Genomic DNA, 144,179 nt, shown 5'->3' on the forward strand with positions numbered 1-144,179 from the left:
TGTGGACTTTTTGTTCTTTTATGCATTTTCGCTTAACTGGTGAGTCATTTGACTTCTGCAATTTCATTCTTACATGCATATGATTTGTATGTGTTATTATTTCTGAATCTGTTGTACAATATGATTTTGAGTTGTATTAGGTATTGTTCTATTAACTCTACATGTTTTAGCCTCTTTAACACTTAACTGCTCCTAATGCTACTAGTTCTGAAGTTATCTATTCCTAGTCTGGTTAATCTGGACTTTCTTGAGGTTTATTCGGTTAGTGTGTTAAATTCTTGAATACTCATGAACATGTTTAATCACTTGTCTTGAATCCCGGCAGTGGATGCCTCACATTTGTGTTAGCCTATGTTAAGACCTTATTTGTTCTTCATAATTTACCTCCCTGCTATTGTGTCATTAAACATGATCACGCGACCCCATACCCCCTCTCCTCTGGTGTTGCTTGTGATTTTGGATAGTTGTCTCATCATGTTTGAATCAGTACTTTGAGATGTTAGGCTAAATCGGAGCATCTTTTGTTAATTAGACCACTTAACAATGCTTGAATGCCTATTCTTGCTATTTTGAGTAATAGTTTGTATATGTGTCGTAATTTGTGATTGTAATCTCACCCCTTTGCTAACACGGTACCCTACTCTTCTATGATTATTTGACTCATTACAATGTTGTCATGTTTCCTTAGTAATAACACTAGGCTGTGTACTAAGCATAATTCAACCATGTTTCAACCTGTTTTGCACCTGTGAACAGTAATCTTTGACAATCATGTAAACATGTTCTTTTTCATCTTTTTAGCATGTGATTGCTTTTGTGATAAGTGTTGAACCTATTTCCCAGTTTACGTTAAGCTTGCTTTTAAATTCTGTGACTTGTTCAACTGTTTGCCTTATATGCTCAATTTGATCGTGTCTGTTTAAATCCCTTCAATTCATGTTTCCCAATTTTGGTCCTTTCTTTCACTTGTCACCTAAGTTCTTCGAATCCTATTCTTAGCCGGCTGAAAGCCAAGGCCACTTAGGTTCTGTCCTTTGACCTCCCCAATGTGACCACTGCTCAGGGTTCATTTGAGACCCTTGTGAACTCTGACGCACTAGGGCTTGGTCCCTAGTTTTTTCTCTGAATTATCTTTGCTAACCTCCCTAGTGTGAACACTTCCCTGGGTTCTTGAAGCCCTTGAGAACTCTGACGCACTACGGTCTTGGTTCTATATGCTCAACTCTATTTTAAAACCACCGGGGGAATCCCTCAAGTCCTGGCTGCCTTATGTCCAAGAACATGTAATTTTGGGGATGTTTGGAACTGTGAGAATGAAGGTCTGGCCTGACCAGGTGTACCTTTGGGTCTGCTGTAGGCACCCTATAGTTGTTCGACTTTTTAATTTATTCTATTTATTCTGGGTCAGTAATAAATCTTGTAATAAAATTTTGGGGCATTAGTGTTACATCCTATACTTTAATATTAGAATGAGTCGTAGTAATCCATATGAGCTTGAAGTGATTAAAACCATTCATGAGACTATAGAAGATTTGTGAGTATGTTATTCTAAGACCCTATAAGTTTAACAACCTTGATACTGTTAGATATTCTCATTTAGACACGGATTTAGAATTTGAAATTTCGTTTCCAAATTCATAAAATTCAATGGTTTAAAAAAACAAACATGGTACAATTATTTAACGATTTTTGAAAAGGGTCAAGGTGATCTAATAAGTAAATTAGTTGAAAAGTGTTCAATACTTTTTGTGTCATCCTTCTACAGACACTTTAAATAGCACTAGTACAAGCAGAATCAACTCACATGTAATAGAAATTTTAGCTACTTTATTAAATACGATTATTCTCCTTATTTTTATTTCTTTTTGAAATATATATTATTAAGCTTAGGGTATTAGTGTGGTATATTTTTTTAAGTGGAGTATTTTAGTAAAAGTTTTATAAGTATAATTTTGGATAGTTACCATTATTACTATTTTCGGATATGATAAATTATACTCATAATATGAGAAAGTTTATGAAATTTTCTTTGTTGTAAAGATAGAAATTATTTTCGCACAAGAAAATAAGGTTATTTTTTTACCATCTTAAGAATTAAGCATACGAAAATTTTACTCTTTAGGAAAATTAAAAGTTGAGAAAATATATGTATTTTTACATGGATATTTTAATGGAACAATAGAGTATGTATTGATTTTATATGGTACCACATGACCATGATAGTAGGATGTATAAAGTATGTTAAAAGTGAATAGCATTTTAAGTAATTTGAAACATTTCTTAATTATGCAGGTAATTGATTAATTACCGAGTAACGAAACATCACCTAATTACCTAATAAATGGATAAAGATTGAACATTCCCCCTCACATGTGGCATCCCCCTCATCTTCTAATTAATGACTCATTAGTCATTTAAAGAGGTATCACATTGTTAGAGTATAGAACAAGAACATTTCCCTCGATTTTGCTCACTCAAAAGAAAAAAGGCTGACCCAAGAACTCTGCTAATTTCTTTACATGAAAAATTGAATCTTTCTTCAAGTCTTCATACCTCAAGAAAATTACCCTCTTTGAAAATTCTAAGCTGACTTTATAATATCCCATTACATGATCCCAAAATGGACCAAAGGGTAAATACCCTTTAGTAAATTGAACAAAAGCTTCTTGTAGAGAAAGCAAAGGCAGATCTTTGGGTCTTAATTTCTGCACAAAATGCCAGCAAGAAGCTAGCACATCTTTTAGGTCACGAAACTCGTACACTATTTTGCACTTGGAGTTGGAGTCTTCACCACCTAGTATAGACTCTGGTAAAGATTTGAAAGCAAGATGAGAATGCATAAGAGAAGAGTTTGGTGTTGGATTTGTTGGGTGTTTAAATGCATAGGCCTCAAGCTGGGGGACTAACTCATGCGGATTTGAAGAGAGTAAAGGGTGTGCTTTATAATCGTATGTCAAAATGTCCAAACGATGTTGCAGTTAACGTCACGAGAATTATTAGCACATTAGCAACGTGAGATTTTGAGATTCTAAGGGAATACGGTGCAGCTTTTTTACCCAAAAATATCATACGGATTTTTTCCTACTCCAAATATGTTAAGGATATCCCTTCTTTCTTTAGGCATGATCCAAATTATATAAAAGAAACAAGTAAATGCACAATTTTCATAAACGATTATATTCATAGAAATACTAGGGGTCTCAGTGTTCTTGATTCTTGATGTAACACATTATTATATCTTCTGTTCATGAGTTTCAGAATAATACGTAGTTGATAAAGTTTATCCGAAAGGAATATTAAGATTATTAACATATTTTCACCCATTTGATGCATTTATATATGTGCATTTACCTATGACTCAGGTGGCGTTATATACGCGTATATATATGTATATGTATGTACAGACCTATGTATTACATGACATTTATATGCCCTCAGAAGCTTGATGATGTTATGTATGTACAGACCTATGCATTACATGACATTTATATGCATAAGCATGACATTATAAATATTTCATGATTTACAGAGCTATCCATACTTACAGGTTGAGTCCTTTACTCCATGTTTCTTCCATAAACTTTATATACTGATTTATATGCTTTACATACTCAGTACATTATTTGTACTAACGTCCTTTTGTTGGGGACGCTGCATTCATCCCTGCATGTATAGATAATTAGTTTGACGAGTCCTCATAGTAGGCAAGATTGACATTCGGCAAAGTATCGGTAAGGCTCCACCTTATTCGGAGTGCAGCCGAGTGTATAAGTCATTGTGTCAGAATTTTGCTACATATTTATAGGTAGGCCGGTGCCCTATTCTATTTGATGTCTAATACTCTTAGAGGCTTTGTAGACAGAGGTTCATTTTGTACAGTATGTTAGAGGCCTTGACGACCTATATGAATTCATGTTTCTAAAAAAACAGTTCATTAATTCAGTATTTCTCCACTTATAGTTATACATTACAAGTTATGGCCATGTTGGCCCATGATAGTTAGAAGAAGAAAAAGCCTTACAGAATGGTTCGCTCAGGCCAGCTCGGCACCGAGTGCCAGCCACGCCTTCCCAGGTTCGGGGCGTGACAAAGTGGTATCAGAACTGGTCGTGTCCTAGGGAGTCTACAAAGCCGTGCCTAGTAAAGTCTCACTTATGGGTGCGTTGCGTGCCACATTTATAATTGAGAGGCTATAGGACATTTAGGAAATATTACCCTTCTTATGTTTCCAAATCGTGCCATAGAGCTGAGTTTTAAGAAGTCAGTACGAAACTTTCATCAAATTTTGTATGCACCAGTAGTGTAGGTTTCACAGTAGAGCTTTAAAGCATAATTTTCACCTATGTTAAAGGAAGGTTATGAAAGCGACAGAAGATACGATGCAAGATTAAAAGGTAAGTAAGGTAAAGTTGAAGAGGATACATTATACTCAAGTATAAAAGGTGTGAATTGTCTAGACTTCAAACAAAAGTTGGGTTTTAGTTTAAGTTTACAGAGGTAACTTTGGCAAATATTTTGTAAGTTTCTAAGAGATAACACTCGAGGACGAATGTTTCTAAAGGGGGAAAGGATGTTACATCCCATGCTTTAATATTAGAATAAGTCGTAGTAATTCATATGAGCTTGAAGGAATTAAGATCATTCATGAGATTATAGAAGATTTGTGAGTATGTTATTATAAGACTCCACAAGTTTAACAACCTTGATACCGTTAGATATTCTCATTCTGACACGGATTTAGAATTTGAAATTTTGTTTCCAAATTCATAAAATTCAATGGTTTAAAAAAACAAACATGGTACAATTATTTAACAATTATTGAAAAGGGTCAAGGCGATCTAATAACTAAATTACTTGAAAAGTGTTCAGTACTTTCTATGTCATCCTTCAACAGACAATTTAAATAGCGCTAGTACAAACAGAATCAACTCACATGTAATAGAAATTTTAGCTACTTTGTAAAATACGATTATTCTCCTTATTTTTATTTCTTTTTGAAATATTTATTGTTAAGCTTAGGGTGTTAGTGTGGTATAATCTTTTAAGTGGAGTATTTTAATAAATGTTTTATAAGTATAATTTTGGATAGTTACCACTATTACTATTTTCGGATATGATAAATTACACTCATAATATGAGAAAGTTTATGAGATTTTCTTTATTGTAAAGATAGAAAATATTTTCGCACAAGAAAAGAAGGATATCTTTTAACCATTTTAAGAATTAAGTATACAAAAATTTTACTCTTTAGGAAAATTAAAAGTTGAAAAAATATATGTATTTTTACATGAATATTTCAATGGAATAATAGAGTATGTATTGATTTTATATTGTACTACATGACCATGATAGTACGATGTATAAAGTATGTTAAAAGTGAATAGCATTTTAAGTAATTTGAAATATTTTTTAATTATGCGGGTAATTGATTAATTATCGGGTAATAGAACATCACCTAATTATCTAATAAGTGGATAAAGATTAAACTTTTCTACCCCATCCCCATATGGCTGCCCCCTCATCTTCTAATTAATGACTAATTAGTCATTTAAAGAGGTGTCACATTGTTAGAGAATAGAACAAGAATATTTCCCTCGATTTTGCTCACTCAAAAGAAAAAAGGCTGACCCAAGAACTCTGCTAATTTCTTTACATGAAAAATTGAATCTTTCTTCAAGTCTTCATTAGGGCGGATCTACGTAGAGACTTTGGGGTGGTACGGCACCCGAACACTCGAATAAAATTTTATTTATGTATTAGTATTTCACTGGAAAATATGATATAGGGTCTTAGTGACACTTGAAGGTAACAAAATGACTGTGGATACCATGGTTGAGTTGCCAAATTTTCACATGCAAAACCCAGATTCGAATCTCACCTGGTTCCATGCTGGTGCTTATTTCTCCTGTGGTCCCAGTCGCTCCTCTTTTTTTTTTTTCTCTTCATTTTTGTATTTGCTCCTCCTATTTAATTATTATTTATTTTGAATTATATAATTGTTTCCTTTTTCTCATTCTAGATCTTCTAATTTTATTTGAATGTGATTTTAATCATTTTTTAATCATCTAATATTATATTTTTCTTGATTTTTTTACAGTGATGACATTAATAAACGTAATAGTATCTAGTTATGTGTTGGTTGATTAGATGTATTTGTTAACTTAAATTTTATTTATGTTTTTAATCATAATAAATATAATTTGTATTTAGAGAACTAGATCGAATTGGACAGTTGTTTTGGTGATCACATATTTATTTATGAACTAAAAATCTAGTAAACTGATTGAAATATTTCATAATGGATCAGATCGAACCGAACCGAACTAATTCAAAATGGGTTGAACCGGCAGAATGTATACCCTAATTCAATCTCCTTCGCTAGTGGTAGATTTGTATTAAAAATAATGGCACCCGTAGTCATCAAATTCTGGATCCGCCTCTGTCTTCATACCTCAAGAAAATTACCCTCTTTGGAAATTCTAAGCTAGCTTTATAATATCCCATTACATGATCCCAAAATGGACTAAAAGGGGAAATACCCTTTAGTAAATTGATCAAAAGCTTCTTGTAGAGAAAGCAAAGGCAGATCTTTGGGTCTTAATTTCTGCACAAAATTCCAGCAAGAAGCTAACACATATTTTGGGTCACGAAACACGTACACTATTTTGCACTTGGAGTTGGAGTCTTCACCACCTAGTATAGACTCTGGTTAAGAATTGAAAGCAAGATGAGAATGCATAAGAGAAGAGTTTGGTATTGGATTTGTTGGGTGTTTAAATGCATAGGCCTCAAGCTGGGGGACTAACTCATGCGGATTTGAAGAGAGTAAAGGGTGTGCTTTATAATCGTATGTCAAAATGTCCAAACGATGTTGCAGTTAACGTCACGAGAATTATTAGCACATTAGCAACGTGAGATTTTGAGATTCTAAGGAATACAGTGCATCCTTTTTTCCAAAAATATCATACGGATTTTTCCCTACTCCAGGTATGTTAAGTCTATCCCTTCTTTCTTTTGCCATGATCCAGATTATATAGAAGAAACAAGTAAACACACAATTTTCATAAACGACTCTATTCATAGAAATACTAGGGGTCTTTGTGTTCTTGATTCTCCATGTGACATATTATTATATCTTCTGTTCATGTGTCTCAGAATAATACGCAGTTGATAAAGTTTATCCAAAAGGAATATTGAGATTATTTACATATTTTTACGCATTCATGCATTTATACATGTGCATTTACCCATGACTCAGACGACGTTATATACGCGTATATATAAGTATATGGGAATGGGAAAGGTTATGGTATTATATACGCACAACTACCTGATCAGCTGGTATACGTTGATGATTTGCCCACAGTGACCGAGATGATATAATGGTATGCCCTCAGAGGCTTGATGATGTTATGTATATACAGACATATGCATTACATGACATTTTTATTGTCACAACCCTAAATCTGGACCCGGTCGTGATGGCGCCTATCGTGAAACAAGGCTAGCCGACACAAACCCCCAATATTAATTTGACAGTTATAATAATAATTCAAGTCACTAACATGCTATAAAACCCAAAATATAAGTGAAATAGAACAATTTGCGGAAATAACACAGCTTGACATCGGGGTGTCACCAGTCATGAGCTTCTAACATAAGTCTAAGAGTATGAAAAGGTTTATAGAGTCTATTACAAAACTAGAACAAGGAAAAGTAACATAGGAGGGAGAAACACCGGGCTTCGAACATCGAGCAACTACCTAGTGGACTCCGAATAGCCTGCTGGGAGCAATCAACCCTCACTGGCGTGACCCGAGGCTCCTGAATCTGCACACAGGGTGCATGGAGTAATGTGAGTATGCCAACTCAGTGAGTAATAAAAGTAAAGGTAGCTGAGCGATAAGAAAATACATAAAACACAACAAGATGCTACACAGAGGCAGTATAAAATCAATATGGTGCAATAAAACAGTGAAACTCGTAAGAAACACCTTGTTTCAGTGAAAACCTTTTTAAACCATCTTTTAATAGCTAAACAAGTGAATGATAAAATAGTGAGAACAGATAAACACATAAAATCAGCCACTTGGGCACAATACCAACAGAATCAGCCCCTCGGACAATAACATGGAACAACATCATCCCCTCGGGCTATATCACATATCACAGTGGGTACCCGCGCTCACTGGGGGTGTACAGACTCCGGGAGGGGCCCCTTATGGCCTAAGCACAATATCAAGCCATCTCGTGGCATAAACAATAGGCTCTCGACCTTATATTAAGCCACTACGTGGTATAACAACTTAGGCCCTCGGCCTCATAATCATAAATTAGTACAATACTACCGCAACATACAACCTGATCCCATATTAATCTTCACAATACAGGCCCTCGACCCTACTCAGTCAAAAATCTCTAAAAGCCACTCGGGCATAGTAAAATATGATGCTCAACCCAAAATGTCATTTAAGGTGTTAAAACAGAGTAAACATGGCTGAGTTATGAAAATAGTAAAACATAGCATGACTGAGTACAGATAAAAAAATCAAAACAGTAAGGAAATAGCAGTAAATATCCCCTAAGGTCCAAACAGTTGGCACGAGGCCCAAATATGACATTCAACCCAAAACATGATGATAGCAAACAGTTTTTCAATCAAATACGCAATTAAAACAGTCATTCGGGATGGACTAAGTCACAATACCCAACTGTGCATGACCCCATGCTCATCATCTAGCTCGTGCGTCACCTCAAAATAACACAACGATGTGAAATCCAGGGTTTCATACCCTCAGGACAATATTTACAATTAATACTCACCTCAATCCAGTCCAAACTCTAGCTCGCGATGCCTTTGCCCCTCGAATCGACCTCCAAATGCTCTAAATCTAGCCAAAATCAGTACATAATAATCAAAATATGCTAAGGGAATAAAGCCCACTCAAAAGTAATCAAAATACCACACAAATCCTGAAATTAACCAATCTCGACCCCCGGGTCCACGTCTCGGAATTCGAAAAAAATTACATCAATAGACTCCTTATCTCCATATGAGTTCATACTTATCAAAAGTATTAAAATCCAACCACAAATGACACTTCAAACCCTTGCTTAAAGGTCTCCAATCTCAAGCCCTAGTTTCTCAATTTTAACCCTTAATTTCCATAAATTTTCAAGTCAAATCAGTGAAATAACACCATAGAAATGAGTTTAGGGTCCAAAATCCTTACCTCAATGAAATCCCTCTTCAAATAGCTCCCTCAAGCTCAAAACCGTATGAAAATGATGAAGAATAACTCAAAAATTGCGAAGGAAATCTTTTATACCTTCTGACCCAGGATTTTCACACCTGCGGTCCCATTACAGCTTCTTTTGTCCCGCTTTTTCGGTCCAAGACACCGCATCTGCGGTCCTCACTTAAAACCCAGGCGCCACATCTGCGATGCAAAGCCCGCACCTACGCTATCACAGGTGCGCTTCCTTAACCACATCTGTGGTTCCAGCTGATACCCTCCTTGGCTGCATTTGTGGTTCCAATTGCGCTTCCGCAAGGCCGCACCTATGGTCCCCTAGTCGTAGGTGTGTTTATGACAGCAATGGGAAATCTTCAGCTGCCAAAACCCAACTCAAATCTTCCGCCAACCATCCGAAATCACCCTGAGGCCCCTGGGACCTCAACCAAAAGCACCAACAAGCCATATACTACCATTCAAACTTATACAAATCTTCAAAACACCTCAAACAACATCGAATCAACCAAAATACATTGGATTCAAGCCTAAGGTTCTAAAAATCATCCGAATTACGCTTTTGATCAAAAAGTCTATCAAACCACGTCTGAATGACCTAAAATTTTGCACACACATCCCAAATAACACCACAGAGCTACTGCAACTTTCGGAATCCCTTTCTGACCTCTATATCAAAATCTCACCTATCCACCAGAAAATGCCAAAATTTCAATTTTGCCAATTCAAGTCTAAATCTACTACGGACCTCCAAAACATGTTCCGATCACACTCCTAAGTCCCAAATCATCTCCCAAAGCTATCCGAACCATCGGAATTCACATCCGAGCCCTTTTTCACATAAGTTAACATTTGGTTGACTTTTCTAAATTAAGCTTACTCAAAAGAGACTAAGTGTCTCAAACCTTACCAAAACCATTCTGGATTCGAATCGACTAACGCGATACCATATAATATGGATAAATAAAGCGTAAAGAAGAAGAAATGGGGGAAATGGATCGGTAACTCATGGAACAACCGGCCGGGTCATTACATATACGCATATGCATGACATTATAAATATTTCATGATTTACAGAGCTATCCAAACTTACAGGTCGAGTCCTTCACTCCATGTTTCTTCTATATTCTTTATATACGGATTTACATGCCTTACATACTCAGTACATTATTCGTACTGATGTACTTTTGTTGGGGACGCTGCATTCATGCCTGCAGGTATAGATAATCAGTTTGACGAGCCCTCATAATAGGCAAGATTGGCATCCAGTGAAGGATCGGTAAGGCTCCACCTTATTTAGAATGCAGCCGAGTCTATAAGTCATTGTGTCAGAATTTTGCCACATATTTATAGGTAGGCCGGTGCCCTATTCTATTTTATGTCTAATACTCTTAGAGGCTTTGTAGACAGAGGTTCATTTTGTACAGTATGTTAGAGGCCTTGACGACCTATATAAATTTATGTTTCTAAAAAAACAGTTCATTAATTCAGTATTTCTCCACTTATAGTTATACATTACAAGTTATGGCCATGTTGGCCCATGATAGTTAGAAGAAAAAAAAGCCTTACAGAATGGTTTGCTCAGGCCAGCTCGGCACCAAGTGCCAGCCACACTTCCCCAGGTTCGGGGCGTGACAATTAGTGAAATTGGGGAGGGGGCTTTTATCTTATACTTCCATTAAAATGGGTAGAGATCCCGCCTATAGGTTGATTACTTAGTTAAAATATACTCAAACATGTTCAGTTATCATGTTTTAGAAATCATGCCTATATGTGTTTTATATTTTCTCAAAATGTGTTACTTTCTAGTTATCTTAGAAATCTTGCCTATAGGTATATTGTTATGCTCAGAGTGTTCAATTATTATATGTTAACTATCATGCCGATAGGTTCTTCATTTGGTCTGAATGTGTTCTGCTCCTGCTTGTTAGAAATCATGTCTATATGATCTAAAATCAGTTTTAGTTATAGAAATCATGCCTATAGGATCTAAAATCAGTTTTAGTTATAGAAATCATGCCTATAGGATCTAAAACTAGTTTTAATTATAGAACTCATACCTATAGGGTTTGAATCAGTTTAATTAATTGTCGTACTCGTTTTTTTAATATTCTTCAAATTATCATCACTAGAAACCATGCCTATAGGACTCCTTTAATCAATTCTTAACATAATCTTGTGATTACCACTATTAGTTACTGCATAAAAATGCCTAGATATCATGCCTATAGGTTTAATATCTTATACTTGTAAACAGTAGGCAATCATGTAGGTTTCAGAGATTGTAAATTGCCCGCTCGTTAAATCCAGAATCACATAGAGATCCTGTCAATAGGTTTCTGCAACTTCAAATTGTTAAAATCTACAACTGTCTTCGTTAATTAGTCTGCGTGCATTTGTTGTTTAAGCATGGAGGCTAACTTGAGCCCATAACTGCTTTTATATGAAGTCCAACTTGTTTTGTATATCGCCTATTTTTCTCATTTTTGAGAAACCTAAGTTATGTCTAGAACCACCCAAATAGAGGTCCAAATGCCTCCTAGACCATATGCATGGGACGGGTAGTGCACGCATAGGGTACGGTTTACCCAACTAGTGTGCTTTAGGTAACAACTTAAAGATAGTAATCGGGTAGCAGGAGATGATAGTCTGTACCCGCTGAATTATATGAGTAACACCCCACCATGATGGAGTTACGAAACATTATTTATGTTGCACGGGATGATCCTTTAGGCTAATAAATTGAAGACCCCCCATCTTGCCTTTCATCAATTATTTGTGTTTAATAATCAAATTCTCAAATTCCTTGTCTCCCCTGTACTTGATCTCCTAGACTAATTCATAAAATTCAAGTTCGGTCGGGACACACCATTGTGGACCTTGATGAGTGTCTAACACCTTCTTCTCAAGGTATTTTGATCCCTTACCCAATCGTTGGTGACGTAACTAGTTAGACAGATTTATCTACAAATAGGTTCCCTAACGCACCTTAATCCATTAGATGGTGACTCACTCTTTTAAAACTCTTCCCTAAAATAGTTGTTACATGTCGAAACCCGATTTCGCGGGAAAAAGGGGCGTGACACCCACCTGTAGGCCTCTTTCTCATACCACGGCCTGTGGTTGGAATTCTTGAAATCTCTTATCTCTTGCTACCTCCTTTCATGCAGCCTGTACGACTCTTTCCTTATATGTGCATCTATGCGGCTCTTCCCTCTAGCTTTTAGCCAATCTATAGGCATCGCTTTGTAAACATATATAGAGCTTGACAAGATATCCCTCTGGGCATCTATAGGTATGCTAAAGTTCTTCACTCTATGCTTTGTTGAACTCAAGAATACTACTACATCTTATTTCATAGACCCGGTTATCCATTCGTATGACTTTACTGCATCTAGGTAGGTCATACTATATCATAACTCTTACTTAAATTTATCGTTACTGAGGTCTGCTACCAAACTCCAGGTTACTCTCATTGCTTATCCTATATGTACAAATCTAAGTCCTTTAATACTTCTTCATTATTGTTCATTTTAAGAATGACGGCCTAATCTCATCTCATACTTTGTAACTTTAATATTCATCCATTCTTGATTCACCTCAATATTGATCTACAATCTACTATTGATAACTTGAAACCTCTTACGTAATCACTAGGGATCACGTTGCATTGAGGAACATTTGAAGTGATTTTCCTGATCCACCTGGGAGCGAAACTATATTTCCATAACCGTATTTTTATAGCATCCAAATGTGATTCACCTTACATGGGTATTTTAATCTTGTACAATTCTTGAAATCCCTTTTTTCTTCAAATCATTACTCAATCGAAGGCCCAAACGTCATCGTTCATTTATCACAATTACACCCTCATTATATTACTAGGGCAGCATTCTATCTCTATTAAATTCTACTAGTCTTGGACTCCTTTGTGTTTATTCAGGCTATACTGAGCTTTCTATAACATAGAGAAATTATTGGCTTTCTTGTTTTCATGGGCTTAATCTCGAGGAGTTATCCATTCTCGTCACCTTCTCACTTGCCCTTCCTTATCCTTACTCATGTCTTCCTAAAAACTTATCGTTCTACCATACTTTAGCTTGTGACCTACACAAATTCATTTATACTATTCGCAACCTTCCTTCAACTTGCTTGCACCATAAATTTCCTTATGTTATTATGGAACATCAAGTGAGACATCACATCGTATCAAACTCTTCTTTACTCTTTTAACTAGACCTCTCGATACTTAGAAACCATAGGCTGGAAGATATGCCACTAATGACACCACTATCCTTCCTGGATACTGAATCCTAATGCTTCTAGCCCTCTATCTAAAGTATGGATTATTCACAATCTTCTGCACCTGAGTATCTCATACGTTGTTCACCTTTACCTTACTTACCTTAAAATATTGCATCATATCTTATATCTCTTTCATGACCTCCCTTCCACATAGGTATAATTCATATCCACAACTTAAAGCTCTATTATAATACTTGCACCTTTGGTGCATACACAATCCGGTGGGAGGTTCATACTAACTTGTTATGTGGCTGTTACTTTTCTAACTGTCTTTATCGTAGAGCCGTTATAGAATATAGCTACTGTACTATCTCTCTTGTACCTCTGATATTAAGAGTGATTCTGAAATGTTCTCAATCTCGATGTATATAGATTTCTGGGTCCAATAATCAGACTTCTGATTTACTTAGTTGATGTAAATCTTTAGTTTCCTCTTCCCTCTGACTAACCTTTATGTAGGCTTAAGCTATCATCCGATATGCGGCTCATGGTATTAGTTATTACTTTTGCCTTTCATGAACGCTATGGAATATCCATGATACAATCTTCCAACAATTCAATCGTTTGTCTATGACCTGGACTCAGTTCTTTCTATTTACTTATACCAGAATCTTCTACGGCTATATGATTGACAACATATATGCCGCATAGATATTACTCCAAAATCTTAAGTGCATTCATAACGTAACTAACTATGGATCATTGATTGAATAATTCCTTTCGTTCCTTCTCAATTTTCTTTAAATGTAAGCAATTACTTTTCCTAGTCGTTCTGCCACTTGTTGCATGAATACTTGGCTTATCTTAATGCCCACACATATTCGAATTCCATACAACCCATATGATTTTGAATATCACCATTTGATTTTTTTTTCTTCCCGTTCATTAGCCATAATAGTTGCCACTTTCTTATATAGTGCATACAATGTTGTTGTGAGACTGTTTTTACATGACAATTTCTTCTTCAAGTTACTATGCTTAGGTTCAAGCCTTTTTCCTTATTTCCTTAGCTAGCATTTCATTGTAGTACTTAGGGAGGACCCTCTGACTCTTGTAAAGCTGTGAGGTTATTACATCGTATACTGGACATATTTTTTTTGATGTTCTTCCTCGCCTATAATTATTCGTATTTACTTATCTCCACGAGCGTTTTCTTGTAGGGTTGCTTCTGAACTAATATTTTGACTGCCTTCCCAATGACACTCTTTTTATTTCTGTAACACTCATACGATACCTTTAACTACCCCAACTCCTATCTGAATATTTCTTAAGGGTCACGATGTCATATCTGCGAGCCTGAATTCCCTATATTGGATTTCACTATGTTTATCTTGCATGATCTATTGATTTTTCTGTATCCTCTTGTCTAGCCATAACTAGGCTCTTCCTAAATAAACTACTAACTACTCGTTGGCCCATTCTCATATTAATATTCCGCGTAATCTTTCTTGGGTTATTTCCTTTGTCTTATCTTACATCTCGCACTAGCTCCTTATCTATTAATAACATCTGGGGCATGAACCCTTACTTCCTCTCCTTGACATCGTGTTTGCATAATGTTCTGGAATCATAGCATATCTGTAGGATTTGAATAAGTGCAACCTCATCCCATTCTCATTTTTATCGCATTCTTCCTTTACCATTCCATAGTTACTAGAACCTTATAACTCTGACTTAATGCCACATCACTCCATATCCCCTTAGGGAAGTACCTACGATGATCTACCTACAGATGTTTTACCTCTTCATCTTTGGCATCTTTTCACATCATCGATGACCCTTACTCGCCTTGCAGTAAACCTTTTGTACCAAGGATAACAAAATTCCTTACTCACAAGGGTGACACTTGGTGTAACTGGCACACATAGTCCCTTAAGCTTAACTTTGCTCACATTGCTTGCTTTTGGGAAGCGTCTTCCTATATGACCTTTAAAGGTCACTCTTATGTCGACTATACTATTATCGCCGGAACGCAATCTAAAATTCTCATAATGCTGACTATTTTCAAGTCACTCAGTCCTTAATTCATGTTTAGTGTATCTTTTTCACCATCCCATACTGATTTCTATTACTCTGGGGTCTAACTCTTTCCTTCTGATAATTACTTTCGAGTCACAAACTTATTTCTCGAAATGAGGATATGACTTTATGGCCTATAATCTTTTGTTGTTTCAAGGCCTGTCACCTCTCATCTTTTCCTTCAGTTGACTATAGACTCTGTAATACTATCATTTTTGATCTACCATTATCATCCATGTATCACATCTTACTCATAATGCTTTATTATCTCTCTTCTTATTTCCCTTCTAATATTTCTGTCTATCACTTCATTCTGAAAACTTCAACAAGACATTTTTTTGCTTTTAGCTTCCCTTTGCTCCATCCACTGGCTCTTCGGGTTGCCTAAAGTCCTCTCTCTACTAGGGACGAGAGCCATACTAAGGTAATATTTATCACTTCCAGGATTCTAGTGCCTATATTTGTAATATTTTTAGAACATTCTAGTATTCATATCTAGTTGTACTATTTTAGAGTGCACCATCTGGGTGTCTCATAAGGAGATCTATTAGCACATTTGCAATATTCTTCGAAAATGTCAACTAACGCAAATAATTCATCCACCATTTTGGGTTACTCTAACCCTAGCCGGATCCTGATAACCCGTCCTTCTCTCTTAAACTATACCTGTAAGCTCCCATAGGGCATAATTGAGATGGGTATGGCCAGTTGTACATACCTCTGTTATAGTTGGAGGTAACTCAAATTGCTTCTATTTCTCTGGCCGAATTGTAATATTGATAATCTTCATTAATTGGGTGCCTCGTACCCTTCTTCACCTTGCAACTTTTACTTGTTGAAACTTGTATTTTCCTTATGAATCTCTCATTTCTCTTCACCATATGGGTGGATAGATATTCATGCCTTAGGGAACCTTAACAAGAAGCTTACACGTCTTAATACACACATGATCTGCTGAAGACCTTACATTTACTTATTATAAGTATCATGCAAAATCGAGTTCCTCTGACTCAACTCTTCCACATACACATGCAATCCCTTACCAACTGTCTTTCTAGATGTAGGTATCGTTTACAAATAAAATGGAATTTAATAGTTTGAATTCTTATAACTGAGCTCTACCACACGATCTAGAGTAAGAAGAAAAAGTGATAGTCCTAAATGCGCTGTAGCCTCCTGCTTATTAGTGTGGTGAACAACACACCCATAAACAAAACTCTACTAGACACAGCTTGTAGACTCCCTAGGATAGAACTACTCTGATACCACTTTTGTCACTACCCAAACCGATGGGCCGCGATGTGTACCCGGTACGTTACTCAACTGAGTACCAACATAACGTATCCTTCGTATCATACTATCATAGGTAAATGAAACGGAAAGGCTGGTGTGAGATAACTAGAATGAAATATGAAAGAACACTCGACATAGGGCGACCCAACATGTAATACAAACTTATACATATGACATACGGGCCTATACGGCCAAAATGATCACTCATACACTGAACATAGGCCGACAAGGCCATACAATCTTTCATATACATGAAATATGTCTACAAACCTCTAAGAGTACATAAACTTCATAAGGCCGAGACAGGGCCCCAACATACCAATCAATACATGTCTAAATCATATTGACCAAATAGCAACTCCGGAGCAAATGGAGCGCACTAACACCTTCTGCTGAGCTGGTAGCTTACTTGGAGGACTCTTAACCTGTTTATCGGGACATGCGGACATAAAACACATCTTCCCCAGGCAAAGGGATATCAGTACAAATAATGTACCGAGTATATAAGAAATGAATATCAGTAAATAATAGACATGAGATAAACATGGAGTAAACACTCAACATGTAAGTCTGAATAACTTTGTGAATCATTAATATTTATAATTTCATGCATATTCTTATAAATGTCATACCATGCATATATATATATATATATGTTAATAACATCATCAAGCCTCTGAGGGCATCCCATCATATTATCTCGGCCACTGTGGGCAAATCATCAACGTATACCAGTTGATCAGGTGGTGATACGTATATAACCCCGTAATCTTTTCCCATATCCCATGTACATATATATATATATATATATATATATATATATATATATATATATATATATATATATACGTGTATATAACGCCATTTGGTTATGGGTCAATGTACATGTATAAATGAATGCAATGCATGAGAAGTACGTCAATAAAATCTCTCGAAATGTCATAAGACCATTATGACTTTGATTAATGTCATGAAGTAAACTTTATCAACTTATGTATTTTGCGAGACCCATGAACAAACAATAGAATAATAAGACATATGGGGAATCAACAACATAGGAACCCCTAGTACTTCTATGAATAGAGTCATTTATGAAAGTTGTGCATTTACTCGTCTTGTTTGTATCGTATGGATCATACCAAAAGGAAAGAATGGATAGCCTTAACATACCAGAGCTGATTCTCTTGACAATCCCTCTAACACACATCTTTTGTGATAAAACACGTAACGACAGATCGAAGTAGGAAAAAATCCATATGATGTTCTTGAGAAAGATTATAGAGGGCTCCCTTAGAATTGCAAATCCCGTTACAATTACATCGTATAACATCACATGAATTCCTTTGCTGAAGATCGTTATTTGGTAGGTGTAAAACATCTCATTTTTGTGAATTTGATCGTAATTTTGTATGACTTTTCTTGCTGAAGCTCATCCGTTACTTGTAAGATGTAGGTATCTTCATTTTGTGAATTAGAGAAGTTTTTAAGTCTTGGTGGTATGGGACCCACTTTGATAAGGATGACTTGGCCAAAGAATTTCCAAATTATGCCACCTAATCTCAAAACCTAAAGCGTCATGGTCTGGTTTTAGCAAGTAGATCTCTTGTTGCCACGTTGGGGTGACTGCCCCCCTTAATCTTATCCAGCAATCTTAATTACGTGTTAATCTCCCACTAAAAATCAATAATTACCCAATTATCGGCATAATTAAGAATTATTTCAAATTACTTATAATACTACTCACTTTTAACATACTTTATACATCTTGCTATCATGATCGTGTGGTACCTTGTATGACATTAGTCCATAAATACGGAGGTATTATAGCTTGGACCGTATTTTATCTCAAAATTTCAAACTTCGATAAAATTCATTTTCTTTAATTTGCTTACTCTCTCACCTTCATGAATTAACTCGTCACTTGCTTGAAATAGCATAATGCTTATACGACAAAACTTTAACATACGAAAATGCAGCATGTAACATCTCATTTTTAAGCTGCCATCAATTTACTTATGGCATACTTTCACGTACGAAAACTTGGGGTGTAACATCATTCCCCCCTTTGGAACATTTGTCCTAAAATGTTGACCAATGCACTTATCATTATCATAACCTATAGCTCTTGCGAATACATTAGTACTCTCCTTGCAATCTAGGAAATTGTTCTATGAATAAATGCAAAGTTCAGGGTATTCCTATTGCGCCCACTTTTTTCCTCCGCAGAGAAAGTCTGGGTTCCGACGTTCATAGGGGTAATAACTCATTTACTTTTGGGATTTGGGTATTTGAAGAGTCACTACCTAACGTATTATGGTGCGTTGGGGTACCTAGAGTGATTAACTCTTAGACTAGTTTGCATTACCAGAGATTTAGAGTGAGGGCTCAAAATAACCTTGAGTGGAAGGTGTTAGGCACCCCTCTCGGTCCACAATGGTGGGACCCGACCGAACTTATACTTATGAATCAGTCCTTTAACAAATAAGAAGTTGAAACACGTAATTTGCAAATAAAATCATGTTGGACACTGTATGAATCAAATAATAATAAGACAAAGAATTGGAGCAAGTTTGTCAAGACCCCAGTTCGCCCTCCGTGAAATGTCGTGACGGTGCCTAGTCTCTACGACTAGGTAAGCCTAACAAGAGCGGAACATAAACAAAACTTGCGGAAGAAAATAACCAAACACCAAAATAACTTAATGGAACAATAGTTATAATGTCGTTCGGCATATAAAACACAACATTCTCAAAACCAAGTACACTATCCCAAAACCTGGAAACTCACGGAAACATAAGCCTTTGGAATATCTAACAGTCTAACTCTAGAATATCTAACAAGAGGGAAAATACAGAAGGACAATGTTTAACAGCTTGAATAGAAAGGGACTTCACGGTCTGTGGACACGACAGATATATCTCGAAGTCTCTAGAGCAGTCGCCTCCCTCAAGGATGGTAGGCCTGAGTAGCGGTACCTGGATCTGCACATGAAAAACATGTGCAGGAGAGGCATGAGTACATTACAGCTGTACTCAGTAAGTGACAAGCCTAACCTCGGTTGAGTAATGACGAGGAAGGTCAGGGCCCTACTGAGCTTAAATAGAATATAAAGATTCAACAGTATAGAACAGTACAATATAAATAAGTATGGCAGGAAAATAACATAGGATGTACATGCAACAACAACTATACAGAAACAAGGTAAACATGAAAAGGAAATACAGCTCAGCGCCAATAATAACAAATCGGGGATATCCAAGGATACCATCCTGTAGTCCCATATGTGCATGTCTAGTGGATCTCCCGGGATCCCATCCCGTAGTCCAACTCATAGTGTGAGGGGATCTACCGGAATCCTATTCCGTAGTCCCAAATATAAATACCCGGTACAAGGGGAATCTACCGGGTGCAGTCCTGTAGTTCCATACAACTGTTCAGGGAGATCTACCGGAATCCCACATCCGTAGTCCCAAAATAGGGAGCTACCGGAATCTCACATCCATAGTCCCAAAATAAATACACAGCAACAACAGGAAAATATACATAAATGTCAAAATTTCATATTAAGGCAACAAACGATTCTAGCCTAGCATGCTGCACATAAGTCAAGTAAGACAGGTTGAGCAAATAGAGCAATTAAGTCACTTAGACATGTTTTCCAAAGCTAACAACAGGCTTAGTAGTGCAAGTAATAGAAACAGGAAAAGAAACATACTAGTAATTACTTTAAGAAAACCGGATTTCCAACAATTAGCACAAGTATGCACTCGTCACCTCACGTACAAGACATTTCAATTACCAAATACACCAATCCTAAGGGGAAGGTCCCCCACACAAGGTTAGACAAGCCACTTACCTCGAACCAACTCAAATCCAACCCGACACCACGTCTTTGCCACGAATACTCGACTTCAAATGGCCCAAATCTATTCAATTCATTTGCATAATGTAAACAACACTTCAAGTAATTAGATCTACAATTAAATTCTAAGCTAATAAGCAAAATTGTGTAAAATGACCAAAATGCCCCTCGGGCCCACATATCGGAATCGGGTGAAATTTACATTTTCAGAAACTTCGTACTCTCACGAGTTTATACATAACAAGAACACTAAAATCGGAGTCCAAATGACCCTTCAAATCCTCATTTAAAGGCCTCTTAAACTCAAACCTTAATTACCCATTTTTTTCCAAATTTCACACCACTAATTAGGCCTTTAATCACATCAAAATGAGTTGTAAAGTCAAAAATGTTACCTCAAAGTGATTCCCCTTGAATCCCTCTTCAAGCCTCTTCAAAAAGCTTTAAAATCGCCTAACAATGGAGGAACCTAGGCTAAAATTCGCGAAATAAACCTTTTAAAACATTCTGCCCAGGCATTTAATTGCTTCTTCGCGAACGCAATCAAAGTCTCGCGTTCGCGAAGTACAAAAATGACGTTGACCAAAAGTTCTCTTATGCGAACGTGACAAGGCCCTCGCGAACGCGATGATTTACCCAGACAAGCCTCCGCGAAAGCGTTCCTCTCATCGCGAACACGATGAGTAAATTCTATTGGGCTAATTTTGCTCCTACGCGAATGCAAAGCCCAATAGCGAACACGGTTCACAAGTATCTAGCCCTTCACGAACGCAGAGCCTTCCTCGCAAACGCGAAGGCTAAAATTTCACTAACCTCCATTGACTCTTCGTGAACGCGAGGGTCTACTCGCGAACACAAAGAGTAAATATCTACAATAGTTGAACCTGTAATTCTACAACTTTTTAACAACTAAAAATGATCCGTTAAGCATCCGAAACACACCCGAGGCCCTCGGGACCTCAACCAAAGGCATCAAAATATCCTAAAACCTTATTCAAACTTGTACCAATCTTCAAAAAACCTCAAACAACATCAAATCAACCAAAACACATCGGATTCAAGCCTAAGTTTTCTAAAATCTTCCGAATTATGCTTTTGATCAAAAACCCAACCAAACCACCTCCGAATGACCTAAAATTTTGCACACACATCCCAAATGACATAACGGAACTATAGCAACTCTCGGAATTCCATTCCGACCTTCGGATCGAAATCTCACTATCGAACCAGAAACTTCAAAAAATTCAACTTTCGGCATTTCAAGCCTAAATTAGCTACGGCCTCTAAGCCCGAAATTACCCAACGGAGATAACGGAACCATCAGATTTTTATTCTGAAGCCATCTTCATACTATTCCAACTACGATCAACTTTCCAATACTTAAGCTCTCATTTAGGGACTAAGTGTCCCAAAACTCTCCGAAACTCAAAATCGAACATCCCGGCAAATCAAAATAGCAGAAATAAACTTGGGGAAAGCAGTTAATAGGGGATCGGGGTGTAAATTCTTAAGACGACCGGTCGGGTTGTCACATCCTCCTACACTTAAACATTCATTCGTCCTCGAACGCGCATAGAGACATACTTGAAGTAGGGAAAAGATAAGGGTAACGACTACGCATATCCTGCTCGGTCTCCCAGGTCACCTCCTCGACCGGCTGACCCCGCCATTGGACCTTCATTGATGCAATGTTCTTTGACCTCAGCTTTCTAACCTGCATGTCCAATATTGCCACTAGTTACTCAATATAAGATAGATCCTTGTCCAACTGGACTGAACTGAAATCCAACACGTGCGACGAATCGCCGTGATACCTCTAGAGCATTGAAACATGAAATGTCAGATGAACTCCTGCCAAGCTGGGAGGTAAGGCAAGCTCATAAGCAACCTCCTCAACATGCCTCAATATCTCAAAAGGGCCAATAAACCTTGGACTCAACTTCCATTTCTTCCTGAATCTCATAACGCCCTTTATAGGCGAAACTCGAAGCAGAACCCGCTCTCCAACTGTATAGGAAACATCACGAACCTTTTGGTCCGCGTAACTCTTTTGTCTGGATTGGACTGTACGGAGCCTATCCTGAATCACCTTAACCTTCTCCAAAGCATCCTAAACTAAGTCTGTGCCCAATAATCTAGCCTCACCCGGCTCAAACCAGCCCATCGGGGATCTACACCGTCTCCCATATAAAGCCTCACACGATGCCATTTGAATGTTGGACTGACAGCTAATGTTGTTAGAAAACTCCGCCAATGGCAAGAACAGATCCCAATACCCTCCAAACTCAATCATACACGCGCGGAGCATATCCTGACCATCATTTTTCTTCACAAACAAGATAGGAGCACCCCAAGGTGATATACTGGGCTGAATAAAACCCTTATCAAGCAATTGTTGTAACTGATCCTTCAACTCCTTCAACTCAGGAGGAGCCATACGATACGGAGGAATAGAAATGCGCTGAGTGCCCAGCAATAGATCAATACCAAAATCAATATCTCTATCAGGCGGCATGCCTAGAAGATCAACTGGAAACACATCGGGAAAATCCCGTACTACTAGAACTGAATCAACTGAAGGAGTATCAACACTGACATCTCTCACATAAGCTAAATATGTGTCACACCCCTTCTCAACCATATGCTGAGCTTTAAGAAAAGAAATAACTCTACTGGGAGTGTGATCTAAAGTACCCCTCCACTCAACACGCGGTATACCTGGCATAGCCAGCATCACGGTTTTGGCATGACAATCAATAATAGCATAATGGGGCGACAACCAGTCCATGCCCAAGATAATATCGAAGTCAACCATACTGAGTAACAATAAATGGACTGTGGTCTCAAAATCACTAAGAGCAACCAAACACGACCGATAAATGCGGTCCACAATAAGAGAATCTCCCATAGGAGTAGAAACATAAACATGGGAACTCAAAGAATCCCGAGATACACCCAAATGCGGAGCAAAATAAGAAGATACATAAGAGTAAGTAGAGCCTGGATCCAATAGAACCGATGCATCTCTGTTGCAAACTAATATAATACCTGTAGTGATAGAATTGGAGGCAACAACCTCGGTACGGGTAGGAAGGGCATAATATCTGGCCTGGCCTCCCCCTCTAGGGTGACCTATACCTCCCCGACCTCCACCTCTAGCTGGCTGAGCAAGTAGGGTAGCAACTGGAGCTGTAACCATAGCATGAGAACTCTACGGGGCACGCTGTGGCTGAGATGTCTGTGGAGGTGCACCCCTCCCAAGTCTGGGGAGATCCCTCACCATATGGCATGTGTCACCACACTCAAAACAAGCTATGGGAGGACGTGGTGGCTATGACTAGCTAGGGCCAGGTATGCTGGACTGACCTCTGAAATCACCCCATGCAGAAGGTGCACTAGATACCGGTGGTGCATAATAAGGCTCTTGAGGTCTAGGAGGAGCTGGAGCACTACTGGCTACTGAAAGAGCTGAATGAACATGGTGACTCATATAACCCCTACCATAACGACCTGCAGCTAGGATACGGGCACCAGAATTATAGCCCGACTCTCGAGACCTCTTGGCCTCTCTCTCCTCTCTCTCCTTGGCATGCATACCCTCGATCCTCCTAGCAATGATCACCACCTGCTGATAAGAAATATCCATCTCCAACTCACGAGCCATGCTAGATATGCTGCTGGGAATAAGGCCCTTAATAAACCGGCAAACCCTCTCGCGGATAGTAGAAACCAAGGCTTGCGCATGCCTAGCCAAACTAGTGTAATGGATAGCATACTCTGAGATAGTCATAGCGCCCTGGCACAAATGCTCAAACTCTGCACGCCATGTGTCCCAAAGGCTTTGAGGAATATACTCTCTCAGGAATAGATCTGAAAACTAGGTCTAAGTTAGTAAAGCAGCCTCATCTAGACTGTCTAACTCATAGGTGCGCCACCACTCATAAGCGGCTCCTCGAAGCTAGAAGGCAGTGAAAGAAACCCCGCTTGATCCTAATATACCCATGGTACAGAGAATGTAGTAACACTCATCAAGAAATCTCAGAGCATCCTCCGATGCTAGACCATTAAATACAGGGGGCTTCTACTTCTTGAACCTCTCAAGCCTCAACTGCTCATCCTCGGAGGCCGTCGCCCTGTCCTCGGGCTGAACTAGCACTGTAGACAGCATAGGAATAATCTGCTCAAGAGTGCGGGCGGCGGGAGTCTGTGCTCCTCCCCCGGCCTGAGATGTAGCTGCAGCAAGGGGAAACAACCCTACCTATGCCATGCCTGAGCCAAGGTGGTGTACATGCTCATGAACTGTGCCAAAGTCTCCTGAAGAGCTGGAGTGGTAGTAGCAATAGGTGTGTCAGGCGGTTGGACTTTGGCTAGAACTGCTTGTGGTACCTTGGCGGCAGCTCACGCAGGTGCTTTGGTTGCACCACGTGCGCGTACTCGGCCTCTACCCTGGCCCCAGCCTCTGACGGCTGCTGTAGGGGGCGCGGGTGCCTGATCATCTCGAGTAGCACGTGTCCTCACCATCTATGAGAGAATAGAAGACAGAAGTTTAGAATTGTGATGTCAAATATCACACAACAAGGAAATAAAATAAAGTGGAAATTTTCGTAACAGTTACATAGCCTCTCATAGATAAGTACAGACGTCTCCATATCGATTAGCGAGACTCTAATAAACTTGTTTGTGATCCGTGACTCCTATGAACCTAGAGCTCTGATACCAACTTGTCACGACGCTAGTCCGCCCTCCGTGAACTATCGTGACGACACCTAGTCTCTACGACTAGGTAAGCCTAACAAATGCGGAACATAAACAAAACATGCGGAAGAAAATAACCAAACACCAAAATAACTGAATGGAACAATAGTTATAATGTCGCTCGGCATATAAAACACAACATTTTCCAAATCAAGTACACTATCCCAAAACCCGAAAACTCACAAAAACACAAGTCTTTGGAATATCTAACAGTCTAACTCCAGAATATCTAACAAGTGGGAAAATATAGAAGGGCAATGTTTAACAACTAGAATAGAATGGGAATTATCGGTCTGCGGATGCGGCAAATGTACCTCGAAGTCTCTAGAGCAGTCGCCTCCCTCAAGGATGGTAGGCCTGAGTAGCGGTACCTGGATCTGCACATGAAAAACATGCGCAGGAGAGGTGTGAGTACACCATGGCGGTACTCAGTAAGTGCCAAGCCTAACCTCGGTTGAGTAGTGACGAGGAAGGTCAGGGCCCTACTAAGGTTAAATAGAATATAACGATTCAACAGTATAGAATATAACAATATAAATAAGTACGGCAGTAAAATAAGACAGGATGTACAGACATCAACAACTATAAAGAAACAAGGTAAACACAGAAAGGAAATATAGCTCAGTGCCAATAATAACAAATCGGGGATCTCCTAGGATACCGTCCTGTAGTCCCATATGTACATATCCAGTGGATCTCCCGAGATCCCATCCCGTAGTCCAACTCATAGTGCGCAGGGATCTACCGGAATCCCGTTTCGTAGTCCCAAATGTAAATACCCTGTACTAGGGGGAATCTACCGGGTGAATACCCGTAGTTCCATACAACTATGTAGGGGAATCTAGCGGAATCCCACATCTGTAGTCCCAAAATAAACAGACAAGGGCGAGCTACCGGAATCCCACATCCGTAGTCCCAAAATAAATACACAACAACAGCAGAAAAATATACAGAACTGGCAAATATTTGATATTGAGGCAACAAATGATTCTAGCCTAGCATGCTGCACATAAGTCAAGTAAGACAGTTTGAGAAAATAGAGCAATTAAGTCACTTAGACATGCTTTCTAAGCTAACAACAGTCTTAATAGTGCAAGTAATAGAAATAGGAAAAGAAACATACTAGTAATTACTTTATGAAAACTAGATTTCCAACAATTAGCACAAGTACACACTCGTCACCTCACATACAAGGCATTTAAATTACCAAATACACCAATCCTAAGAGGAAGGTCCCCCCCACAAGGTTAGACAAGCCATTTACCTCGAATAGGCTCAAAATCAACCCGACACCACGTTTTTGCCACGGGTACTCTACTCCAAATAGCCCAAATCTATTCAATTCATTTGCATAATGTAAACAACACTTCAAGTAACTGATTCTACAATTAAATGCTAAGCTAATAGACGAAATTGTGTAAAATGACCAAAATGCCCCTCGGTCCCACATCTCGGAATCGGGTGAAATTTATATTTTTAAAAATCTCGTACTCTCAGGAGTCTATACATAATAAGAACACTAAAATCAGAGTCTAAATGGCCCCTCAAATCCTCATTTAAAGGCTTCTTAAACTCAAGCCCTAATTACACATTTATTTCCAAATTTCACACCACTAATTAGGTCTTTAATCACATAAAAACGAGTTACGAAGTCAAAAATGTTACCTCCAAGTGATTCCCCTTGAATCCCTGTTCAACCCTTTTCAAAAAGCTTCAAAATCGCCTAACAATGGAGGAACCTAGGCTAAAATTCGCGAAATAAACCTTTTAAAACATTCTGCCCATGCATTTAATTGCTTTTTTCGCAAACGCGGTCAAAGCCTCACGTTTGTGAAGCACAAAAATGACATTGACCAAAAGTTCTCTTACGTGAACGTGACAAGGCCCTCGCGAACGTTATGATTTACCCAGACAAGCCTCCGCGAACGCGTTCCTCTCATTGCGAACGCGATGAGTAAATTCTATTGGGCCAATGTTCCTCCAACACGAACACGAAGCTCAATCGAGAACGTGGTTCCAAGTATCCAGCCCTTCGCGAATGTAGAGCCTTCCTCGCGAACGCGAAGGCTAAAATTTCACTAACCTCCACTGACTCTTCGCGAACGCGAGGGTCCACTCGCGAACGCGAAGAGTAAATATCTGCAACAGTTGAACCTGCAATTCTGTAACTTTTTAACAACTAAAAATGATCCGTTAAGCATCCGAAACACACCCGACGCTCCCGGGACCTCAACCAAAGGCATCAACATATCCTAAAACCTTATTAAAACTTGTACCAATCTTCAAAACACCTCAAATGACATCAAATCAACCAAAACACATCGGATTCAAGCCTAAGCTTTCCAAAATCTTCCAAATTATGCTTTTGATCAAAAACCCAGCCAAACCATCTTCGAATGACCTGAAACTTTGCACACGTATCCCAAATAACATAATGGAACTACTGCAACTCTCAAAATTCCATTCTGACACTCAGATCAAAATCTCACTATCGACCCGAAATCTTCAAAAAATTCAACTTTCGGCATTTCAAGCCTAAATTAGGTATGAACCTCCAAAACACAATCCGAACACGCTCCTAAGCTCGAAATCACCCAACGGAGCTAACGAAACTATCACATTTCCATTCCGAGGCTGTCTTCACACTGTTATGACTACGGTCAACTTTCAAACACTTAAGCTCTCATTTAGGGACTAAGTGTCCCAAAACTCTCCAAAACTCAAAACCAAACATCCCGGCAAATCAAAATGCAGAAATAAACTTGGGTAAAGCAGTTAATAAGGAATCAGGGCGTAAATTCTTAAGACAGCCAGCCGGGTCATCACAAAGTTGCATATGAAAGAGTAAAGTTTAAGCATTGGGAATTGGAGAAAGGGGTCCTAGGTTGGTTAGCCTACAGGATCACCCCACACATTGTCGGTAAACACTCCTCAATGAGGGACTACACGTGACATTAGCGCGTAGACATAATATCCTTACTACCCAATTTTCCCCTTGGTCATAGCCTAAAGCGTTCTAATAACCTTAAAAATGTCCTACGCGTGCACTACCTGTCCCTTCCTCGTGGCACTGGAGGTATTTTAGGACCTCTACTTTTGGATAGTTCTAGACCTTCCTAAGGGTTTAAAGGATAAAAGTCTTGGCGTCAATCAAGAACAAGTAGGAATGCATTAAAGGGAACAAGTTATAGGCCCACAATTACCTCCACAAATATAACAAGTAAATGCATGTCTTCAAATAATATTCAAGTACTTTAAAAGAAAATCCTAGAACATGATATCTAGGTTACCAGGGATTATGTAGTATTGACTTAGAACAAAGTGTCAAAATCTTATTTGGCTTGCCTACTGATTTAAACCTGTTAAATCTGGACAATTTTAAATACCAAAAGCACAGTTTCAGAGTTGCAGAATTTTAATAGCCATATAGGCTTGCCTAAATGCAGAACAGTGATGTCCTAAGCGCAGGATAGCTACGTTGGTGCAGTAAAACAGTGAACAACTTTAAACGAATACTTGAGATCCTATAGACATGCTTTCTAGTGATAGTAAAATAAGTCAGTGTTTGAAAACTCATTAAAGAAGTGGACAATTGATTAAACTAGTTCAAAAGGGACTAACACTGATTTGTTTAACTAAATTGATTTTAAGTTCTATAGGCAGGATTCTGATTTTAATTCCTATAGATATGGTATCTAATTGCTAAGAGCTGATTTTGGAACTTATAGGCATGATTTCTAGTGAAACACATGTAAATACATGTCGTAATAGAAACTGAACTTAATCACTTTACATTCTATAGGCATGATATCTAATTATGTGACCATTTAGATCCTATAGCATGGTATCTACCTGAGTTAACCAACAGATATGTAACTACCCACCCCTTTTTCACTAATCACCCCAGTGTTGTTTACAAATAATTATTACATACCAACTGAATAAATTATATAAACAATAAAGAAAAAAGAAGAAGTGAACTATAGGGAGCCTGAAGCAGGTAGAAACAGAATTACATTGTATTAGACAAACATTCAAGATTTTAGAACAAGCAGGGTTTGGTCATGCTAAACAATATGAAACCATAAGATTAAAATATGCTTTGTGATACAATAATCTAGGCATGCTGATTATATACTAAGTAGAATAGCTCATAAAACTGGAAATTAAGATTGATAAACTGCAGGAACAAAGTAAACACATAGCTTCGAATGTGAATTGAATCAGAACATACCAGTTAAGGAGAATATTTAGAATACAAAGTAAAGGTAATGCCTATAGTCAGCCTTGTCTTACAGCCGATTGAACTAATAGGAGTTGCAAGGAAAATAAGAGAGTAGAGAGCTTTTGAGAGTATAATAGTGTAGATGAACTAGAGTTCCTTATTAAGGTTGTTGTTGTCTTGAACTTAAAAGAAGAAGAGGTTTATATAGGAATCAAAAACTTAACAAACAAGGTAATAAATCAATTAAGTAGTAAATCAGGGAAATTAAATGTAAATCAACAAGATTTTCCCTTAATCAAGGGACAACTCAACCAGCGGTAAAACATACTCAGTATTTAAGAAAAAAAATAAAGTAAAGCTTAGGTATAGAACAATCAATTAAGGGCAAATGCACAATAGTCTAATTAAGGAAATAAATCTATAACAATTAGCGGAATGCAAACAAGGCAAGGGAAAACAATTAAGGCAGGTAAATTCAATCAAATTAAGTAAAGAAGTAAGGAACAAACGTTAGATGGAAATGTGTCAAATTAAACCAGAAAATAAGGGATTCAGAGTAATCAGGGGTTCGAAAAGTCATGAAAGAAGTAGCATGCTTAGCATATAAAATGAGGTACATCATGAGTAGTCAAGAATCAATACATAAGTTTAACAAACAAAAGTTAAACAACATTGATTCAAGGGGAAGTATACAAGTTTTGCATGAATAGTTAGTATAAACACCAGTTCATATTATCAGTGAAATGTTGAACTAAGAAAATTCAGTAGAAGCATACTAGGATAAGTAATCATGAGAAGTCACAAGAACCTAAGGCAAGAACACAGTCAGAGGTACCAACAGCAAGAAACCAAACGAAGAACCGCCAAAAAATTAAGGTTTGCAGTACAAACGAGCTAGGGTTGCATCAGGTTCATAAAATTAGTCAAAATGTGCGAGAATCAGAAGTTTAAACACAAAGAATCATTAAACAAAGTTTAAAAAGAAATTCCGGAAATCCTAATTTTAGAAAAAGATGAAAAATCACTTGAAATCATGTGATTCTTGTAAATAATCTCAAGGCTATTGTAAAACACACCAGAAACAAACTCAAATCATCTTAGATCTGTACAAATCTAGGAGGTTTGGAAAAGAAATGAGGGTTTCGAAGAGAACCATACTGAAAACCCCTTAGATCGTAGCTAATATAGAGTGATTTCACTTGAAATCACACTGGAATGGCTAGGAACAGGCGAGAGATGAACCCTATATGCAAGTCGACATGGCCTTGGTCCCTTGGGGGCCTTAGAGATGGCAAAAATGACATGAGAGAAGCCATTAGAGTCCTGAGAGATAGTGAGAGGTCACCGGAGATGGCCATAGATGGGGGTAGGCATTTGGAGATTAAGGTTTAGGTTGAGAGTGTTTGAGAGCAGAGAGGATTTTAGGACGGCGGGGTTGGTTTAATTATGAAAGGGAGAACTTGGGCCGTTGATCAAAACGATCAATAGCTAGGCTTTGGCCGGTATTGGGTCGGGTATTTTATTTAGAAATTGGGCTGGGTATGGGGATTGGATTGGATTAAATTGGGGGCTAAAATTGAAAATATAATTAGGCCATATTTTAAATGGCCTTTTTAACACTAATAAGTTATAAGAAATAATAAATGATTTATGAAAAAATAATTTCATGTATTGAAATGGTTTAAAATAGTTATTTATTATTTTAAAAATATAAAAGACCATTTTATGTATTAATAACGTTATTGTACATTAATATGGCTAGTATTGCAAATATATGCAAATGAACTTAAAAATATAAATGCAATTATAAAAAATATACTAAAAATATTGAAACAATATTTGGCATAAATATAGAATTTAGATGACTAAATCACCATAAAAAATAATTTGAAGGATAATTATTGGAAATTTTATGAGTAAAAAGGGAAGAAATAAATCAATTTGAAGCCTTTAAAATTATAGAAAAATTATAAAAAATGCTTATGTATGCTTATATATACATATATGCTATTTTTAAAGTATATATATGTATTAAAAATATATAGGAAAAAATTGGGTATCAACAGCTGCCCCTCTTTACCCGGGAATGATGAAAGAATTTTCGGGTAAAGAAATGATGGCCAATTTTGACCGGGTGGGATGCTTTGAATGACAGAGGACGGACTCTAGTCTTCAAGCTACCTACATTTCCCTAGTCTTACAGGAATTAAGCCATGTGTAGTTCTGAATTCATCGCTGGAATATACCGATGAAGTCATTGCAAGAACGAACATGAGATGCGGATGCAGTCATGGTGAGCGGTTAAGGTTCGAGACAGTTGAAGGAACTGGAGCGAGATCACTCCTGCTAGGATAGTGGTTTCTTACTTGTTACCTGCAGATAAAAGATGATACAAAAATGTATTTGTGAAAATTTAAACATGATGCAGATTCCCTTTTGGACCATGAAGGTTGTCTTTGGATGGTTAAAGATGACATTCTTGGACCATGACATCCAAGGCCATGAATTGTTTAGGCCATGAAAAGATGTTCTCAGGCTATGACAATGGTGCCTCCGAACCATGGCGCCATTGAATTGATATGCGAATTTGAGGGATCCTCAGGCCATGGCATGGTGTCTTCCGGCTGTGAGGATGATGCATTTTAGACTATGGATCCTTTGTATAGATTGGCAATATTTCAGCCAATGATATTCAGTAATATAATGTTAACAAGACAAGGCTTAGTCCTGTGAAATGGAGGGCAGAGCTTAGCCCGATTGAAAAGAGAGTAGATAATACTAGAAATAAAGCAATATTTGTGCAAAGAGGGACAATGCTTAGTCCCATGCAGATGGAGGCAAGTATTAGACTCATGCAAATATTGAGGCAGTGACTAGCCTCATGCAGATGGGGAGGCAGAGATTAGCCTCATGCAAGTACGGATGCAAGGATTAGCCTCATGCAGGTATGGAGGAAAGGATTAGCCTCATGAAAATATGGAGGCAAGGATTAGCCTTATGCAAATATGGTGTCAAGGATTAGCCTCACACAGGTATGGAGGCAAGGATTAGCCTCATACAGGTATGAAGGCAAGGATTAGCCATATACAGGTGTAGAGGCAAGGATTAGCCTCATGCAAATAGGGAGGCAGGGATTAGCCTCATGCAAATGTGGAGGCAAGGATTAGACTCATGCAAATATGGAGGCAAGGATTAGTCTCATGTAAATAGGGAGGCAATGATTAGCCTCATGCAAATAGGGAGGCAATGATTAGCCTCATGCAGGTGTGGAGGTAGGGATTAGCCTCATGCAAATATGGAGGCAAGGATTAGCCTCATGCAAATATGTAGGCAAGGATTAGCCTCATGCAGGTATGGAGGCAAGGATTAGCCTCATGCAGGTATGAAGGCAAAGATTAGCCTCATGTAGGTGTGGAGGTAAGGATTAGCCTCATGCAAATGTGGAGGCAAGGATTAGCCTCATGCAAATATGGAGGCAGGGATTAGCCTCATGCAAATATGGAGGCAAGGATTAGCCTCATGCAAATATGGAGGCAAGGATTATCCTTATGCAAATGTGGAGGCAGGGATTAGCCTCATGCAAATGTGGAGGCAGGGATTAGCCTCATGCAAACATGGAGGCAGGGATTAGCCTCATGCAAATATGGAGGCAAGGATTGGCCTCATGCAGGTATGTAGGCAAGGATTAGCATCATGTAGGTATGAAGGCAAGGATTAGAGTCATGCAGGTATGAAGGCAAGGATTAGCCTCATGTAGGTATGGAGGCAAGGATTAGCCTCACACAGGTGTGGAGGCAAGGATTAGCCTCATGCAAATAGGGAGGCAGGGATTAGCCTCATGCAAATATGGTGGCAAAGATTAGCCTCATGCAAATATGGAGGCAAGGATTAGCCTCGTGCAAATATGGAGGCAAGGATTAGCCTCATGCAAATAGGAAGGCAAGGATTAGCCTCATGCAGATATGGAGGCAGGGATTAGCCTCATGAAAAATACGGAGGCAGGGATTAGCCTCATGCAAATATGGAGGCAAGGATTAGCCTCATGCAGGTGTGGAGGCAGGGATTAGCCTCATGCGGATATGGAGGTAAGAGACAGGGGGGGGGCTGATTTGTGTGGTACCCAATTTTTGCTTAACTGAATTATAGAAGGACCTGGTTCTTCTATGTGTTTCAACTACTAGTGTTTGCGGAATAGTAAGTAAAGAAAATAAAGAACACAGAGATTTTTACGTGGAAAACACCTGGCTCAAAAGGTGAAAAAACCACGACCTACTACTCAGTAAGATTTCCTAAACTTCCACTAAAATCAGTGAGCCAAAAACTTCATTTACAGAAACTCTTTTGTAAACCTGGGATTAATTCTAATCTCATTGTGGCACAAAGCCTCAACTGTTACATTTACAATTGCTTCTATAAAAGTTGAAAGGTACAATGTCAAATCACCTACTACAATTGAACTAGAATAAAGGATAGACACTTGGAACTTGTTCTTCTATTTTGTTCAAGTAGCTTCAGGATTACACTCTTGAATCACACATAAATTGCTTGCGAAATGGGCTTGCTCTTTTGCTCTCAATTTAAGATTAACTTCTGCTTACGTGCATTACCTGTAAAAGAACAACACTTATATTTAATATGTTAGTAATTAGAGATTGACTGGGTTACAGATGCTACTCTTCTATCGTAGAAGAGTTCAAGATGATCTCATACTCTAACACTATCCTCTTCCTAAACTGTGTTCTCTTCATGTATGGGGTCTTTCTCTCCTTATCCAATATGCAACCTTTTCGATCAGATCAGGAGATATTACTTCTTGATAAGTTAGATTTATCTCCTTCACGTGCATCTCACATGTTTGGGTTGATCATGACTGTGCTTCACAAGATGGACCTGGTCCATGTCTGAGTTCTTTTGTCAGTCTTCAAAACTTCACCTGTTCTTGGGCCAACAAATTCTCCCTTTTTGATGATAACAAAATTTTGTGCTTTTTACTTACTTGGATCCTGTAAGAACTCAACTTAACCATCAATATAAAGTTTAGACAATTCACTTATCATCAAGGACCAGGTTAATTAGGTTATAAATATCACTTATTCAGAATATGTTAAGCACAATATCTACTCCCTTTTGGCATCATCGAAAAGTTGCATATAAAGTGTGAGTCCCAGATTTTAATAAGTACTCATGGCCACTGGGGCAACTGCAAGCGCAATCATGCATTAATCATCATTAATCGAGCAAACATATTTAAACTATCAAGGAAATATTAACATTTAACAAAAGCAAAAACAGTAGATATCATTGATAGAAGATATGTTACTACCATAATTCACAACGAGAAAGCAAAAATATTCAAAACATGAGCAAAAAGGAAGAAAAATCCCTAATCCGGCTCACTGAAGGTACTAGACAGGTTCAGGAGATAAAGGCTATTACACCATTCTTATCCTTTTCCATGGTGAGCTCAGTTCTGAGAGCATCTCTCTCAGATTACACCTCTGCCACACGAGCCTTTAGCCTAGCTATCTTAGCATCCTTACCTTCACTTTTCTAAACAAGAGCCCTGACTTTACTGTTGATAGGAGTCTTCTTGGATGAACCAGGTTCATTTGGGATGGCATTGACTAAATAGTCACAAGCAAGCAGAGTATTAATGCAAAAGTAGTCCTTGCTTGAGGCCATTTCCCACTTCTTCAGAGGCACCTTGCACCGATCCAGAACAGTAGTCAGAATAAATCCATAAGGAGTAGCATGGGCCTTGGAGCCATTGATAACCCTGTCTAGTAGCTTGATGATGAATGCATGCTAGTTAATTTGCCTTCCACTTTCTAGGCACTCCATCAGAACTATATCCATATAATTTGCAATATGCCTTCTCTCCTGCCTAAGCAGTAGGCACTTGTTGAAAAACTCAAAATGACTTTGTGTTGTGGCTTCATTTCACTCTTGTGTACAAACTTGGCCTCATTAACCTCTACAACATCAGAAAATCTCCTAGTGATTGTTAGGGCAGATGGAAGGGAATCCAGACATGGCCATCTCTGTCTGGTGTAATCATCATATCCCTCAGCAGGGATGTCTAGTATCTCTCCCAGTTTCTCTGCATCAAATGTCACTTGAACTCCTTTGACCTTGCTTGTAACCCTGCTATCTTTGACTTTAGCATTTTCCATGAATTCAATGATTTCATTTCTAGCCAATCTCCCATCCATCTGAAGGACTATGTCCTTCTAGCCCTGAGCAGCCAATGTGTTAACCAAACGAACCATCCCTGGTTCTACCAAATCTTTCAGTAATCTACCCTTCAAAATTTTTCTTTTGCCAAACATGGCAAGCTTGTCTTCTTATTTACTTTTCACTGTAGACCTTGTCCCCTTGGCTAATGAAGCTTCAGCAGCCTCAGACATAGAGAAAGACTTCTTGGAAGAAGTCTTGGGCTTTTTGGGCTTGGGGTTCTGAACTTCCATTGTTGTAACTTTCTCCTGATGGACCTGTTTCATCTCCTCAACATCAACAACTTTTGAGGACTCTGCAACCTCACCTTTTCCTTTATCCATCATTTTCTTCTTACTTTTGGTTAAGGCCTTTTGTAGATCACTCTCACTCTATTTCACCCTGCTTCTTATGGCTCTTCCCTTTGGCAAGGAAGTTTCAGTAGGTGTTCAGGAGGAAGTCTTTCGTTTCTTGGAAGGTTTAGGATCACTGGGGGCTTTTGTGTGGATGTTCTCCTTTTCTTTGGATCGTAACTTGCACCTACCTTTTTCGAAAGGTCTGCTAGGGTCTCTTCAATTGATGAACCAGGTTCATCTCCCTATGAACTTAGATTAACTAACCCTTCAGCAGCTTTACTTGAACCACTTCCCCCTGACTTCTTGCCACTTTCTTCAACATTTCTTGTACCACCCCACAAATAGTAGGTACACATAAATCAGCAGTGGGTGAATGATCAACCACTCCTTTCCCTTTTTCCCTCTTGTCACCATATTCATCTTCTCTTTCTTTTTATTTTTTAGATTTTTTTTACCTCCACTCTGTCTTAACTCAAGTAATTCCACATCTCTGATAGGCCCAACCAAAACAAACCTATTTTCTAAATTCTCAGTCAAAGAAGAACTTACTTTAGAATGGGATTCTTAAGCCTTCTTAGAGTCAGAAGACCCAGGGCCTTCCTCCTCACTAGCAGATTTGTACGACTCAGAATTAGAGTTAGAATCAGAGTCTTGATCATGACTTCCGTTAATTGCTCATTCAATTTCTTTGAAAGCGCACCAGATGCCACCGTTTTGCGAGCAAGCATTTTTACTCTTCTTATCCCGGGTTTGGGAGTCGTGCTAGGTGGAGGAGGGGTAGATGAATCAGAGGGAGTGGGTTGTGGAGGAGTTCCAGGATTGTCTTATGGGTCTGTCATTATAGCTGATTTCTTGAGAGAATTGGTGAGTTAGAACTTTGGAGAAAAAAGCAATTGAGAGTGAAGGAGGATTTTTGATGTTTTAGAATTATGAAGATGGCAGGAGGTAATAATGCATATTTGAAGAGAAATACTCATTTAATGGATAACGTCAACCTTTAGAAATAGTCAATTAGAGGTCTAATCAACCTGAAATTTCAAGTTTGAATAAACGGTTAAGCTTCCCTAGATTTTGGGCAATTTTTGTGGTTTAGAGTTATAATGCGGACGGAACTGGTTCAAAAACAAATGGATAGAATTTTCTAAGGAGTTGAACAATTGTAGGACTTTTGCTCATGATTTAAACATTAATATTTCTAATTGTGCAGAGTATAGAAAACATACCTTTTCATTCAAATGAACCAATACTGAAGAACTGGGTTCTTCATTTAGAATTCTCTTGACCATTTCTCAATTTACCACAATAGAGAAAATTTTGTAAGAGATCAGTGAGCCATATTAATACATGTCACATGACTATACTAATTACAGTATGAAGCTGAGTAAAAATTAATCTAGATATTTACACAACTTCAGATTTCCTAGCCAATTTTTTTCATTGTGCATTCTGAGCTGGTCCTATTAGGTGATCTTAATCATCCCTAATTCCAACCTGTTCCTTTCAAAGTTTTCTCTACTCAGTGCTTTAGTAAAGATGTCAGCAATTTGTTTGTCAGTAGTACAAAATTCTATGGTAATCAATCCTTTCTCATAGTTATCTCTTAAGAAGTAAAGTCTAACATCTATATGCTTAGTCCTCTTATGATGAACATGGTTTTTTGTCATACTTATAGAACTAATGTTATCACAGAAGATAGGAATGCAACCAACTTCAATGCGAAAATCTATCAGGTGTTGTTTGATCTACAACAATTAAGAACAACTAGAGGTAGCAACAACATATTCAACCTCAACAGTGTATAAGGCCACTGAATTATATTTTTTAGTGGCCCATGATGCAAGACATGAACCAAGAAAATGAGCCATACCTGAGGTGTTCTTCCTATCCATAAGAATACCTTCATAGTCATCATAAACATACTCTACTATATTGAAATTACTACCTTTAGGGTACCAAAGACACAGATCAGTAGTGCCTTTCAAATATCTCAGTATCCTCTTGACAACAATCAAGTGAGATTCCTTTGGATTTGCCTGAAAACGAGCAGAAAGCCCTACATTGAAAACTATGTTAGGTATACTGGTAGTAAGATACAAAAGTGAACCAATCATACCCCTATACAACTTCTGATCAACAGATGAACCAAGTTCATCTATGTCTAATTTAGTAGATATTGCAATGTGAGTGTCTATTTCCTTTAATTCATCCATTTTAAACTTTTTGATCAACTTTTTTGTATATTTCTGCTGATGGATCATGATTCCATTTGGGTTTTGTTTGATCTGTAAGCCTAAGAAGAAGTTAAGCTCACACATCATACTCATTTTAAACTCACTCCCCATTAATTTGGCAAAATCCTTACTTAATTTGTCAGTGGTTGCCCCAAAAATTATGTCATCAACATATATTTGTACAACAAGAAGATCCTTACCTTTTCCCGCAAGAATAGAGTACTGTCAATTTTACCTCTTTTGTAGCCATGTTCAAGCAGGAATTGGGACAATTGTTCATACCATGCTCTAGGAGCCCACTTGAGTCCATAGAGAGCCTTGTCTAATTTGTACACATGTTCCGGACATTCCTTTCTCTCAAACCCTGGAGGTTGTTTAATAAACGCTTATTCTTTTAGGTAGCCATTCAGGAAGTCACTTTTGACATCCATCTGATGGAGAGTAAATTCCACGTGGGCTGCAAAGGCTATGAGGAGTGTTATTGCCTCCAGTTTTGCAACTGAAGCAAAGGTCTCATCATAATCTATACCCTCCTCTTGGCTATAGCCTTGGAACACCAGCCTTGCCTTGTTTCTTGTAACTGTTCCATCTTCATCAAGCTTGTTTCTGAAGACCCATTTAGTTCCAATTACTGATCTGTCCTTGGATCTTGGAACTAGATTCCAAACTTGACTTCTCTCAAACTGATTGAGTTCATCTTGCATTGCATTTACCAGTCTGCATCCTGCAAAGCCTCAACAACAATTCTAGGTTCAATAAGAGATAAGAGAGCATCAAAAGCAAACAGATTCTTTAATTGTGATCTAGTTTTAACTACAGAGGTTAGATCAGTGATTATGTTCCTAATGGGATGAGAACGTTGATACTTGTGAGGTTTCACAACCAATGATTTCTGCTTGATTTTTCTCCCATGTTCTGTTGCTGAGGAATAGGGTTATGAACAGGTTCCTTTAGGGGATTGGTTTCAGTTCCTCTTTCTTCCCCCGAAATCACTGCAAAAAGGGAAAGGGAGACACGTTTACAAAGCCAGCCTTTGCCATGAACAAAAGTAAGAATGCACGAAGTATGCCACTTACGTGTATAATTCCATTCCTCGGGGAATGCATAAACTCCACAAGGATAATGTCAACATTCCGAACTCGGATGAATCGACTCATCCACTCCCAGTCCCTATCTTCTTCATCATCAACAATGAAAGGCATGGCCAACCGGCATCGTAGAGTTAACAGGCATCGATGGTGGAAAGGCCGGTATAGCCTGATAAGATGGCTGAGCATGAACTCAAGCCCTGCCTTCTCCGCGAACAACCTCATCATCACTACTATCCGCCAAAATGACGGATGAATCTACACTAGGGTAACCCGATACTTTAGACAGAAGTCGAGCACAACCCTATCGAGGGGGCCTAGTGTGAAAGGACACGTGTACATGCTCAAAAACCCATCGACACGATCCGTGATGCCCTCATTCGGGGAAAGTATTTGTATCACTACCATCCACAGTATTTTCTCACTAACCCAATTCATTGTGCACTGACATTATATATATATATATAACCCAAAAAAGAAGACAAATATTTAGTTCCTTGTAATTGCTCCTTAGTGGGCGATATCCTTGGTCGATTACTAAAATAGCAATTACATATACACTACATGACACTTCATTGTGCATTGACATTGTACGCATATACGACATGTGACCCAAAAAAGACAAAATATTAAGTGTCTTGTAATTGCTCCTTGGTGTATGACATCCTTGATAAGCACTACTGGTTAAGAAGTATCATGTCCCTACTAGAAGAAAGCAGAAAGCAATGAAAGGAACATAATAAAATTTGTTATATCCAAAATATGCATAGACAAATAAAGTACACGCTTTGAGTGGGAAATGATATAAATGCAGTCCTAGAGAGTGAGAGTATACTGCAACATATGTTTCATGTGGTATAGGAAAGGATCTTGACAAAGCAAGGAATATAATCTTAAGAGACAAGAGTTATAGTCTATGATACATGCCTTTTAAAGATTGAAGAATGGACTGACATATATGCCCCAAAAACATTCATTTCACTGGAGGTTCTTCATATATAATTATAGCCACAAGAAACAACCAAAACACTAGGTGGTTTCATAAGATTAAGCTAACATCCAGTTGCATTAGAAATCTTCACTAAAAGATGGCATTTGGAACTTGTTCAGCCAATTCAAGGACTTAATGTAGGAGCACTTTCTATATGAGATAGCAGTTTAAAACAAGAATTTATAGGAAATAAGAAACCATGTCAGTAAGGTGAACTATAGCAGGTGACTTGATAAAATCTACCCATTTTATCTAAATAGGCAAGTCTACTACTATTTTTACTAGTTCTACCATTCTAATACACATCCTATCAGGATTAGGTCAATATATGCTTGAAATTTGAGGGGAACAACTTACATAACAGATCAAATATAAATAAAGGGCAACTGAGAACAAAATAATAATACTAATTTTAACTAAAGAAGATGCAGCAAATTTTAGGAAAGCCTCCTTGCGGACTTTCAAATTTGACTAAACTTTCCGAGAAATCTAAAATGGGAAAAAAAGAGAATCCAAAATAATAGAATCTAAATGACAGTTCATACAATTTTCATGACTCGCAACAAAACAAAAGTATCTAAAAGGGCATGTGATCTTAACGTCTTCCTATCAAAAGTATCTAAAAGAGAAGAAAACATATAAGCATTTTTTTTTAAAAAAAGTTAAAATTCAATAATGTAACACTAAGGTAGTTCTAAAAGAGGCACGAGATGTACAGTTCTTAGAGAAAGGTAATGTAACACTAAGGTAGTGCTAAATTACAAATGATACATATACTTAAAAAAAAGAAGCATTCTTTGTGACTGATATTACGAATATAGGACACAACTAAGTAAAGGTTTAAGAATACTTGAAATAATCATACTACATACAATTTTGACTTCAAGTAATCATATCCTCCATCTTTGTTGCACTGGAATAAATGGGGCCATTAGATCCCTTTTCTTCTCTTTTAGATTTCCCAGCAACGATTTCAGTAGGAACAAAGCAAAGGAGAAAAAAAAAGATTTCCCAGCAAAGATTTCAATGGTAAAGCTTGTGATGAATTTAGTTTAAGATTTCAACTCTTTCAGCTAGTCAGATAAATAAAAGGTACACAGTCACCATTAACTCATTTCTGGAAGGAAATAGTTGACTCACTCATACTAAATTAGTTATGTCTTTAATAAGAAAGCTTTTCAAAACCTTGTTACAGATAATATTAGTGGTAAAGAATTAACATTAAAAGTCCTTGGCATAAAGATAAACAAATAAACCACTAAAGAAAATGAAAACGCGAATCTCAATTCATCAACTAGAGGGAGTAGACCCTCTTCTCATAAAATACCATGAAAATTTTCAAACAGCCACATGAGCTATTACATTGTACGCGCGTCTAGTAAAAAGTAAATTGTATTACAATTAAAGCACACATCCACATAACTAAATTGCAAAATAGCAAAAGCCTCCCTTTTCTATAGTAGGGATGAAGAGCATTTTTTTTACTTTTTGACTTAATGCAAATATATTATCAATCATATAATTGGAGGAAAGCAGAGGATGAGCAAAATACAGACCAGATTTCAACATGGAATTTTTTCAAACACACAACAGCCCAGACTTCACCCAAGAAGAATTATCAAAAAGAAAGGAGGAATTGTCCAGAAGGAGTAAAGCAAGCACCTTTTGCATTGTGGTCATGAGAACAACAAATTGTTCTTGCATCCTCTTGTCCACTTCTAGATTAATCATCTTGCCTACTTCTACATTCGCGTGTTCACGCTCCTCTTCCAACTTCCTTTGCAACTCATCTTCCATATTCCTTCACGACTCAGTAGCCATTTGTTCACATTCTTCTTGCAACTTCTGATCCATAGCGGCTTGCATCTCTTGACGCACAATCTCCATAGCAGATGAGACGCTGGCCTCTATGTTTGCATGCTGCATGTGACTCTTTTTGGGAGGCTTCTTGCTATACCCTTTTTCACGAACTTAGCCTGTTCTCTCACCAAGAACGAAGGATAAAATTTCATCTCTAGTCATGGGATGCTCGATCTCTTCAGATTGTTGTTGAGTGACAAGTTCTTGGAGTTGACCCTGCAATTATGCACAATCATTTATACCAAACATAATACAACATATTAAAAGTAACTTACAGAATACAAAAAGATAATAAGTCTATTATTTTAGAGAATTACATGAATTTGTTCTGAATCTGGATCCAACCACACTCGTTCTCCTGTTGCATTTTTACGTGTACGTTGGACCTTCCAAACTTTATCTGGTGTCTATTTCTCCAGAAATAAGATTTTTCTGTAAAATAGTTTCAGAGAAAACATATATAAGAAAATATATAAATAACAAAGAGGAATATGTGATCATAGGAAAATAAATGTATTTTCACCGTAGATTCCTCTACTTCTGCAAAAGACCTTGTATCACAAGCATGCTTAGTGATATGATTTTCCCTATTTTTTTTGTTCCTCTCACTTACAGCCTGCACTAAGTCAATCAACATATTAATAAACCATCATTCAAATATGGGTACGATGCTCATTGGTTGACAGAAAACTCGAGGTATTGAGTTACCTTAAACTCCGGACTTCCAAAATATTTTATTAGGTATTTCCTGTATTCGAGCTCAACATCTTCAGGTCGATGAGATAATCTTTCTTTATTAGTACTGTAATTATAGTACCGAATGTTGAGTCGAGCTTTCCATGCTATAAAAAGCCTTTGCATAGCGCTGATAACAAAGGCTTGCATTCTATGCTGTCGCAACCCGTTGGAAACTTCAAATTTATCCTGAAAACAAAAGTAATTTATATTTTATATACTAACCACATAAATAGATCTTGCAATCTAAAGTCAATACAATTGTGAAATTAATTTATTACCTTGACCTTCAACCACATTGCTTCTCCATGTTTCAAAACAATCTTTTGCCAATTCCGATCTCGAAACGATATAGTGCTCCTCATGATCAAACCACAGTAATTAACAATATCTCTAGCCCCAAAACCTACTGCTCTATCAATGTAATATGGAATCATAATTTTGATTTTTCCACCACACTTAGTTTTTATATCTATACTTTTATATTTATATTTCCCTATTCCTCTCTTTTTATTGTTGCAAGAAACTGCAAAGTAGAAAAAAATATATACCATCACCAGTAGTTTTAGTGTTTATGCACAATCAGTAAAGGGAATTTTCACGAAACACAAAAAACCAAAAAACTAACTTGCACATTTTTCAGCTTTCGGAGAGCAATGTACACTGTCTGCTACATTCAGTGATGATTATGTTTCTACAGAAGGCCTTTGGAGAGGATTACCAATATTTGTCCTATCTGTACGGGTCTTTGACTCGGGTTACATGATTGTCCCGTATCTAGAGATGCCTCAATAGTCCATATTGGATGTATGCGTGGCTGAGACGCGGCTACAGAATTGCCACATCCTTGTATTGCCACCACTATAGCATGTCCCGCCTCTCCCACTTTTACCTCGTCCAGTTCCTTTTATTTCCTGCAACATCAAATAAAAAGGAAGGGACTGATCAAACTAGAGAAAAAATTAATTGATATAGCAGAGATTTCAATAAATTAATGAAAATATTGAAGTAAAGCATTGATTTTACTTCACCACTGATTCTGTTATGAAATTAAAGCTTTAGGCATAACAAAATACAATCATTCCGGCATGCATCTATTTTGGTGTACCCCAAGCCTAGGTCACAAAGAACTTTCTTTGCTTCATAGAAAGAATTTGGCACAAATGACCCCTCGGGAAGAGCTTCTTTAAATAAGAATGGTCGCTTATGATAAAAGCTTGAATAACAGTAGCTATTACGCCTAGGATACACATTACAGCAACTCATTTCTTACCATATTCCCTTATTCAGCAAAGTATTTTATTTTCCTCAAGAGCGTATATTGCCACAAATCTTCTTCCAATATTTTAACTCTACCTTCTGTTTAAATATCAAATCATATGGCAAAAAGACTCATTCACTAATTTTAAGAAAGTATATAAGAACATAAAAATAATGAAATATTGTCAGATTGATGTTCGAACAAAAATAAAGAGAAACATAGAAAAATAAAACTGACCTCAGATTGAAGGTTCGAACAAAACCCAGATAAATATTGTCAAAAAAAAATTGAAAATGCACATAACCATATAAAAACATAAAAAGAATGAAATACCAAAAATGCAATCACAATAACAACACCAAAGGGTCTTTCAAGAAGAAACTTTCACTTACCCAGAAAAATATATAGTTGAGAGTTCAGCCAAAATTTAGATGACACAAACTGTATGAATTCCTGTAAATATTCAAATGGGTCAAAGAAATTTGAGATGAAATATGAGAATACAAATGTAAAAACATTAAAATAATAATTATTGCTAGCTGCATGCTAAAAATTTTACCTTTTAGAATCATTATAAAGAACCCCAAATATAAAACTTTCCCTTAATATTTGCTGTATTTGGAAATCCTAAGAAAACCCAACATACTTTCGTATAACCCAAAAGAAAAATGAAAGTATTTAGAGATTTTAACATATACATGATTTGAGCTTTTGGGTCAGTAACTGGAAGAAGAGAAATGGAGCAGCCAACATAGTTCTTCCTTTGTAGTTGAGAAATGGAGCATGTCTATGAGATTCACATTTTATGATTTTAGGGATTTTGAGCAAAGTAGGGGAAAGCAGTGAGTTTTAGAAGAAAGAGGGTTTCTAGTAAGAGGAACAATAAAATTGAGAAATTGAGGGGAAAGCAAGAATTTTGTTCTTTTAAGGTCTTCTGTTGTTTCAATTGTTATGTGTCTCTTTTTTTTTTAAATTAAAATAACTAAGTAATAGAGGCGTCCCAGTCGCTCCAATAACTATTTAGCGGCGACTCTATTAAAGTCGCCACAAAATTCGTGGAGCCAAAATTTTACTTTCGCGGGAATGAAATATTTCAGCCTTTAGTTGCATACATGAGAGACGACCTAATAAAGTCGCAACTAAATATTATCATTTGCAGCGATATTTTAAAGTCGCCGCTATAACTATAACTTTTGCTGCAGCGCAATGGGTCGCCACAATATGTCGCCATAATAAGTCCAGTTTCTTGTAGTGATACCTTCCTATCAAGGGCCATGTCCTCGGTGAGCTAGAGTCGCGCCATGTCCTGCCTGATCACCTCTCAATACTTCTTAGGCCGCCCTGTACCTCTTCTCATACCCGTTAGAGCCAACCGCTCGTACATCCTAATAGGGGCATCTAGGCTTCTCCTCTGCACGTGCACGAACCATCTAAGTCTCACTTCCCGCATTTTATCTTCCATGTAAGTCACGCCCACCCTTGCCCGAATATCTTCATTCTTAATCTTATCCAACCTCAGCTCGTGTGTCCGCATATCCATCTCAACATCCTTATTTTTGCTACTTTCATCTTCTATATATGGGAACCATCTAAGCCTCACTTCCCACATTTTGTCTTCCATGGAAGCCACGCCCACCCTTGCCCGAATATCTTCATTCTTAATCTTATCCAACCTTAGCTCGTGTGTCCGCATATCCATCTCAACATCCTCATTTTTGCTACTTTCATCTTCTATATATGAGCAATCTTGACTAGCCAAGATTCTGTCTCATATAACATGGCCGGTCTAACCACCGCTCTGTAGAACATGCCTTTTAAGTTCCGGGGGCACCTTCTTGTCACACAAAACGCCAGATGCTAACCTCCATTTCATCTAACCTGCCCCTATACGGTGCGTGATATCCTCGTCGAACTTCCCTTTGCCCTGGATAATCGATCCAAGGTACTTAAAACTTCCTTTCTTGGGGATGACTTGTGAATCAAGCCTCACGTAGCTGTCTACTCCCCCCGTGACATCGCTGAATTTGCACTCCAAGTACTCTGTCTTAGTCTTGCTCAACTTGAAACCTTTAGACTCAAGAGTCTGTCTCCAAACGTCCAGCCTCTAGTCAACACCTCCACGCGTCTCATCAATCAGAACTATATCATCATCAAATGACATACATCATGGCACCTCTCCTTAAATATGGTGTGTTGGTGCGTCCATCCCTAGTGCAAATAAGAAAGGGCTGAGTGCAGATCCTTGGTGTAGCCCCATTACCACCTGAAAATGCTCCGAGTCTCATCCTACTGTCGTAATCCGAGTCTTAGCTCTATCATACATGTTCTTAATCACACTAATGTATGCTACCGACACACCTTTTGCCTCCAAATATTTCCAAAGAACCCCCTCGGAATCTTATGGTACACTTTCTTTAGGTCAATAAGCACCATGTGCAAATCTTTCCTCCTATCTAGGTGAGAAATGTTCATCTGATATTGATCTAGGCCTTGGAATGCTTTTTGAGAATGTCCCGGAAAAGTTTCAAAAATTTGATGGATGATTACTTTTTAGTAGAAGTTACTAAAACTCAATGGTGTTTGGATTAGTTTGTTGTTTAGAAACAGAGAATTACAATTTATAACCCTATACGTAGCAAAGAAATCCACATTATTAACTCAACCTCTGGTTTGGAAAAGCTTAAAACAATATCCATAACTCAACCTGCATCAGAGTAACGAGAAGTTTATAACTTATATAGTATGAAAATAAAACAAAAATTTTCAGCAAATTTTATAGTTTCAAAGAAATAAGGTGAAAGGACTTACAGAGAAAATTTATGAACATGATAATTGGGAGAAATTATATATGTAGTAATTAAACGAAAATAAAACATACTCCCTCCATTTCAATTTAGAAGAGGAAATTTCATTCAACACGAATTTAAAAAAAAAAAGCTTTCTGAAATTTGTGGTCTTAAAAGGTTAAGAGGTAAAAACTTTGTGGAGTTATGACATTTGTGTGGTTATAAAAGCTTCTCATCAAGGGTAAAATGTATAAAATAAAGAGTTTAAAATTAAATTATTTCAAAATTTAGAAATGTATCATTTATTTTGGAATAAACTAAAAAGAAAATTAACTCATTTAATTTGAAACAGAGGGAGGGAGTACTATATAAAAGGATCAAAGTAAATATTTAAGAGTTATCGAGACATTATGGAAGTAAGTTTGGGTTGATCATGGTTACCAAAAGGGGACATTGAAGTTGTTTTCCTTACTGCTGATGAGGACGACGAATTTTGTAAGGAGTACTTAACTCGTTTGGGTTTACGGCTATTTTGTAGGATAGCCGATGTTGTAATCATGGGTTGCATACTGATAACTATGGATTTTAACCTATTATGTGCTCTCTTTTTCTTAGGTTTTGGGTCGAAAATACGTAAAAGGTATTGACTTGATGTGCTTGATTGCAGGGTTTGGTCGAAATGAGGCAAAGATGCCATAATCAACTTATGAAGGAGTCAAACTTGCACAAATCCAAGGCTAGACTGGAGCGCTGACATCGGCAGAAAAGAGCGCCGCGTAAGGACCATTGCTGAGGCGGCCACAAATATGCGGCCCGTGAAAGTGAGATTCAGAGAGGCTGTTTTGGGCAAAACATTGATCGATGACTGCGTTGGAAAAGCGCGGCTGTAGAATAACTGCGCAGCCGCGATGGTATCTTCACTGAGAGCGTACTTTGAGGTTTAGAGGCCCTACAAGTTAAGTCTGATTGAAGAACGTGGTCCGCGTCCAAATTACACGACCGCAAATTAAGTTCACGTGGACGCGATGGATTTTACCCTATCCGCGAAATAAGTCCCAGTTCAGATTCAAATATGGAGAAACGTGGACCGCGATCATTATTATACGGTCGCGATAGCTCAAGCGCGGATGCGATCAGAAATTACGCGTTCGCGAAACCTCCATAGGGGCATTTTTCTCCGAAGATTTTAGCCTAGTATAAATAGATCATTTTCACATTTTTAGGGTATGTAATATTTTGCTGAGCACGTAAATGACTGGTTTTTACCTTTTTGAGTTATTTTAGAGTAGATTTATCTTCAATCTTTAGATTTTCATCTTGTATTTGAATATTATGGATTATATTTCATCTTTATTTTTGATTTCTACTGTTATTATGAGTAGATAAACCCCATAGCTAGGGCTGTGACCCATCCCTAGTGTGAGTATTTAATGGGTTTAGACTTTTATGGCTTAATTGTTTATGGGTTAGTGATATTTAGCTTAATTCAAGCTTTAATTGTAGAATGGATGGTTGCAAATACTGATTCGTGCCTTGATGACTTAGATTCTTCTTGAGATAGAGGGACTAAGTCTAGGAAAATTAGGCTAACAAGGAATTGGGGTGCAATCAGGAGATTGATATCCCTAATTAAAGGGTTAAACCTAGAGATAATAATAACCGACTTGAGCCAATATCATTTGTTATGCATGAACACCCATGTGGACTTGAGAAAGCCAAATCGGGCAAAGTCACTCAACCTACCAGGAGGTATAGAGTGAGCACTTATGTGTGATGGTTATATCACGGCCCCGATCATAACAAGGTTGCCCTGAATTCTCCATACCTATTAGTTATCCACCTTTTAATCCTTTAAAACAACCAACAAAAATAGTGTACTTAGCCTATTCTAGCATACTATAATATAACATTAGAAGTATAATCAATATCATGACCATGTTTGGAGGTGCAATTTGGAAAAACACGCACATCTAGATTAGTTATATACCTAACTCAAAATCGATTAACTCCTTATGAAAATTGATCCCGACCTTTGTTGGGTAGAACTGCATCAACCATCCTTGCCACTCGATAGTGGTACAAGCTTAGAACCGGGCACTGACCCTGCTGCACTACCTTGCCCCGAAGTCTCGGGCAGTATCTCCTCATATGACTGAGATCTCCGCACTCGAAACAACCCCTCGATGTGGTGACCTGCTGCCCTAAAGTCTGACCCTGATGGCCGGTAGACCCACTAGAAGAATCTTGAATAGCTCATGACGGTATGATCTCTCTGGTATGGCTCTAAAATAGGAGTTGGAAGAACCTTGGGACCTGAGTACCCATTGGAGAATCCCTTAATGGCTGGCGGGTGGTAAGAACTCTCTGGTATGGCACTGAAATAGGGGCACGCTGGAGCACCTCGAGGAGGTGGTGGTGCTTAATATAGGGGCCTGCTAGGCTGACCTCTCCCAAACTAACCTCTCCTCCTAGCCAGGACACCTCTAAACTCTCAGGAGGAACGATCCCCCTTGTCCTGCTGCATCTGCTCTCTACCCCTCTGACGGTAGCCCTCAATCATCCAAACAATCTCCACTACCAGCTGATAAGAAGTCCCGATCTCAACCTTTTGACCCATATTGGTCCTAATATCATAGTGTAACCTCGCAACAAATCTTCGCACTCTCTCTGCGTCCGTAGGAAGTATCATGAGTGCATGGCAAGATAACTCAGAAAACCTCGCCTCATAGTCGGTCACTAACATTTGACCCTGCTCAAGCTGCTCAAATGGATATTGCAACTCTTCCCACTCGGAGGGTGGAGTATACTTGTCCAGGAAAAGCTGTGTGAACTGGCCCCAGGTGATTGGAGGAGAACCTGCTGGCCTGCGAAGAACATAAGACTGCCACCATCTACGGGCCTTGCCCTCCAGTTGGGAAGTAGTGAAGTCAACCCCATGAGACTCCAATATCCTCATGTTGTGCATTCTATCCCTACACCTGTCAATGAAATCCCGGGCATCCTCATGACACTCACCCCTAAAGATAGGGGGTGTAGTCTAGTCCATCTGTCTAATAACTTCTACGAATCACCGTCTGCAACTGGTCTGGGCTCATATGCCACAACTACAACTGGATGGGCCCCATCCGCGGGTAGTGCACCTGGATTCTGATACACTGCAGCTGCATGACCAGGAGCCTGAGCAGTAGGGGTTGTGCTCTCCCTCCCGCCTGAGATGTGGCTGGGTCTGCTGGAAATAAACTAACCTGGGTCATAGAATTCATGAACCGCAACATACGACCCATGACCTCCTGAAAGCCCGGTGGTATCATAAAGTCCGCCGGGGTAGGCTCTATTGTGGGCACCTCGCCCTACTCATCAATAATAGGATCCCCCACAAGATCCGCCAGTGGTGCAACTGGGGCAGCTCTAGGACGTCCTCGTCCCTTACCTCGGGCCGGTGCCCTACCTCGGCCTCTAGCAATGGGGGGAGCAGCTCCTCCTAGGTCTGAAACGTCCGTCGTGCGCGTCCTCACCATCTATGAGAGAATAGAAGAAGGAAATTTAGTATACCATCAACTGCACTGTCATACCTCCTTTTTTACACCGAGGGTATATGAGAGTTTTTTCCAATTTAAAGTGACATTAACTGAAATGGGATTATTTTATTTAAATTTTTCAGAGTCGCCACTTGGAATAGTTTATTTGGTGTCCCAAGTCACTGGTTTAATTTAAATCCCAAATCGAGGAAGTTTTCGATTTTATTTAAAAGTCTGCGAACCATAAATTCTAAGTAAGGAATTCTGTTAACCCGGGAGAAGGTGTTAGGCAATCCTGGGTTTCATGGTTCTAGCACGATCGCTTAGCGATTTATACTTGTCTTAATTAAAATGTTTATTACGTATTTAAGAACCTATGTGCATTTCAACTTTTGCCGCTTTTTAATTTTAAATGAATCACGCGTACGTGTATTCATTTTGTTTGGTTATTTATAATTACAGAATTATCTTAAAACGAGTCATGCGTACGTATACTCTTTTGGTTTGGCGCATCAAGACTCATGTCACGCGTATGTGTACACAATTCATAACACCTAATTATTTAAGAAAAGGCTTGGCCAAAGTCGCGTGAACGCGTACCTTGATTTATTCTTAAAAAAGTCGTAATTATATCATGCAAACGTGTACACAATTATGAAGATAGATTAAGTCACGCCTAAAGCATTTTCTACGAATATTCATCTTTAAATTATACTCGTGTTACGCGAACGTGTACATAATTAATGATATTTTATTATTATTAAAATTGTTCGCCCAAAGTTGCGCAAACGCATACTTTGGTCTTAATTTTAGAACCCGTAATTACGTCACGCGAACATCGAAAAATCCTAAAGATTGCCTATCCGGGTGTTGGCGGCCTAGCATATTATAGGAAAAAGGACGTGACTCAGACTGTTAAAATTGGGCCAACAATGCTCATTGGCCCAGATCGGATTCTTTTGATGCCAACAATCTCCAAAGACCAATTACACATTCGGTCTAGTAATCTAACAGAATAACGATTAACAAATAATGAATTGTGACGACGTAGCAGGCATAAACAATTAGACCTAAGTAACGAAGAAAGATAAAGCAAAGACTATATCACAACTCTCAACACCATGTATTTCACTCCAATCACCATTCAAGAGTTCAGGAACAGATTCGACAAACTTCCATTATATACTAGTTCAACTAACGAAACACAGTTAACAAAATACCACAAAGATCAAGTAAAGCAAGATTTGAAATATAATTAGAACGAAAATTACTTAAATCAAAATATCGGTTAAGAATGAACCTTAGAATATAATAATCATATTTCCTTGAAAGCTTTTAAAATGTACATGGACTTCTAAGCAGAAACCAAACAGAGCAGCAAAATAAACTTGAATCAAAACAGGGACCTCGACCTGATATCAGCGGTAAACCGTAAACCACGCCGGCGACAACCTCGAACACAGAGCTTCACGGGATTAATGGAAGATTTTGGAGCTGTTTCCTCGGCGAAAATGGCAGTGGTTTGAGCTACTATTTTCACGTTTTTGGAGCTGGTTTTACTACTTTCATGGTGGTAGAAGGCTGAAGGTTTTTGGTGGTTGTTTAGAGTTGGATTTGCAGATGGTTTCAATGGAGGTTTTAAAATGGAGAAGGGAAAGGAGCAACGACTACTTTAGAATCAAGAGAGGAGCCCGATTTTTGTGTCTTGAAAGTAGAAGAAGGAGCAGCGGCTCCAGACCCAAAAATGAAAGGGAAACGGCTGAAGGGATGCAGGGATTTTTTGGTCTGTAGGTCTCTTTTTATATTTTAGAAGTTAAGTGTTATTTTATAGGGGTAGGAATTAGGTTAGGTCAAATGGGAAATGAGTACGGGCTCAATGTTTTGGGCTTGAAGGGATTTGGGTCATGAATTTGGGCTAATTAACTTTGGGGTAGGAAGACTAAATCAATTTTTTTTTCATTTCTCTTTTTCTTTAATTTTAAAAATCTAATAAAATCCTAAATTAATCCTAAATCAATCTAATTTGTAAAAATTAAAATAGTTTATCTATTAAAATAACTAATTAACTTAAAACTAAATAAAAATACAACTTTTTAAAGACTAAAAGTTAAATATGTAAAATGGACCATTTTTATGATTTTTCTTAATAAAATTAATTCCTACATGCAAATTGGTTTAAAACGTGACATTTTTATGATTTTTCTATGATTTTAAAATATTAAAAATGCATGAAATGTAACTAAATTAAGAAAAACTTCTAAAATCCCTTAAAATTATTTTTGGTTTATTTTTACGAGTTATTTTCATATAGGGCAAAAATTAGGTGCTCACAGCTGCCCCTTTTTGCTCGGAAATATGAAGAGTTTTCGGGCAATGATAAAGTGAGCAATTATGAGAAATTTTTGCCTGTTTGAAACTCTATTTGGAAGCATTTTGAAAAAGTTTGACCGAACCTTGCTTCAGAGGTTGCCTACATATCCTTGGCAATAAAGGAATCAGGTCGGTATTATTCTGGAAGGATGATGGAGTGATGAGTTCAAGAGTCGAATGAGGTTCCGTCAAGGCTCCAGTCCGCGGTCCTGTTATTATGTTAAAATCAAAATGAAAAAAACTAACTAAACCTATCAGCTACGAGTTACAAGATTCTTATCTATAAATCTTCTGAAGCTTGATCTTGAGTCTTGGCTAGTTCTTCCTGTAGACTCTGATCTGAATCTTGATGCTCGTTAGCTACAACCGCTGGTTTATTCTTCTTTAGCTTTTTGGATCAAGGCAGGACATGCAAAGCTTGCGACTTCAATCATATCTTGAGTAGTCCGCATCTTTTCTCCGCTTCTGCACTTGAAGTTCACTTCTTTTCTTGCTCTTTCTTTTATTTTATTTGGGTTAATATTTCTTCTTTTGGTCATCTCAAACCTTGTGCCTCACGGTGAAAACCTGTTCAGACACCAAAACAAACAAACGAACAAAATTGTTCTGCCCCAGTTTTCACAAGGAAAATTTCATGAGTTACTGTAAAAAAATCTAAACTATTTCTTTATTGAAAGCAATTAAATCGGGATTATGTATCCCTGGAAAAAATAGATTAGGGAGTGGAGACCCTACATCTAAAATGAAATCAAACAGGGAATGAAAATCCTATGTTGGAAAAGAGACTAGGGAGTGGAGACCTTATGTCTAAAATAAATTCAACTAGGGAGTGGAGACCCCATGTTGGAAAAGTAACTAGGGAATGGAGACCCTATGTCTAAAATAACTTCAACTAGGGAGTGGAGACCCTATGTTGGAAAAGCAGACTAGGGAGTGGAGACCCTATGTCTAAAATAAATTCAACTAAGGAGTGGAGACCCTATGTTGGAAAGGCAGACTAGGGAGTAGAGAACTTGTGTCTAAAGTAAATTCAACTAGGGAGTGGAGACCCTATGTTGGAAAAGTGACTAGGACCCTATGTCTAAAAAATATTCAACTAGGGAGTGGAGACCCTATGTTGGAAAAGTAGACTAAGGAGTGGATACCCTATGTCTAAAATAAAATCAACTAGGGAGTGGAGATCTAAAATAAAATCAACTAGGGAGTGGAGACCCTATGTTGGAAAAGTAACTAGAGAGTGGATACCCTATGTCTAAAATAAATTCAACTAGGGAGTGAAGACCCTATGTTGGAAAAGCAGACTAGGGAGTGGAGACCCTATGTCTAAAATAAATTCAACTAAGGAGTGGAGACCCTATGTTGGAAAGGCAGACTAGGGAGTAGAGACCTTGTGTCTAAAGTAAATTCAACTAGGGAGTGGAGACCCTATGTTGGAAAAGTGACTAGGACCCTATGTCTAAAAAATATTCAACTAGGGAGTGGAGACCCTATGTTGGAAAAGTAGACTAAGGAGTGGATACCCTATGTCTAAAATAAAATCAACTAGGGAGTGGAGATCTAAAATAAAATCAACTAGGGAGTGGAGATCTAAAATAAAATCAACTAGGGAGTGAAGACCCTATGTTGGAAAAGCAGACTAGGGAATAGAGACCCTATGTCTAAAAGAACTTTAACTAAGGAGTGGAGACCCTATGTTGGAAGAGCAGACTAGGAAGTGGAGACCCTATGTCTAAAATAACTTCAACTAGGGAGTGGAGACCCAATGTTGGAAAATCAGACTAGGGAATGGAGACCCTATGTCTAAAATAACTTCAACTAGTGAGTGAAGGCCCTATGTTGGAAAAACGACTAGGGAGTGGAGACTCTATGTCTAAAATAACTTCAACTAGGGAGTGGAGACCCTATGTTGGAAAAGCAGACTAGGGAGTGGAGACTCTATGTCTAAAATAACTTCAACTAAGGAGTGGAGACCCTATATTGGAAAAACAGACTAGGGAGTGGAGACCCTATGCCTAAAATAAAATCAACTAGGGAGTGGAGACCCTATGTTATATTGGAAAAGCAAACTAGGAAGTGGAGACCCTATGCCTAAAATAAAATCAACTAGGGAGTGGAGACCCTATGTTAGAAAAGCAGACTAGGGAGTGGAGACCCTATGCCTAAAATAACTTCAACTAAGGAGTGAAAACCCTAAGTGGGAAAAGCAGACTAGGGAGTAGAGATCCTATGTCTAAAATAACTTCAACTAGGGAGTTGAGACCCTATGTTGGAAAAGCGACTAGGTAGTGGAGACCCTATGTCTAAAATAACTTCAACTAGGGAGTGAAAACCTTATGTTAGAAAAGTGATAGGGAGTGGAGACTTTATGTCTAAATAACTTCAACTAGGGAGTGGAGACTCTATGTTGGAAAAGCAGACTAGGGAGTTGAGACCCTCTGTCTAAAATAAAATCAACTAAGGAGTGGAGACCCTATGTTGGAAAAAACGTAACTAGAGATTGGGGACCCTAGGCTACCATATTTTTGAATTTTCTTCTATTTTTTTTATTTTATCTAAGAAAAAAATGAGTAAGAATGCATGAAAGAATTTGGAAGAGACTTCCTTTTTGGATTGATTATTGCTGCAAAACTGTTTCTAGCCCTTGTGCAGTTTCTTTTGGTTGCACCTTCTTCTTGCAAGGTTGCTTTGGATTACACCTGTTTCATGTTTTCAAACAAAGAACAATTGTTAGTTTGAAACGGTGGTTGGTTTTGTGGTCTTGATTGTTTTAATCACTTGATCTTGGCCCGGCTTCTTTGATGACGATCTCAACTGCAACTGCTTGTTTCCTGAGGACCCATTTCATTTCAAGCCCTGGAGAACCTCTGGTATTTCCAGACTTTTTCATGACGATTGATCGGTGGAACTCAACCTTATCGACTTTATTTTTCCTTTGTAGGCCTTTCCCTTTTGACTTCCCTTTTTTTTCTCTTCTTTTTTTTTTTAAAAAAAAACTTCGAAGCATTGGGGGACTTTTGGCTCCTCAAATTTTGTTGCAACGTCTAGTCACGTGGGACTTAACTTTTTCCAACTTTATTTCACATTCGTAGGCCTTTCATTTCTGGCTTCTTTCTTCCAACTTTAATTTTAGATCATTTGGGTACATTGGCTTTTCAAACTTTTGCCGAGATGGTTGGCCACGTAGGACTCAACCTTTTTAACTTCATTTTGCCTTTGTGGGCATTTGACTTTGATTTTCTTTCTTTTCAGGATTTTTTCAATTTCAAAATATCAGCCGCCATGACCGGTCGAGGTTGACTTGATGCCCCGACGAGGCTGGGTTCCCTTTTGCATATTAGCTTGTATCAAATGAGAACCCTGTAAATTAGTCTTACCATCCTTTCTTTAACTTAGTTTTGGAATAGAGTTACACCGAAGAGATTCAAAGAAAATACATAATGGAATGGAGAATGAGTTTAAAATAAGAAGTGTCCCTTTCGGGTAAAGGAAATAAGGATTTATCTGGAGTACATGCGGATTTTAATAAACATGACATGCCTTTTTGGACTGGATGCCTGATCTGTGCAAACCGTCCGACTCTCAGAATTCATCATAAATTTTGCCTCAAAATCGAGAAACCTTGCCAGGACTCTGTCGATGCCGATGGCTGTGAGAATCCTCTTTTCGATTAGGGGTGCCCTTTGCGGGTTTTCACGAATTGGCCTTTCTCATTTCTCTACTCACCATCGCCTTATAGTGCTCTTTGCGAGTTTTCACTAACAAGACTCTCTCATTTTGATTTCTTTGCTTACTGTCGCCTCACGGTTCCCATGTGGATTTTCACCAATAAGACTCTCTCATTTTATTTTTCACATTTTGACTGTATCGGATCCAGTAACTGTATCCTCCAATTTTGAACCTCTTTGCCGATTGATCAGAAGGACTTGAAATGGGTTTTGGGGTAAAAAGGATTTGGATTGAGTTACAACTTTGGAACCTTTTGCCCCAGTTTTGCTTTTTGGGGGGACTTTGGATTTTTATTTTGGTGTGACTGAACCCCATAGAGAGGCTGCCTACGTATCCTTTCGGAATCAAGTCGAACGTAGTTTAAGGAACTTTTGTTTTTGGTTTTCTTTTGTTTTTCTGTTTTGGTTTGTTTTCTCTTTCTTTTTCCTTTTCTTTTCCTTTTTTTTCTTTTTCTTTGTCTTTTCTTCTCCCCCTTTTTGTATCTTTCTTTTTCTTCTCTTTTCATTTTTTCTCATTTCATTTTTTCAATGTTTCAATTTAAATTTTTTTTTTCAATAATACTTTCAGGTTTCAAAGAGGGTAATCAAAGAAGAGTAACTGGCTCAAATGATTTACAAAAGGGTTAATGGTATTTGGTTAGCGAGAATGAAAGTCTTCGTCATCCCAACCAGAGAATATTAATATTATATGAAGGATCAATATAGCACCTTTTGGCTGCATTTGTATTGACAATTGTTTGAGGGACATTTCCTTCGATGTGTCCCAAGTACAACGCACTCTTTTGGCAGTACTCTTGTTGCAATGTATGGACCTTTCTAATCTGGAATCAATTTTCCTTCAGATGTTCCAAATATTTGTTTTATTTCCTTAAACTTATCCTCATTGTGATCTAATTCTTGATTCATTACTTCGAGGTTTGACAGCTTTTCAGGATCTGGGCATGAAGTTCGCAAGCATGTCATATTATTGAAATCTGCATTTAATAGAACTGAAAAGAAAAATAAGAAAAGTGACAAGACTAAGAAAAGAGATATTCTTGGACAATGAAATATTAATTTCATTTGATTTTTTTGATTTTTGAAGATAGAAGGGTTTACATCGAAAAGTAATACAATAAAGTAAAATATTCGGATCACACCCTAAGATAGTCCGGATGCAGAAAGGATAGCAAGACTGACAACCAAGACTCTCGTCTAATGGGGAACTTTCAGGCTTAGCGACTGTTTTTTGGCTTTTCTTCTGTTTCGGCAATGGCTACAATGGCCTTCAGTGCCGGATCAAATTCCTCAGCTTCACAAATCATTCCGACTACTGGCCCGATGTTGTGGGTAGGCAATAGATTGTTCATCACATCAGGAGCTTATTCATCCTGAAAAACGATTCTTTCAGCTTCAATCAAATATTCAACTATCCATTTGAGGGTCCAACAGTCCTTTGTACTGTGTCCCACTGCTCCAGAGTGGTATTCACAAATAGCATCAGCTCGGTGTGAGGGGGACTCGGGATTCGGCCGGTGCGGGGCCACTGGCTGCAATAGATCTAGCTTGATTAGCTTTTGAAACAACCTTGAATACGATTCACCAATAGGGGTGAATTGATTCTTCCTGAAAGTGTCTCTTGGGCGTGGATTGTACTGGGGAACATTTGGTTGGGGATTATATGGAGCTTGGTAAGGATGCGCATTAATAGGAGGTGGAGCTCGGTTCTGTGTATGATGTTGTGGCCGCGTGTAAGGTTGTGCGTTCATCACCGCCTAAAAGGTGGTTCCACGGCATAAGCATCATCTTGATAGAGACAATAGTGTGGAGGGAACATAGGAGGCACATATGATTGGCTGAGTGACCTGCGGGCCCCCCTAGAGCTTGAAGCCATCATGGCTCCGTCTTCACTCCCATTGTTTTTCATCAAACCCTCCGAACCATTCTGAGCAGCCTGTGATGTGGCTTTAAAAGTAGCATGACTCAAGATTCGACCTGTTTTTAAACCGTTTTCAACTATTTCCCCAATTTTGATAGCCTCAGCAAACGGTTTACCCATAGCGGACATCATGTTCTAGAAGTAGTCCGCCTCTTGGGCCTGTAGAAAGACCGTGACCATTTCAATTTCATCCATTGGAGACTTTACCCTGGCAGCTTGCTCACGCCATTTGACAGCATATTCGCGGAAGCTTTCCGTGATTTTCTTTTTCAAATTGGACAAAGAGTTTCTATCTGGAGCGATGTCCACATTATACTGGAACTGGCAAACAAAATCTCGGGCCATATCGTCCCACACGTGCCAATGGGTAATTTATTGATCCATGTACCACTCATAAGAGATTCCTGTGAGGCTTTCCCCAAAATAGGCCATTAGCACCTCCTCTTTTCCATCAGCACCCCTGAACTAGTTACAGTATCGTTTCAGATGAGCGACTGGGTCTCCGTGCCTGTTGTACTTTTCAAATTTTGGCATCTGAAGCCAGCTGGCAAGTGGACATGGGGAAACATACTGAGACACTCTTTTGGCCACTCAGACCTTTCATGTTTTTCAGGCTTTGTTCCAGGCTCTTCATCTTCTGAGCCATTTCCTCTTGCTCGGGATTTTTAACAACCTTTTCTTGTTCCATCGAGATATCATATTGTGGAGGTTGAGTGAAAGAGTACGGGGTCACATATGTTATTTCTGGTTGAAGCTGTGGAAGCTGAAAGATGAACATTGGAGGCGATGCCCTTGAAGCCGGTGCCTGGGTGCGAACCACAGAAGGCATGTCAGGATCATTGAAGGGCATTAGAGGGTGCCCGCATGGGATGAGCGGGTTGGGCACAGGGGCGTTGGTAACCTCACCTGACCTGGGGATCAATTTAGGGAACCCAGGAATTGCACTTGGCGGTTCCTTACCATTAGACCAGGCGTCCCACATTTCCAATATGCGGAGACGCAACATCTTATTCTCTTCAGCAGCTGCTGATTCTAGCTGCAGAATAACCGATGTCGGGCTATCCTCAGGACCGATGATTGGTAGATTGCTCACGGAGGCCATCTGTTCCTTTGGATCTTGTGAAGGGGGGGAGGCTAGACTACCAACAAAACCAACCACCAAAACCTGGCTAGTTTGCACACCCAACAACCTTCTTAGTTTTGAGACGCTTAACAGATAGGAAATCACACATTTGGATGCAATGCACCTAAATAGTTAAACGTTCTACCATGTGTTTGAACGGTTGCATGTTTCATCCCGGCCTTAGTTAACCCTTTCAGTATGTACCCCTTTTCTTTTATTTCTACCTCTCTTAATTACTCTTGATTTTTTTCATTTCGTTTTTATCGCTCTTTTATTTTTTTGGCACTCTCTTTTCTTTTCTTTTTTTATGTCACTCTTTTATTTTTGTCACTCTTTTTTTTCACTCAATTTTTCTTTCTCTTTTTTTCAGTTTATTTTTCACTCAGTTAATTTTATGGCTATGATCGAATCCGATGAAGATTGCCTACGTATCATGATGCTACATGAATCAGCTCTTACGTAGTTCGGGAAGATCGAAAATGGAGTAAATAAACTAACTTTTTTTTTTGGTTGGAATTTTTGAAAGAAATGTTTTAAAACAAGAAAGGAAATATTTTTTTTTGATTTTTTGATTTTGATTTTTGTTTTGTTTTTGAAAGAAAGACTTCTAAAAATTCATTTGCTTTTGATTTGAACTTTGGGAATTTTAAAAGTAAAAAGAAAATATTTTTGTTTGAATTTTCATTTGTTTTCTCTTTTTCTATAGAATAAAGAAAATAGTTTTGGATTTTGGATGTTACCTCTTAATTATCGAAAGAAGGACTTTTAAGAAAATATTTTGGATTTCTGAGTTCTTATTTATTTAAGAAAGCACTTCTAAGGAAAAGTGAAAATATTTTTGGACTTCAATTTTTTCAATTTTTTTAAAGAGAGACTTAAACAAGGAAAAAAAATTTAATTCTTTTTTTTTAATTTTTGAGAAAAATACTTCAAAATAAAGGAAACCCGTATTTTGGATTTTGATTTTTGATTGATTTTACTTCTATTTCTTTTTTTCCTATATGGAAAGAAAACTATTTTTTTGAGTTTAAAAGAAATCTTTTTTTTTAATTTTCTAAGGGAATGATTCTAAAGAAGGAATTAAAGGAAAATCTTTTGGATTTTTTTTAAAAATTGGAGTTGGAACCGATGAGATTTTCCTACGTATCTCACATCCGGTGAGAATCATACCCGTGTAGTTCGGTCAATTTTGACATAATTGGAAAAAACATGATATTTGACTCACTCTTTTTGAAATACATTTTCCTTCTTTTCCCTTTTTTTTTTAAAAAAATTTTTGGCAGAGTTCGAGACATTTTTAAATACCAGAATTTTCAAAACCGGGTGAATTCTCTATTCTAGCTCACTCTTGGGTTTTCTCTTGATTTCCTTCTCCTAACCGGTCAACATGCAACCGAAACAAATAAATATTCACATAGCACGTAGGATGCATCAGGATGGTTTTTATTTTGGGTACGCTTGTCTTAGATGGACCCAACCCCTGTGTTGAGTTCCCAAGGTCAAATGCACGTGATACAAATAAGAGTTTCTACTAGGGATCCGACATGATGTTATGTTATTCTAAGTTTAAACTTGGGGTTGTGTTCTAAACCTAGCTTACCCGAGCGGACAAACTCGAGTCAAGGAGGGGGCAACGTACCGGGAGCACGAAAGTCTACCCGGCCTTGTTGCTTGCCCAGCCCCGTTCTATTTGGCATAACTCTAACAGAAAAATGGGCCATGCAAACGTGAGCACCATTTTTTTAGAAGACTTAGAAGGGAGGCGTAAGAAGACATTTAAATACAGTTCAAGTAATATCAAAGCGGTAAATGGCAATTAGCACATTAAGTCCACAAAATACAGTAATATAAACAATAAAGCCAAATAAAAAAATTACATTAACAAGCTCGAATTCTTGAACCCTGAACTAGAGATTCTGGGTTCTTTTCCCCAGTAGAGTCGTCAGAGCTGTCACACCTCCTTTTTTACACCCGAGAGTATATGAGAGTTTTTTCCAATTTAAAGTGACATTAACCGAAATGGGATATTTTATTTAAATTTTTCAGAGTTGCCACTTGGAATAGTTTATTTGGTGTCCCAAGTCACCGGTTTATTTTAAATCCTAAATCAAGGAAGTTTTTGACTTTATTTAAAAGTTTGCGAACCAGAATTCTAAGTAAGGAATTCTGTTAAACGAGGAGAAGGTGTTAGGCATTCTCGGGTTCCGTGGTTCTAGCACGGTCGCTTAGCAATTTATACTTGGCTTAATTAAATGTTTATTATGTATTTAAGAACCTATGCGCGTTTCACCTTTTACCACTTTTTAATTTGAAACGAATCACGCGTACGTATATTCATTTTGTTTGGTTTTTCGTAATTACTGAACTATCTTAAAACGAGTCATGAGTATGTATACTCTTTTTGTTTGGCGCATCAAGAATCATGTCATGCATACGTGTACACAATTCATAACACTTAATTATCTAAGAAAAGGCTTGGCCAAAGTCGCGCGAACGCGTACCTTGATTATTTTTTTTAAAAAAATCGTAATTATATCATGCGAACGTGTACACAATTATGATGATAGATTAAGTCACGCCTAAATAATTTTCTACGAATATTCATCTTAAAATGATACTCGTGTCATGCGAACGTGTACACAATTAATAATATTTTATTATTATTAAAATTGTTCGCCCAAAGTTGCGCGAACACATACTTTGGTCTTAATTTTGGAACCCGTATTTATGTCAAGCGAACGTCGAAAAATTCTAAAGATTGCCTACCCGGGTGTTGGCGTCCTAGCATATTACGAGATAAAAGGACGTGACTCAGACTGCTAAAATTGGGCCAACAATGCTCATTGGCCCAAATCTGATTCTTTTGATGCCAACAATCTCCAAAGACCAATTACACATTCGTTCTAGTAATCTAACAGAATAACGATTAACAAATAATGAATTGTGACGGCGCAGCAGGCATAAAAAATTAGACCTAAGTAACGAGGAAAGATAAAGCAAAGACTATATCTCAACTCTCAACACCATGTATTTCACTCGAATCACCATTCAAGAGTTCAAGAACAGATTCGGCAAACTTCCATTATATACTAGTTCAACTAACGAAACACATTTAACAAAATACAACAAAGATCACGTAAAACAAGATTTGAAATATCATTAGACCGAAAATTACTTAAATTAAAAGATCGGTTAAGAATTAATCTTAGAATATAATAATCAAATTTCCTTGAATGTTTTTAAAATGTACATGGACTTCTAAGCAGAAACCAAATAGAGCAGCAAAATAAACTTGAATCAAAACAGGGACCTCGACCTGATATCAGCGGCAAACCATAAACCACATCGGCGACAACCTCGAACACAGAGCTTCAAAGGATTAATGGAAGATTTTGGAGCTGTTCCCTCGACGAAAATGACAGCGGTTTGAGCCACTGTTTTCACATTTTTGGAGCTGGTTTTACAGCTTTCATGGTGGAAGAAGGCTGAAGGTTTTTGGTGGTTGTTTAGAGTTGGATTTGCAGATGGTTTCAATAGAGGTTTTAAAATGGAGAAGGGAAAGTAGCAACGACTACTTTAGAATCAAGAGAGGAGTCCGATTTTTGTGACTTGAAAAGTAGAAGAAGGAGCAGCGGCTCCAGACCCAAAAACGAAAATGAATCGGCTGAAGGGATGTAGGGATTTTTTGGTCTCTAGGTCTCTTTTTTATTTTAGAAGTTAAGTGTTATTTTATAGGGGTAGGAATTAAGTTAGGTCAAATGGGGAATGTGTATGGGCTCAATGTTTTGGGCTTGAAGAGATTTGGGTCATGAATTTGGGCTAATTAACTTTGGGGTAGGAAGACTAAATCAAAAATCTTTTTTTTCATTTCTCTTTTTCTTTAATTTTAAAATTTTAATAGGATCCTAAATTAATCCTAAATCAATCTAATTTGTAAAAACTAAAATTGTTTACCTATTAAAACAAATAATTAACTTAAAACTAAATGAAAACACTACTTTCTAAAGACTAAAAGCTAAATATGTAAAAATGATCATTTTTTGTGATTTTTCTTAATAAAATTAATTCCTACATGCAAATTAGACCTAAGATGACATTAAATTAAAACGTGACAGTTTTTATGATTTTTCTATGATTTTAAAATATTAAAAATGCATGAAATGCAACTAAATAAAGAAAAATTTCTAAAATCCCTTATAAATCATTTTTGGTTTATTTTAGGAGTTATTTTCATGTAAGGCAAAAATTTGGTGCTCACATTCACGATAGAAGATGAATAAAGAGTAGTTTTCTAACACTCTATAGCCTCTCGAAGATAAGTACAAACGTCTCTGTACCGATCCGCAAGACTCTATTAGGTTTGCCTGTGACTTGTGAGATCTACGTGAACCTAGTGCTCTGATACCATGTTTTCACGACCCAAATTCCGTTATAGGTCGTGATGGCGCCTACCACTATTGTTAGGCAAGCAAACCTTAATCAACTAGTGAGTTCTCATTCATTTTAATAAGACAATCCCAACATTTACTTAACTTAAATTTTAAACAGTCGACAATTAACAAATTTATAAGGCAACTGAATCGGGAAAGACTAAAGGGAATCATAATAATAGGAATACAACCCAAAAATAATAGTCTACTAATGTGTGTGCCAGGATCTAGTGTCACAAGTACAAGGGCAACTAGTAGAATGTAAAAAACAGATAACTATCCTATTGCTTAAATAAAATAGACAGTAATAACAAAGGAGAGACTCTGGCATGCTGTTGAATGAATCAGAAGGGGGCAGTCCACCGTGAGATCTCGATCAAGTATCAGGAATACGCGCCAGACGGGTAGCTAGATGCACCTGACTCAGATCCTGTACAATTAAGTGCAGAAGCGTAGTGTGAGTATATAAACAATATGTACCCAGCAAGTATCCAGTCTAACCTCAAAGAAGTAGTGATGAGGGCGTATTGGGGAAAATCAATATTACAATTGAGATTAATTATGAGGCTGACATGTCAAGACACGTGGATTATTAGAAGAGTAACAACTGGCAAAGAGTACTTAAAAAGACGCAAGTCTTAATTAGTACGAGCGAAGTATCTAGAGGATAAGAAGGAATGGTTACTCGGATCTCTTGATAATTTGAAGAGACACCGGTCAAATGAACCAAGATAGCAAAAAGTACAGATTCGTTAGATCTTTAATGAATGAGCATAAATGATAGGAAACGTTATAGAATCTTAATGAAACAGTTACGATTGCCAATTATAACGTTTTATTAATGTCATTAAATGCTCATAATGACTCTATTATGAGAGGGAAGAACCATTGTACTTAGAAATAGCTATAAAATGGGAGAGAAATAACATTGGTATGGACACACTGATTATTATTGGAATATTCTTATTTACATTGCTTTACACTGTTTATTCGGCTACTTCTCAGTCTAATTTTTCTTTTCTCGTTACACAATTATTTCTTTATTTGATTATTAGTAACCTGAGTTCTTCTAAAAATAAGCTTTGGCAGAAATTCCTATTTTCTGGTTAAAAAAATTGGTTCCGTTATCGGGAATCTGATAATCTTTTACTTTCTAAATCAATTCTTCTGTCAAAACAATCATGTCGAACATCAACGATAACAACCAAGAAAATCTACAACACCAAAAAAATCAGCAACATCAGTTGAATCAACAAGATGATGGAACTCCAGCCCCCTCACAACAAAACTCTCCTCGACAATCTCGAGAAGGGAGTCCTGACGGATATGAATCAAATATAAATGAGCAACATGAGAATGATCAAGCTATTGATGAAGCATTGAAACAATTAATCACTCAACAGGTCAGCAACGCCCTTCAAGCTTTTATCAGCAGGTTGTCAGTTGTACCACCAACTCCACCTCCAAACAAAACTGCAACCATAGAAAATCCTCGCTCGGACTCGTTAACTCAGGCAGTGGAGGAACTCCCAGTGAATCTCATGAAGGAGGGTCAGGTAACCCAGTTAATTCTTATTTACAAAGTTTAGTAATAGCTTTGCAGAAACAGCTCAAGGAACAAAGCGATCACATAGAGCAGATACCTGGAGTACCGCCTGTAATCAAAGGGATAGATATGGAAAGATACACTTAACAACCTTGGAAGACAAGTGCCGCTCCTTTACCAATTCCAAAGAAATTCAAGATGTCCGATATCCCTGATCCATGGGATCACGTAACTGTATTTACAACTGGTGTAAAGGGCAACGACTTGACCAGGCAAAAAATTGAATCAGTGTTGGTCAAAAAGTTTGGAGAAACACTCACGAAGGGAGCGTTAACATGGTATTCTATTTTACCTGAATATTCTACTGATTCTTTTGCTGAGCTTGCAGATTCATTTATAAAAGAACACTCGGGAGCTCAAAAAGTTGTAAAAAATAATTGAGGACATTTTCAAAATAAAACAAGGAGATACGGAGCTGCTCAAGGAATTTATAGACAGGTTTCAGCGTGAAAGGATGATGTTGCCACATGTACCTGATAATTGGGCGGCTATGGCTTTCGCCAGTAATCTGAATAAAAAAAAGCTCGGAAGCCATGAGGAGACTCAAATCTTTTTTTGAGAATTTCTTGCAACAACTTGGAATGATGTTTACAATAGACACAACACAAAGCTGCAGATAGAAGAAGATACTATTATTCAGTCTCGGAAAGATGAAAGAGTAAGTTCAAGATGGGTTGAAACTAAAAAAAGGTCCGGTAAAATCAGGTACAAACCTTATATGGGGCCAGCAGGAAGGGATTCACGTTCAAAATAGGAAAACCCAAGGCATGATCCTAGGTCAAGGGATAGAGAATCAGGTTCGTCGTCAAGGTTCGAAAATGAGCAAAACATGCAAGATGCGTGAGACGATGATAGAGGCTCAAAAGTAAAAATTGGTGGCTACAATTTTAATGTTAGCACATCCGAGTTGGTGGCTATTTTAAAAAGCATGGGAGATAAGGTTTGGTGGCCAAAAGAAATGAGATCAAATCCAAAAAGGAGAAATCCCGATTTTTGGTGCGAATTTCACAATAATCACGATCACAAAACGACGGATTGCAAATTACCACAAGGTGAAGTAGAATATCTATTAAAGCAAGGGTACTTAACAAAATTGTTTAGTGAAAAGGGAAAGCAGGCATATATGAAGAATAGGTAAGAACCACTGAAACCCCCATCACAAAAAAGAATGGTTAATATCATAAATGGAGGGGAGGAGATCAATGGCGTAACATACACGGCAGCAAAGAAGGTGTCAAAAATCACAGTCAGCTACGGGAAACGAGTTCGTCAAGTTTTGGAAGAAGACATTATAACATTTGATGATGCAGATGGCGTGCTGACCCTACACAATGATGAACTGGTAATATCTTTGCTTCTACATGACACTAATGTGAAACGAGTTTTGATTGATCTAGGTAGTTCTGTGAATATCATTCTGTTGAGAGTGATAAGTTGATACCTAAGGCATGAACCTTGTCTTGTTTTGACAATTCGAGCGTTGTAACAAAAGGCGAGATAATCCTCACCACATTCGCAGAAGGAGTAGTCAAAGACACTAAATTTCAAGTGATAAAAATGGATATGGCTTACAATATGATTCTCGGCAGACCATGGATTCATAAAATGGATGATGTTCCGTCTACCCTACATCAAGTTATTAAGTTTCCTTCGCAATGGGGAATACGACAAATTCGTGGGGACCAACAGGCTTCTCGAAGCATTAATTCAGTGGCAGACTCAAGCGCGAAAAGCGACGAAAAATAGCAATTACAGAATTCAGTTGAGGATGCAGCAACACAAGCCTCAACTGTAGATGGGCAAACAAATGTAGACTCGAGGCCAGATACTATTCAAGAACCAGAAGAAAATGAAAACATCAAAAAAAAACAATCAAGGAATTAGAAGCTGTGGTGTTATTTGTACATTGGCCGGACAGAAAAGTCTACATTGGAACCAACCTCAGCCCGAATATGAAAAGTAAGTTAATTGAATTTTTAAAAACTAACGCAGATTGTTTTGCTTGGTCACATTCAGATATGACAGGAATACCACCGGAGGTAATGACCCATAAACTGAATGAAGATCCAACATACTACCTGTCAAACAAAATAGAAGGAAGCAAGGTTCCTTCAAGAATCAAGTGATTCAGAATGAGGTACAAAACTTTTAAAAATCGGGTCTATCCGCAAGGTAAAGTATCCAGATTGGTTAGCTAATATAGTAGTGCCCAAAAAGAATGGTAAGTGGTGAGTTTGTGTAGACTATACTTATCTAAATAAAGCTTACCCTAAAGATTCTTTTCCATTACCGCACATAGATCAACTAATTGATGCTACTGCAAGACATGATTTATTAAATTTTTTAGATGCCTATTCAGGATATAATCATATCAAAATAGATCCTCTAGATGAGGAAAAAACTTCCTTTATTACAGACAGGGACTTAATACTATAAAGTTATGCCATTTGGCCTAAAGAATGCTGGGGCCACGTACCAAAGGCTAGTGACCAAGATGTTTCAAGAACATTTAGGAAAAACCATGGAGGCTTATATAGATGATATGCTAGTCAAATAACAACAAGCAGGGGATCATATTCAACACTTGTCAGATACGTTTCAGATTCTTCGCAAATTTAACATGAAGTTAAATTCTTAGAAATATGCATTTGGCATATCGTCAGGTAAGTTCTTAGGATTCCTTTTCTAACCGTGGCATTGAAGTAAATCCCATGCAATTTTAAGGATATTGAAGAAATATCGGATATACGTACGAGCAAAAAAGAAGTACAGAGGTTGACATGAAGAATAGCAGCATTGGGAAGATTTATTTCCAAGTCATCAGAAAAATGCTTTAAGTTCTTCTCAGCCTTAAAAAAGCAAAATCAATTTGAATGGTCCGAAGAATGTCAACAAGCACTCAAGAATTTAAAAGCATACTTGTCAAATCCACTATTGCTAGCCAAACCGAAGGATGTGGAAAAACTACTCATCAACCTTGCTGTTTCGAAAGTAGCGGTAAGTGTCGTATTAGTTCGCGAGGACCAAGGTAAAAAATCTCCAATCTATTATGTTAGAAAGTCTTTATTAGATATTGAAACTCGATATCCTCATTTAGAAAAACTTGCACTAACATTAATTATGGCATCTAGAAAATTAAGGCTTTATTTTCAATGTCATCCTATCTTTGTAGTAACTGCCTACCCCTTACGTAATATATTGCATAAACAAGAGTTATCAAGTAGGTTATCCAAATGGGTTATAGAGCTAAGTGAATATGACATCACATATCAACCTAGAACCGTAATAAAGTCACAGGTTCTAGCAGATTTTGTGGTAGATTTTAGCCTAGGGATGCAGGCAGAGGCAAAAAAAGAACTGCAGGTATTTAACGGGTCTAATCCAGGTATTTTGACCTTATTTACCGATGGCTCTTCAAATGTAAAGGCAGTAGGTTTAGGCATTGTCTTGATCCCATCTACGGGAGAAACTATACAACAAGCCATAAAATGCCATTCTATTACTAATAATGAAGCAGAATATGAAGTTGTGATTGCAGGTCTAGAATTGGCACGAGAGCTCAGAATAGAGCAAGCCATAATCAAAAGCGATTCGCAACTCGTAGTTAACCAAATGCAGGGGACTTATATAGATAGAGAGGTGAGGATGCAGAAATATCTAGAAAAGGCACGGGACTTAGTTAGACAATTCCAAACTTGGAAAATTACACAGATACCAAGAGAAGAAAATGTCGAGGCAGACGCGTTGGCTAATCTTGCATCCGCTGTAGAAGTAACAAATGAAGAAAACACTTCTGTAATACATTTGTTTCATTCAATACTTGATCAAGATAAAAGTGAGGTAAATTTCAATAATTTAAGTTGGTATTGGAGAAATGAGATTGTCAATTTTTTGCAGTACGAAATATTACCTGAAGATAAGAAAAAGGCTCAGGCACTTTGTCGAAAAGCTGCTCATTACTATTTATATCGGGGCAATCTATATCAAAAAATGTTCAACGGCCCTCTAGCAAGATATCTCAGGACTACTCAAACAGAATATGTAAGTACATGAGGGACATTGTGGAAATCACGCCGGAGGAACATCCTTGGTGAAAACTTTAATTAGAGCAGGGTATTACTGGCCAAAAATAGAAGAAGAAGCATAAAATTTTGTGGCTAAATATGACATGTGCCAAAGGTATGGTAACAACATGTATTGGACAGCTGAATTGTTACATCCATTTGTTACACCATGGCCTTTCATGAAGTGGGGGATGGATATAGTGGGTCCACTACCACAAGCCAAAGGCAAGGTACGATTTCTATTAGTACTCACTGATTATTTTACTAACTGGGTAGAAGCAGGTGCCTTCAAACAGATACGAGAAAAAGAGGTCAGAGACTTCATCTAGCGAAACATCATATGTTAATTTGGAGTTCCAAAAGAGATCGTGTGATAATAGCCCACAGTTCATAGGTGCGCAAATCACAGAATTCTTTCAAAGTTGGTAGATTAAAGGATCACCTAGACACCTTATCATCCAATGGACAATGGATAAGCTGAATCAAAAAATAAAGTTATTATCAACAAATTGAAGAAAAGACTAGAAGAATCAAAAGGCAAGTGGCCAGAGGTGCTTCCTGGAGTCTTATGGGCTTACCAAACAAGAGCTAAAACAAGTACGGTAGAGACACCATTCTCACTTGTGTACGGTGCTGAAACCTTAATCCAGTTGAAATAGGGGATCCAAGTACGAGATATATCATAAAAGTTGAACAAAAACGTTATATCTTAATACCTTAGTTGAAACTAAACTTAGTTTCAACTTAATTTCCTTCACAAAAAACCCCCAAAACTGACTAGGGGTATGATGTTATCCAAAAACATTACCCCTAAATGGGACCAGGGGTAAAACCACCAAGTGTTTCACCAACAAAACAAAACAAAAACTAGTTAACTTCACAATCAAACTTTCACTATGAAGCAGGTTCTGAACCAGTATACAAGATGGCGTCATCAGCAGCAGAAGGTTCAACTTGATCAGAAGGGGCTTGAATAACCACTGTACCACGATTAGTTTCAACACCTTCGGGAGTATTAGCCACGGGTGAAGAGAAACTTTGGCTTTACTGAGTTTCTGTTTCCTTAATATTTGTTATCTCAACATTCAAGTTAAAACCTTCCTGGATTATCTCCATAAGAGTATCGTGGTGCGTGTTCAAAATGGCCCAACTTACTTCAATAGCAGCCTTGTCTTCAAGAGCTTCATAATCTCTCTCCCGATGATCAATTTCATTCTTAAGCTCTTCTTTCTCAGCTAAGGCAGCATCATAAGAAGAGTGTAATGGGGCAAGTCAACTCTCCAAAACCTTAACTTTATCGAAAGATACCAAGACATCTTATTGAGCTTGGGTGAGTGTTTGAACAATCTCACTAGCATAACCTTCTTTCTCATCCAAAAAGGCCTTCAAACCTCTGATCTCTTCTGTAGCCTCAGACAGTTTTTCAACAAAAGACGACTCAAGAAGGTGCTTATCCTTTCTCGTTTGGTTGGAAGAGGCTTTCTCAACTGCTAGCTCCACTGCCATAACTTTTATCTGCTACTCCAAGGTACATTTGTTCTCTTCTAAACTTCCATCTTGAGCTGGAGACTTTCATACTGCTCTTTCCAATTATCAGCCTCAATCTGGTAGTCATGCATCAACTACTCCATATGAGAAACCCTTTTCATTATCTCTGTACCAATGAGATTGATCTACATAAAGAGAAAAGGGTTAGATCCTAGTAAAAGGAAAATTACATAAGATAAAAAGAGGAGTTTAACCTTCAATGATGATTTCACAATGTCGTTCATACAAGTCAAAGAACTATGACTTTCCAGTTTTGACTTTTCGACCGGACCTATCAAGGGTTTTAGCCACACGTCAGCCTGACCTGACTTCTTCAGAAGATTACCATCAGCAGGAACCTCAATGGTAATTTGCTTCATTGCCCTGCTTCCACTTGAAGAGACAATTTCTGTACGAGAAATATTGGCAGCAGGAACGGTCAAAGAAGTCATAATAGCTTCGGGTGGAGCAGAAACAACAACGGTAGGAACCGGCAGGTGGGATTTCATTGGGACAGACACAGGAAAAGAGGCTAGAGGCGCTTCCTTAGAAACCAAGTCAAAGGTTTCATTATCAAATCCACGTGAAAAGAGGTGTTCAGCAGAGTCACGAGGTGCCACGGGCGTCTCTTCATTAGAACTCACTAAAATGGCTTCAGCGGGCTCGATCATAGAAATAGGGCGAGGAGGAGTAGCTTCGTCATCCGAAATGACACGTCTTCTAGCTTGCAACTTATGAACTAAAGAGCTTCCATCCCGCAATTTTTGTTTATTTTCTGCATTGATCGGCTTACCTAATCGTAGAGACTAGGTGTCATCATGAGGGTTCACGGTGGGTGAACCAGGGTCGTGACAAGTTGGTATTAGAGCTCTAGGTTCATAGGAGTCATGAATCACAAGCCGGTTTATTAGAGTCTTGCTGATCGGTACGAAAACGTCTGTACTTATCTACGAGAGGCTATGTAACTGTTAGGAAAATTCCACTTCATTTGATTTCCTTATTGTGCAATATTTTGATATCACAATTCTAAACTTTTGTCTTCTATTCTCTCACAGATGGTGAGGACACGTGCTACCCGAGATGATCAGGCATCCGCGCCCTCTACTGCAGCCGTCAGAGGCCGGGGCCGTGGTATAGGCCAAGGATGCGCACGTGGTGCAGCCAGAGCACCCATGTGAGCTGCCGCTGAGGTACCACCAGCAGTTCTAGCCGGAGTTCAAGCAATTGATATGCCTACTGCTACTACTACTCCAGCTCTCCAGGAGACTCTTGCGCAGTTCATGAGCATGTACACCACTTTGGCTCAGGCATGGTTGCTTCCCCTTGCTGTAGCCACATCTCAGGCAAGGAGAGGAGCACAGTCTCTCACTGCCCGCACTCCTGATCAGCGAGTGCGTGTTGATCAAGTCCCAGAGATTTTTCCTATAGAGTTTGTAGCCCTAGGTCAGCCCGAGGACAGGGCAGCGACTTCAGAGGATGAGCAGCGGAGACTTGAGAGGTTCAAGAAGTATGATCCTCCTGTATTCAGTGGGTTAGCATCAGATGATGCCTTGGGATTTCTGTAGGAGTGTCACCATACCCTATGCACTATGGGTATATCAGGATCGAGTGGGATTTCTTTCACTGCCTTCCGGCTTCGAGGAGCTTCCTATAAGTGGTGGTGTACCTACGAGTTAGACAGTCCTAATGAGGCAGCTTCACTAACTTGGACTCGATTTTTAGATATGTTCTTGAGAGAGTTTGTTCCTTAGAGCCTCAAGAATGCATGACGCATAGAGTTTGAGCATTTGCACCGGGGTGCTATGACTGTCTCAAAGTATGCTGCCTGTTACACCAGTTTGGCTAGACATGCCCCAGCTTTGGTTTCTATTGTTCGCGAGAGGGTTCGCCGGTTTATTGAGGGGCTTATTCCCAGCATCAGGTCTAGCATGGCTCGTGAGTTGGAGATGGATATTTCTTATCAGCAAGAGGTGAGCATTGCTAGAAGGATTGAGGGTATGCATGCTAGGGAGAGAGAGGAGAGGGAGGCCAAGAGGTCTCGAGAGTCGGGCCATTATTCTGGTAACCGTGCCCCAGTTGTAGGTTGTCATGGTAGGGGTTATATGAGTCGCCCCATTCATTTAGCTCTTCTAGCAGTCAGTGGTATTCCAGCTCCTCCTAGGCCTCAAGAGCCTTATTATGCACCTCTAGTATCTAGTGCGCCTCCTGCGCGGGGTGCTTTCAGAGGTCAGTCCAGCAGACCTGGCCTGATCTAGTCACATCCGCCACATCCTTCCAAAGCTTGTTTTGAGTGTGGTGACACACGCCTTATGGTGAGGGATTGCCCTAGACTTGGGAAGTGCACCTTCATAGACTTCTCAGCCACAGCGTACCCCACAGAGTTCTCATGCTATGGTTACCGCTCCAGTTGCTACCCCACCTGCCCAGCCAGCTAGAGGTGGAGGTCGGGGAGGTAGAGGTTACCCTAAAGGTGGAGGACAGGCCCGATACTATGCCCTTCCTTCCAGTACCGAGGCTATTGCCTCTGATTCTGTCATCACATGTATTATACTGGTTTTTCACAGAGATGCATCGGTTCTATTCGATCCAGGCTCCACTTATTCTTATGTGTCTTCTTATTTTGCTCCGCATTTGGGTGTATCTCGGGATTCTTTGAGTTCCACCATTTATGTTTCTACTCCTATAAGAGATTCTCTGGTTGTGGACTGCGTTTATCGGTCGTGTTTGGTTGCTCTTAGTGGTTTGAGATCAGAGCTGATTTATTGTTGCTCAGCATGGTTGATTTTGATATTATCTTGGGCATGGATTGGTTATCATCCCATTATGCTATTCTTGATTGTCACGCCAAAACCGTGACACTGGCTATGGCAGGTATACTGCATGTTGAGTGGAGAGGTGCTTTAGATCACACTCGCAGTAGAGTTATTTCTTTCTTTAAGGATCAGTGTATGGTTGAGAAGGGGTGTGACGCGTATCTAGCTTATGTGAGAGATGTCAGTATTGATACCCCTTCAGTTGATTCAGTCCCGGTAGTACGAGATTTTCCTGATGTGTTTTCAGCTGATCTTCCAAGCATGTCGCTTGATAGAGATATTGATTTTGGCATTGATCTGTTGTCGAGCACTCAGCCCATTTATATTTCTCTGTATTGTATGGCTCCTCCTGAGTTGAAGGAGTTCAAAGATCAGTTACAGGAATTGCTTGATAAGGGTTTTATTAGGCCCAATGTATCACCTTGGGGTGCTCCTGTCTTGTTTGTGAAGAAGAAGGATGGTTCTATGCGTATGTGCATTGATTATCGCCAGTTGAACAAAGTTACAGTGAAGAACCATTATCCTTTGCCTCGTATTGATGATCTGTTTGACTATCTTCAGGGTGCACGAGTGTTTTCTAAGATTAACTTGCACTCAGGTTACCATCAATTGAAGATTCGGGAGCAAGATATCCCGAACACTGCTTTCAGGACTCGGTATGGTCATTACGAGTTCCTTGTTATGTTATTTGGGTTGACCAATGTCCCAACAACCTTTATGCATTTGATGCATAGTGTGTTTCGATCGTATCTTGACTCGTTCGTCATTGTCTTTATTGATCATATTCTGGTGTATTCCCGGAGTCGGGAAGATCATGAGCAGCACCTGAGGACCGTGCTTCTGACCTTGAGGGAAAAGAGGTTATATGCAAAGTTCTCAAAATGTGAGTTTTGGTTGGATTCCGTGGCATTCTTAGGCCACGTGGTATCGAGTGAGGGTATTCAGGTGGATCTGAAGAAAGTAGGGGCACTGCAAAGTTGGCCTAGACCATCCTCAGCTACAAAGATCCGTAGTTTTCTTAGCTTGGCGGGTTACTACCGTCGTTTTGTGGAGGGGTTTTCATCGATTGCAACCCCTATGACCAGGCTAACCCAGAAAGGTGCTTCGTTCTAGTGGATGGAAGAGTGTGAGGCGAGCTTTCATAAGCTCAAGATAGCTTTGACTACAACCCTAATTTTGATATTGCCTACAGGTTCGGAGTCTTACACTATCTATTGTGATGCCTCGATGATTGGCCTTGGAGCATTTTTGATGCAAGACATAGGGTGATTGCCTATGCGTCCAGATATTTGAAGGTGTGTGAGAAGAATTACCCTGTCCATGACCTTGAATTAGCTGCCATTGTTCACGCCCTGAAGATCTGGCATCATTATCTTTATTGTGTGCCTTGAGAGATTTATACTGACCATCGGAGCTTGCAGCATCTGTTCAAGCAGAAGGATCTTAATTTGTGCCATAGGAGGTAGTTAGAGCTGCTGAAGGACTATGATATCACTATTTTGTATCACCTGGGAAAGGCCAATGTGGTGGCCGATTCTTTGAGTCATCGGGTAGAGAGTTTGGGGAGTTTAGCTTATTTACCAACATCGGAGAGGCCTATGACGATGGATGTTCAGGCCTTAGCCAGCCAGTTTGTGAGATTGGATCTTTAGGAGCCCAATCGGGTTCTAGCTTACGTGGTTTCTCGGTCTTCCTTATTTGATCGTATCAGGGAGCGTTAGTATGATGACCCTCATTTGCTTGTCCTCAAGGACAAGGTTCATCCTGGTGATGCCAGAGATGTGACTCTTGGTGATGATGGGGTATTGAAGATGCAGTGTTGGATTTGTGTATCCAATGTTGATGGGCTTCGAGAGTTGATTATTGAGGAGGCCCATAATTCATGGTATTCCATTCATCGGGTGCCGCAACAATATACCAGGATTTGAGGCAGCATTATTGGTAGAGGCAGATGAAGAAAGATATAGTTGGGTTTGTAGCTCGGTGCCTCAATTGTCAGCAGATGAAGTATGAGAACAAGAGACCGAGTGGGTTGCTTCAGCAGATATAGATTCCAGATTGTAAGTGGGAGCGAATCACCATGGACTTTGTAGTTGGGCTCCCACAGACTTTGAGGAAGTTTGACGCTATTTGGGTGATTGTGGATCGGCTGACCAAGTCTGCGCATTTCATTCCTGTGTGTACTACTTATTCTTCGGAGCGGTTGGCGAAGATTTATATCCTAGAGATTGTTTGTCTGCATGATATTCCAGTTTCCATCATTTCAGATAAAGGTACTCAGTTCACATCGTGGTTCTGGAGGGCCGTTCAGCATGTGTTGGGTACTCGGGTGGAGTTGAGTACAACATTTCACCCTCAGATGGACGGACAGTCCGAGAGCACTATTCAGATTCTTAAGGATATGCTCCGTGCATGTGTGATTGAGTTTGGAGGGTCTTGGGATCAGTTCTTGCCATTGGCAGAGTTTGCATACAACAACAACTATCAGTCCAACATTCAGATGGCACCGTATGAGGCTTTATATGGTAGGCGGAGTAGATCCCCGGAGGGTTGGTTTGAGCCGGGTGAGGCTAGATTATTGGGAACAGACTTGGTTCAGGATGCTTCGGAGAAGGTTAAGGTGATTTAGGGTAGACTCCGTTCAGCCCAGTCCAGACAGAAAAGTTACGCGGACCGGAAGGTTCATGATGCTTCCTATATGGTTGGGGAGCGGGTTCTGCTTCAGATATCGCCTATGAAGGGCGTTATGAGTCCGAGATTTATTGGTCCTTCTGAGATATTGCGGCGTGTTGTGGAGGTTGCTTATGAGCTTGCCTTACCTCCCAGGTTGGCAGGAGTTCATCTGGTATTTCATGTTTCGATGCTCCAAAGGTATCATAGCGATCCGTCGCACGTGTTGGATTTCAGTTCAGTGCAGTTGGACAAGGATCTAACTTATGTTAAGGATCTAGTGGCAATATTGGACAGGCAGGTTAGAAAGATGAGGTCAAAGAACATTGCATCAGTAAAGGTTTAGTGGAGGGATCAGCCGGTCGAGGAGGCGACCTGGGAGACCGAGCAGGATATGCACACCCGTTACCCTCATCTTTTCACTACTTCGGGTATGTCTCTATACTCGTTCGAGGACGAATGAATGTTTAAATGTGGGCGGATGTAACGACCCGACCGATCATTTTAAGAATTTATGCCCCGATCCCCTATTAACTGCTTTCCCCGTGTTTGTTTCTACTATTGTGAGTTGTCGGGAGGAATTATTTGGAGTTTCAGAGAGTTTTCGGATATTTAGTCCCTAAATGATAGTTAAAGTTTTGGAAATTTGACCGTAGCTGGAACAATGTGAGGACAGCCTCGGAATGAAATTTCGATGGTTCCGTTAAGTGATTTCGGGTTTAGAAACGTGTTCGGATTGTGTTTTGGAGGTCCGTAGCTAATTTAGGCTTGAAATGCCGAAAGTTGAATTTCTGAAGTTTCCGGTTCGATAGTGAGATTTTGATCCGAGGGTCGGAATGGAATTCCGGAAGTTGGAGTAGCTCCATAGTGTTGCATGTGACGTGTGCGCAAAATTTCAGGTCATTCAGACGAGGTTTGATAGACTTTTTGATCGAAAACGTATTTGTGAGTTTTTGAAGTTCTTAGGCTTGAATTCGATGCGAATTGGTTGATTCGATATTATTTGAGGTATTTGTAAGATTTGTATAAGTTTGGATAGTGGTATATGTCTTGTTTGTGCTTTTGGTTAAGGTCCCGGGGGCCTCGGGATGATTACGGGTGGTTAACGGGAAGTTGGAAAGTTAGAGTTTGCAGCTGAAGTCTTTGGGCTGCTGTCATAACCGCATCTGTGGTTGAGAGGCCACAAATGCGACTCCCACAGATGTGGACCCAAGCTGCAGAAGCGGCCAAGAGGAAAGTGAGCAGAAACCGCAGAAGCGGATGTGTTATCGCACATACGTGATCGCAGATGCGGCATATGGGTCGCAGTTGCGGAGAGGAAATTTTAAGTGAGCATCAGAGAAGCGGTTCCCTCGACCGCAGAAGCGGTATCGCAAATGCGAAAATTGAGCCGCGGATGCGACTTTGCTGGGCAGAAAAATCAGAATTCAAGGGTTTAGTTTCAAAAAAGTTAGAAATTGATTTGGAGCTCGTGAGAGGGCAATTCTGTGGGGTTTTTGAAGAGAAGATCATTGGGTAACAATTTCTTATCCCTTTCTAGTTGTATTCCACTAATATATTGTTAGTTTTATCATTTGGTTTCGGATTGGAGATGAAAATTGGGGAAAATTTGGAAGAAAGTTCTTAGACCTAGAATTCGAATTTTGATTGGGAATTTGACCTTGGATTTGGATAATTTTGGTATGCATGAACTCGTGAGAGTATGGGGATTCTGAGAATATAAATTTTACCCGATTTCGAGATGCGGGCCCGAGGGGCATTTTGGTCATTTTACCTAATTTCGCGTATTAGCTTAGAATTTATTTGTAGAATCAGTTACTTAAAGTGTTATTTATATTATGCAATTGAATTGAATATATTCGGGTCATTTGGAGTCGAGTACTCGTGTCAAGAGCGTGGTTTCGGGTTGATTTTGAGTTGGTTCGAGGTAAGTGGCTTTCCTAACCTTGTGTGGGGGACATTCCCCTTTGGATTGGTATTTTTGATATTTGAAATGCCCTGTATGTGAGGTGACGAGTGCGTACTTGTGCTAATTGTTGAAAAATCTTGTTTTCATTAAGTAACATTAATTGTGTTTTCCCTTCCTATTTATTCTACTTGCACTTTTACTGCTATTTGCTTAGAGAATCATGCCTAATTGACTTAATTGCTTTATTTGCTCAAACTGTCTTATTTGGACTACGTGAAGCATGCTAGGCTAGAAATACTTGTTTACCTTGTTGTGAAATTGAATTTAATTGAGTGTTCTTCGCGTTGTTGCTGAGTGTTTATTTTGGGACTACAGGACAATATCCCGGGAGATCCCCTGCACATATATATTGATTTGGACTGTAGTGCGGGATACCAAGAGATCTCTGGCACGTATTGGGATACCGAGAGATCCCCAGCATAAATATTAAGGATACTAAGATATCTTCGGGATACCAAGAGATCCCCGGCATACATATTGAGGATACTAAGAGATTCTTGGGATATTGAGAGATCCCCGGTTGTTGTCTCCGTGTTGAGCTGTACTTCTTTCCGTGATTTCCTTGTCTCCGTTATAATTGTTATTGTTCTATCTATTCTATGTTATTTTTTACTATTGCACTTAGTTTTTACTGTCTTATTCTATACTGTCATGCCTTATATTTCATTTAACCTCAGTAGGGCCCTAACCTTCCTCGTCACTATCCGACCGAGGTTAGGCTTGGCACTTACTGAGTACCGTTGTGGTGTACTCATGCCCTTTTTGCGCTTGTTTTTCATGTGCAGATCCAGGTACTTCCACTCAGACTTATCACGCTTGAGACGAGGCACTTGTAGAGACTCCAAGGTATATCTGCCGCGTCCACAGACTGAAGAGTCCCTTTCTACTCTCCCTTTTTGTATTAGCCCTTCTGTACTTTCATTTCTTTGTTAGATATTCTAGAGTTAGATGCTTGTAGACATTTAAATGCTTGTGATCATGGGATTCTGGGTTTTGGGAAATGTTATTAGTTTCAAGAGTTGTTATTGTGTATGCCGAGCGGCATCTTAAACACTGTTTTATTTTACTATTTCGGTTTTTAATTATTTCTTCCGCAATTTTTGTTTATTTTCCGCATTGATAGGCTTAACGAGTCGTAGAGACTAGGTGCCGTCACGAGGGTTCACGGAGGGCGAACCGGGATCGTGACACCCGCCAAAAAGAGTGTTTCTACCAATTTTATGGTGACCCAAAATTATGTCACTGGAAAGCAGGCGGACTATCTGTATATAGTAAAATATGCTATGCCAGGTGGTCGCTTAAAAGAGTGACACGTGGAACCTAAGATGAGGGATAGTTAGAACCGAAGGTAATTATCTCGTTTGGTACCGGAAGGAATGACACTCATAAAGAGGAAATAAATACCCTCTGCCCGGTAGCATTTAATGGAGAATATTCCGCAACTTTTAATGCACTACCCATTACAAAAGAATATGACATTCATGACTGTCGTTACATATCCTTCAATGACCCTTATAATTGGCATTGAAGAAGGGTTTGATCCTAGGACTTTATTCCTTTGGTGTAACTATTAATAGTAAGCTCTATTATCATTGTAAGGGAAGAATTTTCTAGCAAACTTATGCTATAACCAATTCAAAGCTTTATACAATTTTATCTTCCTACTCCTTGGGTTCATTGTTGTTGTGCTCAGAAGCTCTGCTCTCAGAATTACTGTTTCTGTTATTTTGTCCTCCTTCCAAGGTTAAGTATTGTATATTTCTTTAATTATTTCAGGATCGAATTAATTCATTTATTTAGAATCACGTATAAATTCAACTGTACCATTTTACGGGTAAATTGGATGGAAGGTTACCGTTTCACTAAAAAACGGCTAAATGAACTTAAAGAGAAAGAAGAAGCCGCTAAAAGAGAACAATCTTTGAAATCTATCTTGGAGTCACATTCAAGAAACTATATATGTAGTTACAGCTGATGGTATGAAAGTTGGCCTTAATTCAATATGCTGTATTCTAATCAACATTCTGCGTTTTTATTCTTCTGCTTTAATTTATACTGTCCTCACTGCTACACCACTATGTCTTGATAACTATTTAGGTACCTGTTGCTGAGCTTGAAGGCAAGATTTTAGGCCTTTATTACTCAGATACCTCATTCATAGAATATGAGTTATTTTACTCCACTCTGATCGAGATGTATGACAAGAAAGGGTTTGTACGCATGCCTTGGTTTTCACTTCCCCTAACTGACAGGAGCTGCAGAGACGCTCCACCGTTACTTTGAGGTCTCTAAATTGTGATTTATTCATCACAATTTGCTGCAATTTGTTAGGTTAGTCGGTATCCTCCAAATGTTATGACCATGAGACCGATTTTGATGACTAGAGTGCAAGTGGTTTTTAACGAACTGGCACATTCGAAATACGTCTTAGTATTAAACAATTTGAGGTCAGCTCTATGAATTTTGCTAATCATGTTTCATCTCAAGCTAATATTACTAAAAAATGAAAAGTACTATAATTTCAAACAAGAAAAACCTTTATTCCATCTTCTCTTTACGAATTATGACGTACCATAGTCATTTGATATTTTGGACTGTAGAGACATTAGATAAGAATTTCTACTCGGTCTCCAAGAGATGATAGAATAATAAGATGCACGGATATTTACGATCGAGGTGAGATTAATATGGCTAAACATAATAGTAATTGGTACTTTTGCCATGATATTTTGTGCACGGATTCTTCTAATCTCATATATTGTTTTGCCGCAAAAACACAATTTATTTAAAAACTAGTGTATTAGCTCGCGTTACGCGCGATTATGAAAAAAAATTAATATGATATAACATTAACTTCATAATTTATATAGAACAAAACTAATCCATACTAAAACAAAATGTTCATGATTTTACCTTCTTTTTTTAGTTTTGTAACATCTAATGTTATAGAATAAAGGATACTGTAATAAATTTATAAACTAAATATTAAACAATTCATTTAAATCAATATATGTGAATATTGAATAATAAAAGAGAGAATAAAACAAAAGAAATAGTAGAAAAGAAGAAAAAGAAGTGTATCAAACCTGCTATTGGTGTTATCATATTCCATAATTTTTTTGCTTGCGTTATAATTCAAAGCTTATATGGGAACATATTATTTAGAGAGATTATTATTCCTACTCAAAAGATGATAGAGGTATGTTTTTCCAACTATTAAAGGTTAAGGTAGTTACGTCATATTAATATGTAATTAAATGTTACATAAATATAAAATCAAATGTAATTAACTTCAACTTTAACAAACATATGCAAAATCAAATATCAAAGAATGTAAAAGAGGATGAAAAATACATGATCGTCAATGATGGAAAATGCCAAAAAAAATGAATCTTAATAAAGAAGAAATTAGTCATAGTAGAGTGAGAACACAAGATAATGAGTTAGTTATGCTATTTAATAACATTAGAGAAAGCATTAAATATCAATTACCATGCACATTTACAAAAATAAAAATATACAAATTCAGATACAAAGAAACACAAAATTTATAGCAACATATCTCAAATCTAATGTGATGACCCGAAAGGTCATCTTGTGTTTTAGAACCCAATTCGGGGTTACGAGGCTTTCAAAACCTCATTTACTTCTCCTTGATTTGTGTGCACAGTCTGGGCGTGTTTCTGGAAAGCCTTTATGTGGAAATTTGAGAAAATAATAATTTTTGCCTTTAAAAGTTGATTTTAGTTGATTTCGGTCAATATTTTAAGTAAACGGATCCGGACCCGTATTTTGATGGTCCCGAAGGGTCCTTACTAAAATATGGGACCTGGGCGTATGCCCAGAATCGAATTTCGAGGTCCCTAGTCCAAGAAATAATTTTTTGATAAAAATTGTTAAACTAATATTATAATGGTTTTGTGAAATTGGTTAATAGTTGATCTCGTTGGTATTGGGTCCGTATTTTGGTTCCGGAGCCCGATATAGGTCTGATATGATTTTTAAGTCATGTCTCTAAAATTTGGTGAAAACGGAGTTTATTTGACGTGATTTGGACCCTTTGTTGGGAAAATAGAAGTTTTGAAACGTTCTTGAAAATTTCATGCAATTTGGTGCTAAATTCGTACTTCTAGATGTTATTTTGGCGATTTGATCGCGCGAGCAAGTTTGTATGATGTTTTAAGACTTGTGTGCATGTTTGGTTTGGAGCCCCGAGGGCTCGGGTGAGTTTCGGATAGGCTACGGAGTGTTTTGGACCTTAGAAAATTTTGCTGGAATAGCTGAACCTGTTGCAGGCCTTTGATCTCGCATTTGCGAGATCAGGCATCACAATTGCGAACACCACGGGTTCCATATTTGTGAGGCCTTCATCGCAATTATGAAGGAAGGCTGGGCCAGCAGTTATCGCATTTGCGAAGTAAAGTGGGAAGGGGCAGTGATCGCAAATGCGACCTTTTTGTCGCATTTGCGGAGGTTCATATTTGCAATTGCGAACATTCCTTCGCATTTGCGAAAGAAGTAGGACTGTGAAGGGCTTCGCATTTGCGATAGCTTCTTTACATTTGCGAGCTTCACATTTGCGAAGCTCAGGTCGTAAATGCGACATCTGCAGCTGATAACTTTGGACTTAGACGGAATTTTTCATTCATTCACCCATTTTTCAAAACCTAAACTTCAAGAGGCGATTTTCCAAGGGCTAGTTCTTCCCCAAATCATAGATAAATGGTTCTTAACTCATTTCTTTCAATCTACCGCATCTTTTTACAAGATTTCATCCTAGAATCTAGAGTATTCATGGTAGAATTTGATATTTTTGGGTAGAACTTAGGAATTTCGAAATTTGGGGATTTAGACCTTAAATTGAGGTCGGTTTCCAAAACTAATTGTATATCCAGGCTTGGGGTGAATGGGTTATCGAGTTTTTGTCCGAACTTCGAGTTTCGACCAAGCGGGCCCGGGGTTGATATTTGACTTTTTGGGGAAAATGTTAGGAAATCTATATTGTGTATTGGAATTGGTTTCTTTAGTAATAATTGATGTTATTAAATTGATTATTACTAGATACGAGTGGTTCGAAGGTGGAAACTAGAGGAAAAATAGTGATTGAGGCTTGAGTTTGACCGTGGAATCGAGGTAAGTGTTGTGGCTAACCTTAGCTTGAGGGATTAGGTGTTGTTGTCTACTTGTATGTGTTTGGTTGTTGAGTACGACGTATAGGCGAGGTGACGAGTGCCTATATATTGTTTTTGGGTCATAGCATGCGGGTGAGTCTTATACTTGTGGCTGTTGTATTCTTTATTCGTACTGTTCATGCTTAAACTGGTTATTCTTCATGTTAATCAAATCTTATAATGTTTTCCTGGAACTAGATACTGGTTGAGTATTGACTCAAGTTGTGATTTATATTGTGAAGTTAAATATTGAAACGAGGTTGGTTATTGACAATTCCCTTGCCAGGTTGTTATTGTTTTGTTGTTTGAGTGAGAAAGAGTGTAAATCATGATGGGTGATACCGTGAAATTCATTGTGAGTGAATGATAATGCACGAAGGGTGATGCCGTGTTGTATTCTGAGAGTGACAATACACGAAGGATGATGATGTGCCAAGTTTTGAGAGAGTTAATGCACGAAGGGTGATGTCGTGCCGTTTCTATTGTTTCTTATGGTAAGGACGAGAGTAAAAGTACGAATGGTGATGGCATGCACTTGTTTCCTATGTTATTACTTTCGTTGGTGCAAAGCATGTTATTTACTGCGTTTCTTTACTGTACTATTTCAGGATTTGATATTCCCTCAGCACGTTTCTCCCCCTTCCTGTTAATATTTGCTTAAATTTCTATTTGTTGTTATCTTCTCGTATGTGATTTAATTGCACAGGTTCAAATTATTGTCGTGTCCTAGCCTTGTCACTACTTCGCCAGGGGTAGGCTCGGCACTTACCAATATATGGGGTTGGTTGTACTGATATTGCACTCTGCACTTTCTGTGCAGATCTCGGCACTGGACCTTGTTGATTGAGTTGGGTTGCTGCCTTCAGTCCATCAGGACACCAAGGTAGATCTGCCGGTATTCGCAGACCCTGGAGTCCCCTTCTAGTTATTCCAGTTTACTATTTTTACTTAAATTCAAAGACAATTGTATTTTATTTCGGTTAGTGTTTGTAGTGACTCTTAGAATTTCATGAATTGTGACACCAGATTTTGGGTAGACATGCATTAGTATTTGAATTATTATGAGATTCTGCACTCCTTACTATGTGTTTACTATGAAAATGGTAATAATAATTAAATTTGTTAATGAGACTCTAAAAAATACATGATATATTTTTATGCTAGTTTGTTAAGCAGTTGATGCTAAGTATATGAGACTTTAAGACGAAATAAAGTTAGAGAGAGAGCTATAATCAAACTGTTAGGTCAACTATTCGGGGACTCGAGCATGTCGATTTGGGGCCTCGAGGTCGATTCCAGGGCTCTGGCTCGAGCTATCGTAGGTGATCGGTGTAGGGCTAACAGTTAAGAAATAATCAACGAGAGCTCTTTATAGCCAATGATAGGCAATAAATGATGAACAAATATGAAGATAGTAAATGAAAACAATAATATCGAGAGAGTGTATAAGAGAGCAAAGAGAATGTTCTTCTATATTTTTTATAGAGCAGCTGGAGTGACCAACCCTTACAAAGTGATAGGGATCCCCTTTATATAGGAGGGAAATTACATCATAGTACAACAAGCATTAATTATAAAGATATGGAGATGTGACCACTAGATGACACCCTGACTCGGGTCTTAGAGTAGCTCTCTAGGCTCTGTCAGTCCTAGCCACATGCCTTGGGAAATCCCCATTTTTACTGTTATCGTGGTCAACATTACCCTAAGACCGAGTGCTGACAAGCCTCGAGGTAGGAGACTCGATCATAACCTTGTAGCTTCGATATTTCGAGATGGTCTTCTGAGGTGCTTTGAATATGAGAAATTGGACCCCCCAATTTTATAGTACACAGATAGTCCCCGCATTTCTTAGAGAGGAGTGATAAGAAACGATTTTGACATCCAACTCTTCAGACTTCTCGCAGTGATGTCATGTTGATGATATCGTACCTATGATGTAAACCTTCACAATAACCGGTACATCCCATGGACTTGTCTTTTCAGTGTCATTCAATGTGCTGTCGATTCCCATTTTTCAAGGCGACCGTATCGCCGTCGATCCAGTTTCCAATGGCGCATTGATTGCGCCTGTCGATCCATGCTTCAAAGTCATTGATGGCATTGTTGGCCACATTATCATCCCCTATAAATGGGGCCTTTCCAAGCTATCTTTTTATCCAAGTGCCTCTAAACATTTTTCCATTCCTTTTTTCTGATTCTCATTATCCTTCTCCATTTCTACCCGCCATGTTCGGGGTCTCTGGTCTTAAGGTCTTATGGCGGCATTTTTATCAGTCATGCCATAGACTTTTACCTAAGATTTGTTGTGTCGAGCGAGATTATACTGTCTCATATTGTTGTTGTTATTGTTACGGCTATCACTGCTGTCGTCGCTAGATCGGGGTGACGAGATAAAGGGGGTCGGTCTGTTCCAACTTGGGGGAACATTTGGACTCTACACCGTTTCTTACTCTCCTACCCCGGCCTGGTGTGGCACTTCATCCCTCAGGTTTTTTCCCAAGGGATAAAATGGCACAACCGGCAGTTAAGCTCGCACGGCATGACGTCTCGGAAGGTGGACCCGGAGAGGCCATGCGAGTAGGGTTAAGGCCCGCCGAATCTTCAACCTTTGGCTTCGACGGGGTATGTCTCTTTTTTCTGCCTCTTCTGCATCACCTTCCTCTTCTTTGCATTCCCACTTTCCTCTTCTTCATCTTCACCCTCAGAGATATTGCTCCGTGGGATTGAGCTGGGAACCTAAAAGAGGTGGCGGTCGAAGGGATCACTGCCGAGGATGCATGCTTGAGGAGGTGGTGCTCGGAGATGCTGCTACCGGAGATGAACCTTTGAGAGTAGACTAGGTCTTAGACTTTCACTACATATGTACTCTATCGCTTCTTTATTTCTATGTAAGGACCCCTTGTGGGCTTTTGTAATCATATGTAAGGACCCCTCGTGAGCTTTTGTAATCATATGTTTCATGAATACAAAGATATTTCTCCAATTTGTCTTTGATGCTTGCTATATTCTTTTATGTTTGTGGAGACTCTGAATGCATGACTCTGTCTGTTGTTTCCAACATTAAGCACGGGTGTGAGTATTCTTTCTGACCTTCAGTTGATTAATATGGCCTCATGCGGAATCTTTTGCGATCCCTTGGAGAGAACCTAGATTGGGCCGATGAACTCGGGTCGCTGGGACCATGACTTCGAGTAGAATGAAAGTACCATTTTGGGCCTTCAAACCATGATTTATTACTTAAACTCCATGGTAACCTTTGAGAATAAATTTGCTCGGAGGCCTGTGAATAGGGACTGCCTTTGATCTCTCGAGGGCAGTCCCCGAGCGGAGGTTCGTTCAAATTCGGACCACCTGTAAAATTGCTTTGGGCTTAGTGTAAATAACTTTAAGGTGCTGTAGATAGATCTTAAAAGAGGGTTTGTCCGATCTCAGACGTTACCCCGGGGCCAATCCCATACGGGTGGAGTTTAAATGCTTATTTCCTTGGAGCCTGATTCTCTTTTGACAAAAAGTCCCCGAGGTCGAGTACCACCTCGGGTCTCGTAATGATGTCATTGGCTTCCTAGAGACTAACCTTCCCTTTGATGGAGATCCTCGAGGTCGGGTACCACCTCGGTGTTGGCGAAGGCATCATCGACTTCCTGGAGCCTAGCCTTGTCTTGATGGAGGTCCTCAAGGTCGGGTACCACCTCGGGACTGGCGATGTTGTTGGCTCCCTGGAGTTTAACTTTCCTTTGATGGAGATCCTTGAGGTCGGGTACTACCTCAGTGCTGGCGAAGGCGTCATCGGCTTCCTAGAGCCTAGCCTCGTCCTGATGGAGGTCCTCGAGGTCGGGTACCACCTCGGGACTGGCGATGATGTTGTTGGCCTTTTAGAGCCTAACTTCTTTTTGATGGGGGTCCTCGAGTTCGGGTACCACCTCGGGACTAGCAATGGTGCCTTTAGCCGATTTTGGGGCAAACGGATCGTCGCCGTCTTTTCCATATATATACATGGACGTTTTTTGCTTTTTAGGGGATCCCACCACTTTAGGTAGTGCCCTTCTTTTTCTGCGCTAGCCTTTCGTTACTCTGGTGTTAACACACTTGCACATACTCCCTCTTTAGTTTTCTAATTTCGTCATAGCCATGGCTGCTATGTCGGTGTCGGTCCGACAGGGAGGGAGAGCTCCGCCTCGTCATTCAAGACCAACGAGTGTATGCCTTGAAGGTTGCTTCTTTGATAGGAGAAGAACATCTTGGGTTAATGAGAAAAGACTGCGGATGGGGGAAAAAGGTAGTACGACAGATACTTCCCACGGGTGAGGGCATCACGGATTGTGCCAATGAATTCTTGAATGTATACACATACCCTTTCACATTAGGACTCCTTGATAGGGTTGTGCTCGACTTCTACCTAGAGTATCAGGTTACCTTGGTGCAGATCCATCCGTCATTTTGGCGAACAGTGTTGATGATGAGATTTTTTGCGGAGAAGGCGAGGCTTGAATTTACTCTTAGTCATCTTATCAGGCTGTATCGGCCCTTCCACCATCGAGGTCTGCTAACCTTGCGATGGCGATCGACCACGCCCTTTGTTGTTGATGATGAGGAAGATGGAGATCGGGGTTGATGAGTTGCTTTGTCCGGGTGCGGACCGCATACATTATCCTCGTGGAGCTCATGCCATTCCCTAAGGAATGGAACTATGCTCGTAAGTGGTGCATCTCGTGCTTTCCCAGTTTTGTCTATGATGAAAGCCCTATTTCGTAACCATGCCTTCTTTTCTTTTCCCGCAGCGATTTCATGGGTGTCGGGTGACATTCCTGATTTGCTAGATTGGGTCCGGAAGTTGGTGACCCACTCGACCTGTGATGAGCGCAAGTGGCAAGCTGTGTCCTAGGGCAAGTGGGAATCGAAACATCATGGTGAGTGTTGTGTTATACTTTCCCCTCCCTTCCTTCATGTGGAGAAGCATAATCCCTTTACGCTTATTAATCTTGTTGTTGTAGGCATTGGAGAGCCTTTCGAGGCGAGGTCGTGCTCCTTTGGAGAGGGGGAAGGGTTACCAGCCCCCGTGCTAAAGAGTGACAACAATAAGCGAGAGATGTTTTATCAGGGCGATGGTGCTCAAGGCAAGGCAAAACGGGACTGGGGCATCAAAGCGGAAGCATCGTCCGAACCTGCCATGTCTGTGGTTCCTGGTTCTAGAAAAAAGAGTTTCTCCATTGTTGTCGCGTTCTTTTTCCATCGATATTACTTCGAGGAATACTAGAAATCCGGGGTCGCACGCACCGAGCGACCGTGCTTTGACTGGGGTCGACTCTTTCAGGGCTGAAAGAACTGGGTTTGCAGTTGTGTGCTCGGCCTTCGAGGAAGCCCAGCAACTTCACTTTGCGGTGAGTTTCGGCACAGTTCTTGCGAGCTTCGCGCTTTCCCTTTCTTATTGGGTTTCCTTTTTGCAGGCATTCGACAAGCTTAAGTCCGGGCTGCTTCGTGGTGAAGCTAGTCTACGAAAAGCTCTGGACGAGGAGAGATCCCTTAGGCTCCTTTGTGATGAAAAGGAGGTCGAGCTGGTACACTTGTAGTGTGAGGTGGGTCGAAGCTTGAATTACGAGAACCATCTGAAGGAGCAGGTATTTTTTTGTCCTGGGTGAGCGTGCACCCCGCCTCCTGGTTCCTGAGGCTAATTCTTAGTTTGTTTCAGTTGCAGAAAAAGATGGAGGCTCTAGAGCACCTTCGAGATAAAGTTAGCCAGGCCAGGCGTGAATATGATGAGTTGAGAGCTCGGGCGGAGGCTCAGGCTTTAGAGGGGAAGGACGCTCGGGCTATAGTTCCTTCTTTTGAAGCTCAACTTTTCTTAGCCCATAATAATGCTTCGATTCAAACAGACATGATTGCAAAGCTTGAGTCCGAGCTTTTGAAGGTTAGGGATGAGATCGTTGATGCTCGGGCAGAAGCTACAATGAGCCGGACTAAGGCTGACCGGGAGAGGGCAATTTATTCAAAGGATGTTGTCGATGCTCAAGCTGAGCTAAGAAGGTTCCTCGACCGTGAAGGGAAGGTTGAAGAATATGTTCGCTGAAAATCTCGGAGAAAGACCCTCGAAGAGATCTTTGCTTGGGGCTTAGCCCTTTTGGAGGAATTGGCCCTAGCAAGGGCGGACGAGCGTGATGCTCGGTTGCTTTTTCCCGATGCTGAAGAAAATGAAGATGAGGCCGGCAGGCCGTAGCCCCCAGGGGGCGTAGATTTTGCCATCTCTATGTAGCATTTTCAAAACATGTTTGTAGACAAAGATTGCGCTTTTTCGCACATGTGTATGAAAGAAAACCTTGCAGCTTGATTTCTTTTGTATCTCTTACTGTCTTGAATTTGGCCATTGGACTGGTCATCGAGTTGGTAGTAATCCTTATAGTCATTATATGGCTCTGGGGCTCATTGTATTGGACCGTAGGCTCTTACACGCTTTCGCTCTTAGGCATATTTAGGCCATCTCCTTTGGGCGCAGTCCTTGAGTCGGGCAATGACTCGAGCTTATTTGGCCTTTGAATGGCTGAAATTTAGGCTGGCGATAGTGCCTCTTACACTTCTGGTCGATGCGACCTTCTAGTGTATGTGGGCTGGCGACAATGACTTTTACGTCATGGGCCGATGCGGCCTTTTAGTGAGAGATGGCGATAATGGCTCTTATGCTGTGGGCCGATGCGGCCTTTTAATGAGGGCTGGTGACAATGGCTCTTACGCCGTGGGCCGACGCGGCCTTTTAGTGAGGGCTGGCGACAATGGCTCTTACATCGTGGGCTGATGTGGCCTTTTAGTGAGGGCTGGCGACAATGGCTCTTACGTCGTGGGCCGATGCAGCCTTTTAGTGAGGACTGGCGACAATGGCTCTTACGTTGTAGGCCGATGCGGCCTTTTAGTGAAGGCTGGTGACAATTGCTCTTACGCGCTTGCTCTTAAGCATATTTAGTTAACTGTTTTGGGTCCTTTCTCCGAATCGGGTTATTACTCGAGCTCATTTTGACCTTCAAGTTTTCAGGTTTTAAGCTGGCGATAGTGGATCTTATACTTTTGGTCGATGCGACTTTTTGTGTGTGTGGCCCTGAGGCTCATTAGGCTGGCGACAATGGCTCTTACGCGCTTGGTCGATGCGACCATTTATGTAGGCTTTATTTTTCCTCTCGTTAAGGACTTTTGAAGTAATTTTTGCCTGACCCATCGTCGGTTCAGGAAGAACCTCAATTTTGGGTAACTTGCAACGATGTTCGAGCACCTCGGGAGGTTTGGCTCGGAGGCTGAGTAGCTCGAAGCTCTTTTGCCTATGCCGAGGGTAGCCTGTTTAATCGGTTCTTTTTGAAGTAGATTCGAAGTAATTGAAGGCATGTATGGGCTGGCGACAATGGCTCTTACGCCTTGTAATGACGGTCGGGCATCACTGAGTCGTGTTAGTTTGGCTGGTACAGTCGTATGACCGGATTCATTTGTGTTTGGCCGAATCCTTTGAGTTCCGAGTGAGATATCTTCAGCATCTATATTGAGGGTATGCCTTTTTAGGGGTCTTACAAGTTTGATATATAGCCGGTACTTTAGGATCAGGTCTATGCCTTTAGTGAGGTCTTACAAGTTTTTCATGCCATTGAGGTCTTACAGTTTTTGCATGCCGTTTAGGTCTTACAGGTTTTACATGCCGTTGAGGTCTTATAGGTTTTACATGCTGTTGAGGTCTTACAGGTTCTGCATGCCGTTGAGATCTTATAGTTATTACATGCCGTTGAGGTCTTACAAATATAGTAAACATGTCGTTGAGGTCTTACAGATATAGTTGCTACCTTATGTAGGTCTTACAAGACCGGGTCTGCCCCTCGGGGTCTTAGAGCCTCGGGTTTTGATAAGTTGATGGAGATCCCAACCCTGAGGTCGTGTTTTTTTTCGAGATTTCGATGCCAGTCCCCGAGTATTCAGGGTACTTTTAGCGTTGGAGATGTTTTTGAGATTTTCATGTTGCCTCATCTGAGGGCTTATGATATTGGAGTCCCGACCCGAAGGTCATTCAGATGTTGAATCGTGGACGCCAGTCCCCAAGTATTCGGGACATTTTTGCGCGGAGGTGCCAAGCTTCTTTTGGAGTGCGAGACGCTCTGATAAAAGACATTCTTCAATTGTTTGACATAAGTGTACATGTTTTTGTTGCCCGGGGCCCGGCTATATGGACACGGTTTGTTCGAACATTTGGCCCGGTACATCATTTTCCTATAGAGACCCCATTTGGCGTTTCTTGGCTTTTCTGAGTGGATGGCCTTCGGAGGGGATGCTCCTCAGCATTCGAGGCTGACACTTGTTGACTCTCCCTTAGGTAGCATGTAAATGTTGCCTCATTAAAAACCTTGCCAGTAAAACCCTTTTCAAGATAAAAACTCGGTCGAAGGAAAAGAGTGCAACGGATGCTTTGAAACCTTAAGGTCTTCGAGCTAGATTAATGCTCTGACGGCTTCGATCGGCCACCTGCATTAGGGTTAGTACGAAATACGGAATGAAAAGGGAGATGGTTATACCTTAGTGTAGGATGTGCCGGAAACGTTTCAAGGACCGATGCATCCTAGTTACTCGAGACGAGGATGCGGTACGGTCCTTTACTTTATTTGATCGGGTTTAATTGAAGGTGTGGCTTGATTAACCTTTGGCTCTTTTACGAGCAGAGGTACTGATGCGATGCCACATCGTGCCCCGCGAACATCTCCCTTGCCGCATGATGTTCCCCTTAGAAGGTTTTGAACCCATCCTTTGTCGGTAATTTCATCATTTGGTGTAGAGTGGATGGTACTGCTCTCACGTAGTGTACCCTTGGTCGTCCGAATAAGGCGTTGTACCTCATGTCTCTTTCAATGACATGGAATTTGGCGTTTTGGGTCGTGCCGGCCACGGTGACTAGGAGGGTGATTGTCCTTTTGTTGTGTCACTTGCCAAGTTGAATCCATTGAGGAATCGAGTGGCGGGCATGATTTGGTCGAGCAGTCGAAGCTGCTCTATCACCCTCAACCTGATAATGTTGGCCGAGCTACCTGGATCCATGAGTACATGTTTTACTTGAAAAGAATTTATGAGGAAAGAGATTACCAGTGCGTCATTGTGAGGTTGGGACAAGGTCTCGGTGTCCTTTTCACTGAATGTGAGGGCATCCTCAGGAATATATCCTTGGGTTTGGTTTTCTCTAGTGATGGATATTTTTGTCCTTCTCATTACGGGTTCTTGCGGGGCATCGACGCCTCCCAGGATCATATGGATGACATGTTGTGGCTCATTTGCTTCGTTCTTCTTGGCCGCCTCTCTTTCTCGGAACTGATTTTTGGCTCGGTCACTAAGGAATTCCCAGAGATGACCTTTGCTAAGTATTCGAGCTACCTCTTCTCGGAGTTGGCAGCAATCCTCGGTCTTGTGGCCGTGCGTGTTGCGAAACTCACACACTAAGTTATGATTCCTTTGTGAAGGATCCGATTGTACAGGACTGGGCCACCTGGCATCTCTGATTTTACTGATGGCAAACATGATGTCCGATACATCGACGTTGAAATTGTATTCTGACAAGTGAGGTGCCCCGCATTCCTATCGAATTTGGCTCTGTTGATGAGTCCCCGAGGATCTTGTCCTCGGTCTATCCTTCGATCATTTCGAGGTGGGTTGCACCTCGGGGCGTTCCTCCTATCTTCGATGTACGGCTGTTATCTTTCTTTGTTTGGTTTTGGCTCCTTTGCCAGGAGCCTGCTTGGGTATACTAAACCCGAGGGGGCTCCCAACTGGTCATCTTCAGCCCTGATTTTTGACTGGTACCGGTTGTGGACGTCCGACCAAGTCACAACTGGATACTCGATCAAATTCTGTTTCAACTGTTTTGAAGCCACCGAGCTTCGTTCATTCAGACCTTGAGTGAAAGACTGCACTGCCCAGTCATCGGAGACTAGCGGCAGCTCCATCTGTTGTTGATACCCAATTTTTTCCTATGTATTTTTAATACATAAATATGCTTTCAAAATATCATATATGCATATATAAGCATGCATAAGCATTTTTATAATTTTTCTATAATTTAAAAGGCTTTAAATTGATTTATTTCTTCCCTTTTCAATTATAAAATCTCCAATAATTATCCTTCAAATTAATTTTGTGGTGATTTAGCCATCTTAGTTCTATATTTATGCCAAATATTGCTTAAATATTTTTTGTGCATTTTTATAACTGCATTTATATTTTTCTAAGCCAATTTGCATATAATTGCAATACTAGCCCTATTAAGGCACAATTACGTTATTAATTCATAAAAGGGTCTTTTAATATTTTTAAAATGTCAAACAATATTTTAATCATTTTTAGTACATGAAACTATTTTTTTAGAAATCATTTATTATTTATTATAAATTGTATAGTGTTAAAATAGCTATTTAAAATCTAGCCTAATTGCATTTCAATTTTAGCCCAATTCCTAACCTAATCCAATCCCAATACCCAGCCCAATTTCTAATTAAATCACCCTACCCAAGCCCCAAATACACCTACCCGACCCAAAACCCCATCAGATCATGGCCGTTGATCTAAAAGATCAACGGCCCCCGTTAAAACCTTCCTTTTTATTCCTAACCACCCCCAACCCTAAATAATTTCTATACACCTCCCATCTCCGGTCATCTCCGGTGACCTTTCATCATCTCCCAGGACTCCAATGGTTTCTCTCATGTCAATCTTGCCTTCTCTAAGGCCCTCAAGGGATCAGGGTCATGCTGACTTGCATCTAGGATTCATCTCCTGCCTGTTCCTGGCTATTCCAGTGCGATTTCAGGCGAAATCGTTCTGTATTTGCTACGATTGATAGGTTTCTAGACAGGTCTCTTCATCTCTGTGTGAGTCTCTTTCGAAACCCTAATTTCTTTTCTATACCTCCTAGATATGTACAGATCTAGGACAATATGAGTTTGTTTCTTGAGTGTTTTACACTAACCTTAAGGTTCTTTACAAGAATCATTTTCAAGTGTTTTTCATCTTCTTCTAAAATTAGGGTTTTCGGAATTTCTTTTTAAAACTTTGTTTAAATGATTCTTTGTGTTTAAACTTATGTTGCTCACAAATTTTAACTGATTCTATGAATCTTCTATAGGCTTAAGTCGCCTATGCTAAAAGGCCCTAATTTTTTAGGGTTCTTCGTTTGATTTTGGAGTATTAGCATGACTGACCGGTTCTCGTTTTGAGTTTTGTGATTTTCGTGTTCGTCTTGCCTTGATATGCTTCTACTGAGTTTCTTAGTCTAAACTTTCACTAATTCTATGTGCTTATGTTCATCTTGACTGTTCACATCAAGACTTGCCTCTTTCTCATTGAACCCGCATTTGTTTAACTTTAATTTTTGCTAGAGTTATGTGTCGATTCTTGACTATCCATGTTTTACCTTATTTATATGCTAAACATGCTGACTCTTTTCAAGACTTTCTCTTTGATTGAGCTATGTAATATTCTGAATTCTTTATTTCTTAGGTTGATTTGAACACTTTCCCTTAAGCCTTCGATTCTAACCTTTCAACTCAGTCTGATTGATTTGCTTGACTTAATTAATTTTCCCTTACCTTGTCTGCATTGTAACTTGATTCTTATTGATTATTTCTTTAATTAGAACTTTCTGAACCTAGCCCTAATTATCTGCTCTATACTTGCATTGTTTGAAGTCTTTCCTTATTTGTTATACTCTAGCTATTAATAATTTCTTTCCTTACTTGTCACCTGCTCTTTACCGTTTGAACTAATTCCCTTAATCAAGGGAGGACTCGAACTAATTTTACTCTGAGTTCTATAATTACTGAACAATTTGATTCTTACCTTATTTTACCTAGCTTTCAAACTACTATATATATGGCTCTCTTCTACAGTCTTAGACACACACAGAGAGGCATTAGTTCACATCTCTCTTACACTAAAAGGCTCTTCTGCTTTCTTTGTTACTTACTATTGTTAGTAAATTAGCCGGCTACAAGCTAAGGCTAATTATTACACTCTCATGTTTTTTACCTTTTGTTTGCTCTCTTTATTGGTATGTTCTGATTTTAAATTCAAGCCCTCAAACCAATGTGTTTCATATTGCTTCAGTTTATCATATTCCTAATCTGTTTCTATCTACTGTTTTGTTGTTCAACATGTAATTGGCTATTACTCCATGTAGCTATGTCTTATGACTTCTAGAATCAGCATGTCTTATGAACTAGTAGCCTGTTTAAATTTGATTCTACCTTGTCTGTGAATGTTGTTTACTTGATAGTTAGTTTCTAGCATGAACCTTTCTTTGTAAAGTAATTTTATAACTCTAAGTTGTTTGATTCTATGTTGGTTCTGAAATTCTTACTATGTTGTATCATTAGCTATCCCTAATCCCATAACCCCCCTATATCATCTCTGATTCTGTCACTATGTTCTAATTAGCACCCATGAATCCATGTCTTATTGTTTCCATTATTAGCTACCCCCTTAATTGCAAAGAATGTTGTTTACTTGTATTGTGTGTTCCCGGCCGCAATCACACCTGTATGAAGGTTTATTGTTTGAGTGTTGTTGAACCTGTTTTGGCTTTATGTTTGATCTATGTTACGCAACTCTCGTTAAAAAATTGTTTTACTGAACAATTCTCCTATTTATAAACTACTTCAACTGAGTCTTTTCAAATACTACTTTCTATTAAAAACCTAGATATATTAAAAGGGACCTAGACCTAACATGAGAGGCTAGATCTAAGACAAAAATCGGACCCCTTAGAAAACCCTCCCAAGCAGAAGCAAACGACGCACCCCTCATCACCCCCCCCCCCTTTTCAAGAGATCGACGTCATTCCTCTGCCCCCTCTTCAGTCACAGCTTCCCCCCACACTCTTCTCTTCTCACCTTTCCCGTTCATGTACATACACAAGCACACACAAAAAGGGAGACAAAAAAAACTTAGAAAAGGATCTAAAGGAAAGAGTTGGGGAACAGTTTTTCGGGTTTAGAAGCTGTTGGATTTGAACTCGTGAGGCTACTGATTACTGCTTGGCTGCTCCTATTTAATCCATGTCAAGCACTCCCACTCTACTCTTAGGACCTTAAGTTCTGCCCCTCCAGTGTGTGACTGCCTTGGGATCCCTATGAGATCCTTATGAACTCTGACGCACTGGAGCTGGCTCTTCCACACTGCACTTACTCAGTTCTGGTTATAAAGTCTAGGTGTGAGCACTGCCCCGGATCCTAGAGATCCTTAGGGAACTCTGACGCATCTAGACAATGATATTGTCTATGAAATTTGAAATTTGAGGCTATTAGAGGTTTGGGAAAGTCATTTGGGCCTGCTTCAGGCTCCCTATAGTGTAGCCTCTTCTTTTCTTTATCTATTTATGTAATTTATTCAGATGGTCTGTAATAATTATTTGTAAACGAATATTGGGGATGGCTAGTGAAATAGGGAGGGTAGTTTTATATTTCTATCAATATCATTGGGGTAGAAAACATATTATAGACTTTACTTTATTTATACTTGTATTAGAATCCTTCCTGTAGGACCAATACATTCAAATCGTGTCATGCATTAGATATCATGCTCTTAGGTTTCACGTATACTGCTTCAACATCTCATTTGGCACTAATACATGTTTATCACTTAGAAATCCTGCTCCTAGGTTAATAAACAACATTAACATAAAAGTTGTTACTCCTGCACATCCTGAAATCATGTTTTAACAATTCTGTAACTCTTTTGTGCATTTAGAGATCATGCTTTAGGAATTCTGTTAATTTAAAGATCATTGTCATAAAAACTATCGTTTCTGTGTGTTTAGAAATCATGTATTAGGCATTCTGTTTGCATTTTCTTAGCCACACCTAGTTAAACTACTGATCATGAAAGGATGTAAAAATAGTCTCACATATTGATCGTCTTGTTTCAAATAAAACTGGTAACAATACATGTATTCTTAACACACTTTAGTCAAGAAACAACTCTTGAACTATTATGATTCTGTAACTATTATGCATGATCCCACACCTAGGCGAGCCTTAGGCAATCAATATAATAAAACTGGAGAACTGTTTTTGTTTGTTTTTACTGCTTAACGACTTACAGGTTTAAAATCAGTAGGCAAACTTATTAGGACCTTACTGTCGAGTTTCTAAGAAACAAAGTTGCATATTTCTGTTCATTGACATCCACTTAGATATCTTGTTTAGGTCTTTTCTCTAATAAAAACTGCTCTTGTTTGTGTTTGAGACATGTTGCTTATGTGTATCACTTTTGGAGGTAAACCTGGACCTCTTAATTGTTTCTTTCTGCATTTATCTATTAAGTCTTATGTATTCTTTCCTATTGCCTAGAATTTTTCCCTTTTCAAACACCTTAGGGGTTGTCTAGAACTGCCCAGATTTAGAGGTCCTAAAATACCTTCAAGGCCACAAGCAAGGGATGGGTAGTGCACGCATAGGACATTGTCAAGGTTACTAGAACGCTTTAGGCTATGACCAAGAGGAGGGACTTGGGTAGAACAGGATATGATGACTACGCGCTAATGTCACGTGTAGCCCCTCGTTGAGGAGTATTTACCGGACATTGCATGGGGTGATGCTGTAGGCTAACCAACCTAGGACCCCTCCTTCCCAAATTCCCTTTACTCTTCATGTGTATGCAATTTGTTTAAGCCTTTCCTTTGTCTCATTATTTGAGTCATGCTCTTATTTGTAATTATGTGTTTAAAACTATTTACTTGTTAATGGACTAGTTCATAAGTATAAGTTCGGTCGGGACCCACCATTGTGGACCAAGAGGGGTGCCTAACACCTTCCCCTCAAGGTTATTTCGAGCCCTTACCTAAATCTCTAGTAATGCAAATCAATCTAAGAGTTAATCACTCTAGGTTCCCTAACGCACTATAATCCGTTAGGTGCTGACTCTTCAAAAACCCTATTCCCAAAAGGAAATGAGTTAATACCCCCATGAATGTCGAAATTCAGACTTTCTCCGTAGAGGAAAAAAGGGGGCGGGACAGCATGGCAACTCTACTGGGAATATCTTAGGCTCTTACCATAATGAACTTATCTTTGATGAATTAGTCCAAGCATGCTTTATCCCATACATTTTCCCCTTATTTGAATTTAATTGCATATTCTCTTTTAAGCCTTTATGATTCTTTATTCCTGAAACTGACTTTTCTCTTTGTTTTCTTTTTCTGTAACTGTCTTTTCAATTATTTAAATAATGTATTTATTTTTCCTACGTGCAAATACCTGACTACATGTTATTAATTGCTGCATAAATAATGCTCAATATCATATTCCACTCGTGCGTATCAAATCTTATAGCAACGCTTAATGAGTGGTTGCACTCTTTCTATTTATTACCCTTGAATTCAGAAAGGCTTATTTGTGGTAAAACCAGTCGATCAGCAGTGCAGTCGACGGTTTTGTGCCTTTCCCCCTCAAATTGTCAGCTTAAGGGTACCAGTCTAAAACCGCATAGTAACCTTGCTTTGATCGAAATTGTGCATGCATCATGGTCAAACCTAGTCGGATCAATTATGTTGTCCACATAATGATCCTTTAAGATGAGCCTTATCCAAAGTCCACCGGGGTTTCCATAATCTCAATGGACACAACCACATTCTTTGCATTAATTTGGAGAACTAAATGTAAATATGCTAATCATGAATGTATAAATAGTCGAGTCTGGTGGGGGAGAAAGGCCTAACCTTTTTGTTTTGCAGAAAATGAGGAATGAGGTCCCCAACTTCGGTATGGTTAGTACACCCTTACTCTTGCTAGACTAGTGGAGGAATCTTCCATCAAATGACCAAATCAATGAATGGAAAGATAGGGCCGCCAAATCTAGTGAAAAGTTAGAATATCTGGAGTACAGCCTGTTGGAATTGGAAGGAAAAGTGAGGAAGAGAGTCACCGACTGCCAGAACGTTGAGGGAAATGAAGGAGGACATTTGGCAAAGGCATTCTTACTGGTGAACCTATGCGAACTGGAGGATTTGATCAACGAGAGCATTCAGCTTGAGAAAGGCCCTTCTAGGACCAAATAGGCAAGATTTATTTGCTTTCCTAAATGTAATAAGGACAAGTGCCACTAGTGACTTATTTTTATTATCTTAGTGTCGTTTTGGGATTCGTCTATTTTTATATTATGAAATGAAGCATTTATTGGCATTTAAAGTTCTCCAAATTTATTTGTCTCTAGGCCTACCTCGGGCACAACGAGGCTCCCAAATTAAGACGCGAATTTACATTTTCGCAATATATGTTTAAATGCTGCACACATTTCAAAATCCTCACTGAATTGTTACCTTTTTGTTTTTTTTTTCATATTTTTGATTATTCCTATCCCCTTAGGTTGGTTCGCTCATACTAGCCTCATCAGCATATCATACCAGATCTAGAGACCCTCCACCTCCTCCTCTTCCAAGCAACACAAAAGGCAAAGGAAAAGAAAAAATGGACGACTTAAGTGGTATCCGAAAGGAGAATATTAAGAACGTATAAACCTCAGATGGTCATAGTACCCCGACCCCAAATGATCTAGTCCTGAGATTGGAACAAAAGATATTGGAATTGCAAGGAGAACTTGATCAGGTTCGCAACTTGGAAAACTTTTCACTCACCTTGAATGTCCCCGACATCAACCAATAAAACACAAAGAACCTAATACCTCCCCAAAACACATAAAACCAACATCCACAAAATCTTCCCGTACCAAATCAATATGCAACTTCACCCCAAAATCTCAATCCATTACTAATACCAACTCCGCCACTATATCACCATCAGCCAATTTAGTACCCACCAACCACCACTTACCACACTCCCCAAAACACAGCACAACCTATTCTCGATCCCCAAAACACCACCAATGACCTTCACTATACCCAAGTCCCCACACTCCATTTAAAGTAGAAGTTGTCACACCTTTCACTATGACAGTATCGACCACACCTCCATTCAACTCAAAAGCAATACCTTGGGATTATGTTGCCGAGGCTCGGCGAAAAGGGAAAGCCAAGGTAGAGGAATCTGATGCTGCACAAGGAATGACTAGAACTGGAAGGGTCTATACACCTGAACATTTGGGAGGTTCAAGTAAGGATGCCACTATTAGGCAGCCTATTATTGAGACCGGACCGGATGACTTGTGGAGGAAAGTACAAGCAAAGGAGTATTCTGTCGTTGACCATCTTAACAAAACCCTAGCTCAGATATCTATCTTGTCATTGTTGCAAAATTCAGAGGCGCATAAGAACGCTTTAATGAAGGTACTGAGCGAAGCTTATGTACCCAATAACATCACCGGTGGAAAAATAGTCAATATAGTGGGGAAAGTATTGGAAAGTCATAAGATTATCTTCCATGAAGATAAGCTACCGCCTGAGGAGTTGAATCACAATCGAGCATTGCATATAACAGTGCAATTTGAAGACAAGTTCATTGCTAGGGTCCTGGTTGACGGAGGTTCAAGCCTAAATATTTGTCCATTGGACACTCTGAAAAGGTTGGACAAAGGTTTCCATGAAATATGGGTAGGAAGCATGAACGTGAAAGCTTTCGATGGGTCCCAAAGGGCCATGATCGGGGAAATCAACCTTTGCTTGCAGATGGGGCCAATTGGTTCGACGTTTAGTTTCAGGTGCTTGACATACCAGCCTCATATAATCTTCTGTTGGGACGACCATGAATCCATGCCGCTGGGGCCGTTCCTTCCATACTACATCAAGCCGTGAAGTTTGAATGGAACAGGAAGTGATCATTTACGGGGATGGGAGTAACCCCATTTACACTAGTCAAACCATCCCAGCTATTGGACATAGAAAAAGGCTAGGAGGGGAAACTTATCATCATATTGAACGGGTCAATGCCATCGAGAAGGATAAATGGTGGAGCAGTAAAATAGAAAGCATATTGGCCTGGTCTAGATATATACTCGGCAAAGGATTGGGAAAGAACCTCCAAGGTATCACCAAACCAATATAGCTGAAAAATCATGGTACCACATTTGGGCTCGGATACCAGTACACATGGCAAGAGTATAGAAATTGGTCTCCTCCATTGCATGGACCGTACTACCCTCTCGAGGAACTAGTGCTACGTTTGGAATAAGTTTTTCACCAACCTGATACGATACGGGGGACTGCAGAAGAAGAAGCACTACTGGGTTGAAGAATTTGTTCTTGGAGGATGAGGACATGGACTGCAGTTCCATAATTAAGGAGGAGGAGGAAGAAAGACTCACTATTCAGACCGTAAAGAAAGGAGATGTTCTCAGGAACCGGACCGCCACACCATCTCGAGCCCGCCGAGTCCCTAGCATTATTATTACTTTTCTTGATGAACCAGTGACTGTGACATGTAATGAGGCAATGCAACATGAGACTAGTGATTCAGATGAAGAAGATGAGATACCCGAGGAAATCGTCAAGGAGGTTAAAAACTTTGAGAATAAGCCTAAGTCCAATCTGGACGAGACCAAAGCAGTAAATTTGAGGGATGCCAAGACCGTCAAGGAGACCCGCATTAGCATTCACTTGTTACCAACAAAGAAGGAAGAATACATCCGTTTTCTAAAGGAATATGAGGACATTTTCGCATGGTCATATGATGACATGACCGTTTTGAGCACGTCCATAGTGTCTCACAAGTTGCCTACTAATCCCATGTGTCCGCTAGTGAAGCAGAAACTCAGAAAGTTCAAACCAGACATGAGCATAAAAGTCAAGAAGGAAGTTACCAAGTAGAACAAAGCCAAAGTTCTCAAGGTGGTTGAGTACCCAACCTGGTTAGCTAAAATTGTGCCAGTTCCGAAAAAGGATGAGAAGGTCAAGTATGTGTTGACTATCGGGATTTAAATAGAGCGAGTCCCAAGGACGACTTTTCGCTGCCAAATATACACATCCTAATCGATAATTGTGCCAAGAATGAGCTCCAATCCTTTGTAGATTGCTTCGCGAGCTATCACCAGATCTGGATGGTTAAAGAAGATGCAGAGAAGACAGCTTTTATTACGCCTATGGGTGTATATTGTTACAAGATGATGCCATTCGGTCTGAAGAATGTTGGGGATACTTACATGAGAGAAATGACAACCATCTTCCATGATATGATACACAAGGAAATAGAGGTGTATATGGACGACATCATTGTCAAATCCAAGAGGGTCGCATATCACATAGCGGACCTGAGAAAGTTCTTTGATAGGCTAAGGAGGTACAATTTGAAACTAAATCTCGTAAAGTGTGCATTCGGGGTTCTCATAGAAAAATTATTGGGATTCATCGTCAATCGTCTAGGGATTGAGCTGGATCCATCTAAACTCAAGGCTATTCAACAGGTACCACCACCTAAGAGCAAAAAGGACGTGATGAGCTTCCTAGGACATCTCAACTATATCAGTCGCTTCATAGCACAGTCTATAGTCATATGTGAACCCATCTTCAAGATGCTGAAGAAAGATGTTGAAACAAGCTGGACAGAGGATTATCATAAAGCTTTTGACAAGATCAAGCAGTACCTGTCCACACCACCAGTTCTGGTCCCGCCAGAACCAGGATGACCGTTGCTACTCTATCTATCTGTATTAGATGGAGCCTTCGGATGTGTTTTGAGAAAACATGATGAGACAGGAAGAAAGGAGCAAGCCATATATTACTTGAGTAAGAAGTTCACACCTTATTAAGCACAATACTCTCTACTTGAATGCACTTGCTGTGCTTTGACCTAGACAGCTCAGAAATTGAGGCATTACTTCTATGCCTACACTACATACCTCATATCCAGGATGGACCCTCAAAAGTACATATTCATAAACCCATGCCGACTGGAAAGTTGGACAAATGGCAAATACTATTGAGTGAGTTCGACATCATCTATGTAACTCAAAAGGCAGTCAAGGGACAAGCATTGTTAGATCACCTTGCTGAAAATTCAGTGGAAGGAGCATACAAACCTTTGAAAACATATTTTCCTAGGAGAAGACATTACCGAAGCATATGACGGTTGGAGAATGTTCTTTGATGGAGCCGCAAATTTTAAAAGAGTAGGCATCGGAGCAGTTTTGTTATCAGAAATGGGTCAACATTATATGGTATCTGCTAAACTCAGATTTCCCTACACCAACAACATGGCAGAGTATGAAGCCTGTATACTATGGCTCAACATGGCAGTCGACATGAACATTCGGGAGCTATTAGTAATCGGTGATTCAGATTTGCTTGTGCACCAGGTACAAGAAGAGTGGGCCACCAAGAATTCCAAGATATTGCCATATATGCACCATATGCAGGAATTGAGAAAGAGGTTCATAAAGATAGATTTCCGACATGTACCCAGAATTCAGAATGAGTTTGCCGGTGCATTGGCCACCTTGTCCTCTATGATACAACATCCAAATAAGAATTATATTGACCTCATTCCGGTGAGGATCCATAATCAACCGGCATATTGTGCTCATATTAAGGAAGAAACAGATGGAAAGCCTTGGTTCCATGACATCAAGGAGTATTTGTCAAAGGGAGAACATCTGAAGCATGAAAACCACACTCAGAAGCGCACACTCCGGAGATTGTCCAATCATTTCTTCCACAACGGAGGAAACTTGTACATGAGAACTCTTAATTTAGGTTTACTAAGATGTGTCGACGCAAAAAAAGCTTCTAAACTACTTGAGGATGTACATGCTGGGACCTGCGACCCACAAATGAATGGCTTTGTCTTAGCTAAGAAGATACTTAGGGACGGTTACTTTTGGATGACCGTGGAAACAGATTGCATCCAGTATGTCCTCAAATTCTTTCAATGCCATGTGTATGCCGATATGATAAAAGTGCCACCAAACGAGCTCAATGCAACAAGCTCACCTTGGCCATTTGCCACTTGGGGAATGGATATTATTGGTACGATTGAGCCCACTACTTCAAACGGACACAGGTTTATTCTGGTAGTCATTGATTATTTCACAAAATGGGTAGAGGCTGCATCTTACAAAGTTGTAACTAAGAAATTCATCGCAAATTTTGTCAAAAATCGTATTGTCTACCGATTCGGAGTTCCCAAGTCCATTATTACTGATAATGCCGCCAATCTCAATAGTGATATGATGAAATCTACATGTGAAACTTTCAAAATCAGACATAAGAATTCCACAGCCGACAAACCTCAGATGAATGGAGCTGTAAAAGCCGCCAACAAAAACATCAAGAAGATACTAAGGAAGATGGTAGAGAATCACAATAGTGGCATGAAAAGCTACCTTTTGCTTTATTGGGATACCTCACTACGGTGCATACAACAACCGGGGCTATTCCCTACATGCTAGTTTACGGTACCGAAGCTGTCATCTCAGCCGAAGTAGAGATTCCTTTTTTGAGAGTCATACAGGAAGCTGAACTCAGCGATGCAGAGTGGATAAGGAGTCGCTATGAACAATTGTCCCTTATCAATGGAAAGAGGATGAATGTAGTGTGTCACAGCCAACTTTATCATAATAGAATGTTCGGAGCTTTCAACAAAAGGGTCAAACCAAGGCAGTTTGCACCAGGTCAGTTGGTGCAGAAGAAGATCTTCCCATACCAAGATGAAGCCAAAGGGAGATTCTTTCCCAATTGGTAGGGTCCGTACATGGTTCACAGGGTGCTGGCAAGAGGAGAACTCATACTTGCAGAAATGGATGGAGAAATCTGGCCAAAACCAATCAATTTAGACGCAGTCAAGAGATACTATGCTTAGATTATTTACCTTTTTCTCATCCAATGTAATTGAACTACGCTTGACCCGATTCCCGTTTAAGAGGGGATATGTAGGAAGCCTTATGGGTTCAGTCATATCATAATAAAATTTCCATTTTTCCCAAGATCATAAACTGGGGTAGAATTTTGAGGAGGACCCTCAAAATTCTGGAGCAAGTCCAGCCGATGCCATCGCATGCCAGAAAGTCAGAAATTGGTTAAGAAATTAGGGAAGAATTTTGAGAAGGATTCTCAAAATTTCGAAGAAGGTTTAACAAGGCCTATTATCCGCAAACGGTCGAAGGATCATCTACCAAACTGGGGTAGAATTTTGAGGAGGACCCTCAAAATTCTAACATAAGAAGCTGCAATGTCTCTTAAATGTGTCACAGTCACTAGATCATCTAAAAATCGCTTGATATATCAATATGTTTCTAAAATGACTCTATTTTTATAAAAAATTGCATATTTTCGAAAACTTTATTTCCATAATAGTCAGGAGGTACCTAGGGAAACTCAAAAAGGCCTCCAGAACGGAGCGAAGCAAGGCCAGCGGACAGAAGCACGAACCAACCTTCCCCCACAAAACTTACAATTTTTCTTTGAACGCAGGCATATCTGACATGGCAATAACATCCACAAATACATACACATAACAAATTCGCTATCAATCAGGACATTAGACACCGAATGTATCTCCAAGTAAGACATACACTACTCTTGTTTTCTACTTGCTCTCTACATGAGGCTAATCCTTGCCTCCATACTTGCATGAGGATAATACCTGCCTCCCTATCTTGCATGAGGCTAATCCTTGCCTCCATACTTGCATGAGGCTAATCTCTGCCTCCCTATCTTGCATCAGGCTAATCCTTGCCTCCCCCATTTGCATAAGGCTAATCCTTGCCTCTATACTTGCATGAGGCATTACCCTGCCTCCCCATGTTGCATGAGGCTAATCATTGCCTCCATACTTGCATGAGGCTAATCCCTGCCTCCCCGTCTTGCATGAGGCTAATCCTTTCCTCCATACTTAGATGAGGCTAATCCCTGCCTCCCTATCTTGCATGAGGCTAATCCTTTCCTCCCCCATTTGCATGAGGCTAATCCCTGGCCCCCTATTTGCATGAGGCTAATCCTTGCTCCAATATTTTCATGAGGCTAATACCTGCCTCCACATTTGTATGAGGCTAATCTCTGCCTCCATATCTGCATGAGGCTAATCCCTGCCTTCCTATCTACATGAGGCTAATCCCTGCCTCCCTATTTTCATGAGGCTAATCCTTGCCTCCCTATTTGTATGAGGTTAATCCTTGCCTCCATACTTGCATGAGGCTAATCCTTGCCTCCATGCTTGCATGGGGCTAATTCTTGCCTCCATATTTGCATGAGGCTAATCCTTGTCTCCCCATTCGCATGGGACTAAGCACTGTCCCTTTTCGCACAAATATTGCTCTATTTATTTACTTTTCAATCGGGTTAAGCTATGCCCTCCATTTCACAAGACTAAGTCTTGTCTTGTTAACATCATGACTATTGCATATCATGGGATGAAATATCAACAATCTATCCAAAGGTGTCATAGTGTAAAATGCATCATCCTCATAGCCGGAAAACACTATGGTATGGCCTGAGGATCCCTCAAATTTGCATATCATTGTTCAAAGGCATCATGGTTCGGACGCACCATTGTCATGGCCTGCAAACATCATTTCATGGCCCACGAATCCCTCACTAAAAAATTCATGGACCAGGACGTCATGGTCCGAGGACGTCATCTTTAACCGACCAAAGACAACCTTCATGGTCCAAAAAGGGAATTTGCATCATGTTTAAATTTTCACAAGTACAAGTTTGTAGCATCTTTTATCTACAGGTAACCAGCAAGCAACCGCTTAGGAGAGATCTCTCTCCAGTTCCTTCAATTGTCCCGAACCCTAACCACTCACCATAGCCGCTTCTGCATCTCTTGTCCGTCCGTGCAATAATTTTATCGGCATATTCCGCCGATGAATCCAGAACAACACATGGCCTGATTCCTGTAAAACCAGGGATATGTAGGCAACTCAAAGACAGAGTCCGGCCTCTGTTTTCCAAAGCATCCCGCCCGGTCAAAATTGGCCATCATTTCTTTACCCGAAAACTCTTTCATCATTCCCGGGTAAAGAGCGGCAGCTGTTGATACCCAATTTTTCCTATATATTTTTAATACATAAATATGCTTTCAAAATATCATATATGCAAAGGCTTTAAATTGATTTATTTCTTCCCTTTTCACTCATAAAATCTCCAATAATTATCCTTCAAATTATTTTTAGGGTGATTTAGCCACCCTAACTCTATATTTATGCCAAATATTGCATAAATATTTTTTGTGTATTTTTATAATTACATTTATATTTTTCTAAGCCAATTTGCATATAATTGCAATACTAGCCCTATTAAGGCACAATTACGTTATTAATGCATAAAAGGGTCTTTTATATTTTTAAAATGTCAAACAACTATTTTAATCATTTTAATTATATAAAATTATTTTTTCAGAAATTATTTACTATTTATTATAAATTATATAGTGTTACAATGGCTATTTAAAATCTAGCCTAATTGCATTTTAATTTTAACCCAATTTCTAACCCAATCCAATCTCAATACCCAGCCCAATTTCTAGTTAAATCACCTGACCCATGCCCCAAATACACCTACTCGACCCAAAACCCTATCAGATCATAGTCGTTGATCTAAAAGATCAACGGCCCCCATTAAAACCTTCCTTTTTTATTCCTAACCACCCCCAACCCTAAATCATTGCTATACACCCGCCACCCTAAAATTCTATCTGCTCTCAAACACTCTCAACCTAAACCCTAATCTTTAAATGTCGGCCTCCTATCTCCGGTCATTTCTGATGGCCTCTCATCATCTCTCAAGCCTCCACTGGTTTCTCTCATGTCAATCTTGTCTTCTCTAAGGCCTACAAGGGACCAGGGCCAAGCCAACTTGCATCTAGGATTCATCTCCTGCATGTTCCTGGCTATTCCAGTGCGATTTCAGGCGAAATCGTTCTGTATTTGCTACGATATATGGGTTTCTAAACAGGTCTCTTCATCTCTGTATGAGTCTTTTTTGAAACCCTAATTTCTTTTCTATACAGATCTAGGATGATTTGAGTTTGTTTCTTTAGTGTTTTACACTATCCTTGAGGTTCTTTACAAGAATCATATGATTCCAAGTGTTTTTCATCTTGTTCTAAAATTAGGATTTTCGAAATTTCTTTTTAAAACTTTATTTAAATGATTCTTTGTGTTTAAACTTCTGTTGCTCACATATTTTGACTGATTCTATGAGTCTGCTACAGCCTTAACTGCCTATGCTGAAAGCCCTAAATTTTTTAGGGTTCTTCATTTGATTTTTGAGTATTAGCATGACTAACCGGTTCTCGTTTTGAATTTTGTGATTTTCGTGACTGTCTTTCCTTGATATGCTTCTACTGAGTTTCTTAGTCTAAACTTTCACTGATTTATGGGCTTATGTTCATCTTGACTGTTCACATCAAGACTTGCCTCTTTCTCATTGAACCTGCATTGTTTAACTTTTATTTTTGCTAGAGTTATGTGTCGATTCTTGACTATCCATGTTTTACCTTATTTATATGCTAAACATGATGACTTTTTTCATGACTTTCTCTTTGATTGAGCTATGCAATATTCTGAATTCCTTATTTCTTGGATTGATTTCAACACTTTCCCTTAAGCCTTCAATTCTTACCTTTCTACTCAGTCTGATTGATTTGCTTGCCTTAATTAATTTTCTCGTACCTTGTCTGCATTGTTACTTGATTCTTATTGATTATTTCTTTAATTAGAACTTTCTGAACCTAGCCCTAATTACCTGTTCTATACTTGCACTGTTTGAAGTCTTTCCTTATTTGTTATATTCCAGCTATGAATAATTTCTTTCCTTACTTGTCCCCTGTTCTTTACTGTTTGAAGTAATTCCTTTAATCAAGGAAGGACTTGAACTGATTTTACTCTGAGTTCTATTATTACTGAATAATTTGATTCTTACCTTATTTTACCTAGATTTCAAACTACTATATATATGGGTCTCTTCTACAGTCTTAGACACACATACACAGACATTAGTTCACATCTCTCTTACACTAAAAGGATCTTCTTCTTTCTTTGTTACTGAATTATCCGGCTACAAGACAAGGCTAATTATTACACTCTCCTATTCTTTACCTTTCGTTTGCTCTCTTTACTGGTATGTTCTGATTTAAATTCAAGCCCTCAAACCAATGTGTTTCATATTGCTTCAGTTTATCATATTCCTAATATGTTTCTATCTACTGTTTTGCTGCTCAACATGTAATTGACCTATTACTTCAGCTAGCTATGTCTTATGACTTCTAGAATCAGCGTGTCTTATGAACTAGTAGTGTCATGACCCAAAAATCCCTCCAAAGAAGTCGTGATGACACCTAGTTTCTAAACTAGGTAAGCCTAACATTTACTGTAATAATATGGGTATTCACTAACTTTAAATTAAATTACTCTGAACAAAATACAATTCCCAAAACCGGTAGTACAAGTCATAAGCTTTTTCTAAGAGTTATACACAATAAGTACATCACTGTTCCGAACAAAAGGAACATATGGAAATAAGTACAATTGAAGGTGACTCCGAGGACCGCGAAGGCTGCAGCAGGTTTATCTCGAGTCTCCACTGTAATGAACAGCTACTATTGATCAAATACCTGGATCTGTACACAAAAATGTACAGAAGTGTAGTATCAGCACAACCGACCCCATATGCTGGTAAGTGCGTAGCCTAACCTCAGCGAAGTAGTGACGAGGCTAGGACCAGACTACCGAATAAACCTGTGCCATATAGCGTACAAAAATAATAGGAAGCAAGTAACAACAATGGCAACAATGATCAACCAGTGAGATAAATAGCAGGCAACAAGAACACCATAAATGTTTCTCAACCAATAATAAATACAAGTGCAATCAATTAATCAAATCCTTCAAATATAAATCTTTCGCCTATAAATCCTTCAAGTAATAATCTCTAAGATAATATGTTTTTCAATAAATATATTTTGAATATATTTCCTTCAAATAGATATCTTTCACATAAGCATCTTTCGAATATAATTCTTTCGAGTAAAGGTCACCTTGTGACACCTCATATCATAATCATAAATAATATAGGTCTCAGCCCACTTTCGAAATTTCACAGCACCTCGTGCCCACATTTATGTCACAACCGCACGGACAGCTCATGTGCTATTAAATAAAACTATAATATTTTCCCCGGCACCTTGTGCCCACATATTTCAGTCTCACATTGCACAACAATATTCTCATGTTACTCAGCTCATAGGTTCCATAACCCAGTACAATTAAGAATGGTCAAGGAGCCTCATTCACTTAACATAAAGTAGAGTACAACTTCCAACCCAATTAGGAAATTAACAAGAAAAGATGAAGTTATTTTTAGAAATCATTTGATAAAGAAAATACCATTTTCAATTAAAGTACAATATCGAAGGAATCATTACCTTTAATACGAAAAATTAATAAATCAAAACATAGTAGAAATTCCTTTTTAAGTAAAGTACAACCTCAAACGGTTTAAGGAAACTTTAGTCGAGAAATCAATTGAGCTAAGAATGTAACAATTCTTGAAATTTGAAGTATTGAACATATTAAAATAATAAGGCGAAGTATTGTAAACACTATGGATTCCAACACAAAGGATTACAACAGTAAAGTGATCTAAACAGTTAATACACTTGAATTGTCAATAACAAGTAAACACAGCAAACAGAAAGTACACGTCATCACCCTTCGTGCACGATCCCATAATATCATATATAAGTGGACGGCGTGCCACACGATCCCATAATATCATATATAAGTGGACCGGCGTGCCACACGATCCCATAATATCATATATAAGTGGACGGCGTGCCACACGATCCCATAATATCATATATAAGTGGACGGCGTGCCACACGATCCCATAATATCATATATAAGTGGACGACGTGCCACACGATCCCATAATATCATATATAAGTGGACGGCGTGCCACACGATCCCATAATATCATATATAAGTGGACGGCGTGCCACACGATCCCATAATATCATATATAAGTGGACGGCGTGCCACACGATCCCATAATATCATATATAATATCTGACTTCATATAGTAGGCCCCTTTAGGGGAGGATAACAACTCAATACCTTTAACCCGACAAGGGTACAACTAACAGCCCAAAATATCCCGACGAGGGAGAGTATATATATCAGTTTACACATCCCGGCAAGGGAGTACTCACAACACATTCTCGTTTTAAATCACCTCTTCCTCAACTAACATATTCATGTTCGAGCTAACGCTCCAAAAGTACACAAATCACAATTCTACCTCAATCGTTCACATTATATGAAACTCATCAAGTAAACAAGGAGATTGTGTCACATTATTCGAATTAAAAGCAATTAAGACCCACGGTCATGCTAGACTCCGGTGCATAGATAACTGTCACCATGCCTATACACCGTACTCCATATTAGCTGTACCCTTGCCGGGATAAAGGTATTGAGTTGTTATTCTCCCCTGAAGGGGTCTACTATATGAAGTCAGATATTACGATTGATATTATGGGATCGTGTGGCACGCCGTCCACTTATATATGATATTATGGGATCGTGTGGCACGCCGTCCAATTATATATGATATTATGGGATCGTGTGGCACGCCGTCCACTTATATATGATATTATGGGATCGTGTGGCACGCCGTCCACTTATATATGATATTATGGGATTGTGTGGTACACCGTCCACTTATATATGATATTATGGGATCGTGTGACACGCCGTCCACTTATATATGATATTATGGGATCGTGCACGAAGGGTGATGACGTGTACTTTCTGTTTGCTGTGTTTACTTGTTATTGACAATTCAAGTGTATTAACTGTTTAGATTACTTTACTGTTGTAATCCTTTGTGTTGGAATCCATAGTGTTTACAATACTTCGCCTTATTATTTTAATATGTTCAATACTTCAAATTTCAAGAATTGTTACATTCTTAGCTCAATTGATTTCTCGACTAAAGTTTCCTTAAACCGTTTGAGGTTGTACTTTACTTAAAAAGGAATTTCTACTATGTTTTGATTTATTAATTTTTCGTATTAAAGGTAATGATTCCTTCGATATTGTACTTTAATTGAAAATGGTATTTTCTTTATCAAATCATTTCTAAAAATAACTTTATCTTTTCTTGTTGATTTCCTAATTGGGTTGGAAGTTGTACTCTACTTTATGTTAAGTGAATGAGGCTCCTTGAGCATTCTTAATTGTACTGGGTTATGGAACCTATGAGCTGAGTAACATGAGAATATTGTTGTGCAATGTGAGACAGAAATATGTGGGCACAAGGTGCCGGGGAAAATATTATGGTTTTATTTAATGGCACGTGAGTTGTCCATGCGGTTGTGACATAAATGTGGGCACGAGGTGCTGTGAAATTTCGAAAGTGGGCTGAGACCTATATTATTTATGATTATGATATGAGGTGTCACAAGGTGACCTTTACTCGAAAGAATTATATTCGAAAGATGCTTATGTGAAAGATATCTATTTGAAGGAAATATATTCAAAATATATTTATTGAAAAACATATTATCTTAGAGATTATTACTTGAAGGATTTATAGGCGAAAGATTTATATTTGAAGGACTTGATTAATTGATTGCACTTGTATTTATTATTGGTTGAGAAACATTTATGGTGTTCTTGTTGCCTGCTATTTATCTCACTGGTTGATCATTGTTGCCATTGTTGTTACTTGCTCCCTATTATTTTTGTACTCTATATGGCACAGGTTTATTCGGTAGTCTGGTCCTAGCCTCGTCACTACTTCGCTGAGGTTAGGCTACGCACTTACCAGCACGTGGGGTCGGTTGTGCTTATACTACACTTTTGTACATTTTTGTGTACAGATCCAGGTATTTGATCAATAGTAGCTGTTCGTTGCAGTGGAGACTCGAGATAAACCTGTTGCAGCCTTCGCGGTCCTCGGAGTCACCTTCAATTGTACTTATTTCCATATGTTCCTTTTGTTCGGAACAGTGATGTACTTATTGTGTATAACTCTTAGAAAAAGCTTATGACTTGTACTACCGGTTTTGGGAATTGTATTTTGTTCAGAGTAATTTAATTTAAAGTTAGTGAATACCCATATTATTACAGTAAATGTTTGGCTTACCTAGTTTAGAAACTAGGTGCCATCACGACTTCTTTGGAGGGATTTTTGGGTCGTGACAAGTTGGTATCAGAGCTCTAGGTTCATAGGTGCTACAAGTCATAAGCGAGTTTAGTAGAGTCTTGCAGATCGGTACGGAGACGTCTGTACTTATCTTCGAGAGGCTACAGAACTAGTAGGAAAAAAATAAAATTTCCACTTCATTCATTCCTTATCGTGCAACATTTATTCAGCTTGAAGCATATATCTTATGTTCTTTTGCATCCACTCATGTATGGAATTGCGCACTACGCCAATGGTTTGTGATACCGTAAAAGGTTATAAGAGAGCCAGGGCTACTCAACCATTGTTACCACGTGTCGTTCAGATTTGAAGATATGGAAGCGCAAAAAGATCTTTCAGTTGTGCGCATGGGGGTGCATCAGATTCTGACATTTGGTTGATAAGTAATATCTTAAGAGGGCTTAATTAGTTGCCTAATCATCACAATCGTGGCATGGTCACGAGGTGGATGTAGATCCGAAGATAGTTGGTGGTATTAGAGATAATGTGGTGTGTATGGGATTTCTATTTGGCGGAGGGTACATATTAGCAAGCCAAGACACTGGAGGAAGCGAGTTTAATTGTCACGAGGATGACATGCGCCAAATAAATAGCTTGAGTTGTCTTATGACCGGTGTCGTACGAGCGATAAAGGTTAGTATTGTGAATCATCAGAATGTTTCATATGGCTTCGTGCTAAGTGAAGGGAGTCCACTATCAACGATCAAATTGTAGGGTCATGTGTCATATCAATTTTGGCCTGCGATGTATTTATGTGGTATTCAAAGGTTCTCTAAAACTTGTATATGAGTAAGAGCTGAGATTTGTATAGGAAGATGCTGGGACTTTTGATATTCCTGTGTCCATAATAATTCTACATTTCGCTATTAGCAGGGACATGGAAACAACTTCAAAATACTCGTAGTGCTCCAATTAATCAGGGCACTCTCATGGGACAGTCATCTTTTAATGCACCACTGGCATATGATTCCTTTAATGGTTATTTTAGTTATCCGGCACAGACTCAGAATGAGCAGCCGAACTGTAGATGAGTTGTTATGAATGTGGTGATACTAGGAACATCATGAGAAATTGTCCCAGACTTGGGAGAAACCTACTTTATCAGAACAGTCAATCCACACACTCCATTATGGTTACTAATCTACATACACTACAAGTTAGAGATAGAGGACGAGCGGGTAGATGGCGCCTAAGAGGTGGAGGCCCGACCCATTGATATAATTGCTATGGTGTGGCTGAGGCCACTACACCAGATGGTGTCGTTACAGGTACGATTCCGATTGTTATAAAAAGGATATTTTTCCTTAATTTGGTTTGGTTCTAAAAATTGAGGCGAGTCCTCCTATTATGCTCCGCTTATAGGTGAGCTTCGTTATTTTTTGACCCACTTTTAAGTTTATCCCTGTTGCGAGATTTGATGATGTTGGCCCGTGTATATCATTGTATTTTGTACACTATTAAGGGCTATAAGTCCAAAAAAAAAACGAGTTGCGACAACTTTTGTCGACTTTTGTTTCATAACTCGTTTGACTTCAAGACTTATGATACGGATATTATATGATTAAAATACATTAATAAATGAACTCTTGAGTGTATTAAGCACCGCTAGATTACTTGAAAATATGAGTTACAACATCCTTGATTCATTTAACTTATAATACTTGTTAATCACCCTTATACACTCTTGTATCACTTAAGACCAATAGGATTGACTTCTTATCATCTCAAAGATAATTCCTTCTTGGATTTATGTTAACTAATATATGTCATGAACTAACACATGTGGATATAGGTTGTAACAAACGGATCCGTGATTGACCCCTCCATAGTAGAGATGCTTGAGGACCTCACCAAAAGGATCGAGTCAGGTGAGAAGATGATTGCAACCAACTATAGAAAGGCCGAGACCTACAACTCTAGGGTGGATCATATCTCGGGAGCACCCCCGGTCCTGAAAGGTTTGGATTCGAAGAAGTTCATACATGGGTCGTTCCCCGAGGAAGTGGCCCCAAAGCCCATTCTTAAAAAGTCCAGAATGCTAGAACTCCCTAAGTACAACAGTACCATCGACCCTAATGAACACGTTACTGCCTATACCTATGCAGTAAAAGGTAACGATATAAAGAATGACGAGATCGAGTCTATATTGCTGAAATTTTTTGGAGAAACACTTTCGAAGGGAGCAATGATGTGGTATCACAACTTGACTCCCAACTCCATAGATTCATTCACCATGTTAGCAGACTCCTTCGTAAAGGAACATGCCAGAGCCATCAAGGTAGCAATAAGGAAGTCTGACGTTTTCAAAATTAAGTAGAGAGAGAACAAGATGCTGCGAGAATTCTTGTCCCGCTTCCAGATGGAACGGATGGAACTACCGCTAGTCTCCGACGACTGGCCAGTGCAGGACTTCACACAAGGCCTGAACGAACGAAGCTCGGTGGCCTCGAAATAGCTGAAGCAGAACCTGATCGAATATCCAGCCGTGACCTGGTAGAACGTCCACAACTAGTACCAGTCAAAGATCAGGGACGAGGATGACCAACTTGGAGCCCCTTCGGGCTCAGTGTACCCAAACAAACTCCTGGTAAAAGAATCAAAATCAAACAAAGAAAGGTACCAGCCATACCTCGAAGACAGAAGGAACGCCCAAGGCGCAACCTACCTCGCAACGATCGGAGGATCGGACCCTCGTGTTTTCGTCAACAGAACCAGGTCCGATCGAAACATAGCACCGACAACGCGCCCCACTTATAAAAATACAACTTTTGCGTCGATGTTTCAGACATCGTGTTCGCTATCAGCAAGATCAGAGATGCCAAGTGGCCCAAACCAATACAATCAGATCCTTCGCAGAGAAATTACAACTTAGTGTGCGAGTTCCACAACACGCACGATCACTGGACCGAGGATTTCCATCAACTACGAGAGGAAGTGGCTCGACTGCTCAACAAAGGGCACCTTCGGGAATGCCTCAGCGATCGGGCCAAAAATCAATTCTAAGAGAGGGAGGCAACCAAGAAAAACGAATCACAACACATCATCCACATGATCATGGGGGGAGCCGATGCCCCACAAGAACCCGTAATGAGAAGAACAAAAATATCCATCACCAGAGAAAAATGGACTCGGGGATATATCCCCGAAGACGCCCTTACAACCAGGGAAAAGGGCACCGAGACTCTACCTCAGTATCATACTGACGCATTGGTAACCCTCTCCCTCATTTGATCTATTTTGAATAAAACAATTGTTCATGGATTCAGGTGGTTCGCTCATATGCAATAACAATGTCGAACCAAAGTCAGTGGGGCGATCCGAACTAACGAACCAAATCGCCCCCGCATCCCGAATCCCTGGAAAATTCCAAATGAAAAATTGCCACAGAAACCATTCTCTTGAAATAGCCCATCTGAGCTCGGGCCGAGACGTCGAGCTCCGTTCCATCGGAGGGGGCGCAAAGCACGAGCGTCTTATTTAGACGACCGCCGGCACACCACCCGGAGACAACATCGGCCCCATTTTGCCAAAAGCATGAAACCCCTCACAAAGGGCAGGACTTAAATAAGTCGATAGAAAGCAATACGCGACAAGAGAAAATTCTTCGCCATCTAGCGCGTCGCCGGCATCAATACCACCACCCTCAGAGGGATCAAAGAGTAAGCAAAAAACATCTTCGGCCAAGCTTGACAAGACACAATGGGGGATATATCAAGACTCTTGCCTCGAAAGAGTAGGAACATACCAAATCTCAAAACGTCGCCTACACATCCCGCGGTGAGGAAGAACAGCTTTACTCCCTTGTTATTTTTTCACTAACCTGTATGCAGACAACTGGCCAGGATATTCAAAGGTTCTAACTTTACCCGGAGATCCCTAGGCTCTAAAAAAGGGTCCGTCGCGCTTTTTCCCTTCAATCGGACTTCCGCCCCGAAGAGGGCCTCGTCAGCAAGATTATTAGCAGAGCAGCGTACCCTAGAGGAGAATCCAATAAGATTGCTGGCCTTTTTCTACAGTCCAACAATGAGGGGTGATCTTCTTCTAAGGGCACCCTCTCCTCGGGAGGACTAGGAAACAGCAGACTAAGTCTCGATAGATATGTACCGGATCGAATTGTCCGAGAAGCCAAGACCGCACGAGCCGAGCTCACGACAATGAAACAATATATGTCTGCACCAAGCAATAAAAGGATATCTTTTCATCATCTTATTCTCCAAATAAGGAAATTTCAAATATACCCCCGACAGGGGCCCCCTCAACCAAATGCATCCCGAACTACTCGGAGACTCAAAGTCAACAATTCAGCACCCGCACGACCCCAGGGTCGGAACTCCGGGCTCATAAAGCCCATACAAGGCAACTCCGAGCTCACGAGAAGCAGTTTTAAAGCTTAAACAAACTCGGTGACTCGGAGACTATCATTAATCGCCATGCTCTGGAAAACCCAAAACTGTAAGACCCCTAGCGGGCAGACTCGGTGTAACCAAAATTATTCTACATTACAACAAAAACTGTAAAACCTCAACAGGCATGACAAACTATAAGACCTCAACAGGCATGAAAACCCCAAAGTTTAGGCTATACGTCGCATTTGTAAGAGTCCCTAAAGGGCATTCCCTCAATGTAGACGCCTGAACTATCACTCGGGATCAAAAATGGCTCCAGCCAAACATATACGACTATGGTCAAAACGGCCGATACAACCAAATTAACGCGACTCGGGGATGCCCGACCATCACTAAACACAATTGCAGGACACTACTTCGAATATACTTCAGAAAGAACCGGTTAAAACAAGCTTCCCTCAATAGGCAAAAACGAGCTATGAACCTTCTGAGGTGCTCGAAACATCGTCGATAATGACTTGAAATCGAGGTTCTTCTAGAACCGACGATGGGTCAGGCAAAACTATTTCAAAAGACCTTAACAAGGGGAAAACAAAGGCTACAAAAAATCCCAATGGAAAAAACAGCGTAAGAGCCATTGTCGCCAGCTAAAAAATTGACAACTTGAGGATTAAAATGAGCTCGAATCGTAAGTCGATTCGGAGACTGGATCCAAAATAGTTAACTATACAAGCCTCCGGGCTACGCACCTGTAAGGTCACTTCGACCCGAAGAACAAAAGTCCACCGCCGTCCGCCCATACAGGCAGGATAAAACTTGAGGGTCAATTGAACCTCGAGATGCAATGCGACTCGGAGACTGGACCCGAAATGGTTAAACTACAATATGCCTAAGGGCACGACATAAATGCTACTATCGCCAGCCGAGTGAGCCTCCGGGCCACCCACCTATAATGTCACTTCGATCCAAAGCACAAAAGGCCATTGCCGTTCGCCCATGCATGCAGGATAAAACTTAAGGGTCAATTTGAACCTCAAATCGCAACGCGACTCGGAGACTGAACCCAAAAATGGTCGAAATGGCAAATTCCCAAGGGCAAAAAATGGGAACAATTACTATGTGCCCGTACAAGCGCAGATGATTTAAGGGCAGGAAAGCTCGAGTCAAAGCCTGACTCGGAGACTAAGCCTAAACATCAGGGCAAAGCACGGAGGCCCAACACCCACTCATGTCAAGGATCACACTTAAGAGCCCAGGGCCTGTCCGATCAGTTCCGGACCTATGAGGATCCCGCCAAACACTGAAACTAGCCCGCCTAGTCAAAAGCAACAACAGAAAAGAGATGCGGAAGAAATAAAGCTTCAAGTTTTCTCTTATCAAAGAAAAAAAAAAGAAAAAAGGAAAAAGAAAAAGAGAGGGGCGCACTCTCCATCTACAGACATGCTCTACATCTATCAAATACAAAGCGACAAAACGGCGAAATCTATGCTCCGCTCCAAAGGGCTACAGCTTGTCGGGTTCGCTCTTTGCCTCGTCAGCAAGAAGTGACCGCGCATCACGCTCGTCCGCCCTTGCTCGAGCCAACTCCTCTGAGATAATAAAGCCCCTCGCACTGATCTCCTCGAATACTTCTCTTCGGGATCTGTAATAAACATATTCCTCGATCCTCTTCTCCCGGTCGAGGGCTTGCTTCTGCTCGGCTTGAGCGTTCGCAGCATCTTTCATACGAATCACCATCTCCTGATCAGACTTGGTTTGGCTTAGTGCCACTTCAGCCTGGGCATCAATTATCTTAGCGTTGATCTTCGAGAGGTCATATTCGAGTTTCCCGATCATATCCGCTTGAACATTGGCATTATCACGAGCAAGCGGAGTTTGACTTCGAAGGCGGGGAACTTGGCCGAGGAGCTTGTCTCCTTTAAAGCTTGAGCTTGCACCTGAGCCCTTAGCTCACCACAGGTAGTTCTGACACGGTCAATGTCGCCCTTGAGGTACTCCAAAGCCTCCGTCTTTTTCTGCAGCTAATATAACAAAAAGGTCGTTAACCTTAAGGGCCAAAGAGAGCAAAACACGATTGCAAAAAGTTACCTGCTCCATCAAATAGCTCTTATAATTTGAGCTCCGGTACGCCTCATATCGTCAATGATGCAACTCAACCTCTTTCTCATTGCTAAGGAGCCTAAGGGGCTCGCCCTCGTCCAAAAATTTTGAAGCCTGGCCCCTTGACGAAGTAGCTCAGACATAAGCCTATTGCAGGCCTGCACAAGAAAAGTTCAATAGAGGGAGGAGGACACAGAACACAGAAAAACTACGCCTAAACTCACCACAAAGTGAAGCCAACAGGCTTCCTCGAAGTCAGAACACACTCTTGTTGATCGTGCCTCTTCGCTCCAGAAGAACCGACCTCGGGCAAAGCATATTTACTCGGAGGAATCGCCGCCCCGGAATCAGATATTTCGGGAGCAAAAGACTCAGACAATGCCTTCTCCTCAAAAACACGAGCTCGTTCAGCAACACTAAAAGCTCCATCACATCGCGGGAGCCGATCCTTCTCATCGCCATCATCCCTCGACTTGGGGGCCGACGACTCCTTCCCCTCGGAAGAGCACTGCCTCATCCTAAGGAACCACTCGATATCTGCAAGCAGCGAATCCAGTACAAATGACCGGGGAAATGTTACCTCAAATATACAAAGGCCAAAGCAAAGGCAGCATGCGCACATACCTTGGTATTTTGCTCCCCATCTGATACGAAGCACAGCTCGCCACCGATGCTCATCGCAGGTCAAATGGGTCACCAGCCTTCGGACCCAGCTGGGCGGTCAAAGACTTCGCCTGGTGTCCATGAAGTTGCTGCAACAAGCGAAAACAATATTATTCAATTGATTTTCGCTATAGGCAAAATTTGAAAAAGCACCAGACGCTCCACTCACGTGCATAATTCCACCCTTCGGGAAATGGAAAAAGCTCCACGTGGATAATGTCGACCGTCCAGACCCGGATAAACCAACCGGCCCACTCTCGATCCCCATCCTCTTTATCGTCAACTACAAAAAGAGTGGACGAATGGTACCCAAGGGTTGGCATGCCTTGGTGATGAAAGGGCCGGTATAGCCTGACGAGATAGTTAAGCGTGAATTCAAGCCCAGCCTTCTCCGCAAAGAACCTTGTCATCAGCACCACTCGCCAAAATGACGGATGTATCTACGCCAAAGTAACCCGATACTTCAAGCAAAAATCAAGCACAACCCTATCAAGGGGACCAAACGCGAAAGGATATAGGTATACGCTCGACAATCCATCAGCAGAGTCCGTAATACTCTCATCCGGGGGAAGCACCTGCAATGCTATCCCCTTGATCCATCCACAGTATTTTCTCACCATCTCCAGATGTTCCCCTCTTATCAAAGACGCAATCTTCAGAGCAAACTCCCACGGTTCCTGAATGCCGGGAGCGGCACTCCCCACTCCCTGCCGGCCCGGCCCCGAAGTGGTTACCATGACTATGATAAAACTAACAGATCACAGCAAGGATGTGCACCAACACTATACCAAAGTGGAAGAGTAGCTATCTAAAAATAATAAGGTCTTGCGAAGAAGCCGATGCCTCCCCACATATATGCAAGAAGCAACGACGACTCGCCTACCTAGAGTGAGCCCCGAGAAACCTACAGCTTCGATGCAAATCGACGGGGTGACACCCGATCCCGAAAGTATCCTCCGACAAGAATCCAAGACTCGAGGAGTTAACCGTATTATCTTTTATATCGAGGCAGCACTCTACCCCGAGGATCCCCACCAAAGAGAAGTCGGATTTCGGGAAGCTTACGACGCCATCACTCAATGCGGGGCAGTACCTGATCTCATGATTCCCTTTCTAACAAAAGAGTAATAAACACAAGAAGCTCCAATCACAAAAGCTCTACGATGGTCCGAGGCAGCACCCGAATATAGGCAACTCCTCAGTAGAAGTCTATCCTATACGTTTAAACGGGGCTATCTACATCAAGATCAAAAGGGACCCCCAGGTACCCAAAGCTGACCTTCATTTAGGATAACATCCTCGAAGGCCCTGAAATTCGGCATATTATCTCCATACAACTCGAAAGGCCCCGATAGCCCGGGCCTATCAGATCAATCCAGGATTGGCCCGAGGCACGATGATGGGTTCGAAAGAGAGCCATGTCGATCGGCAGAGGATCGAAAAGAATGCTCACGCCTAAGTTGTGGTCAACAATAAAGGAAGACATTCGAAAAGCCTCGAAGGGCATGGGAGCATCCAATAACAAAGCAAAGGGCGAAAGCAGAAGTCAATGGAGTATATTCATATACATGAAGATCCACGTACAACAGCCCTCGAGGGGTCATTACATACTATTACAAAAGCCTACGAAGGATCTCTACACATAAAATAAGAGACAAAGGAACGCACACACAAAGTAAAGTCACGAAGACCGGTCCGCCTTCAAAGGTCCGCGACAGATGCCTCCAGACGCAAATCCTCGGAAGTTTCATCCCAACCTTCCACACTGATATCACCAAGGGACAAGGTGAGTGACAGGGAGGGATGAAAAAATTGCCATAGCTTTCCGAAGCTCGAGGACCCTCTTTGGGCAGGGGAACCTCGGAGAGACAGCAGACCGAACAACCCTCGGTTCCCCCTACACGGCTACTTAGGATCCACTTCTCGGAACGTCTAGCCGTGCAAGCCCCCAACTTGGAGCAGAGCACCACATCGAGCCGGGGCACGAAGGTGAGCAGTGGTGTATAATCCGAGCCCCCCTTTGAGCAGTGGTGCATAATCCGAAGGACTGTCTACATGAGGAGAAAACCGACTCCCCGTCCATCATCATCTCGGTCCAATAGTAGCAGCAAAGACAAGTACGTCGATGACCATAGCGGTAACGGGATAGCATGATTATGCTCGACAAGGGGAAGCACCGCCAGAGGGCCGTAACATGATCTAAAGAAGCTCCGCTAAACGGACTTAAGGCCTTAAGCCCCAAACATGTTGTTCAAGAATAGAAGAAGATGATAACAAGGAATAGGCAAGCAAGCCAACGAAGGCACTGGGATAGGAAAAACAGTGCCAAAACACCCCCATTTATAGGGGATTATGACACGTTGTCGAGACTTTGAAAAATTAACCAACGGATGCAGTTAATGCATCCTTGGAAAACCTAATTGATGGCAGTACCTTCACCTTGGAGAGCGGGAATCAGGAGTGCGTTGAATGAAGTCGAAAATACACGAGCCCACGGATGCCCGATTATCATAAAACATACGCCAAGGGTCGCATCATCGGTATGAAATCGCATTAAGAAGCTTGAAGAGTCAAGTGTCAGAATCATTTCCCATCACTTTGTTATGGGAAACGCGTAGACTATCTGTACGCGGTAAAATCAGAGGAGTTGATTTCTCGCTGTCAAGTCATTTTAGAAGAAAGTCTCGAGACCCCGAGGACGGAAAGCCATGGTCGAATTTCCGACCTCGGGGCTCGTCGAGGCCCGACTCAAAGAAGACAGAGATTGAAGCCAAGATAGAAGGGGAAACTCTCAAGGCACACAACTAAGTCTGACATGGACGACCTATCCAGAGCCTATGTTGAGGCATCGTGTCAAGGTATCCCATCTCCATACTTTGTAATTAATCTCCACGTACTTGTAGCCAAGTTCCCCTCCTATATAAAAGGGACTCACCCTACCTTGTAAACGGTTGATGTTGCTCCATTTCTCCAAAAGTGCAATAATATCTCTCTCTCTTTTCTTTCAAAACTTGTTCGTGCTCACTGGCCCGAGGTCACCTTGATATTCATCGCTTTCTTAATTGTTCTTCATCATATAACTTAGTATTGGCCATAAAGAGCCTTGTTTAATTATATTCTCAACTGTTACCCTATCCCCGACTACCTCCAATAGTTCGAACTCGACCCCGAGGTCCCCCCATCGAACCGGCCTGTACCCGAGTAGAATGCCCTTCGGTTCGATGGCTACCTTGTTTCAACTCGCATTTTAATCTTTAAACTTCATATTATTAGCATCAACTGCTCTAACAGCTAGCTCGGGAATAGATCACGTATTTTTAGAATTCCATTTACAAATTTAATTGTTGTTACCATTTTTACGGTAAACAATTGGCTCACAGATAACTGTACACTGTGCTATGAATCGGTGATGTAATTAAGCCTTCCCAAGAAACTCATCACATCCTTCTTGTTTTTTGGCGATGGTAGCTCTTGAATGGCTTTGACTTTCGATGGATCCAGTTCTATTCCTCGGCGGCTCACAATAAAGCCAAGCAATTTCCTAGTAGGAACCCCAAATGCGCACTTTGCGGGGTTTAGATTCAGGTTGTATCTCCGTAGTCTATTGAATAATTTCCTCAGATCTTCTATGTGGTCAGCGGCCTTCTTGGATTTGATAATAACATCATCCATATATATCTCTATCTCCTTGTGTATCATATCATAGAAGATGGTAGTCAAGGCCCTCATGTAGGTGGCCCCTGCATTCTTCAGGCCGAATGACATCATTTTGTAATAGTAAACTCCCCATGGCGTAATGAAAGCCATTTTCTCAACATATTCCTCTTCCATCCAGATCTGATGATAACCAGCGAAGCAATCTATGAATGACTGTAGCTCATGCTTGGCACAATTGTCAATCAGGATGTGTATATTTGGCAAAGGGAAGTCATCTTTCGGACTGGCCCATTTGAGATCCCGGTAGTCGACACAAACTCTGACCTTCCTATCCTTCTTTGGCACTGGCACAATGTTGGCTAACTATGTAGGGTATTCTACTACCCTGAGAACCTTAGCGTTGATCTGCTTGGTGACTTCTTCCTTGATTTTCAAACTCATATCAGGCTTGAACTTTCTGAGCTTTTGCTTTACCAGTGGATTTTCCCTAGTAGTTTGTGAGCCACAATAGATGTACTCAGACCAATAATGTCATCATACGACCAGGAGAATATGTTCTCATACTCCTTTAAAAATTCTATGTATTCTTTCTTCCCCGATGGCGATAGGTGAATGCTGATTTGCGTTTCCTTGACGTTTTCTGTATCTCCCAGGTTGACAATTTCGGTCTCGTCTAGGTTCGACTTAGGTCTATTCTCAAAGTTCTCAACTTCTTTGACAATCTCATCAAGTATGTCATCTTCTTCTGAATCCATATCCGTTTGTTGACAATTCATTGTATGTCACAGTCATTGGTTCATCAAGACAAGTAATAGTAATGTTGTATTGGTAAAGCAAGGAGAAAAACAATAGCAATAAATATTAATTCATAAGAAAAATAAAAAAAATGCTTTTGATAATTTAAATAACAATTTTGAACATTGAAGACCTTATTGTGGGAATTGAAAATGCGAAAAGAAAATCATTTAGTAAATAAAACAGTGAATAATGCTTGTTTTTAGCCTTGCTACCCCGAGGCTCGTCGGGCTTTGGTTGTCCTGATGGTCCAATTCTTGAGATGTGCCCCTCTTCTCACAGCCTGCATGGAAGGGTCTTCCTTCCCGTCCTCCTCGAAAATAATGCAACAGTCCATATCACTGTCCTCTAGAAACAAGTTCTTCACTGATGCAAGTGCGCCTTCTTCATCTGACCCATAAATAATGCCAGCCCGTTGGAAGGTCTGCTCCTGATGCGGTATTGGCTGTTCTAGTGGGTAGTAAGGATCGCGCTATGGCGTCCATTTATTGAATTCTTCCCTGGTGTATTCATATCCTAAACCGAAGGTAGTGCCATATTTCTTGAGTTTTATGGGTTTAGAGATTTCTTGGAGGTTTTTGCCGAGCCCTTTGCCAGGTTCGTACCCACTCCAACTCAGTATACTCTCGATTTTGCTATCCCACCATTTGTCTTTGTCGATAGCATTGACTCACTCAATGTGGTGGTAAGTTTCTCCACCCAGCTTCCTCCTTCCCTCAATCACCGGAATGGTATGGCGACTATATATAGGGTTGATACCATAGCCGTGAATGATCACTTCCTAGTGATTCCATTCGAACTTTACTGCCTGATGCAGCGTTGATGCTACTGCCCCAGCAGCATGAATCCATGGCCATCCCAGTAGCATTTGCAATCAATCAAACAGAATCTCCCTTCAGTTAAGGGATTCTGATTTCAAACGGGTTGAAGACAATTAAGGAAAGAATTGGATTAAAATATTTTCCAAAGTAGTGCAAGAAGGGCAAATACATAAAACTATTTAAGGAAAGAGTTTGATAGCAACACAGTTTGTGCAAATAAGGAAAGGCAATCAATCATCAGCCAGTAAAAATAAGAAATTGAGTTTTGGTATGAATGAATCCAATCAGAAAAGGTGAAGAAAGGTTTAATTAAAGAAAATCATTAAAGATCAATCGAACCTTATTAAAAGGAATTCTGAATCAATCACAAATTGGCAAAATCTCTTTTGAAGGAAGAATTCCTCATATATAAAGCATACAGACATGTCAAACAAGAAAGAACTGTCATGCTAATTAGAAAGAATCTAGCATAGAAATGTTCAGAGTCACAAGCGAAGAGGCTCAAATTTAGTACATACGCTCAGACTTAGTTCATGAGAATCCAGGGTTCCATAATAGAACCCTAGTCCAAACATAAGATCAAACTCGCCAAAACCCCCAAATCCTAGGGTTTTCAACTCGAGTCAGATGCAGAGACGAGAAGACAAATAACTGAAATAGGCTCAGAGGTCTCTTTCAGAGGCTCATGAGAAAACAAACAGGTAAAATAGCAGGTTCAAAACAAACATAGTGAAAAAGCTGATTTGAAGCATAAAGAACATGTTTTAAGAAAAGCTTGGAACTTAAATGAGTTTAGAAGAAAAAGAGGTAGCATAAACTTAAGGAAACATTAGATGAAACATGTTTAGAAAGAACTCAAACAAAGTCTAGAAGAAGGCAAATAAGAACTAAGAGCTTAGTAGAAATTACAGTAAAGGAACACACGATTAAACGAACACATAAGATAAACGTGTTAAAGCATGATATAAAAATCAGTAGAAGAAAGAACGGAGCACAGTAGAAGAATATGCATAATAAGGCAAACCTAAGAACACAGGAGAAGGACATGCGAGGTAGAAAAGAGAACATAAAAACATAGCATAGACAGATTCACACAAAGAAAAGAAGAAGAGGAGTCAGAAAACATTTTAAAACTTTTTCAGAAACCCTAATTCGAAGAGAAACAAATTTTGATAGAGAAGATTGGGGAAAACGTCTTAAAAATTATAGTAGAACATAGATATAGCATACATCTAAGAAAACACACAGAAAAACCTCGAATAGCTTAGGGTTTCGGCGAAACCCTAGAAATGAGAAAGGTTTGGAAGAAGGTCTGATCTTGAGTCGGATGAGTTAGAATCAGGCTCCTAATGCTTGAATATGTCGGGGCATGGCCGGAGAAGCCATAGAACTGCAGATCTGAGAAGGATCTGAAGAGAGACATTGGAGTCGGGCCTCAAAGCTTCGAACAACCATGGTTTGATGGTGGAGGGGGGTGAGTACCAACCATCCATGGCCTGAGAAGCTATGGATTCCGGTGAAAGGCGGTTGAAAAGGGGTAGGAGGAGGCTAGGGTTCCGAAGAGTTTTGAGAGAGTTTGAGATTTCAGAGGCAGCTGAGGGGTGAAAATGATGGATTAGGGTAGGTCTCTTGAGTTTAATTATGGAAGGGTGAATTATGGCCGTTGATTTGCATGATCAACGACCTAGATCTAAGAGGGTAGGTGGGAATCGGGTAGGGCCGTTTGGATTGGGTTATGGGTTGGGTCAAATAGAAAAATGGGCCGGTCCGGTTGGGGTTAGGATTGGGTCAATTTAAGGGCTAAAATTGAAATGAAATGGGGCTAAATGTTAAATAGCTAGTTTTTCCTTTTATTTTATAAATAATAGTAAAAATGATTTTAAAAGCAAATTAAAAGTATCGAGACAATTAATAATATATAAATATCAATTTTAAAATAATGGAACCAATTTTACAATTATAAAATGCTATTAATCTTAAAGTAGGTTAGAATTGCAATTATATGCAATTTAGTCTTTTAAATAACAAATAAATTTGTAAAAAGGTACAAAACTTATGTTAACTATATTTTGGTATAAATATGGGAATAAAATAAATTATTCACCAAAATTAATGATTTTGGGAATAATTATGGATTTTATACTGCTAAAATGGATAGTAAATTGATTTTAAAAACTCTTCAAAAGATCGAAAAAATACTAAAACACTTGGGTATGCTTATGTATGTATATATATGCTATTTTGAAAGTATTTTATACATGAAAATACATAGGAAAAAATTGGGTATCAACAGCTGTCCCTCTTTACCCGGGAAGGATGAAAGAGTTGCCGGGTAAAGATATGATGACCAATTTTTTGACCGAATGAAACGATTTGAAGAATTTTGACCGAGCTCTAGTTCTTGAGGTGCCTACATATCCCTGGTCTTACAGGAATCAGGCCATATGTAGTTCAGGATCCATTGGCGGAATATACCGATGGAGATTTCGAAAAGCGGAAGCGATGTTTGGGTTGAGAAGGATGGTCAGAGTCTGATAGGCTGTGGGAACTGGAGCGAGATTGTCCCTGCTGAGGCGGTCATTGCCAGCCGGTTTACCTACAAATGAGCATATATTGAACATAAATTTAAACATGATGCAAGTTCCCATTGGACCATGAATGTTGTCCTCGGACGGTTAGGATGACGTCGTCGGACCATGACGTCCTGGGCCATGAAGCGCATGATAAAGGATTCGCAGGCTATGAAATGATGTTCTCGGGCTATGAGAATGATGCCTCTTGATACCTTTGAATAATGATATGCAAGAGATAAAATGAGGTCCTCAAGCCATGGCATGGCAGTCTCGGGCTATGCAAATGGTGCCTCCGAACAATGACGTCTTTGGACAATTTGGAGATCTTTCAGCCCATGAAATGCAGAAGGTGGCGATATTTCAGCCGATGCAAGACATAAATAAAAGGTGGCGATATTTCAGCCGAAGAGCGATAAGATGGCGATATTTCAGCCATGTAGGGTGGAGACAGTGCTTAGTCTCGGAAGGCAGAACAGTAGCCTTATGCAATACAGAGCAATGCATGATGGAGATAGTGCTTAGTCTCGGAAGGCAGAAAGGTAGCCTTGTGCAATGCAGAGAAATGCAGATGGAGACAATGCTTAGTCTCGGAAGGCAGAAAGGTAGCCTTATGCAATGCAGATAGAGGTAGAGCTTAACCTTGAAAGGCAGAAAGGTAGCCTTATGCAATGCAGGAATGAAGATGGAGACAATGCTTAGTCTCGGAAGGCAAAAAAGGTAGCCTTATGCAAGGAGGAAATGCAGATGGAGACAATGCTTAGTCTCAGAAGGTAGAAAGGTAGCCTTATGCAAGGAGGAAATGCAGATGGAGACAATGCTTAGTCTCGGAAGGCAAAAAGGTAGCCTTATGCAAGGAGGAATGAAGATGGAGGTAGAGATTAACCTCGAAAGGCAGAAAGGTAGCCTTATGCAATGCAGGAATGCAGATGGAGACAATGCTTAGTCTCGGAAGGAAGAAAGGTAGCCTTATGCAAGGAGGAAATGCAGATGGAGACAATGCTTAGTCTTGGAAAGCAGAAAGGTAGTCTTATGCAAGGAGGAAAAGGGAAAAATGATGATAGGCCTTTCTTAGCTGATAGCGGATCGAGACATTGCGACTGCTGGGGATATTGTGTCTGCTGGGAGCATTGTGTGTGGATGTCAACTGTGAGTAAGTGCAATGGTTCTGAGAGTTATATTCTTGAGTAATGTGAGTCTCGTGAGTGTATAGTATATTTGATGATTTTCCAACTCAAGTGCCTACATTCAAAGAAAAATCGTGAGTTTTATAAAGAGGGGAGGTTAGTTCGTATTCCCGCTGGTTCTACTTGACCTGCTCGGCTCCGTTCCGCTGATATTGGGCGTATCATTGGGGTAGCGTTGCTAAACGAAGCAACTTTGGTAACAGACATGCATGATTTAGTAAAGAAATGTGACAATAAATACAAGATTAAGATTAGTTTTCTTTAGATGAACTGACGACGACGATGTGGTCCAAGATACTGCAACTTCTCTCGCTCGAGAATTTTGAGGGTCCTCCTCAAAATTCTGCCCTAGTTTACCGGGCTGCTACTTTCGACGGCTGCTTGCGTCGAATGGCTGAAATCACTTTGGAATTTTGAGGGTCCTCCTCAAAATTCTGCCCCAGTTTCCAATAGCGGGGGGAAATGAAAATTTTATTGAATTATGACCGAACCCATACGGATGCCTACGTATCCCCTCTTAAACAGGAATCAGGTAAGGCGTAGTTCAAATTACATCATATGAGGAATGCATAAAAGTCACACATGGTATCGCTTCACTGCATCTGAATTTATTGGCTTCGGCCAAACTTCACCGTCCATTTTCGCAAGTATGAGGGCTCCTCCGGTGAGGACCCGGTGAACCATGTATGGACCCTGCCAATTGGGAGAGAACATCCCTTTGGCCTCCTCTTGATGTGGGAAAATCTTCTTTAACACCAGCTGCCCCGGTGTAAACTATCTCGGCTTGACTCTTTTGTTGAAGGCTCTGGACATTCTATTCTGATAGAGCTAACCGTGGCAAACTGCATTCATTCTCTTTCCGTCTATAAGAGCTAGCTACTCGTAGCGACTCTCTACCCATTCTGCATCATCAAGTTTAGCTTCCTGTATGATTCTTAAAGAGGGAATTTCTACCTCGACGGGAATGACTACTTCTGTACCATAAACCAACATATAGGGAGTTGCCCCGGTTGATGTGCGGACTGTGGTGCGGTATCCCAACAAGGCAAATGACAACTTCTCATGCAACTGCTTTTGCTTTTCTATCATCTTCCTCAGTATCTTCTTGATATTCTTATTGGCGGCTTCTACAGCTCCGATCATCTGAGGTCTATAAGCTATAGAATTCTTGTGTTTGATCTTGAAAGTTTCACACATGGCTTTCATCAGGTCGCTGCTGAGATTGGAACCATTATCGGTGATGATTGACTCCGGAATTTCGAACCGACAAACAATGCGGTCGCGGACAAAATCTGCTACCACTTTCTTAGTCATTACTTTGTACGATGTTGCTTCAACCTATTTGGTGAAATAATCAATTGCCACTAGAATGAACATGTGCCCGTTTGATGCGGCAGGTTCGATAGGTCCGATAACATCCATTCCCCAAGTGGCGAACAGCCATGACGAGCTTGTTGCAGTAAGCTCGTTTGAAGGCACCTATATCATGTCTGCATGTATCTGATAGCGATGGCATTTTTGGACATATTGGATGCAGTCCATTTCCATAGTCATCCAAAAATAACCAGCTCGGAGTATCTTCTTGGCTAAGACAAAGTCGTTCATATGCGGACCACAGGTCCCTGTATGAATTTCTTCCAATATCCTGGATGCTTCTTTTGCATCGACACACCTTAGTAACTCCAAATCAGGAGTCCTCCTATACAGGATTCCTCTGATATGAAAGAGGTTGTTAGATAGTCTCCGAAGTGTGTGTTTTTGAGTAGGATTTGCGAGTTCTGGATATTCTCCTTTCGTCAAATATTCCTTGATATCATGAAACCAAGGTTTTCCGTCTGCTTCTTCTTCTACATGAGTGCAGTAAGCTGGCTGATCATAGATCTTTATCGGAATAGGATCAATGAAGTTCTTATCAGGGTGTTGTATCATGGACGATAGGGTAGCCAATGCATCAGCAAACTCATTTTGAACTCTGGGAACATGTTGCAACTCTATCTTTGTGAACCTTTTCCTCAATTCCTGTACATGATGCAGATAAGGGAGTATCTTGGAGTTCTTGGTTGCCCATTCTTTTCGGACCTGATATATAAGTAGGTCTGAATCTCCGATGACTAGCAATTCCTGAATGTTCATGTCAATGGCCTTCTTGAGCCCTAAGATGCAGGCTTCGTACTCGGCCATGTTGTTGGTGCACGGGAACCTGAGCTTGACAGATACCGGATAATGCTGACCGGTTTCATATACTAGGACTGCTCCTATGCTAACTCCTTTGAAATTTGCTGCTCCATCGATAAACATTCTCCAACCGTCATAAGATTCTGCAATGTCTTCTCCTATGAAAGATACCTCTTCATCAGGAAAATACGTCTTTAGAGGCTCGTATTCTCCATCCATGGGATTTTCAGCAAGATGATCTGCTAGTGCTTGTCCTTTGATTGCCTTCTGAGTCACGTAAACAATGTCGAATTCACTCAGCAGGATTTGCCACTTGGCTAGCTTGCCAGTGGGCATGGGCTTCTAAAAGATGTACTTGAAATGATCCATTTTTGATATGAGGTAAGTGGTATAGGCATAGAAATAGTGTCTCAACTTCTGAGCTACCCAAGTCAGGGCACAACAAATGCGTTCCAATAGAGAATACCGAGCCTCGTACGGGGTGAACTTCTTGCTGAGATAATAGATGGTCTGCTCCTTTCTTCTCGTTTCATCATGCTGCCCAAAAACACAACCAAAAGCTCCATCCAATACTACAAGGTAGAGTAATAGAGGTCTACCCGGATCGGGCAGGACCAAAACTGGCGGCGTTGACAGGTATTCCTTAATTCTATCAAAGGCTTTCTGACAATCATCAGTCCATTTGGTAGCAGCTTCCTTCTTCAACATCTTAAAGATTGGCTCACAAATGACAGTGGATTGAGCTATGAACCGGCTGATGTAGTTAAGTCTTCCCAAGAAACTCATAACTTCTTTCTTATTCTTCGGTGGTGGCAATTCTTGGATGGCTTTGAACTTTGATGGATCCAGTTCTATTCCTCGAGGACTCATAATGAACCTAAGTAGTTTTCTGATAGGAACCTCAAATGCACACTTGGCAGGATTCAACATCAAGTTGTACCTTTTCTTAGTCTGTTGAAGAACTACCTCAGATATTCCATGTGGTCATTGGCTCTCTTGGATTTGATGATGACGTCATCTACATATACCTCGATCTCTTTGTGTATCATGTAATGGAAAATAGCAGTCATGACCCTCATCTAGGTGGCTCCAGCATTTTTTAACACAAACGAGATCATCTTGTAACAATACATCCCACACTACGTAATGAAATCCGTTTTCTCCATGTCTTCCTCATCCATCCATATCTGATGATACCCAGCAAAACACTCAACGAACGACTGCAGTTCATGCTTGGCGCAGTTGTCAATTAGAATGTGTATGTTTGGTAAGGGGAAGTCGTCTTTCGGACTAGCTCGGTTGAGATCCCGGTAGTCGACATAGACTCTAACCTTCCCATCCTTCTTCGGCACTAGCACAATATTGGCTAACCATGTTGGATACTCTACTACCTTGAGAACCTTGGCTTTGACTTGCTTGGTGACTTCTTCCTTGATTTTCAAACTCATGTCAGGTTTGAACTTCCCGATCTTCTATTTTACTGGTGGACATGTTGGATCGGTTGGCAGTTTGTGAGCTATAATAGATATACTAAGACCAGTCATGTCATCATAAGACCAGGCGAATATGTCCTCATATTCCCTTAGAAATTCCGTGTACTTTTCCTTTTCTAATGGTGACAGATGAACGTTGATTTGTGTTTCTTTGTCATTTTCTGCATCTCCCAGGTTGACAATCTCAGTTTCGTCCAGGTTAGACTTAGGTCTATTTTCAAAATCATCAACCTCTTTAACAACCTCTTATGGTATATCATCTTCTTCTGAGTCCATATCCATTTGTTGCGTTGCCTCGTCGCACGTCACAATCGTCAGTTCATCAAGATAAGTAATAGTAATGCTGTGTGAATAAAGTAAACAACAAAAAGTAATAAGAGCAAGATTTATAAGAAATTAAAATGCTTTGATAAGTTTTATAATTGTTTTGAACATTGGACCCCTTATTTCAATATTAAAAATGCGGAAAAAAGTCAATTAGCGAAAAAATAAAGATAATGCATGGTGCTTTGTTTAGCCTTGCTACCCTGATGTTTTTCGGGCCCTGGTAGTTCTGATGGACCAATTGTTGAGGCGTGCTCCTTGGCTCAGAGCTTGTATAGAAGGTATTTCCTCTCCCTCCTCCTCGAAAATGACACAACCGTCCATATTATCATCTTCCAAAAACAAGTTCCTCATCGCCGCCAGTGCTTCCTCTTCTCCCAACCCATATATGACATTGGCGGGCTGGAAAGTCTGTTCCAATCAAGGTATTGGATGCTCCAGTGGGTAGTAGGGAGTGCGCCAAGGTGGCGACCAGTGGTTGAATTCCTCCCAATTGTATTCATATCCTAAATCGAAAGTGGTACCGTGTTTCTTCAACTTGATAGGCTTAGGGATTCCTTGGAGATTCTTTCCAAGTCCCTTGCCAGGTTCGTATCCGCACTAATTTAGTATACTTTCGATTTTGCTATCCCACCATTTGTCCTTGTCCACGACGTTGACTCGCTCAATATGATGGTAGGTTTCTCCGCCTATCTTCCTTCTTCCTTCGATTGATGGGATGGTCTAGCGACTGTATATGGGATTGCTACCATCACCGTGAATAATTACCTCTTGGTAATTCCACTCGAATTTCACTACTTGATGTAGGGTTGATGCCACAGCCCCAGCGGCATGGATCCAGGGCCGTCCCAATAGCAAGTTGTAAGATGGGACGTCTATCACTTGAAAATCAACGTCGAACAAAGTCAGTCCCATTTGCAGACACAAACTGATTTCCCCAATAGTGGACCTTTGTGATCCATCAAAAGCTTTGACATTAATGGCTCCATCCTTGATCTCATGCAGGATCTTTCCTAGTGTTCTGAGAGTCACCAATGGACAAATATTGAGATGGACCCTCCGTCAATCAGGACTCTGGTGATGAAATGATCTTCGCACTGCACAGTGATGTGCAAGGCCTTGTTATGGCTTAGCCCTTCAGGTGGCATCTCATCTTCGTGGAAAGTGATTTTGTGACTCTCCAATACTTGACCCATCATATTTGCCATTTCTCCTCCTGTTATGTAGCTGGGTACATATGCCTCGCTCAGCACCTTCAATAAGGCATTCTTATGTGCGTCAGAGCTTTGTAACAGAGCCAAGATAGAGATCTGGGCTGGCATTTTGTTCAACTGATCAATGACCAAATACTCTTTGGCTTGTATCTTCCTCCAGAGATCATCAGGCCCAGTTTCAGTGACGTTTGGTCGTTCAGAAGCCTGCTTACTGGACTCGGCTAGGTGTTCTGGAGTATAAACCCTGCCGGTTCTTGTCATACCCTGTGTTGCAATTGCTTCTCCAGATTTGGTTTTCCCTTTCCTTCTCGCCTTGGCGGTGTAATCCCATGGTATGGCCTTTGGGTGGAAAGGTGTTACGGCTGTCATGGCCACCGGGATAGGTACCTTTGCCTTGGATGGTAACACAGCCACTTCGAATGGTATAGGTGTCTTTGGAGACCCAAACCCGACCTCAATAGGTCCTGGAATCTTTGCAGAAGTGGGTGCTTGGAACTCAAGTGGTATGGACATGTCTACTTTAGCGTTTTCAGAAGGCTGGATCTGGACCACAATTGGATTAAGTGTGACCGTTGGTTCCTTTGGCTCGTCACGTTCAGCGATCAATCCGATCGACCCTTTGGGGTCCCAATCATCCTCTATCTCAATCATGTGAATGCCCCCACCCTTGTGGTCAGGCAGAGGGTTGTTGCGGACATTCGGAGGTGGCTCTTTTGCTATGATGATTTTGTTGTCAATCAAAGCTTGGTTCTTATCCATTAGAGAGCGGCACTCATCAATGGTATGCCTCTTCATGCTAGAATGGTATGCACGGGTTTTGTTTGGGTTGACCCATTGGGAGGGGTTTTCGGGGTTTATGGTAGGGATAGGGGTGATGTAACCAATAGCTTTGAGCCTTTCATACAGCTGGTCGATAGGTTCGGCAATGGAGGTATACTGTTTGGGGGGTCTGCGGTCGAAGTTTGGTCGGGGGCTAGAAATGTTTTGGCGGGAGGGAGGTGGTTAATAGTGAGAGGGTTGAGTATTGTAGGTTTGATAGACATGTGCTGGTTGGGAATATCTGGGCGAAACTGGCTGATATGTGGGAGACAGAGGCGATTGGTAACTAGGTGGTGGAGTTTGGTAGGAAGGTGAGGGTGCTTTGTAATTTGGGGTAGGTTGATAGGTGAGTGGAGGTATCAAGTAGGTTTGGTATTCAATTGGGCATTTTGTTCTTTGTGCAACCGTCATGGCGCTCACGTCCCTTTTCTTGGACGTGCCACTAGACTGTAGAGCCTTGTTGGTGGCCTGCAGAGCTTCAAAGTTAGTGACCATACCAATTTTGATACTTTCCTCTATCCTTTCCCCTAGCTTGATGACGTTGGAAAATTTCTGGCTTTCAATCAGCAATAACCTTTCAAAGTACTATGGTTCTTGAGCTCGGACGAAAAACCTGTTCATTTGTTCTTCTTCTAAAGCCGGTCTGACCTTAGCGGCTTCTCATATCCAATGAGTAGCATACTCGCAGAATGTCTCCGAGGGTTTCTTCTTTAAGTTCTGGATGTAGAACACATTTGGTGCATTTTCCGCGTTGAACCTGAACCTGTCTATGAAATCGGATGCCATACTTACCCAATTTGAGCACTTCCTAGGGTCTTGGTTGATGTACCAAGACAAAGCATCTCCTTTCAGACTTCTCATAAAGAGTTTCATGCAAATCTTTTCATCCCTTCCTACTCCGACCAGCTTGTCGCAGTACGTCCTTAAATGGACTCTGAGTTCCCTTGTGCCATCAAACATCTCGAACTTGGGAGGTTTGTACACCTCAGGAAGTTTGACATCTGGCTGAATGCAAAGGTCCTCATAATGCAGACCCTCAATCCCCTTGCTTCCTTTGACACCCTGAATTCGGCTAGTCAGCTTCTTGAGTTCCGCGGCCAGATTCCTGATAAGAGAGTTAGACTCCGGTGTGCTTGAAATAGATTGAGTATAGTATGGTGTGGTTTCCACATAGATGGGGGTATTGTGGGGATGATCATTTGTGGATTTTAGTGGTTTAGGAATGAGCAATGGGGTGTTGTCTGAAGTGTGGCATGTGTTGCAGTGGTGATGGGGAGCGGGTTGGTTTTTTGGTTTCGGGATGCTTTGTGGAGGTCTGGGGTTTTGAGTGTTGGCAAAGTTGACATTTGGGGTAGTGAGGGAAAATGACAAATTCGCCAAGTTCCGAACTTGGTCCAGTTCTTCTTGAAACTTTAATAACTTCTGTTCGAGCTGGGACTCACTTTCCTTGGAAACCTGAATACCCTGAGGAACCTCTACCCTTTCAACTGAGTTCTCCTTTCTGATGTTGCTCAAATCTTCCATCTTTCCCTTGTTCTTGTTTCTGATAGGACTCGGAGGAGGAGGAGGTGGAGGACCCTTAGATCTTGTGGAGTATGATAACGATGCCAGAGTTCACCAACTAACCTTTGGGGAGGGGAATAAACAAAAGGTAAAAATAAAAAGGTAGCAAGTTAGTGCGGATTAGGAGAAAAACACGTTGCAATATTTAAACACATAGTGCAAGAATATAAATTGTGTCCTAATTTGGGAGCCTCTTTGTGCCCAAGGTAGGCCTAGCGACAAGTTGATTTGGAGAACATATAATTCTAAATGCCTCATTTTATTGATAAAAATAAGATGAGTCCCAAAACTATACTAATGTAGCAGAAAAATAAAATGTTATTAATGGTCGTTGGCCTTATTACATTTTTAAAGCAAGAGAAAAGACTCCTAACTACTTGGTCCAAGAAGGACCTTCCCTAGACTCGGCATCTTTAGCTCCATCGAACAGCTTCACCAACTCACGCAGTCCCAACAGCAAATAGGCTCTAGCCAAGTGTCCTCCTTCGTTTCCCTTAGCGTTCTGGCAGTTTTCAATCCTCTGGATGAACTTCCTTTCCAATTCCACTAAAGCCCGCTCCAAATACCCTAGTCGCTTGTTGGCGCTGACATCCATATCTTTCCATTCTTCAATCAACTTTTGATGGGCTTCTTGAATCTCGCGGTGCTCATTCTGGCATTCCTGTATCCTCTTGCGCAATTGGTTGTACTTAACTTGTGCTTCAGCCTTTTCATCGATGATCCTGTGACCTCGAACAAACCCAGGTTGGCCCAGACCATTGTGATTATCCTCCAGCCATCCTGAATAGTATGGGGTGCAACCAACATGGTATATGTCTGGCTCGATAGTATCTCTTCCCATTATGATCTTGCAATGCCACATATGCTGAGCTTCGCACTTATAAGGACTGTCATCAGCTTGGAAATCAGCCCGGAAGTGACTCATCTTGTCGACCCTTGGTATAACCTGCTTCCTACCAACCTGTCTCATGACCCAGAGGGGGACATATGGGTAGGTTCTTCTTAAACCGATTAGTATCAGAAACGACGCGTCCTTGGATCGGGCGATGAAATTGTCAGCAGGGAACCATTCGAACATCCATTGTATTTGATCCTCGGTCAGATTTTCAAATAGCTCCACCCATCCTTTGGCATCTTCTGGCTGAGCAAACATGTCGGGCATGTAGTTCATTCGCCTTGGTTAATGGAAGGCTATATGATCGTCCCAATCTCTCCACTGAATCTCTTGCCGATATTCACCCCTTTTTAGATGCTCCACGAGCCAAAGCTGGAATAACAAGTTGCAGCCTTCGAAGTGTGGCCTGCAGAGCTTCAAAGTTAGTGACCATACCACTTTTGATACCTTCCTCGATCCTTTCCCCTAGCTTGATGACGTTGGAAAATTTCTGGCTTTCAATCAGCATTAACCTTTCATAGTACTATGGGTCTTGAGCTCGGATGAAAAACCTGTTCATTTGTTCTTCTTCTAAAGCCGACCTGACCTTAGCGGCTTCTCATCTCTAATGAGTAGCATACTCGCAGAATGTCTCTGAGAGTTTCTTCTTTAAGTTCTGGATGTAGAACACGTCTGGTGCATTTTCTGCATTGAACCTGAACCTGTCCATGAAATCGGACGCCATACTTACCCAATTTGACCACTTCCTAGGGTCTTGGTTGATGTACCAAGACAAAGCATCTCCTTTCAGACTTCTCATAAAGAGTTTCATGCAAATCTTTTCATCCCTTCCTACTCCGACCAGCTTGTCACAGTACGTCCTTAAATGGACTCTGGGATCCCTTGTTCCATCAAACATATCGAACTTGGGAGGTTTGTACCCCTCAGGAAGTTCGGCATCTAGCTGAATGCAAAGGTCCTCATAATTCAGTCCCTCAATCTCCTTGCTTCCTTTGACACCCTGAATTCAGCTAGTCAGCTTCTTGAGTTCCGCGGCTATATCCCTGATAAGAGAGTTAGACTCCGGTGTGCTTGAAATAGATTGAGTATAGTATGGTGTGGTTTCCACATAGATGGGGGTATTGTGGGGATGATCATTTGTGGAGTTTAGTGGTTTAGGAATGAGTAATGGGGTGTTGTCTGAAGTGTGGCATGTGTTGCAGTGGTGATGGGGAGCGGGTTGGTTTTTTGGTTTCGGGATGCTTTGTGGAGGTCTGGGGTTTTGAGTGTTCGCAAAGTTGACATTTGGGGTAGTGAGGGAAAATGACAAATTCTCCAAGTTCCGAACTTGGTCCAATTCTTCTTGAAACTTTAATAACTTCTGTTCGAGCTTGGACTCACTTTCCTTGGAAACCTGAATACCCTGAGGAACCTCTACCCTTTCAACTGAGTTCTCCTTTCTGATGTTGCTCAAATCTTCCATCTTTCCCTTGTTCTTGTTTCTGATAGGACTCGGAGGAGGAGGAGGTGGAGGACCCTTAGATCTTGTGGAGTATGATAACGATGCCAGAGTTCACCAACTAACCTTTGGGGAGGGGAATAAACAAAAGGTAAAAATAAAAAGGTAGCAAGTTAGTGCGGATTAGGAGAAAAACACGTTGCAATATTTAAACACATAGTGCAAGAATATAAATTGTGTCCTAATTTGGGAGCCTCTTTGTGCCCAAGGTAGGCCTAGCGACAAGTTGATTTGGAGAACATATAATTCTAAATGCCTCATTTTATTGATAAAAATAAGATGAGTCCCAAAACTATACTAATGTAGCAGAAAAATAAAATGTTATTAATGGTCGTTGGCCTTATTACATTTTTAAAGCAAGAGAAAAGACTCCTAACTTCTTGGTCCAAGAAGCACCTTCCCTAGACTCGGCATCTTTAGCTCCATCGAACAGCTTCACCAACTCACGCAGTCCCAACAGCAAATAGGCTCTAGCCAAGTGTCCTCCTTCGTTTCCCTTAGCGTTCTGGCAGTTTTCAATCCTCTGGATGAACTTCCTTTCCAATTCCACTAAAGCCCGCTCCAAATACCCTAGTCGCTTGTTGGCGCTGACATCCATATCTTTCCATTCTTCAATCAACTTTTGATGGACTTCTTGAATCTCGCGGTGCTCATTCTTGCATTCCCGTATCCTCTTGCGCAATTGGTTGTACTTGACTTGTGCTTCAGCCTTTTCATCGATGATCCTGTGACCTCGAACAAACCCAGGTTGGCCCAGACCATTGTGATTATCCTCCAGCCATCCTGAATAGTATGGGGTGCAACCAGCATGGTATATGTCTGGCTCGATAGTATCTCTTCCCATTATGATCTTGCAATGCCACATATGCTGAGCTTCGCACTTATAAGGACTGTCATCATCTTGGAAATCATCCCGGAAGTGACTCATCTTGTCGACCCTTGGTATAACCTGCTTCCTACCAACCTGTCTCATGACCCAGAGGGGGACATATGGGTAGGTTCCTCTTAAACCGATTAGTGTTAGAAACGACGCGTCCCTGGATCGGGCGATGAAATTGTCAGCAGGGAACCATTCGAACATCCATTGTATTTGATCCTCAGTCAGATTTTCAAACAGCTCCACCCATCCTTTGGCATCTTCTGGCTGAGCAAACATGTCGGGCATGTAGTTCATTCGCCTTGGTTGATGGAAGGCTATATGATCGTCCCAATCTCTCCACTGAATCTCTTGCCGATATTCACCCCTTTTTAGATGCTCCACGAGCCAAAGCTGGAATAACAAGTTGCAGCCTTCGAAGTGTGGGGCTCCTTGTTGACACTTTTCCAAGGCTCGGTATATTTCTGCAACGATCATGGGCACTATGCTAGAAGTTTGCCCACCAATTCCCTCCGTTAAGGTTTTAGTGACCATAGCTAGCCTGGTGTGAATCCTTGCTTTCTTCATACGAAACACTATCATCCCCAAGAAGCAGAACATAAAGACAATGACCCTTCTGTGGATATGCCCCAATGAGGTGAGGGAGAATTCATCTGGGTAAGTGCGGTAAGACTTACTATGGCCGTACATTTCGTACAGATAGTCAAAAGGAATGTAGGAATCCTTCAAGCAGGTCAAGTCTGTGTTTTTCTTTAGGCCCGTCATTTTGAGAAAACCCCTACCCTTACGATTTTACGGCATAAATAAACCTAGAGTCTCCCACGGAGTACCAGCTAATCCTCCTATTTCCTCGAGCAGAGGTGTCATCTCAATCTCCCAGAAGCGAAACACAGACCTATCATAGTCCCAGAACAGAGTAACAGCTTCTATGATTTTGTTGTTGGGTTGGACCTCCAGGAGAGAAGGCAAATTACCTAGGTATTTCCGGACAAGAGCCTGATCATTGGAGTGAAGATCCTCCCACCAGCTTAGCAACCTTGGGTGGATGTTGGTGACCATACCAAATCTGGGGACTTTCGTGCCTCATTTCTGCAAAACAAAGTGTTAGACCCTTACCTCGCCGGACTCGACTATTTAAACCAATAATTAGCATAAGCAGCATTTAGTTCTCCAAATAAATGCACAGACTATGGTAACGTCCGTTTGGGTTCCCAAGAAACCCAGTGGACTTTGGACAAGGCTATCTTAAAGAGTCATTATGTGGACAACATAACTGACTCGGCTAGGTTTTGACAATGATGCATGCACAATTGAACAGAGTAGGGTTTCTATAAGGTATTAGACTGGTACCCTTGAGCGGACAACTCAAGAGGGAAAGGCACGGAACCGTCGACTACAGCGTTGATCGACTGGTTTTACCGCAAATACGCCTTTGCCAAATTTAAGGGATAATGATATCGGAAGGGCGCAACTACTCATTATAAGAGTTGCTATGGTATTTTTTTTGGCACGAGTGGAATATGCAGTTACAAGTTGTCATGTATTTGCACGATCATAAAGTAATGATTACAATAATTGCTCATAATTACAACCATATTGGAGGAAAGCGATAAAAGAAAGCGTTAGAGAAAAGAAACAAAGAGCCAAGTCAGTTTCGTAATAGAAGAGAAATAAATACATTAAATAAAGGCAATAAAGAAGCAGTAAAGTCACAAATAACATGAAATGGTAAGACCCTAAAAGATAATCCCCAACAGAGTCGCCACGCTGTCGAGACCCCTTTTTCTCGCGAAATCAGGCTTGTGACATTTGGGAGGACAACTCGTTCCCTCTTGGGATTTGGGTTTTGGAACTTCAAGAATCGCCACCTAATGATTAAGTGCATTAGGACACTAAGAAGAGTTTGAGTTTGAAAAACCAGAGTCTGGGTAAGGGCTAGAAATTATCTCGAGGGGAAGGTGTTAGGCACCCCTCAAGATCCACTAGTGTGGTTCCCGACCATGTTACAATTGTGACTTCACATAATCAAATAAGCAATTAAGGGCCTCAAATAGAAGGGGATTTTCACATATTATTGCAAGCAAATTGAATGTTTGAAGAGAATAAGGAAAGCAAAAATAGTTCGGACAATAAAATGAGTTAAAAGAGGGGGGTCCTAGGTTTACAAACAATATGGATCACATCAATGCAATACCCGGCAATCACTCCTCAGAAGAGGGGTTGCACGTGGTATTAGCGCACCGGTCATCATATCCATATCTACCCTTCCTACCACATTAAGGTAGTAAAGCGCAGAATGGTGACGTTACTTATTGCATGCTAGTACCCGCCCCAATCCTATCAGTCCTGGAGGCATTTGGGGCTACTAGTCCTAAAGGAAGGGAAATTTGGCTTTTCAGAGTTTTAAAAGGATAAAATTCTAAGGCGACAATCAAAACATATAAGGCAGGTTTGGGGAGAACACATAACAGTTTAAAGGGCTCAAACATGCCTCCTCATTTAAAGAGACAAATTGGATAGCATGGCTTACAAGTACTGGTTATGGTCTGAAATCAAATTAAAGCGTAGGATAGGCTGATTCATCACATATTTTTCAAATGAGGAGTCTGAATTAGCCTTCCATGGTTGTAATTTATCAAAGACTGATGCAGTTAATTAATTACCTAATGGTTTGCCTAAGTGAGACCTATAAGCATGATATCTAATAGTGCTTACTTCGATTTTAAAGAAGGCTTACTGATTGTAGAAAACACATAAGTTCTGCGGATGTTAAACGATAGTACTACTGATTTTAGACCTGTAGATGAAATAAACGAATTAGATTCAACTGGTTACTCCTATAGGCATGATTTCTAGGCGTTGTTGGTTTTAAGATGAGTATAAAAGTGCAAAAGTCCTATAGACATGGTATCTAGAATGAAACTTATTATTACTTAACCTATAACTGTTTGGC

This window comes from Nicotiana tabacum, chromosome 18, assembly GCF_000715075.1.
Source record: "Nicotiana tabacum cultivar K326 chromosome 18, ASM71507v2, whole genome shotgun sequence".
In the NCBI taxonomy this organism is placed as follows: domain Eukaryota; kingdom Viridiplantae; phylum Streptophyta; class Magnoliopsida; order Solanales; family Solanaceae; genus Nicotiana; species Nicotiana tabacum.